This window comes from Gavia stellata, chromosome 2 (genome assembly GCF_030936135.1).
Source record: "Gavia stellata isolate bGavSte3 chromosome 2, bGavSte3.hap2, whole genome shotgun sequence".
In the NCBI taxonomy this organism is placed as follows: Eukaryota; Metazoa; Chordata; class Aves; order Gaviiformes; family Gaviidae; genus Gavia; species Gavia stellata.
In genome coordinates, this window is record NC_082595.1 from 16,958,537 (window position 1) to 17,100,916 (window position 142,380).

Genomic DNA, 142,380 nt, shown 5'->3' on the forward strand with positions numbered 1-142,380 from the left:
CTACAACCTGAGCAGAGCCCGCCCAGGTCGGGGACCCAGGGAACGCCGCCTGGGACGGGCCGCTGGTGGCACCGCGGCGGGCCTGCTCCAGCACCTCGGGCCCCCTCCGGGCCGGAGGTGCAGGCACCAGCGGTCACGCCGGCGGGGCCCCTTTAAGCGGAGGCCCCGCCCCGTCCCGCCCCGTCCGGCCAATGGGCGCCGCGGCTGCCGCGCCGTTCGTTACAAGTTTCCCGTCGCGGGCAGGGGCGCGGGGCGGTCGTGGCGGTGCGGGAGCCCGGGGCGGCGGCGCCCGACGGCAGCGGGGCGCGATGCCCGCCTGGGGCCGCCGGCGTCGGGGCTGACGGGAGCAGGCGGCAGCGCTGCCATGAGCGGAGCCTGGGGCCTCGGCTAGGGAGCTCTGCCGTCCCTCAATAAACACTCTGCGCCGAATGTCTCTTGTCCCTTGCAGCACGCTGCCAGCTGGTACCTCCCTCCTTTCTGAAGCGTAACCGGGGAGGGGGTGGAAAGCAAAGGAAGTTTGGTATTTATTTTTTTTTCTTTAGACTTTAGGAAGGGATTCCCTCCCCCCGCGGAGGGCTGTAGGACAGAGAGCGGTGGCGGAGGAGAGAGGGGTGCAGCTTGAAAGCGGGCTGTCCGGAGCCTTTCCCCCCCCAGCCCCGCCGTGTACCTGGGGGTGCTGGATGCAAGCTCTACGGAGCTCCTCCAAGCGTAGCATCAGCGACTCGGCAGATGTAGATGCGTGCGTGTGTGTATGCTTAACCCTTTTTTGGCACCTCGGATTTGTACCATGCTGAAGGTCCTCACCAAAAAGCTCAGGAACCAGAGTTTGAATGAAATTCAGCCTTTCCAGCTAAAGGTAAGAACAGCCGGTTTTGTCTCGGTTGTTTTTTGCACCCTTCAGGTAACTAATAACGGGGCCTTGAGAAACTAGTAACTTGCGGTGTTTATTATGCTGGGCCAGTTTCCTGCCAGCCAGTGTGCTCAGTAGGAACTGGCCTAGGCTGTATGCCTGTTGCTGAAGTCCTGTTCCTTTGCTCTCAGAGTTACCCTGCACAATTCCATAGATAATATAGAGAAGTGGATAAAGGGAGATGTATCTGTCTGTTCTTCAGAAGTATTTAACTGGGTTCACATTTAGCTACATAGGCATGTGCCTGTCTAGTTACCTTTGTATGTGTGTAATCTATAGTCTTCCAGCCTTCCCCAGGCTAGAAGCCCCCTGTGCTAGGTACTGTACAAACACGATTTGCCTAAAATGCCTTTCAGCTTGTCATTTGCATTTCTCTTCCTTCTGGTCCTGAAGGCTGGAATCTGGGCTGAAGTTTGCAGTTGGGCTCACTGCATTGACCCATGGCTTTCTGAACTCTGCTTATATCCTTTCTTAATGCTCAAAAGAAAAATGAGGATCACATACTCAGGATAAGGGATATCTAAGCGCTTCCTGCAAAATACAAGGAGGAATTTTTAAGCCATATGCAATGGGATAAAAATGAAGTCATGATGGTTACTTACAAAAAATTACCAGATCCTGATTTGGCAAAAGTGTTGTGAACCAAGGGATACCCCCTGAAATCAGCAGAGTTACTCTGGATTGGCATCAGTACTGCGGGAAGTGTAGCGCCTGGCCCCAAATCAAAGAAGAGATCTGAGAAAAGTAGCAGCCCTCATTGCCCGAGTTGGGGGCTGGGGATCTGTATACCAGACTCTAGCAGAGTCTTTTGTATGTGTTGCACAGAGGCGGGTTGCCGTGTGGCTGCACTTCTGCACAGTCACTGGACATGCTGATGGCAACTTTGTTAGAAACAGTGCTGATATTTCCTCAAAGTTTACTGTGTCTGTGTACTACTTCCTGTGGGGATTGCATATTCTGTGGTTCTTGGGGCAGGCAGGATTAGATTTTATTTTTGGAAATAAAATAAGGGCAGTGCTTTAGGTTGTGGTGGATAGATTCAGTGCAGAGTATCTCTGCAGAGGCAGTGGGGGATTTCTTTTGAACCTTGTGTTTCTGGGCCTTGTGGCTGTGATTACCTCCTTTAGCTTTATTGTTTGTCTCTTGGAGCCTCAGGTTGTGAAGCCGTGAGAATCTTTGGAAGGAGCTCTCAGAGGTATATACAGCCTTCAGGATGCTTGGTGGCATGCAGGAAAACCCTCAGGAGTGGGTATCTGCAGCCATTTTGTTCATATTAGTGCCAAGGTTTCATGCTGCAAACAGGTGGTCTGCATTTCTGCAGGCTCAATAGAGAAGAGAGACGTAGGCTTGCACTGTTTCTTGCAAGGCTAATGCATAGACCATCGGAGGTAGTGTTGCAGCCTGCTGTGGGGAGTGGTACAATGACTGGTATACATGTGTATGGGCAGAAAGCCAGACTTTCAAACTGTGGGTTTATATATGTTTTGTAGGCCTTTGGGGACCATGTGCAGCTGCCTGGTCTTGGTTGAGCCTTGTACCAGCATACTAATCGCTTAGTAGAGCGTGCAGTGCTGTGCCTTAGCTGTGAGGCCAGATGTCCTTGCAGGTGTGGACATGGAAATAGGTGTCAAAGCGGTGTGTGAGTTTCCCATGGCTGCACTGTGCATGTACCCTGTGATGAGGCCAAATGTCCTGTACTGTCTCCCTCTACTGCCCTCAGATGATGTGGGGTTGCCAGGCACAGATCAGATTTCTGCCTTCTCAACTTCCTCACATTGGTCTGTGCCTGTGCAGGTCTATGCATATTCTGGCATATGTGGTACATGCATTATCTGGAAGGTCTGGTCTGTTGTCATTGAAACCTAGTGAAAAGTTAGTTAGGTGTGAGCATAAAATCATGTCTGTAGTAGTGTAAGTGGAGAATAAGCAACTACTTCAGATAGAATAAGAATTGATCTGCATCCACCAACCAAACCAAGAGTTTTCTGAGCTTTAAAAACAATGTGCATAGCTGCTCTTCTCCTTCATTACCCACTTGCTTTTGCACTTTATGACCTTTGGAAGTTCCCAAATTCAAGGGAAAGCAAGCTGCTGTTGTGTTTCTAGCTTGCAACAGTACTGCCATTAGGCAAAGTCCCAGGAGACTGTCCTTGAGTAAATTGTCAACTCATTTTTCTAAGCTTGGGAGATTTGACCAACCTTGGATTGGCATCCAAGATTTGGGAATCTTTTCAGGATGAAATTTCTGCCCACTGTAAAGATCTCATTTTGTTACCATGTGTCCTGAATTGGTTTAGCGTGGCTGTGATAGGTCTTCCTAGTCTTCCCCCACTGGGAGAAGCTGAGAGGCTGTCATTGCCTCCTGTGAGTGAAACTAGGAAATATGCAAGCTTTGGGTGTTGATGTAATGGACTTTTTGGTTTTTTTCCTACTAAAGTTGGTCTTTAGGCAGTTGACAACTAAGGCTGCTCAGGGGGCTTTGACTAAAGAGGTCTGCTGCTTTGTGCTGGTGTTGCTGAGGAAGTTACTGTCCCTTTATTGCCCTTTCACCACAAGTCACCATGATGAGAAGGGAGGGATTGACTGACTGACACTTCACCTGCCGTTTGGTTAGTGTGTGCTGCCACCAGTTTCTGGTAAGGGTGGCTGGGCTGTGAAGCGTGGTAGTTAGGGTTCAAATTTGAACCCTTAGCCATGGTCCTGCTGACCTTGCTGTCTCCCCACTGGACACTCGTGCCCCTGTAGCAGGGGCAGCTCAGTGGCAGCATGTCTACTCCTGAGCTGTTGCAGTTCATAGTCCAGCCCAGTGGCTTAGAGTCCTTCAGCTGCTGCAGCTAAATCCAAGAAAGGATTGTGAATTGGAGCCTTGTGCCTCAGCCTGTTCCACCTCTTGCTTCAGTGGTCTGGTGTTATTTGCAAGAGATTAGGCCAGATTCAGAGACCTCCAGTGTTTGGCTGGCTGTTAGAATAGAAAGCCAAAAGCAGATCTGACTTTACAGGTCAGGATTTATCTTTGATAACAGTGGGCAATTGGGTCTGTTCCAGAGCAGACTTTCTGGGACAGGAAAGAAGAGTGAGGACAGGGGGTTGTCCCATACTGTAGTGAAATGCTTCAAGTAAGGGAAGTGAGAGAGGCCTGTAACTCAAGTCCTGAACTTTTCATTGGTTGTCCAATATTAGAGTCTAGTACAGTTTTTTTCTTTCGTAGTTGAGAAGCCCTTCCTGAATTATAAGTCAAATTCTTCAAGGAGCTTTTAAAATGCATATCCTGGGGTTGCATGTGGGTTTATGTGATGGAGTACTGATATTGAGCCCTTAGAAGTACTCTCTAACTGACTCAATGAAACATCTTGTTCACCTCTGTTACTTGGGGTAGGGGTTTCTCACACAAATGCATTTCTTCCAAATCCCTCTTCAACTCTTGTGCCTTTGCATATTTGTGTAGTGGCTAAAGTGTAGGTGTCTATTTTCTAAGCTTTCCTTGCAAGCAAGCTCCTTGGGGCAGGGAGCATCTGTTTGGAACAAGTCTGTGCATTGCCAGTCAAACTAAGCCCTTAATTAGTGGCCCTAGGTGTTATCAGAATAAAACAGTTGGATTGTGGTGTGTTAAATAATTTACTGGCTGGAACATGTAGCTGAAGAGAACTGAGCACTTTAAGGGTGGCAATTCCATTCCAACTTTGCTGTCGACACAACCAACTTTGGAGGCAATGCAATTGATGTTCTAATCCACAAAAGTTGTTAAATTACTTATGTACGTGGCTTATTCCAAATGCATTACTTATGTACAGGGCATATGTCCTGAGCAGAGACATGTTTGTAATTTCCTTAATGTTGATCAATGAAATGAAGTAATGTGTGAGTCTGTTCTGGTGATAGAGAACTGCATTTCTCTGCTATGTAATTTTAGCCTTAACGCTTGCTTACAAGGGAACTGTGGACTAGGCACTAAAAAAGCCACTGTGTCAGCTCTCTTCACTTACCCTTGCAGCTTGTACGTGTGCATGCACAGCTCTGGGGACCAGCAAGTCTTGTCAGTTATTTTCTGCTGGCATCTGCATCTGGAGTCAGCTATGAGACTCTGGTCTGGCTGGCCAGCCCTGAGGAGTGACTGGAAATTATCCCGATCCTTCCTGTATGAGGGGGGTTCAGTTGGCTGTGCAAAGTGAACCTCAGGCTTGCAGGCAGTGACTTCTCACTCACTGTCTGACTGGTAGCTGGTTATTCTGCAGAGCCAGGAGTGTGTTATTTAAACTTTTTCTCCTCAGACCAAAAAAGAGTGAAGTAGCATCATTATTATTAATGCACAGTGGGTGTGCTTTCAAAGATCTGTGTAAGGGCTCATGCTTTGTATGAATGAGGACAGATTAATTTCCTTCTTTCTTTGGGTTGGCTGCTTGTCATGTGCTCAGCCAGCAACTGGTCTTCAGGCTGGCTGAAGATAGCTTGGCACAGTGAAAACTTAGCTTTGTCTGTCTCCTGTTGTGTATGAAGGTTTTCTCTCCTTCATGGGTTTTTCGGCACATCCCACCAAACAGGTTCTTTCTTCTAGGGCTGGAGGACTGTTTTACATTGAAGCTTTGCTTTTCCTTCTATTAACACCTGGTAACATTAGGTACTCATGGTTTGTCTTAATCTCACTCGGTAGAGGGTCAAGCACTTGCATGAATGTAAGTGTGCAAGTACAATTTTGGCTATTGGAGTACCTATGAATATGCCTAAAGTTAGGTTTGTGATAATTTGGACTAAAATTATGTTAGTGGGTTAGAAATGCTGTGATAGGTACTTAGCCAAGGCAAAGAATAGAACAGGCAATCCCAGCCACTCAGAAACCTTAAGTTTTTGAGACATCTACCTGAGGTATTATAAAATAATAGGTTTGCAATTCTTTCTACTTGGCTTCTAAGGTCTGAATCTTCAAGGGTTGTCATCTTCCCTACACAGACATCCAGCACCAATAATCTTCTGTAATGACTTAATGCCAGAGAGTGGGACAAATTGCAGATATTGCAAATACAGCATAATGGGAAGTTCATTGACATTGGGATAGTTCAGTGAGACATCCTCTCAGCTGTCCTTGTTTATTACTGATATGAAAATATGGGCTAGATCAAAAAAACAAATAATCCACCCCCCAGTGTCATGAAGAAATCTCATTACTGTTCCTTGTATTTCCCAATTCTTTATTTTTATTTGATTGAAAAATTGAATTCTGAAAATGAAATAATGTGTTCAACTTTTGCATTTCAGTGAAAACAGAGTAATCCATTTTGCTTTGCTGGACAGTGCAGTTCTACTTCATTTCTTGCTGTCACGCACTGTCTTACAGCTCCTGAATTTATGTTGCACTGTTTGGGATGCTAAAAGTTTTCCTGAGCAGGAAAATAGCTTATATTTGAAGTGAAAATAGAAAGCAGACCCAGGTCATCATTTATTTTAATTATGGCTCCTGTAAAACTGTGGGTTCACCTTTTTTAAAGTAAAAAGCAAGGCTTGCATCCGCTGAGGACATCTCTGTGGAGTTGTGGGTGGCAGGGCACACTCTGCTGTGGTGGGCCGGTCTGGCCAGCTTCTCTGGCTGTTCCTGGAGTGTGCCTGGGGTCACAGAAGTGTTGTTGGGATGCCTCAGTATGGGAACCAAAGGTGGTATTCCCTTTTCAGTGGGAAATACACTCCTACCTGCAGTGTAGGCAGTGCCAACCGCTCCTACCCCCATGCATTTATCTGTAGCCCCTGTTTTCCTGTTCAGTGGGATTCGGGTTGCCGGGTGACCCAACTGTTCCTAGCAGCCATCATCACAGGTATGTGTGCACTCAGGGCTGTTTTCTGCAGCAGTAACTGCTGTACGTGGCTGTCGGCAGAGCCCGTTTGTCCTCTTGCCACTGTTGACCAGCAGAGTCAGCCAGCTAAGCTGTTTTTGAATAGGTACCAGCACCACCACCACCCACAACTGCTCAGCATGAACGCCCAGGCAAGGATTTAGAGAAAAGCCAATTAGTTGTAACCTTTATCTGAACAGAAAGCATTCCCTGTGCAGTATGAACTCTGCTGTGACTCAGGTCTAAAAGTTGATGTAAAGGACATATGGCCCAATGTGACCTATGCAGAGCTGTCTACATGCCAATCTGGGCACAGGCCTGCCCAGGCTGTGGGGACACAGCACACAGGTGAAGCACAGTTCAAAGAAGTCTGGTTTCTTCTGGACCAGCTTGGTCACTACTTGGGGGTGGACAGCTCAGGGTGCCTCTGGGCATTTCTCCCCTCTTGCTATGTTCTTCTTGCTTTTCAGACCCATTAAAACGTCTTCCCTGCCATGGGCTGGTCTGTTTGGACCTTGACCTGACCCCCATGTGTACCTCAGTATATACATTGGACTGAATTGTTCAGTTGTAGGACAGGCATTTGGAGGCAGGGGTATCTCGGGAGCTGGCTGAGGCAGAGGGAGTGGATCTTACATGGTGAGTAGTCTCTCTTCCTGCTCTGTAATTACTGCAGCACACCAAGCGCTTGGCCAGGTGAACTTCTACCGTTCTCTCTTTGAGACAGCTCTAGTAGCGTGGGAATGCTACAACAGAGTACCCTTGTGTGGGTACATCATGTGAAGAGCTCACATGGTTGCCTCTCTAGTCCAGTCTTGATAGCTTCATGGAGGGTGAAATACTGTGGACACTTACGGAAACTTCCCAGTGGACCTGGATGTAAGAAAGTATCTTGCCTGGAAGATTTGCACCAAAGCTGCAACATAGCTGCATATGCAATAATCCAAATTGTGGGTCTTCCTACTTGTTCTGGGTTAGCATGACAGAATGACATTTGGGGGTGGCAGGGGCTAAAAGCCCAAAGAAGGTTCTGTAAGTGACTGTCAGCTTTGCAAGCAGCTGATGTGGACCAGTCTTTGTTTCCAGCCCTCTCCTCCCCCAGCACTCTTAGACAGGCAGCCAGCACACCATCCAGGCTCACTGTAGAAATAAAGTCCTGCTGCAGAGCCCCTTCAGCTTGCCAAGGCTTGAGCTGTGGTGCTGGGAGTGGAGATCAATGCCTGTGCCCCACTGGCTTGCACCTTCTAAATGCGTGTTGTCAGCAAGGAGATGTGGTGAAACCTAGAGAGGTGTCCCTCAGGCTTGGTAGCCTGTGAGGCTATGGATTGCCTTCCTCAAATGAGCTGCCATCATGTGGGACTGGCATGACTGGGTTGGTTGATCATTGTACCCAGCAAACACCTGAAAAAAGCCCTTTACAGCTTTGCCTGGGATCATCTCCCAACCCTTGTTCCAGCATCAGCTCATATGAGAAGACATAAGAGTTCAGGACTGAAAACACCTTTGGAGGAAAAGTGGAAACCAGTGCCTGAGCCTAGGTGGCCTGAGGAGGTTTTTTAGTCATGTCTCCCATTTCAGGGATGGGTTGACCTGAGGTTTGTTGCATGACTGCAAGGTGGATGGTCCTTATCTGAATCTAGATTTGTAAGAGGACAGGACATGTCTGGATGAAGTACTCCCAAGTACCTCAATATTCATTAATGTCCACAATGGGAGTAGATGGACCTTGGTTTCTGGCATTTCTAGGGAACAAACTATAGATTGGCCTTGGGTAGCGGATTAATTGATTTGACTCAGCTATAAACCTGGTTTTGAGCCACTGATTAAGGACATCACAGAATTAATGTTGCTGATGGCATAAAGATCCTATCCCCTCAAACTCATTTTGTTCAGAAATCTGTCTCATCTTACTCCTTCCTAATGGTGTCACATTGTTTCCATGATGCAGGCTATTTTCTATTTAACTAATGTCCTTACTACTTGGCATCAGAGGCCACAATCTGCCAGGCTCTATATGGGCATAAGATGAGAAGAAAATTTCTTTTGGTTGAATGGGGAATTTCCCATCTTGAGGAGATGTGCCAGACAGGCAGCTAGATCCTCCAGTTTGCTGAGAGTGTCTGGATGTAAGCTGGGAAAACATAAAATAATCCTTCCATATCCTGTCACCCAGATATTACACAGAAAGCCAAGTGGTTGTTCCAGACAGTTGCAACCAGACTGTTTTTGTGTGTGGGTTTCTTTTATTTTCTTTATTCCTAGGAGTTGGTTATACTGAAGAAATAAAAGTTCTTTGGCCAAAGTCTAATTAACAGGAGAGAACAGTGGTATTCGTTGTGGAGCATATGAAGTGACATAATTTAGAGGCTTAAAAAATCAGCAGCTTCCATGTATATATTTTTGTTCATAGAAAACCCTTTATTCTGGCTTGGACAGAACAAGTCATTCTTGGGAAACCCCTCAGTGGTATTTTGCAGAGGGCTGCAGGGTAATGCAACTTTTTCCCCTGTCTTTCACCTGAAATGGTATGTGGGGATGCTAATTTAGTATGTGATGCTTAGCTACTGAACACAGTGTCCCACCTGTGGTGAGTGAGGTGAGTTGGATCTGAAAGAACACCGTTGGGTTTTCTTCTGTGTTCCCTTGTGTTGTAACATTGCAAGTAAATGCATGTGCTGTGTGGCGTGCTTCCGTGAATGGGGCTTAAGAGCACCCATCCTGTGTTAGACCTACAGTCTGTTTCCCCTGGTATCCTATCTCCTGCAGGTGCCAGAGGTGGGCACCTAGGGAAGACTGTAGGAACAGCACATACCTTGGTCTCGGGGACTTCTTGAAACAGAACTGCTGTCTGTGCATTAGCAGCTAAGTGGACTTCTTTTACCTAAACCTATCCACTTCCCCCCACCAAATCTATAGAATCATAGAATTGTTTAGGTTGGAGAAGACCTTTGAGATCATAGAGTACAACTGTTAACCTAGCACTGCGAAGTCCACCACTAAATCATGTTCCTATGTGCCACATCTACATGTCTTTTAAATACCTCCAGGGATGGTGACTCAACTGTTTCCCTGGGCAGCCGGTTTCAATGCTTGACAACCCTTTTGGTGAAGAAGTTTTTCCTAATATCCAATCTAAACCCTCCCCTGGTGCAACTTGAGGCCATTTCCTCTTGTCCTATCACTTGTCACTTGGGAGAAGAGACTGACACCCACCTTGCTACAACCTCCTTTCAGGTAGTTGTAGAGAGCGATAAGGTCTCCCCTCAGCCTCCTCTTCTGCAGACTAAACAACCCCAGTTCCCTCAGCTGCCTCTCACAAGACTTGTGCTCCACACCGCTCACCAGCTTCGTTGCCCTTCTCTGGACATACTCCAGCATCTCAATGTCCTTCTTGTAGTGAGGGGCCCAAAACTGAACACAGTATTCAAGGTATGGCCTTACCAGCGCCGAGTACAGGGGCATGATCACCTCCCTACTCCTCCTGGCCACACTGTTTGATAGAAGTCAGGATGCCACTGGCCTTCTTGGTCTTCTGGACACACTGCTGGCTCATATTCAGCTGGCTGTTAACCAACACCCTCGGGTCCTTTTCTGCGGGGCAGCTTTCCATCCACTTGTCCCCAAGCCTGTAGTGTTGCATGGGGTTGTTGTGACTCAAGTCCAGGACCAGGCACTTGGCCTTGATAAACCTCATACAGTTGGCCTGGGCCCATTGACCCAGCTTGTCCAGATCCCTCTGTAGAGCCTTCCTTCCCTCAAGCAGATCAACACACCCGCCCAACTTGGTGTTCTCTGCAGAATTACGAGGATGCACTTGATCCCCTCATCCAGATTATTGATAAAGATATTAAACAGAACTGTCCCCAATACTGAGGCCTGGGTAACACCACGTGTGACCAGCTGCTAATTGGATTTAACTCTGTTCACCACAACTCTTTGTGCCTGGCCATCCAGCCAGTTTTTTTTACCCTGAGAAGAAAGCACCTGTCCAAGCCATGAGCAGCCAGTTTCTCCAGGAGAATGCTGTGGGAAACAGTGTCAAAGGCTTTACTAAAGTCTAGGTAGACTATATCCATAGCCTTTCTCTCATCCACTAAGTGGGTCACCTTGGCATAGGAGGACATCAGGTTAGTCAAACAGGACCTGCCTTTCATAAACTCGTGCTGACTGGGCCTGATCACCTGCTTGTCCTGCATGTGCTGTCTGATGGCACTCAAGATGATCTACTCCATAGCGTTCTCTGGCACCGAGGTCAGACTGACAGGTCTTTCGTTCCCTGGATCCTCCTTCTGGCCCTTCTTGTAAATGGCTGTCCCATTTGCTACCTTCCAGCTCACTGGGACCTCACAGGTTAGCCAGGACTGCTGGTAGATGATGGAAAGTGGCTTGGTGAGCACTTCCACCAGCTCCCTCAGCACCCTTGGGTGGATCCCATCCGGTCCCATAGACTTGTGTGTGTTGAAGTGGTGTAGCAGGTCACTAACCACTTCCCCTTGGATTATGGAGGCTTCATTCTCCTCCCTGTCCCTGTCTTCCAGCTCAGGGGGCTGGGTACTCAGAGAACAACTGGTCTTACTATTAAAGACTGAGGCAAAGAAGGCATTAGTACCCCAGCCTTTTCCTCGTCCTTTGTCACTATGTTTCCCCCTGCATCCAATAACGGATGGAGATTCTCCTTAGTCCTCCTTTTGTTGTTAATGTATTTATAGAAACATTTTTTATTGCCTTTTATGGCAGTAGCCAGATCAGTTCTAGCTGGGCTTTGGCCCTTCTAATTTTCTTCCTGCAAAACCTCATGATATCCTTGTAGTCCTCCCAAGTTGCCTGCCCCTTCTTCCAAAGGTCATAAACTCTCCTTTTTTCCTGAGTTCCAGCCAAAGCTCTCTGTTCACCCAGGCCAGCCTTCTTCCTCGCTGGCTCGTCTTTCAGCACGTGGGGACTGCCTGCTCCTGCACCTTTAAGATTTACTTCTTGAAGAATGTCCAGCCTTCCTGGACTCCTTTGCACTTCAGGACTGCCTCCCAAGGGACTCTATCAACCAGTCTCCTAAACAGGCCAAAGTCTGCCCTCCAGTAGTCCAAGGTAGTAGTGCTGCTGACCCCTTTCCTTACTTCTCCGAGAATGGAAAACTATCATTTTGTGATCGCTATGCCCAAGATAGCCTCCAACCGTCGCATCACCCACAAGTCTTTATCTGTTCACAAACAGGTCCAGCAGGGTGCCTTCCCTATAGCTGGCTCACCCACCAGCTGTGTCAGGAAGTTATCTTCCACACACTCCAGGAACCTCCTAGACTATTTCCTCTCTGCTGTATTGTATTTCCAGCAGACATCTGGTAAGTTGAAGTCCCCCACAAGAACAAGGGCTAGTGTTTGTGAGACTTCTCCCAGCTTCTTTTAGAATATTTTATCTGCCTCTTCATCCTAGTTTGGTGGTCTATAACACACTCCCACCATGATATCTGCCTTGCTGGCCCTCCTCCTGATTCTTACCCATAAACACTCAACCCTGTCGTCATCATCATTAAGCTCTAGACAACCAAAACACTCCCTAACATATAGGGCTACCCCACCACCTCTCCTTCCTTGCCTATCCCTTCTGAAGAGTTTGTAGCCATCCGTTGCAGCACTCCAGTTGTGCGAGTCATCCCACCATGTTCCTGTGATGGCAACTGTATCATAGTTTTCTGACCACACAACGGCTTCCAGCTCCTCCTGTTTGTTGCCCATGCTGGTGCATTGGTGTAGGTGCACTTCAGTTAGGCTATTGATCCTGCCACCTTTTTTGGGGGAGAAGCCCTAATTAGCATGTGACCATTCTCAGGTGCTTCTATGGTTTCTAACACATCATTAACCCTTGCGTCTTTGCTCTCACACCGGTTTCCATCCCGTTCTTCCACTGAGATGGCAGACCGAAGGACCTCGCTAGAACACCGCAGCATTGGTGTGCTGCCCCCAGGCTTATCTCTTACTGAGCCTGATTTTATCCCTTTCCCCCTTCAAATCTAGTTTAAAGCTCTTTCAGTGAGCCCTGCTAACTCCTGTGCAAAGATCCTTTTAACCCTTTGAGACAGGTGTATCCCATCTGTTGCCAGCAGGCCTGGTGTCATATAAACCAACCCATGATCAAAACACCAAAAGTTCTGCCCATGACACCAGGCTTGGAGCCAGGTATTGATCTGCTGGCTTTTCCTGTTTCTTCCCTCATCATTCCCTGCAACTGGAAGGATAGAGGAGAACCCTACTTGTGCTACTGATCCCTTAACCAGTAATCCCAAGGCCCTGAAGTCTCTCTTGATTGCCCTCAGACTTCTTGTTGCAACTTCATCGCTGCCTACCTGAAAAATCAGTAATGGATAATAATCTGAGGGCCATACCGGGGTAGGAAGCTTTCTGTTCACATCTTTAACCTGGGCCCAGGGAGGCAGCAGACTTCCCTAAGAAGTGGATCTGGTCTGTATATTGGGCCTTCTGTTCCCTTCAGCAGGGAGTCTCCTATGACAGTAACCCATCTTTTTTTCTCTTTATGGAAGCAGTTTTGATGCAAGGCGTAGGCCGACTTAACCTCAGCAACACCTCCAAGCCAGATGAACCATCGTTCTCACTATTGTTCAGTTCCACTTGCAGAGCGTCATAACCTATTATGCAAGGGCACCTGGGAAGGGGGGGTAGTCACAGAGGAGATGTGCCTGCTGCACCAGGCAGGAACTTGCTGTCATTGTCCCCTATCCCTTAAGTCACTGTGTTCAGCCAGGTGGAGTCTGTGTCATGAATCCTGTTTGGATTCAGTATGAGTAAGAACATGAACAGTTTGCTGACGCATCAAAACTTCCCCTCCTAGACCAACTGTATGAGCCTGAATGTGAGCCAGAGCGTGAACTGGGTGCTGAGGAGACATTGTAGCGATTGGATATGCCTTTAGATGAAACAGAGGTTGCTTGCAAGAGTTTAAGCCCAGCGATGTCTTCCACCATTGGCCGATTCATTGCATCTTCATAGGATTTTTCAGTTTGGTCTTGGGACAGGTCAGAATTTTGGGATAGCTGTTAGTGTCTTGCAACTTCTGGGCAGTGCGACCATCAATCAATCCATTCCTAATGGCTTCTTCAGTACTTATTCTTCCATGCACTTCTAGGTCCATGAGGCCATTTTTCATTTACCACTTCAGCTGCTGACATCCTCTTGCCTCTGCCCGTTATGCCTTTGAACCCTATAAAGGCCTTCTGGGCTGGTTTGAGCCGTGTGGCCATATCCTGATCAATGATGCCTTGACTGGTGGCTTCCTGAAACAAAAGCCTCTGGCCTGTGGTAGGGCATATTATGCCCCCTGTCCATGCCTGGGCTTCAAGTAACCATTGCCCAGTGATGCTATCCACGATGCCCTGTTGTATAGCTTCTGAAATGGAGATTTTCTGCAAGTTTTCTGTGTCAAATACGGATGCAATGGGACTGCACTCTTCTGGGGTCTCTGAGAAAGAACTGCTCCTGATCAGCGAGGAAGAACTCCAGACACTCAGCACTGTGGGAGACCGAGTCACCGACTCATGCCGAAACACCTCATCAGTGCCGTTACGGCAGGAAATCATGTCTGCAAACTGTGTCAGACTTAAATTGCTAGACTGGTACTGGTCAAAAAACTTCCTCTCAACCAGACCTTTATCAATAGCATCTTGGATGTCATACTGGCTACCTGTTTTTCTGTTGACAAGGACTATTCTACTGCTACCATCTGATCCTGTAATAGTTACTTCACTCATACTCCCGTCAGCTAGTTCTGTATAGGCGTCGTAATCTATGAGGTCTTCGCTGTACGCCTCCTGCACGAACATTTCCCTCTTTGTTTCTGGACCTACAACAACAACCTGGTGCTTCTTAAGGGTGTTCTTCTGTGAGGTGTGCACCATCTTCTTCTCTTTCAGGGGTAGAAGGCTGTTACTTCATCCTTTATGCATCTTTCTTTAAGCTGCAAGTACGTAGGGTCTTTGCATTCAGAACATCCTGTGGCAAAAAGTTTCACACTTTAATGACATGTTGCTGAAGGATCACCTGCTGTTTGTTTAGAACCTGCCTCTTACTAATTAAATTTTATTCTTTCTGGCTCATATATGGGAGGAGACAGTAAACATTCAAATTCTGTCTTTGTGCCACTCATCTCTAGCTCATCCCCCTATGTGTGGGGTGAGAAGACCACCCCTTTGGCCAGATTCTCCCAGCTAGCTACCACTTGGAGTCACACAATGCCTACCAGGAAAGGATCTGGTGCAGTGAGAGCCATTGCAAGTTTTTACATGGTCCTAACTCATACTCTTAAGATGTGTGACCAGATGGATCAAAGATCTGGTCTTGAAGGATTATCCTCTATTACTGGCTTGCTCCATGATAAAACACAAGAAGTTTGGTGTAAATCCAGAGGTGAAACAGCTCACATCTGCTTGCACACAGAAGGGTTAATGTGGGATTTTTAAAAGAGAAGCCTGAAATGTCTTATGTGCTCCAAATGCATTTTCCAGCCTGACTGTAAGGCATTGTTCCTTGTGTTTGCAAATGTGGCTAGTGTAGTTCTTTATGGCTGAGCAGAGGTGAGTGTCGAGTGAGGTCTCCCAACACAGGCAGCTTCTCCTCAGCTAATGAAGTATCTCAGGGCAATGGCAGTTGCCCTCTCTGGGTCTTTTGAGGAGGGAATGGAAAAATTGTTACCAGATGTGTTGTTTACGCCAGCAGCACTTCCCTGGTAGAAGGGACCCATGCAATGCTGGGGAGTTGCTGTAAACTGTCAGAGAAGCTGGCCTGTGCAAAGGGACCTCTTCTCATCACAGCAATGTAGTAACTGAGGTAGGCCAGTGGGGATGGGGTGTGAGCTGGGAGGAGTGTTATTTAAATCCCTGTGGCCTAAGTAGGAATGGTTGGCACTGATGTGAGCAGCCATCTCCCATCCTCCCCTCTCCTAGTACGTGCATTACAGATAAGATTAGCTATCCTATAGGTGTCCCTCCAGTTCTAGGTGTCCCTTGTACTGTCTTCCCCTTATGTCTGAGAGGATTGTCAGCCTGTGATAAATAGTGCTGCTTTTAATCTGACTGTGTTTGGAGCTGAGGTTCAGCAGCAAATGGGCTGTAAATTACAGATGGAGGGAGGTCACTATCTTAATGCAGGGTGGGTGAGCCCCCTTGTAATGAAGGTCTTTTAACCCTTCAGGCTCCTTCTCGACTTTCTGGACTGCTGTGCTTTGTGGTGCTGATACTGCTGAATAACACTGCTGCCGCAGGATGTGAGCCAGGGGAATGCCAAGGCTCCATGCTGTGAGCTGTCAGAGGAGTCGACCTCCTTTGCAAAGGGATCTCTTTGCAGCACAACCATTTTGTAGGTTGCTGCTTCTTTTCGATGGGTGTTTCCCAACACTTTACCACTGTTTTCTTTGCTAATTCACTTCTGAACTATGTATGTAAAATGCTATCTCCCTGCATAGGATGAGAAAGTTAACAGGTGAATGTTAGTCTTCCAGGAGAATCCTTGAAACTTAGGTATGAATTAGCTGTAACTCTCTCTATCACATCAGCAAAGCCATGAGTAGAGTAATAGAGCTGGTGAGAAACTTACTGTGTGGCTCCATCACATGCAGGTGACTGCCAGCTGAGGCCAGGCTGTGCTGGGTATTTGTACTGAGCAGAAACTGAGTGGTGGGAGGAGAGTAGGAGATTTGCTGAAGACTTACTGGGGAGTGGCACATCTGGAAGCTTTACTTGCAGGTAGAAGCTGGAGTTGGAGTGTATGGTTTCTGTCACTATAGTAAGAGCTATAAAAGAGCTATTAGCCTCTTAAGCTAATGACATAAGGATAATTTGAGAATTTTGTAAAAATTCTTGCTACCAGAAAGGATGATACGTATCACAGCACAGAGCTGCAGCATTCCCCTGGCTCCCATACTGCAGAAGCAGTCTTATTTCGTAAAACATAGTGGTCTGGGAAAGCAAGGAGGAAATTGGAGGATTAAAGGCTCTATTTCAGTGGTAACACCTTTGTTACCAGACTCCATCCACCTGCTGAGTGAGGGCTGTAATGACTTCGTTCCATCTGTAATTTCTAACATCGTGACCTGTTAAATCATAGCCCCAAACACGACTGCAGCTATGTTTATAAAAAGAGATTCTGGTTTTCATAGTGGCTTTGAGGATCAATAAACTGAATGGAGAGTTCTCTAAGACCTGGAGTATTTTGGGTGCTAAGGATCAGAGTCTGGGTGTTTTCTGCCTGAGAGGTTTTTTAAAGTCTTATTTTTTAGTTGGTAGCATTCTTTGTGTCCTCTGTCACACAGGTTTGGCTGGTGGGAGGAGCGTGTGCATATTATGTGGGTGCCTATACCATTGGTCTTTGCTGGGTAAAACTGAGTCTGTTCTAGTCTCTTTGCAAGTACCATCTTTTGGAGGTTTATCTTGAGTGGAATTTAAAAGGATTATCTTGGTTTGCTCTTATAACAATATTTGCCCAGAGCTTTTGAGAACAGACCCATGGTGGACAGGAGTCAATGGGAATGGCTATTGCTGTGGCTCATGTGATACCTGTGTATAAGACCTGATCCCTAGCTGATGTAAAACAATGGAGCTCAATGGAGGTATCAGCTGCATTCAGTTCCCTGTGATCAGAAAACATCAGATGTCTGCTGTTTGTGGTGACTATGGAGTCCATGTGTTCATGCACCATAAGCTCATTGGTGCTGTACACCATACTACTCTGGAGCAATGGTGAGGTATCGGGATTTGCTGTTTTTTTTATTTTGCGAAAGCCCCTGGTGTTTTTATCTTTAGCCTTCCCCTGCGAAAGCATCTCAGCTTAGGCCTGGGTAGAGCAAGGGAAGATTTAGAAAAGGAGGTTTGATGCAGACTCTGACTGCTGCAAGAGAACTGATGTGGGGCAGATGAGAATGTGCAGAGAGTCCACCTGTGCTCTGTGGGTTTGGAATGAACCGTATTTTGACCAGTCTCTGTGCCCCTTGCCAGTGCTGAACCCAGCCCCACTGCACTTCTCTCTGTATAGATTCCTCTGATTCACTCCACCTGCAAATGAGGATCCCCAAGCCTAGGGCAGTGCCCTGTCATCTCTGTAGTTCTAGTGAGGTTTGGCCACGGTGGTAATTTCTTTCCAGGAGCTGTAGAGAGTAGATAAACGTAATCTTGCCGTGCAAACAGTATGTTTGGAACACACGTATTAATTTGTTTGTGGAGTTACAGAAGGATGAGGGAGAGGATTTAAAACAGTAAGAGCACCACACATGTGCATCCCCGCACCCGCCCACCACTCATGTCCTTGCTGTTCAGTGCAAGCTTAGTGTTTTCCTCTGTTAAGATCTAGGTAACCCAACTTAAGCCTACGCTTCTGGAAATCAAGTTCAGTCATTATTCCTCAGAACAGAAGCTCAGTTTCCATGTTCTTTGGTTAATGACTCCCACCACTTGCACCCTTAGAGTTGCCAGTCACCATGTTTGCCTGTGTCTGTGTAAGGTAAGCATTCAACAAAAATGACATCTGTATTCTTAAAACATGGTGGGCTCAACTACCTAGAGTGACTCTCTACCTCCCTCAAATCTGTGAAACCATCGATGGTTAACTAGACTCTAGACCCATGCAGAAGATGATGTGTCTGACTAAATGTGCAGCATTCCTACAAAAAATAGGAATTTTGCTGTCTTTGGCATGGGGCATGCCTGAAAAACAAGGGCCTTGAGGAGTGCTGTGTCCCCCTGGCCCAGCACTGCTTTCACTGAGTCAGCCAGACAGCTGCTCTGTCAAGCAGGACAATGTTCAAGGTTTATGAACTCTGGGTTTGAATTGTAGCCATTTGCAAGGAAATGGGGAAAGGAGTTTGGAGGCAGAGCTGTTACAAAAATTAAAAAGGAAAATAATAATAGCAATGGAAAATAGACTTTAGAAAGCTTTTCCAAACTGGGACTGTTCTGGCTGGAAGTTTAGCCTGTTGAAGGTCCCCAGCTGTAAAACCCAGATCTTGCCTGGGCAGGCATATCTCACTTGTGGATGTTTGAAGACCAAACGGAACCTTTCCTCTAATCTCTAACTCTGCTGCTTTTCTTGAGGAGAGAACAAGCATTATGGCCTGTTTTACTAGCATAAATTGTCCCTGTAATGCTGAATATCTCTAAAAGAGGAGTTAGATGTTAATTTGAAGGTCTGTTTGACTCACTCCTTCCTTCTTCCTCATGTTGTTCCATGGCTCAAAACTGCCTTTCAGTGTCTTAAAATCTCTCTTGTTTTCCCACTCTCTAAGAGTTTCTTATAATTGGGAGGATGGCACCTCCCTCATTCAACATCAGGCAGTGTCCCATGGCAACTGGAGCAATTGTTGACCTGGAAAAATAACAGTGGGGAAATATAGTAAAATGTTTTTACTAAAGCCAAGCAGTTGGGAAGGATAAAAGCCAGCAGCAGAGCCCTGTGCTGTAGGATGCCCATGTCTCTAGTAGCTGCTCTGTAGGCAGTGTGGCAGGGAGAAGGTAAGCGAGTACTTGTTTCATTTCTTCACTCTGAAGAAATGGAAATTGGTTCCCCATAGCAGAGATATCAGTAGTCATTGGTGAGCTCATCATCCCTTTCTGCTTTTGTGCCAGGAACCAGTGAGTGAGACCAACTCAGCAAAGTCTCTTTCCAGGGCACATGGAAAGGGCTTTACTGGAGTGCCAGGGCTCAAATGAATGAGCCTGTGTCACAGTCTTGTATGTGGCAGTACAGGCAGCATTGGCCTCTGCCAGGGAAGCCACCTCCCTGGAGGTAAGCTCACTCCCTCCCTCCTGGAGGAAGATTGGGAATTATGCCCTCCAGCCTGTGTGCGTTCTTGATTCAAGCTGGGAATGAGGGGTTGCCTGTGGTGAGTTGTATCTTTGTCTTATTTGCTCCTCACACACACACCCTCCACTGCATGAAGCCACCCTGTTGGTGTTTTAATTTTTTAGGACAATACAGCCATTAAGTGAGGTCTTTTGGGAGAGATTTGTTCTGCCTTAGAAGTGAGATTCCCTTCTCTTTTGTAAGCTTCCAGATGATTCTTAATGTAATTACTTTTGATCATATGATAGCAGGTTTATTTCTCTTCTATAAGCAAAGACCAAGAGGAACTTTGCTTTAACAGAGTGGGTTTTTTTAATTGTCTGATGTATTTCAGGGCTTTAGACTCTAAGGGTGACTGGACCTTTTAGGACCTGGGCAATTCTGGCTGCAGCTAGTTATCATTATTCAGTTGACAAACAGCAGTATGAAGAGAAAGACAAAAAGTTTTTCTGTCTCTAGCTTTTTCTTATATCTGCTAGTTTGTCTTTCATGCTACATCTCCCTCAAAGTTAAAGCTTTGCACTCAGTTCTCCTTAAATACCATCTGATTATTCTGCACAAACCCATCTTTCCTTACTGGAGAGTGATGCAAAATCAAGCGCATGGGGAAGTTTGTCCATGTTTCCATCTGGTACGGTGCGAGTCCTTAGCCTGACAAAAGGCATGTCTGGTGTCAGAGCTGAAGGTCCCAGGGGTAAGACTGAGATCCTCATCAACAGGAGGCTGCTGTCTTTGAACTTCAGATCTGATGCATTTCCTGAAGAAAGACTGGAGGTTGGATGGGCATCCGTCCTTTGTTTTCTGGCTTGTTTTGTGCCATGGCTTGTAAACATTCACACATCTATGTGAATTGGAGATTTTCTTCTCTTTAATTTTGCACGTTAAGGTACAGAATGTACTGGGCACAGTCCTGGGCAACCTGTTCTGGTTGACTCAGCTTGAGCAGGGGCTTTGACTAGATGATACCAAGAGGTCTCTTCCAGTCTAAACAGTTCTGTGATTCGTATGCTGTGAACGAAGCCATGATCTAGTGTGATCTTTGACATGGAGATTGAGTTTTCTGTTATCGCAGTGCCACAGTTCTGAGTTTGTGAGGCAAACAAGACTGTGCTGCCTTGGACAAAAGTAAATCTGTGGCTAATGTAAGACAGGGACTGTGCAAGGGAGGCTGGAGGCCTGAACACAGTATTGCTGTGTTTAGTGGAATGCTTTTGAAGAGAGGACAGTGTTACTGTTAAAGCCTCGGAAGAGTCAAGGGAGAGAGCGTTTATCTCCAACTAGTCAGAGCATTAGTCTTTGATTCTCTATATAGTTTCTGGAAATTCATGTTATCCATACAAACAGACAGTCCTTTTTTCGAACTTCCATTAATCTTTGCCTGTGTGGTGTATTATGGCATGGAGTTTCATGTGTAAAATTGGAACTCTGCAAGATTAATGGTTAGTCTGCTATGAATGATAGTTCTCTGTTAGGGAACATGGGAGCTATGGTCTCATACATAGCAGCTTGGGAGACTTCAGTTCCCACAACCAGGATAAAATTTGTGGGAGGATTTACTAATAAAAAGAGAATGTAGCAATACTGAAATAGAAGACCTTGCTAAATGACAAATGGAGGGAAAATGATGATGTCTCTGATTGAAAGATGTGAAGACCAAGCAGGAGGCTATTTGCATATATGTAACCCACACAAAATCAGAGATGAGAGGACTTCTGAAAGACAGTGCAGGTCATGGGACATCAGAGGCAATGTGACTTCTGAGTCTTATAATCTGTTTACTTCATTCATGCATAAAATGCACAATTGCTGGATTTTAAGGCTTTTTTATGGCTAGCCTGTGATATATATTATGAAATTATTCCAATTTCTGTGGGAAATTTTCTGTCTAAAACAAGGGTATAATAAACCAGTGGGAGTAATGGGAGAAACCAAGTCTGAATGTTGGGAGAAATGTGCTACTGGTATGTTCTTCTTCCAAAAGAAAAGATGGGTGTCAGGAAGAATGGCTCAATAGGTATGTCTAATTGCCTTGTTTCTGAAAAGCACTTGATATGTTGCTCATAAAAATCGTAGTTGATTCTAGTAGAGTGAGTGCTTACTTTTCCATGGCTAGCATCAGGAGGATGATTAGCAAGACTGTGGGAACCCCTTTTTTCCATGAAGCCTTCCCTATTGTCCTACCACTTTAATTTCTTTGGGATATACTATGGGACTAAATCCACAGACTCAGTATCTTCTTGTTTAAAAGAGGTTTTTCTTCTCTCGCAGGTGCTCTGAACAAAGCCTCTAGAGAAGTGTCTTGGGCTGCCTGTGGGACTGGGGAGGACTTAGCAGAGGCGAGTTATCCATATGAGACAAGAGGCTAGCAAAATTGTACTTTTACGGGGAGGAGTGAATATTCTGGAAGCCCAGGACCAGTAGACACAAAGACCTTCAAAACATCAATCATTGACTCAAATCCAACTCCTATTTTAATCATCTCAAGCCAGTGACATTGTGCAGTAGCTCTTTGACCTGCATGTGCTAGATGTCGTTGCCTCTTTTTTGGAAGAAGCACCATGCCATGTATTGACATTTACACAGTACAAAAACCGGAGCTGATAGATTTCCCACACAGAGCCATTAAACCTCACTGAAAACCCTGCCATGTCCAAATGAAGGGTTTTTATGTGGGAATGAGCCACAAACTAAGGTCAATACCTCTTGAGTTAGTTAGAATTGGAAAAAGCTAAAAACTTAGCTTTTGTAAAGAAGACAGGACCACTGTCATGTCTGTACAGCAGCTAGCACAATGGCACCTCAGTGTCAGCTGTCCCCTCTGTGAACTACCATGGCACAAACGAGGTATTATACCTGTTCTGGGGACAACTAGAAGTCTGTTAGTTTGGCAGTGTTCCTCAGTGCCAGCTGCCTTTATTAAATGACTCATGTGTGAATACATACAAGAAAATTGTAGTTGCGGTGGAAAAACAACCCCCTGCGTTTACTTCAAGGGTATCAGAAATGGGGATAAATCTGTGCCACTTTCCCCATTCCCAGTTGGAAAGTAGTTTAAAGACTAGCAAGGAAGGAAAATATTTTCTGATTTCTTTAACAGCAATGTAAATATAGAAGGGGAAAAGGTAGCTTTTGCGAAGGAGGAGAAAAAAGGTGGCAACAGGCTTTTTGGGGAAAAAAATCCCCAAACAATCCTGGAGGATGGTCACAAAATAGGTGGGTTGACTTAATAGCTGTCAAAGTCAGAATTTCTCCAATATTCCTGTTATTTCTCTACATCAGCTGTATGTGTCTTTCATAGGCACCTAGTTAAGTGTAGTTGATCTTTTGGGTCTCTGGGAGGTTGAAACACTCCAAGGATGTTTCCCTAGGAACAGTGGTGGAGGCAAAATAGGCCCGTAGCAGTTGAATGGTTGCGTGCTGCCTCACCTTCTACAAAAGTCAAGCACAGCACATCAGACGCTTTTAAAATGGAAACACAACATGTAACCTTTTGAAACCTAGTGCCACTGGATACTGTTGTGGGCAAGTAACTTGTGAGACTCAGCTAAGAATGATGGGAATGCTTGTTGTTATTCTGGATAAAAAGGTGTAAGGAATAATAAAACTCATCTTGCAGTGATCATGTTATTCCAGAACTGTCTCTTCTAAAGGTTTGTTTTGAAGTATTGCATTTTCCTTTGACTCATTTGGTTTTGGACATTTCCAGAGACACATACTGAGCTGCATAGCTCAGAGGTTTGATCTAATAACTTCCAGGTATGTGCTATGCAGCATAATAAAAGTCACTTTAGGAACAAGGTAGGTAGGGTTTCCTCTAACTAAGAAACTCAGGAACAGTGGGATCTATCTGACCTACAAAAGCTTGGTTTCAGATCTCTCACCCCTTCTCAAGAGGCAACTACCAAGTTTGTTCAGTGTTAGAGCATGCTTTGAGTAAGTGGGTATTTAGGTATACAGCACGTAGATTGGTCAAGTCCATTGGCCGACCCAGAGCAAATGTTCTTGAAAATTCTTGATAGACAAAATATGTGAATTGTCGTGACTCTTGGAGCATTTAAGGGTGTTCAGTGGTACTGTAAGACTCTAGGCTGGTGGGGATAACATAATGTTATTGTTTGCATTTCTGTGAAATCCTGTTTCTTTTATTTCTATTACATTCTTCAGAGTTGTCCTGTAAGAAAGCAAGATGAGTCTGTTCTTTGACTTGTGTGTGTGTGCCTTCAAGGGGGAAGTGTGGGTACGTACATAGGACAGCTAAAGTTAACATGCCACTTCCATTTGTGGGTGCCTTGCAAGATGATAGTGCTGTTGACAGGATGTGTCTTTATTTCAGCGGTGGGTTTTGGAGATTCAGTTGTCCACGTGATGTGGATGTGGTAGGCCATGATGGTTATAAGCTGCATGTCTGGGAAGCTAAGGGCAGGGTATGTTCGTTGTGCTTGGGAAAGAGTTGGTGGTGCAGTAAGGTTGAAATAGCAGTAGGCTGTGTGTTTTGTGTTTCTGCAAGTAAGAGGATACAATGGGAGTTTGAGGTTGGGAGGTGAGGATGTGTATACGGGGAGGGGGTACGGGCGGGTGTGTGTGGTTAGTTGGGGTGGACGCCTGCAGGATATGAGAGGGGGAGGGTGGGGGAAGTGGCTTGGGCAGCAGCAGGGCAACGTTCAGTGTTCACGATGAAGCCTTTTCTTTCTCCTTGCCCCCTAGATCTCCTACCCCCCAAGTGATGAGGACAGCGATGACTCTGAGGGAGAGAACCAGGAACTTGCTCAGATCGACAGAGGTAAAGGGACGAGATAGGAGGATCCTGGGACGCTACAGCTGAAGTTCATTTTGCTTTTCACTTGTGCTCTTGGAAGTGCCTCCTTCTCTGTCCCCAATGTACCACAACCCGATGCATTAAGTCAGTCACCTTGAAGTCTTTGGGACCTCACAGGGAGAAGCTGTTGTTATCAGATGCTGCAGTTGAACTTTTGTTACCAGAGATAGACATCATTAACCACATGTTAAGGCCCCCGTGCTGCAGACATGGGGCAGAGAAGGTCTACAATTGGGCCGGCAGCAGAGCTGGGACTAAAAATTTATCTTCTATTCCATGCTTGTGCACCTGCATCATCGTTGTTCTAGGTTTCCTCTTCCTTGTCATTTCCAGTTTTGACCTTCCCTTTCTGCATTCCCCTGGACTCACTTGTTTGATTAGCTTGTTCCCTTCGTCCTGTAGTTGTTGGTATTGGGCAGTCCTATTCTTGAATCTAGCTGAGGATCTTTCATAGAGGAGAGACAGGTGCTCTGCTATTGTTTTTGGACCTGGTATGAAGTCGCTTAGAGCTGTGGGTGAAATCTGTAGCAAATGCATCTCTTCAGCTATCCTAAGTCTCTGCCATTTGTGCATGCCTTGTGTTTTATCATAATTTAGTCAAATTCAAGTGGATTCTTATGCAAAGGCAGAAGTTGTTAAATTCCTGACCCACAGGACATGTCCTGTCAAAATATAAATCCCTGCTCCACATGCTTAAAATGGAAAGAACTCAGCAGAACACGTAAAGCATTCCCAGCTTACGGCTGAAGGCAGGTTCTCTTGTATGGCAAGCCTTGTAATAGAAAGAGGACCTTTACCTCCAGAAACCAGATTTCTGTTATTTGAGCCACAGACGTGCTGCTTAGAATATTGTAAGTAACTTACCTCCTCTGTCCTGAGAACTAGTCACTAGAATTTAATGTTTCTAGCTAGAGGTAAGTGCCTAACCACACATTTGCAAGATCATGTCTTCTTGACCTTCAAGGGTTGAGGTGGGCAGCAGGTCCATGTTCTTGCTCTGCAACTAGACTTCCAGGTGACAGTTTGCAAGGGATTGTCTAGCAGTCTGGTCTAAACAAAGTTCTGGAAACTTTCAAAGGGAAGCATTCAGTGTGTGTGTGGGGGCTGTTTCTTCTGGGGGGGAAAAAAAGTCAGAAAACAGCTCAGAAGTTTACTTGGGAGGCGGTAAAAAAAAAACATGTCAGGAGAAAGCAGGACCAGTTTATTAGGGTGTGGGATGCAGATCTGCTCTGCCACTCCTCTATCTCCTCCTCCTACCAGAGAGAAGACGGAATTGTACCTTGACCCCTCTGGCCACTAACCAGCTCCAGAACCAGGAGAACCAATGCTGCAAGGTTCGGGCCCTCTTCCATGCCAGCCTTGACCGCCACAGCTCGGAAGAGGAGCTGGAGCGCATCAACCGAGAGTTTGCTGCTGAGAAGCGGAAGTGGTCCCAGGTCAGCAGGCTTGCCTGCTGCAGCGACAGCAACAACACCTCCTCCAGTGACGAAGAAGTGAAGAACTTGTGTACTATGTCCTTCCGGCCTGTGGCAGAGCAGGCTGATGGCCTGCACACCAGCCCAAGCCCCGTGCTGTTCAGTGCCTCCCCTCCCAAGAGACTCCAGCCCCTGGTGCGGAGCCCAGCCTCCAGACCTTTAATCTTCACAAGCGTTGGGGCAGGCCTTGAGCAAGTCATGCCTTGTAAGAGACATCGACAAGGATATGGGGATAAGGTCAGCAGGCCCAGCCTTGACCTGGAAAAAATGCAGCAGGTAAGGCAGAACTTCATATGAGGAAAGCAGCATCACCTGAGAGGTGTTGTAAGCAAAGACAGAAAAGGATTATTGAGGTAGGGTTCAGTAAAGTCATAGGGTTGTTTCTTGTGATCACGTCTTCAGAGGCATAATTGGTACTTCTGCTGTCTGTCTACGATAAACTAGGCCTAAGTGTAGATACCTCTCTTGAGAGGTAAAGCCGCTGCTACTTGTGTGGCTTTTGCTACAGGTGGGCTGTTCTCTTGCTACCCCCATTAGGAAGGCAGCACCCATACTGTCAAGTTCATTGCATGACATGGGAACAAAATCACTGGAGTTAATTTTTGCCAAGTTGCCCCTGCTGCTATGAGCTGACCCATACCATTTACTCCAAAATAAATTAATTGCTTAGGGGTGTATAAAGAAATATCTTTGTGATGAAAGTGTTTGTAGACTTAATGATGATAGGTATTTCCACACTTGTTGACCTCCTTGGGCCCAGGTCTCTCTCTGCCTCCTAGGAGTTTTACAGCAATATAAAACAGTGCTTTTTACCTCCTTAACACCTCACAAATACAAACTGTTTACAGTTTGCTCTAGATGCAGTTACTCTTGATTTTGCAGGACTTTTGTAGGGGCCTGGGACTGAGGTGCATAAATACTAGGAGTTTGCCTCAACTCTGCAGAGGCTGGGAAATAGGGCATGCCTGGTACTGGGGGGGTGGGCTGCCCAGCACGGTGCCCATCTGGTGCCTCTCTTTCAGAAGGCATTGCTGTAGAGTTAGTATTTTAGCTCACTCTTCATTATTTGTTTTTCTTCTTGCACTGGTGTAGTGTCAGTTTGAAAGAGTATCTGCAGACATCTGCTGACCCTGGTAAATTGCAGTAAGTTAAAGACAGTTATTTTAAGTTCTGAATTTCCTCTCATTAGGGAAGAATGTCAGTGCCTCTGGTTGGTTGGATGTGCTAGTTTTAACCTCACTAACAACACCCACTTTAAGCCTACAAGATGGACCCACTAAAAGAAAGGACTATGTATTTATTTTCCAAGATCTATAAAAGTGAGAACCCTCCATTTCCCTATTACATTGCTGCTTGTTCTTAGCCCTGCTGGCAGCATACATCCCATGAATACATAATGCAGAGACTTGAGGTTTCAGTACACTTCCTCACCCCCTCTTCACCCTTCTCGCCAAGTTTCTGCTCACAGTACATTCAAAAGGCCCAGTCTTGCATTTCACATCACCCAAATCTTCTACTGATACTGACAGACTTTAATTAGTCTCACATCCTAATGAGAGGAGAAAAAAGCTGGTAAGCCTGTGCCCAGCCTTCTTTTTTTTCCAGAGTGCATGTGAGTAAATGGAGAAATTTTCCTTTTGGCCCAGGTTCTTTCTCTGATTTGGATCCCAGGTATAGCATCTACCTGCTCTGCCTTAAGTTCCCTTCAGCAGTGTGTTTGGGAGTGTGTTGGTGAAGGTTAGAGGCTAATGTAATTAAGCTTTCCAAACTGCTGTAGTTTCTCTGGGAAACCTTGTGAGAATGATTTGCTTCCTGGTCCGACTGCGCTCTACACTTCTGGATTAATTGTGGCAAAGATTTTTGGAAAAGAAGTTGAAATCTGGAGTGGAGGTGGGTTGTGTGTTTTTAAAAAAACATTTTTACTGCAGATGAAGTGTTAATGACACCTACTAGGTTGTGGAATCTCTGTTATAAAGAAAGGATATTCAGCTAGTGGTTTTAATTTAGAAGTGTACTTTTTTGGGTGGGGGGGGTGGAGGAAACATGCAGAGTAAGATGCAGCCTGAATACTGTAACAGTGTTTGGTCATTTATATTATTTAATTTTCAACCAGTAACATCTTGAAGCTTTATGGTTACTTCTTGTGTGATTAGGAAGTCTTGTTCACTGCATGGCTTTGCTTGCTACCTGTACTTGTTTCTGCTGCAAAAATCACGACAGAAATAACAATCGTGTTATAGATTCAGTCTTCTACTGACATTTGGATTCCCATCAGCTTAGCAAAAATCAGCGATCTCATTTCTTATGACAGTGATGTGAAATCTGGGTTTTGTTTTGAGTTCTGGCACAAAATCTTTGTATGAAGCTGGGCAAGTCTTGTTCAGTACTGCCATTCCCCACCTGTAAAATGGGACCAGGGCATTTCTTTCTTGGTCTGTTTTCATTCTCCAACAAAAATGCCTCTTATTAACTGTCTGGGCAGCTCTTGGCATCATGTAGTTTTTAGTCAGGTTAACAATGCAAACGAGGAATGATAATATTAAACTGGCTACTCTAAGGCTTCATCTGGACTCTGAACAGCAAGCTATTCTTGCTTTGAGATTCTTATCCTTACTATCATGTTCTTGCCCATGAGAATACAACTGAAAAACTTGATCAGATGGAAACTTTTCTGAGTAGCAGATGTGGTTTTCACTCTTGTCCCTGAGCCCTACTTCCCATTCCTGCATCTCTACAAAGCTGATAGATGACAAAGAGTATCAGGCAAGATTAATTTGTGCCAGAAACAAATGTGTTCTGAGACAAGATGATACTTTCGGGTGCATGATATGGTATGGGTTACTCAGTGGTGGGTGAAGAGATGCCAAGTGCTTTGTCTTTGCATCAGATCCAGTTTATGTTGAATGGTGATGGAAAATTGGTCCAGAGAATTGTGGTGTGGGGATGCTTAAGCAGCTTTTGCAGGAAGGCCGTGGATCAATGGCATATGGTGTCCAAATGTCTTCCTGTGTTCCAGTGATTTTGGTGCCTTTTGGTAAGGAAGGGGAGCAAATTTGGGAGATACAAGTGGGTTTGGGGCAATCTGAGTGCTTTTAAGGGGTTAGAGAATTGCTGTGCCTGTTAGAGAATGTAAGAGAATTGTACCTCCATGGCCTGTGGATAAATGGAAACCTCCATCATCTGGGCCTTTCAGTTCAGCCTCCCTCAGCAGGAAAGACTGCACAGGAACAGGTTTAAAAAGTCCCATTCTGGTTAAGTGCCAGGCCATGCCTTTCTGGTTTCACGGGGCAATGCGATTCTGCCCTTTTGTGCCCCAGCCTTGAGTTTGGACAGCTGGTGGGTGTATTTCCCACCCTGGCTGGCTGGTCAGCTGGGCACACAGGCTCCTCCCTATGGAGGCTGAGTGAGGGGAATTCAATATATGCTTTTCTTCACTCCTCCAAAGGACTAGAAAATTAGCTCAGAAGACTTCCCCCTTTCTTTCCCTGGCTCATGCAGACAGCTGCATTGCTGCAGTGAATGTCTGCTCTCAGCTGCCCCTTGATCATGGTCCTTGGAGAGCAACCTCATTACACACAGGCCCTGCTGCCAGCCACTTGCTATTTAATGAAGGCTGTGCATGTCCTAGAAAGACTGGGGCGGCTGCCACCCTGCTAACCTCAGCAGATCTGACTTTTTTGGCAATACTGAGAGCACGGACATCCTTTGATGGCTCAAAGTGAAGGTACCGGGGGATGCAAGGGATGGCTCAGGTGTAAGGAAGTCCAGGGTGTCACAAAAACTCTTTGGAGCTGCTGAGCTCATTCCCAGGGGATGTGAATAATTGGTTTTGGCATGTTGTGTAAACAGAGGAAGTAAAGGGTCCATCCTCCTGTACCGTTTAGTGGGACTGGGTAGAACTCTTCTCAAATCTACTTTTAGCTGAGTTGAGAAGTCAGTGCAGCATTTGCAGGGAGAGAGATCATAAGAGATGTCTCTCGGTGGAGAGCAGCTTTGGGTTGGCAGGATGAGAAATCCAAATTGACTTCATTTATGTGTGGGTAGGTGGCTGGTAGGGAAAGCATTGCTTTAAAGTACAAGGCAGAGAGTTTGGGTACATGGGTATATTTCCTGTTATGCTACAAAGTCACTAGGTAGTTCTGAGCAAGTTGTAAAACCTTTCTGTCATGGTCTGCCTGCATGTTTGAGTAGATAATATCAAGCTTGTATTGTCTTATGGAGGCTTAATGCATTATTTAAAATGCTTTGAGATTCTAGGATGAAAAAGGCCAGCACAGAAGAGAAAAACACATCCTCAACATGATTTTGGATGCTAGTCCTTCTGCTGAATATTTGAATACTGGCATTTTGGTTGGACTGGGCCTGGTAGGGCGATTAACACTGAAAGCTTTCTTCGGGCTGATACTGTTTGTACAGAGGCTGCAGGACAGCACTCGCCACATGTGACCAAGGACGAGTGTGTGACCCCTAGTATGCTGGGGTCTGGGCCTCAGGCTGCTAATGGCTCCAGGGTAAGATTTCCATATCCTTAGCACAGCTGGGCTTTGCCGTTGCCTGTCTCTCCAGGACTTGACAAATAGATTCCAGATAGAGAACCTGTGAGCTTATGAGTCCTTTTCACCTTGGACTCCTATTTGAATCCAGGCCCTGTCAGCTCCTGAAAATTGTTATCATCTGTTTGCCCATCTGAGCTTGCCTCTGTGCCAAGGGGGTGCTGGAAAACCCACTGCTGGTGCTGGTGGCAGTATCATCGTTGTCTCTGCCCTGGGCCTTGCTCTCCAGAGGGACTGAGTGGAGTTCAGGGGCCTGTGCTGAGCATAACAGCTTACACCATTTCCAAAGGGGCCCAATGCCAGAACTTGTCTCTCCCAGGTGTGAAAAGTTGGGCCATAGCAGTTCTTTGTCCTCGGGTGCAGTAGAGTGCTTGTTGAAGCAATGCAATAAGGAAACTGTTGCAGAAACTGATTGCACCATTACAGAATGAGAAATCCTGCTTCTGGTAACCTGCTGCAATTTTGCTTTTATTTTTCACCCTCAGAAATATCCTATAACAGCTATTCCTCCAGCACAGAAATCCCCGTCTATCTCACCCCTGCCAGCATTTCGCACTGAAGTAGCCAGCAAAACAAATGCTATGCCCGGCTGCTGTGAGGCAATCCTAGCATGAGAAAGTCTGGGGCTGAAAAAGATTTATTAGATTGTCTGGTCTACTTGCCTGCAAGGATGTAGTTCTGTGGCAGGAGGCTCTGGGACTCTATAGACATGTACCACATGAGTGGGTGATGGGGCATGGTAGAGGTGTCTCATTCTTTGTGTCTTTGGAGGAGCTGAGGAGATGCTCTCTTCTGTTTGATGTCTGTTATAAAGACTCTTTGGCTCAGTGCCACCCGGCTGATGTCTGGCTTGCTGATTAAGGCATTTGTAGTTTGACAGTGGCAGAGAGAGGGAGGGTGGGAAGGAAGGGTGCCTTCTGAGAACACCCAATTCTGAGAGGTAGATAGAGACTCAATAATGAGGGAGGGCATAAGGAACTCCACCCTGCCCTGGGGAGGTGATTATAACTCTGCCAGACAGCAGATATCTTTGCTTCTTTCTCTGTGTCCCCTAAGTGTTCCCTGGATGGTTATCTAATCCATGCAAAAACGTGCTGTAATGGAAGTGCCTGTGTGCTGCCAGGGCTGGATGAATCAGAGCATAAGAGATGTAGAACTTGGCCTAGCTGCTTCCTAGAAAGGGTAATGATTTCCTCTTCTTTCCTGAAAGAGGCAAGTGAGTTGACTATGTTGTCACTTCACTGACAGTAAGGCTTACCTGCTGCCACGGTGCCAGCTTGTAAATGCTAAGGGCAAGGCAGGTATGATAATATAGTCCTATTTCTAAGCTTTCAGCATCAATCAGCGTGACAGAGGTTAGAGCATTCTCACAGAATGGTTGTGGTTGGAAGGAACCTCTGGAGGTCATCTTGTTCAACCCCCCTGCACAAGCAGGGTCACCTACAGCCAGTTGCCTAGGACCACGTCCAGATGGCTTTTGAACATTTCTAAGGATGGAGACCCTGCAACCTCCCTGGGCAACTTGTGCCAGTGCTCAGCCACCCTCACAGTAAAAGTGTTTCCTGATGTTCAGAAGGAACCTCCTCCTGTATTTCAGTTTGTGCCCATTGCCTCTGGTCCTAGCACTGGGCACCACTGAAAAGCACGTGGCTCCATCCTCCCTTCAGAGATTTGTACACAATAATAAGAGCCCCCTGAGCCTTCTCTTCCCCAGGCTGAACAGTCCCAGCTCTCTCAGCCTCTCCTCATAGGAGAGATGTTCCAGTCCCTTAATCATCTTTGTGGCCCTCTGTTGGATGCTCTCCAGTAGCTCCATGCCTCTGTTGTACTGAGGTCCCCAGTACTGGACACAGTACTCAAGGTGTGGCCTCACCAGTGCTGAGTAGAGGGGAAGGATCACCTCCCTCAGCCAGCTGGCAACATTCCTCCTAATGCAGCCAAGGATACTATTCACCTTCTTCACAGCAAGGGCACATTGCTGGCTTATGTTCAATCTGGTGTCCACCAGGACCCCCAGATCCTTTTCTGCAAAGCTGCTTTCCAGCTAGGTGGTCCCCAGCATGTACTTGTGCTTGGGGTTGTTCCTCCCCAGGTGCAGGACTTTGCACTTCCCCTTGTTGAACTTCATGAGGTTCCTGTCAGCCCATTTCTCCAGCCTGTTGAGGTCTCTCTGGCTGGCAGCACAACTCTCTGGTGTATCCGCCACTCCACCCAGATTTGTGTCATCGGCAAACTTGCTGAGGGTACGCTCTGTCCCATCATCCAGGTCATTAATAAAGATGTTGAACAGGACTGGATCCAGTACTGACCCCTTGGGTACATAACTAACTATTGGTCTCCAACTAGACTTTGTGCCATTGATCACAACTCTCTGAGCTTGGCCATTCACCCAGTTTTCAGTTCACCTTGCTGTCTGCTCATCCAGCCTGTACATCAACAGCTTCTTTATGAGGTTCTGTGTTCTTGTACATCATTGAAATACATAATGAATTTTTGTGCAAGTCTGCTCCAATTCTGTGTGGCACTTCTGTCCCGCACCATGACATCTGTTGATACTATGTTCGCCTTTCAGGTGTGCTGCTAGCAGACTTTCAGTCTGATCACGCATTTCTCTTCAGACCTCTTACACCATTGTGTCAGCCCTGGCACAGAGTGTGTTGGCTTGTCCATTCCTAAGGCCAAACACTTCTGCTTTTCTCCCTTCCTTCCTTGTTTTACCTGAGTACATTTTTGATCTGGTTTTGTAATGCATGCAAAGGGGCAACAGTTCAATGGAGAGATGGATGAGTGAGCCAATGTGTGAGTGCTTCTGTCTGGAAATATTTATCTATCTCTTTTTCCCTGGGTATCTGGCCATGTACCTTTGCCTTCTCTTCTTGGGTGCTTGCATGTTGGTGGATATAGCTATTTGGACTACCATGGGGCCTAGGTAGCATCTGGGCTGTCTCCAAGCGTGAGCCAGTAGCTAGAACATCAGCTGAAATATCTGAAACCTGGTTCCTTGAGGTGCTGCTTTGGATCATGAAAGAGTGGGGATTAGGTTGGTCAGGGTGATTTGGAGTGCACCAGAGAACTTGTTTGAGGAAAAGGAAGATAAGGGAAGGAAATTAGATGTGGCTGAAGTTTGGGAGAGTATGTGTTGAAGGCAGGAGAGATCTGTGGGATAGGAAGGGGAAGGAGATAGTAAGAATGGGTGGAGACAGAGCTAGAGAGAGTCATTTTGTTGTATTTAGATTCCCAAAGGGACAATAATAGCACCTGGCACCAGTGGCAGTAAATTATAAGCCCAAGTTTAAAGCCAATGGCTTATCATTTAGATTGGCAGGCTTGCTGGCTACCTTCTCAACCCTGCTGTCTTTCTTTTTTCTCTAAGCTCTAAATCCTGGTTAAGAAGGTATTAGACTGAAGCTGATTCTTTGGCTGCAGACCAGAGAGAGGAGTTCAAATGGGCATATGGGCACCACTGGCATGTGTCCTTGGGATGTGACTTAGGGAGAAGTGCTGAGTGATGCTGGTGATACTGTGTGAGGCTTGGACTCTTGGTGTGACTGAGGGGTAGGTAGGCCTGGAGGTAATAAATTTTGAAGAAGAAAAAAAAAAGGTGCTCTTACCTGGAAGTGGCTGCCAGAATCTCTGCATGTGAATGGACAAGGTTGGGGTCGTGACCTCTTTAGCATTTTTCTCTCAAAGCACCACAGAGTAATTCCTACTGAACTAGTAGAAGGAAAAGCCCAGTCTCCTGTATCTACTGGGAGTGGTTTATGGTGGGCTGCCAGCAGGCCACAAAAACCATCACTCAGCAAAACCTAGAGATCCTAACTGCAGCAACAACACAACTGGTTGAAATGTGATTTGAAGTGGGGTGAATGGCAGTCACAGAGTGGGCGCTGGGTCGGATACCCAAGGGTGGCCATCCTGCAGCATATCCCTGTTCTGTCTCTTGTGTGTTAGTTGCTGCCTGTCCTTTTTGAAGAAGGTTTTCCAAAGGATGTTTTGTTTCTTGTTTTGACACAGTACAATGCAGAAGGATAATGCTGGCACATTCTCTTTCCCACTCTCTGAATTCAGCCCAAGTAGCCTCGAGGGCCTGACAGATTAAGTTTTGCTGCAACCAGCAGGACCAGTTAGTAGATGTTGCTTGGAAGTGAAAGTCGGGACCTTCTCTGCAATAGGTCTGGATTGTCCTCACCATCCTGAGCCTTGGTGTGTCTGGACTAGAAGGGCTGCTTGGGTTGGGTCCCAGTGTGGCTGTTGAGTTGGCCAGATACCTCTCCATTCCCACTCCTCCCTCAGCATGTGGCTCATTGTGATACAAATATCTCATCATTGCCTGGGGAGAAAAGGAGTTTGCAGGCAGCTTCACCATATGCTGTCACTGCCCACGTTGTATTTGGTCTGCGGGTGAATGGATCTCTCTTCAGGCATGGTAAGTTACATCTTTTGCTTATGGTAGCAATCTCTGAAAAGGAGAAAGCTTCACAGTTTACTTCTTTGGAAGATCAGCGAGGTGAGCTTCCGGAGACGGGAAAGGGGAAATGGCTATTTGGAACCAAGCTGGTTATTCCTCGTGTAGTCCAGAAAGTGTGTGATGGTGGTTGCAGTTTTCTGCTTGCTTTTCTGACTTATTACATAAATTAAGAAACTGAAATGAGTGGAAGAGATAGGTTAGGCTTTTTCTTTTGTTCCTATCCTACCACCACCATTAAGCATTGATTTCCCAGCTTAAGCACTTACACAAGTGAGCGGTCTCTTAGAAATCAGCACCCACATGATAACAGGGGTGGCTACTGCTTAAAAATCAGATGGTAAGAGACTTGTTCAAAGCAGAAGCAATGGTAGCAAGGAATGGAAAGCAAGAGCTTGTTTTTCCCTTTGCTTTCTGCTGGCACTGCATAGCCCCATATCTCTGAAGTAGGACACCTTCCTCATCTAGCACGGCTTGGCACTGGTGTTTGAGAGGTGACACAGGTGTGCTTTGTACCCTGTAGTCTCCTGTGGGGCAGTGCCTGTGAGTGAGAAGGAAGGAGGGAGGTGGTAGTGTGGGTTTGGAAACAGCGGAAACAGGGCGGTCACGTGATGGTGCAGATTAACTATTAATATTGGGCTTCTGTGCTCCAGTTTTGCCACTGAAAGCAAGCAGCTTGTCCCAGAGCATGTCTGAGACTTGAAAATGCAGCAGCCATTACTGTTCAATGGGCAGAAGCTGGCTGAGCTTTTAACACCAAGCCCATGACTAGAGTAAACACTCTAGGAAATACTGGTTTTAAGACAAGCTTTGGCATGGTAGAATCTCCAGCCTGGCTGTCAACAGAACCACAGTATCATTAAGGTTGGAAAAGACCTTTAAGATCATCAAGTCCAACCATCAACTGAACACCACCATGCCCACTAAACCATGTCCCGCAATGCTACGTCCATGTGTTCCTTGAACACCTCCAGTGATGGTGACTCCACGACTTCCCTGGGCAGCCTGTTCCAATGCTTCACCACTCTCTCAGTAAAGAAATTTTTCCTAATATCCAGCCTGAACTCCTAATATCGAGTCTGAACCTCCCTGGCACAACTTGAGGCCATTTCCTCTTGTCCTATCACTCATCACTTGGGAGAAGAGGCCAACACCCACCTCTCTGCAACCCCCTTTCAGGTAATTGTAGAGAGCGATGAGGTCTCCCCTCAGCCTCCTCTTCTCCAGACTGAACAACCCCAGTTCCCTCAGCCGCTCCTCATCAGACTTGTGCTCCAGACCCCTCACCAGCTTCGTTGCCCTTCTCTGGACACACTCCAGCACCTCAATGTCCTTCTTGTAGTGAGGGGTCCAAAACTGACCACAGTATTCGAGGTGTGGCCTCACCAGTGCTGAGTAGAGGGGGACAATCAGTACCCTACTCCTGCTGGCCACACTGTTTCTGATACAAGCCCGGATGTCATTGGCCTTCTTGGCCACCTGGGCACACTGCTGGCTCATATTCAGCCGGCTGTCAACCAGCACCCCCAGGTTCTTTGCTGCTGGGCAGCTTTCCAGCCACTCGTCCCCAAGGCTGTAGGCGTTGCACGGGGTTGTTGTGACCCAAGTGCAGGACCCAACAACACAGCTGTCCTTGGCGTGGGCTGTGGCTTAGCTCTGATTTTCTGCCTTTGCTCTGAATAGCCTCTCCATTGTTGGCTTACATGAGAACTGCACTTGCTGGGCTCTGCTTGTGCTTTCTTTCAGCCTGTTGATGTCAATGGGAGTTTTGGGCATTGGTCCACAGCTCATCTCACAGGAGGAGGCACTCAATAGAGGCATCGACTTCTCGTGTAGATGGAGACTGAGTTAAACCAGAGCAGATTCACTTCTAAAAATCCCTCCCCTTCTCTAGAGCTATGTTCCCAGATACACACTTCTTGTTGAGCTGCAATTGGTTTTGAGGAAATGATGACCAATACGTCAGAGACTAACCCTCTGTCTCCAAGCCAAAACCATATAATTACTTTTTTCTAAATTCAAGGCTTCAAAAGCAAAGGTGTCCTGGGGGTCACAGGTAAATAAAAAAAAGCACAAATAAAGATACTTAAGAGAAACCCTATTAAATTTGCTGATTTTCCTCATTGAAAATAGTATTTTCAATCTCCTGTTGGACTTTGCTTGCTCATGCAAAGCAATTTCCATAGGAATGAATTTGCAAAACTGAGGATCCTCTAGAGAGTTAGGAACTTAGTGTAAATGAGAAGTCTGTGGTCATGTCTCTGCTCGGGCAAACTACATTTTTAATTCTAAAAATGTGCTTGTGTTTTAAAATCCCGGCATATCCTTGCAAGCTATAATTTCACCTTCATGAGTTTGATTATGGAAAAAATAGTTTGAGCTGTTATACAAAAGACAAAACCCTGAATCGCTTTGCAAGTTACTTTGCAATCTTATTGTAAGCATGCTCATTTTTGACAGCATAGATAAGTCTTTTGCCTATCTGTGGAAACTTCAGGAACTCACTATCCTGCATATTGCTTCAAAGGCTCATCAGACACTCCTGTAGGCTCCGGCATGATGGTATGTGGGCATAATACAATCAAGAAACAAGGAACAGTTTAGCAAATCATTTTCCAAATTGCAAAGCTAGTGGATTTGTGCAGTTCCTAGCATAGGTAGAAATACCCTTAAAATGGAGCCAGTCAGACGTCTGATTTTTCTTACTGCTGTAAACCCGTTACTTGTTACATTTAGGCGATGTGGTTTGCAGTTGGGGAAACGGCCATAGGTCGGGGAATGCCCTGGGTTTGTTCAGGGAAGTCTGTTACAGCTATTGTTTTCTGTATGTGCAGGAAAGAGAGACAAGCCTCACATAAGAATGTGGTGTACCTGGCTAGATGATAAGACTGTATATTCAGCGTACCTTAATGTAAGTCTTGAAACCTAAGCTGTGGTGCTTTGTTCAGAGCTCTGATTGAAATAGCACAGTGAGTTCATGATAAGAGTATTTTCATTGTAGTTCTGAATTTGATGTGCTATCAAATCAAGCTTGTAACTTGTTTTCAATTTAATAGAATTTCCTGTCATCCTCTGAATAACATGGCCAGCTCTGTTAGTTTTTAAGTGTTGTTACAAGAATTAGTGTGATTATGAGCAGTGGAAGTGGTGCTCTTGGAAAATGCTTTTTGAGCAGAGAGACTTCTAGTATGACATTTTTTTAGTATTCTTGTATCTTTTCTTTCATCATATACCTAACGTTCTTTTCAAGTCTGACAGCTACAAGAAGTGTGAAAGGCATTTTTGATGTGCTGATTCTTCCCATTTGCATTTTGCAGACTCTTTTACTATGGGCAGTTATGCTAAACAACCTATGGAAGGACCCTAGAGATGAGTGAAATGGTAAATCACAAGAAGCTGAAAAAAATCAGATTGCTATCTCATGATGTGGCTGCTGGTAGGGTCAGAAATAGAAAGCAACAGTAACTACTGCTGCTACTGTGAGACTTGTCTATGTTGCTTGGTCTGCTGAATAAAACTCTGTACTGAGTTGAGACAGTGGTTCATTTGCTTTCCAGACGCAACCATCCAGATCACTCAAACACCCTCAAAACTATTCATATAAATGAGGTATAAATTTTTGCTTTTATTATCAACCTTTTTCTGCACAGAATGAACTTGGCCTTCAGACATTCAGGTCTGTCTTTGTACTCTGCTCTTTCTTCTTTTAATGAGATGATCTGAACTTTTGCCTTTCTGCAGTGTGGTGGGTGAACGAGCCCTCTTGGTCCTAGGACATGACCATTTTGTAAGCATGAGATGGGCCAAAATCCTGAACTGAAAAAAGGAAACACCAAAATGATTTGTGTGTTAAAATTGATAAATGTTTTACGAGCACTGGCATGTGTTACACAGGCTCTGATATGGATCTTGCAGGCTATTGAGTTGAAGGTTTATTTCCAACTATTTGGAAAGTGGATCCTGATGCAGACAATGGAGTGGCATACATGAGGTCAGCAGTTCTCCAACTAGTTCTTCGTGCACAGCTCTAAGGGTTGCCGTGCTCTGCTAACACTTGTTTAGAAGGGTAGTGGCCTGCTTCTGGCTCTGAGCTGGCATATCACTGCTCTTGCATCCTGCAAAAAGTTGGCAGGAGTAATGTGTATCCTGTGCTGGCACCCATGGGCAAGTGGAGATGCTGAAGCTCAGCACATTGAAGTGTCCAGGGAAAAGGCACTGTTTGCCAAATTGGTTGTATTGCTTCTCACATTGGGGAGGCTTCCCTGGACCAGCTCCTGTGCCATCTTGAGCCATGTGCAGCCATGAGGGTGTGAACAAAGGGGTTGCAACAGGGTGTCAAAATCCATAAGTGTGATCACCAGAGCCGAAGGGAACCATATACCTACTTAAGAGGAAGGACAAAGCACAGGTGGGGATACTGGCTCCTCTAAAATCCTTGCAAGCTGTTCATGTGGGTACAGGCCTAGGCCAGCTGTTCAAAGTTGGTAGGTCAAACCCCATCACAAGCTCTGAGCTTCAACCCGCAAACACCACCACGGTCCCCATGTGCTGTGTAGCGTTGTGTTGTGAGGCAGGTGTGGGCAGGCAGTGCTGCATGTGGGCATGGGAGAATGTTCTCTTAGCACAGTGGTTAGTTATGTGCTGCATACATAGATTAGCTCCCTGGAGTAAGAGGCCTTTATCCTGTTAGCTAGCCAGCCACTTCAGCATGTTCCCTTGTCACTAACATGTATGTGAGGTTCAGCGGGCTGGGGAAGCCAGGGGGACAAGTAGGTGGTAGGGTGGGCAATATGGGAACAGTTATGTTCCTTCATAATTTCTCACTGTGGTTATTAATGTTCTACTATTCCCACTTCACGGATGTCTATTTGAAGAAAAAAAAAGGTCTCTCTGGTTTGTTAATCATCTTCTGGCCTGTAATTTCTAATACAGTACTTGTTTATGTACAATTATTTTCATGTGCTCATGCAAACAAGTGGGATCTCATGAATAGGTATAGTCATGTGAAAGGAGAAGATGCTGAAATATGCAGCAGGGCTGTGCAGACATGACACGTACACGTGTGTGTGTGTCTCGGGAGGAGAAGGAGCGGGACTCTGTGTCCTGTATTCAGACTCTGTGGAGCCTGAGCAAGCCCCATGGCTTGGGATGTTTGCTTGTTTGTTTGAGACAGGCTTGTTTTGGCTTCCCAGAGCTGTTTATGCAGTCAGTCTGCATTTGGCTTTTTCAAAGTGTCTCCACTGTCCACAAATCCAAGTTCTCATCTGAAGACGTGACCTTGTGTGTTTTCTGCTTAAAGTTGCCTTTGTGAGTGCTCCCAGCAGTACTGGCTGAACCCAAGACAAGGGTTCCCACAGGGTGATGTCCCTTGCACTTAGCTGGAGAGAGGTGGGAGGTGAGTCAGAGTCACCTTTTGATGCTTCCATTGTGAAGAACAGACCATGCCTGCCTTCCTGGCCACTGAAAATTCCTTTCCTGATTTAGTGCAATGAGTATACCCCATGTTGCCCTATTTTTGAGAAGCTCCACTAAGACCAACCCTCCAGCTAAGAATCTGCTGAAAAGGTGCATATTCCAGGTTCTCCCCAGACAAACCCACTGATGTCCATTGGACATTTTCTGTGGTGGATTATAGATAGATACAGTGTGTTTTTTATACCTCCTGAAAAGTCCCTTGTGCTAACTATACCCTCTAGGGCAGGTTTTCGGGCTGACAAACAGGCATTCAGGGCAAAGAATTTATGCCTTTAACCTTAAACACTTGATATCACCATGTAAAACATTCAGGTTAGCTCTAAAAACATGAAAAAATTGACTTAAAAATCTAGACTTGAAACAATTTTGAGTCTGTCTTTTTTCTTTTGCCTTCCGTGTGTACAGCTATCCTTTCCTCTTCTGGGGTGAACCTGTGCAAGTGTGCACTCTCTTCTGGAAATCTGGTGTCCTGGATGCCTAGGCTGTTTGCTGTCTTGCTGGTATGCACGAGGCCCTGTGGTTTGCACAGAGCCTTCGGAGTGTCTTTTAGTTTTTTCAGTTAGCTGAGAATGGTGTAAAGGTAATCTGTCACACGCTCTGGTAGTGCTTGTGTCCTTTGGATGTGGAGCAGCCATCTGTGGATTCTCTTACTCTTTGTGTCCCTGTAATATCACAGCTGACACGAGTCTGTACCTTTCACTGATTCTAATTTTTTTTTTCTTCTTTCCTAGGGTATACAGCTGTGTGACTTTCAGAGCCTGCTCTGTGTCTCCCTGCTTGGAGGAAACTCTGTTTACTCTATTGCCTGACTTGTGCTAATGTCTTAACCCCTTCTTGGTGTGCTCTGGGACAGCATTTAAACAGCAAATGGTGGAAGTGTGTGGGGCTGCTTGTTTCAAGCTTCCAGCACTGCCATCTCCCATGTGCTGCAGCAGCAGAGCTGAGGGGAACGGGATAAAGCCACAGGAGGCAGTGTGCCTTCTGCCCTAGCTCTGCCTGTGGCAAAAGTCCGTGTAGAGGCAGGGCTTTGGAGTCACGTCCAAGCCAAGGCTTCAGTTAACAGTTGCAATCTGGGACTGCAGAAGTGAGACAAACTATAGAGACATCAGATGATACGTTAGACTAGACTGGACGTTCCCTGTGGACAGCTTTGGAGCCAAGGCCAGGAATGAAGGGAGGAAACAGTCACGTTGGCAACCCTGAATTAAAAGCCTTGTAAGCTTTTTCTCAGGAGCCACTACCATGCCTGCCAGCTGTGAAACTAGACCCCTCTGGCCCTTTGCACCCCTCCTCCCTTCCTAGGCTCTAGTGAGCAGGAGGGGCGAGCCCAGCATTTGAACTTTGGTAGCTTTGGCATGTGCACATAAGTGATTGGGAATTAATGAATCCTGCCCCTTCTTTGTGTTTTTGTTACCCCACAGGTGCTGGAGTTTTTGGTCAGGTCTGTTTCCTGCACGAATGGAGCTTTGCATTTTTTCCAGGCCTCAAAGAAAACTCAGCAAGGGATTTGGGGGTTGGCGAGGAATGAATAGATGAACCATCTGATGTACCCTGCAGATCAGCAGACTCAGACTCTGCCAGACCAGCAGGGGAAGTGGCTGCTGAGCCAGAGATGCTCCATACAGAGTGTTCACTTCCTCCATCCCCAAATTCAAATCAAAGGGCTAGCAGTAAAAGTGCCAGGGCAAATCTGTCCCATTATATCTGGGTGTAGAGGGACAGGACTTCTGTATGGATCTAGAGTGTATCTGGAGACCGTATGCCACAAAGATGACACAGGAGCAGTAGAAAACCAGAGTCACCTACAGATAGGCAGAGAGTCTGCTTAGACCATAACTGTGTAAGTAGGCGGCTGTGTCTGCATTAGCTGTGGCTCTAGTGTGATAATCAGCGAGAACTTCAAAAAGCAGCCTGTAATTTGAATAATTTTGTCTGCTTTCTGGGCCTTGGGAGCAGTGGGAATTTGGATGCTCTGCCAGGTGGCAGACCTTGCTGGCCAGGCTTCGGCTCACACTCTTCTGTAGCAGGCATCAACCAGGCCCAGCAGCCTGGTGCCACTCGGTGGTGATCACTTGCCCATCCTTCCGGACTGAGATGCAACTGGCTTGTGCTTGTTTAGAGAGCAGTCACTTGTGGGATTGATGTGCTGTTCTGCCAGTGAAGACTCACCTGTGGTTTAGGGCTATTTTGTATTTGCTGTAGGCTCTCACCTGTTTCTCTTCAGCAGTGACAGCTGAGCCCCTCCCAGGTGTGCACAAAATGAGGTGACTAATGACATCATTTTGGAGGGGATTTTGGTGACCACAGAGGTAATTTTGTTGTGGTTTTCATGGTTCACCGTTTGCTGAGTGTGTGATCCCAGGCAAGTCCCTGCAGTACACTTTTTTTGTAAGGCTTTCTCTGGTTTTTTTCTTGTTAAGTTTGAATTCATTCTCAATGATCACTTAGTAATCAGCATTTCCTCTGCTGCCCTGTCCAGAGGTGCTAAGTGGTCAGTGTTTGCCTTAAATGGAGGCTGTGGATTTATGGCACTTGCTGGCAGAGGTGTTGCCTGGAAAACTGGGTCTCCCCTGCCTGATAGAGATGGGGGCCCTTTATGACAGTGTGGAGAGACCGTATGTGTTGATGTTTTGTAGGGGTTTCAGGCAGATTGAGGTTAAATGTTGCAAAAAAAGCGTTAATGACTAATTCAACTGAATATGAAATAGAAATAACTTTCTAAAGAGTTGAGGCTTTTCAGGATATTCCACAGTATCACCACAGCTTACAGTCTTCAGATGTTGGGTTTTGTTTTTGTAGGAGGGGACTGTTGGCTAAACCACTTGAATTAGCCCGTATTTTAAAGTGCTGTGAGGCTGTTTAACTTCTGGTGGAGCAGTTTGCAGACTGTGACAGATGGTAATTGTGATTTAAGGCTGTGGCTGAAATACAGCCCTCCTGGTGCTGTGCTGCTGCAGGGGCTGGGCAGGGAGCTCCTGTCCACCTCTGGCACATGGACGTGCTGGGTAGTGAACTTGCACTCCTGGGTGCAGACAGTGGGTGGTCCCCTGGCATGGGGCATCCCTGGCTAAGGGCTGCACAGAGCGATGCAAATGTAGAGTACCCTCTGGTGATTGTTAGGAAGGCCTTGCCCCCTTGTTTCTCTGCTGATTAAAGTCATGTGTGCCTGAGAGCCTGAGCCTGGCTGGGGGTAAGGTCAGCTGGAGTTGCTTCAGCTTTACAGCAGTAAGGAGGAGCCTGTGACAGACTCTTTTTCCTTACGGTTTTTGTACTGCAGAGCTAAGAGGTGATGCCCATGACCTAGCATGCTCAGTGACAAGGAATTTAAAAACCCGGTCAAAAATGAACCTACAAAACAGCTTTAAAAGTTTTTTTCCTTGTTATTCTCCTAAACCTTTCAGAAGGCAGACTCAGCTTTGCCCCTTGTAGAGTACCCATGACCATACTGGCGAAAGGACAGGAGCCACAGCCTGGCTCCCTTGTGCCCTGCCATGTGGGCACAAAGCACTGCTTGCCTGGGTGGGAGATGTCTGCAAAAGCAGAGGGCACTGGGCTCCAGAGGTACCTGGAGCTGTTGGGTCAAGGAGGCACTGAAAGCTTCAGCCTCGCTGCTGAGCTCTGGCTGGGGCCTTGCAGGGTTTCACATCTGGCTTGTGGGAGCGCTGCCTTTGGAGGTAGCCGATCCCGTTCCTCTAATTCAGCCTGTCCTCTAAAAAGCGCTCTGCTGAAATCCCATGCTTCGTTGGTAGCATGAGGCTGCTGCTGGCTCGCCTGCATGCATATCTCCCTGCTCTCTGGTGGCTAGCAGCTATGGGCCTCCTGTCCCTGCGGCCCCCTGGGCGGTCCACCCAGTGCCACATGGTGGGACAGAGGTGGGACTCGGTCAAGCAGAAGCCTGCAGCAGCATCATGCTGCACAATAGCCACTTTGTGCAGCGCCCTGACCTCATCTGCCCACTGCGCTGCAGCTGCACCCCTGCCCTGCGCCTTAACCCTCCGCACGCTCTCCCCGCCTGAGCGGTGGTGGAGCAGGGACAGGCTTTGTTTGACAGCTGGCTTGTGGGGAAGGCTGCTCTTCCTGGCCCAGACCCGGCTCTGGGGGCTGAGAGGGAAGGAGGTCAGGCAGGCTCCTTGCTCTCAAATGCCTTCCCAGGAGAGAAGGGCCATGGGGCCGTGGTCCCCCGGCCAGCTTGGTGCGTGCACCGGGAGTGGCATTGGGCTGGAGCTCACACATCGGCATTGCCTCTGCACTGGCGTCCAATTCATCTGCCTGTCACAAGAAGCATCTTGTTGAGGCCCCTTCAGCCCTCTGCTTATTGGGCCATGGACCTGCTTCACTGCCTTGCTGTCATTTTTTCTCTTTATGGACATTGCATCACTGGGCATGGTTTCTCCCTTCGCATCAGCCTTCTGCTATGACTTAAAGACTGCAGTTTTTCCTCACTTTGTAATGTTTCTCCTTTCGGTTCTTTTTCCAAACAAAGCAACATCATTAGTCTGTTTCTATATTCATTTTCTGTAATAGACATTCAAGCGTGGTCTGCCGTGTTGTTCCTGGAAGACTCTGGACAACTGGGAAACTGGCTGGTAGGGTGAAGAGCTGATCTGTGAAGAGTTTTAAGATGTCAACAAGTGACAGACACGCCAATACCTTCAGTCAAAGTGCACCAGCTCTTCTGTGGAGGGTCCTCAGCAAAACTAAGAGAGACTTCTGGCCTGCTTGTTGTTCTTCTAAAAGTCTGGTCTTAGAGACAATTTACAGCACAGTTAATGTATACAGACTTTTTAAAAATTTTAAAACCTTTTTCATTAAACAAGTGAAAATCCCTGCAAAATTCTTCAGTTGTAACAAGCTGATTTACTGTAAATTAAATGATGAGTTAAGTTGAACTGAGAGTTCCTGTGCTCTCTTGCATGAAATAGACTAAACTGGTTTGAAAAAAATGGTAGTAGTTCAAATTGCATCCAACTCTAGACAGGCCCTTAGGTTTAAAACTACAACCACATAATAAAATAAATAATAATTATTTTAAAAAAACCCACCAGTAGACAAAAGAGCAGTTGCTTTGTCCTTTGGAGGTAGTGAAAATGAAACCATTCTAGAAATAGAAATGTGCATATAAAAAGCAGATGTAAGATGTGTTTATTAATATACAAGCTGATATTTTGCATTGTACGCTGATTTAAGAGATTGTTCAAACTCTTAAATATTTGAAAATTAAGCTGTGATGCCTGCCTTTAAACTATTCATTGCCAGAGTTTTAAATACTCATTTTTCAACTGCAGTAGTGTGACTTGAATTCATCTTTCTTGAGGATTTCACTATTCCTGGAATGACCTTGCATTAAGAATACCTATATTTTGTTTGGTAATGCATATTACAATCATCTGGATGATGCAGTTTGTATACGATAGTTCTGGATACAGTAGTTTGTGTGCATAAGCAAATACATGCGGGCACCGCTTACCATCTGGGTTAGTTCAGAACTGCTCGAGTCAGCATTAGAGGACTTGGAGCACTACTGCTTAATTGGAGATGCCTCCTGAAGCAAGGCTGGACTAGAGAGCTGTGCTCCTAGAGAAGCAGGGGTGGTGGTTCATCTCTGCTCTTAATGTGGTATTTTGATGTGGCAGTGATGTGCAGCAAAGCCACATGTGCCAGTTCAGGGGTTCATTACTGCATATCATTTAGTAAATATATAACCCTCTAAGTGATCATTTCCAGTCCCTGCAACTTTCTTTTGAATCCAGGTCCAGGACAGAGAGAGTCACTGGGCTATGAGGAGAGAGTATTTGTATAACAGGAGGTGAGATTGGTGCGATGGTTCTTAGGCTGAACTGATTCTGCTGTTTTCTGGGAGTTTAACCCTAAAATGTTCCAAATCAGTCTTATTTTTAGAGTGAGGCGTAACTCCTGTGCCCTCAAAAAGACTTTCCACATTTCCTTAGTCATGTCATTTCCTCCTTTTAAGTAGAAGCCACAGCAGATCATAAAATAAAACTTTCCTTCATGCAAATAATAGTGCTTCCAAGCTCCAGGTTTTGTCTTTGATGCCAGCAGTTCTCTCGGAGATCAACAGAAGGGACTTTTTAATTGAAATAGAGAGGCTGAGCACATAGCTGCCTCTTTTTCTTCCATTTCCTTTTCTGCAGGTGGAAGAAGGAGTCTCAGAAACCAAACCCTACAGTTTATTCTCAGCTCTGCTACTAACATTCTCCATGACCTTTGGCAAATCTCTGCTGCTTTTCTTGTCACAGCTTGAAAAAATAACTCAAGGAAATAAAACTGCACTTCTAGATTGGCCTAGTAGTTAGGAATAATCCCGGGGTTACTAAACTGAACATGTCACCTTTGTTATAGGCCATTCCCCCAGCTTTAGGCTACTGCAAGTCATGTAGCCAAATAAATGTTATTTCAGCTCTGCCTTGTATCTGTGTAAATAGGAATTAATGAGTTGCTGCATCTCGTGGCTGGGTTGTGACGTGGAGGTCTCCAGAGGGTGGATGAGGAGAGGCTGCCGTGGAAAGTCCCTGGCTGTTGCTAGGCAGCACTGCGTTTTAGCTTCCCCGTCCGAAAGTCTGCGCTCAGGTTTGGCAAGGAAAGGGAAAACCGAGGAATAGAAAACCATACAAAGATGGTTGACTTACTTTTTGTAAAGCATGGCTTTACTGTGCTGGTTGCAGAGAGCGTGTGGCTGCAAGTGAGGTGGAAGCAATTTGATTAAATAGAATAACGTTTGATAACTGGCCTTCTATTTATTCATTCTCAGCTGCAGGATCATGTAGCTGGCTTGCTTGTGCGCGCGCTCTCTCTCTCTCTCTCTCTCTCTCTCTCTGTGTCCCTCCCTCTGTTTTGTTTCTTATGATGATCTTGGACCCTTGCAGTGAAGCTGGAAGAGTGCAGCACAAGCTGTCTTGCTCCACTTCCAGTCTAAGTGGAAGTAGGAAAACACAGCATTTCCAGAGAGCTTCCTCTGCTGAGGTTTATGCTCCAGTTTTACAGCCTGTGGTTGAGGGGGTGTCACATTTTCATTTTACTATGAAGTCCATCAAGAGGCACGCCAGAGATCACTATTAACTAACAAAAATTGTTATGCAGGGCATCTTACTCTTGCTGCATAATGCATCCTCTTTGAACTGTAACAATAGTGCAAATAGTGGTAAAATCCTCATATGATTAAAGCTCATCACAACAGCATCACTAAAAAAGCATCTCTGTTTTCTGCAAGAAGCGTAGGACTTGGGATACAGCTGAGCACTTGAATTCCTCTTGGTAGAGTCTGGCTGGTTGTCCATCCACCCACAGGCTAGTTCAAACTTTTCAGTCAGTCTTTGTCATTGTCTTGTAATTGCTGTCTCTGTTGTTCCTCCCTATGCGTTTTAATAGAAGGCCAGGATGAGTAAATTTAAGGTCTTGCTGCCTCTGCTAATTTGTAGTTGGGAAATAATGTCTTTTGTTGCACCCCAATGGTTGGTGTATCTGTGGGTGGGACCTCCCTAGGCATTGTACTGTGCTGGACTGTACTGGAAGATGTGGTACTTGCTCCCTGGCTGACAGACTTGTGTATAAAGATACATTTGCCCTTTCAGCAAAGGATGCCATGGTGCTACTGAGGCACTTCGGAATCTGGTGTCACAGCCTCGCTCCATACTTGGGGGTTCAACCAAGTACCACTGTAAAGCTCAGCTTTACAGCAGCCTAGAGAAGCTGAGCCTCGTGCAAAGTCATGCAGCTAATAGTCAAATGGGATGTGGCAGGGTATGTCCCGCTGTAACAGTGCTCTTCCCCTAAAGGATGGGGCTCGAAATCTGGAGTCCCGATTCTCACTTCTGTTGCTCGACCCTACTTTGTCTCGCACATTTTATCCCGCCAGTGGGCTTGTGGCTTGAGCTATCTAGCTTACCCTTTCTCATCCCCACCAGCCAACATTTCACAGCAGTCTAGAAGAAAAGCTTATGGAGAGACCAATACTTTGCAAGACCTCACAAGTCCTCACTTTGCCCTTCCCTGCACCCCTGGGGTTTGTCAGCACCGCCAAGTTCTCCCTTCTCCTCAGTCTTTTTCACTGTGTGGTTGTGGGGGGTCTTAAGAAAGGCAGAAACCTCACAGTAAATACCAGCCTTACAATAACTGCCTTGCAGCCTGGCTGGGAACGGGGCCCCGCGTTGTTTTACAGGAATTCTCGGAGAATTACTTGCTTAGTTGGACAGCATGGGCTCGGGTTAGTTCAGTTCAGCAGTTCCCTTTGTCTCCTTCTGCCTGGTTTGTGCAAAGACTTGTTGCATCCTTTTAGGTTAGAAACCTTGGTGCTGTGCTGACCCTGCAGCCTGTGCTGCCAGGTCAGACCTGGGGGCAGCGGCATCAGGCACAGCTACTGTTGAGCAGCATTAGGTTTCACCTGCAAAAGGATAAAGAGAAAAAGCTCAAAATCCTTGCAGCACCTCCTTTCTCCCCCATGCGTGCTTGGAAAGTGAAATGCACTTTCCTCAGGCCTCGAACTACCTACATACAAGTTTCAAGAATTGCTGCAGTGCCTGTCTCTTTTCCAGGCATGTAAGCGGGCCGTGAGTGTGCTGAGGGCTGGATTTTAGATCCAAGAGGCTGGTGCTCGTAGAAATGGTGGGTGGGTCTCCAACCCCCACTCCAAATTTTAGGCAGCTGTGTGGATTGGCACTGTAAAGACATGCTCATGGGGTGTAGAATGACAGAAGGTGGTGGAAGAGTGGGACTTCTCCCACCAACCCCCGCAGCAGTACTTTCTACTGGAAAAATAATGTATACTTTCACCTGAGCACTGTCTTCAGTTTTGGCGGGTTTGTTTCTTCTGATGTTTTGGGGGTTGTTTGTGTACTTTAGGTTTTTTTTTAAAACTTTTTGAGTTTCCAAGGCTCCCCTTACTGTGTTGCTTTTATCTTGTCTTCTGCTGGAAAAAGCAGGAAGACTACAAACAAAAGGAGAGAGGAAGTAGAAAGGTCTCGCTATTTACTGTCCATATTGGTAAAATGGTGGGATGTCTTTCCACAGGTCTTCTGTGTTAAGAACTTAATCTGAAAAACACTTCAGTTGCTTTGTTAAAGTAGGGTTGGGGGGGGAGGAGGCGGGGAGTGTTTTCCCACACTTCATACAGCTTTCCAACTGGAAAAGGGTAGAAAACAGTCAGGAGCTAGGAAAATCTATTATTTCTTTCACAAGCTGATGGAGAAGCTTGTTCCTGACATGCTTCCACCACCAAGTTTTTTCACAATGAAAAATGTAGTTGAAGTATTTTTTTTTTTATGGAAAAACTGTTCTCTCTTGAAGCCTTGTTTTTCCACTTTAAGTGGGTTTTTTAAATTTTTTTTTTTGAGGGGAAAGAATGATTTTATTTACTTGCCAACTTTCAAAGTGCTGCTTCAGAACTGGGATAGAGCTGCAACTCACCTGTTTATTTCTGTAGTTACATGGAGTAATTGCTGTTTTAAGTACATCCTGGTTGCTAAGTTGTGCGGTTCATATGTTAGGACAACTTTAATGGCTCTTATAGTATATGGCAAAGGGATTTAGGACTGTGGGTAGGGGCTTTTTACCTTGTTTTTTAATTCTAAATAAATAAACATAATGAAAATAACTGTTAAATAATGGGAACATCCACACTTACATTCAATAGACTATTTTTTTTCTTCATAAAAGGAAGATAAATACACCTGCTTCAGGACAGAGGCTAACCACTAATTGACAGAAACTAGGAAGAAATTTCCTTTTAGGCAGTTCCATCTCTTTCTCTGTGAAATTTCTTGTACTTTCTTTTGAAACCCAGGGTATCAGCCACTGCCAAAGGACTCTGTGCAGGTTGGGCGAGACAGTCTCAGATTAGATTGATTACTTGATGACCACCTCTGGTAATTCTTTGTCTTTCATATCTCACTTAACCAACTATCCATCTTGTTTGCTAATTAAATGTTGATGAAAAGAGACTCCCTACAACCTCCCTCTCTCTGTTCCCTCATGCTACTGCTACTAATCCCTGGATTCTACTTCTCTTTCAGAAGATGCTGCTCAAGAAGAATTGTGGAGCGAAGACTAGAGTTATTAAAATTCGTGTAAGTTGCCCTTTTCTGGTGCAGTTCCTTCATCTTTCCACATACATCTAAATGTGGTGATTCTCTTTGAACATCTACACCCAGAAGATTATTTCTGGAGGTTTCCTGTGGCTTGATCAGCTGCATAACAAAAGTTGCTAGCCTGGAGTATAGACTGTAGATGCAATTTAGGTTAGGTGCTGACAAGGCTAATAACACATCCGCTTTTCCATTTTGGAGACTATGGGTTCAAAGTTCCTTGGAATGAAAGTCTACATTCCCCTGCCATGAGCTCATATAGTTATACTTAGCTGTCCTGTAGGGTGTCATTTGGATTCTTCTTGACCAAGGGAAGTGCTGGTCTGAGGTAACAAGTGGTGTTCAGCAGGGGGGAGAAGTACTGGTAGATAGCTGCAGAAAAGGGACTATACCTGCATGGTGCACTGATGTCTGTAGAACTGTATGGGATGTGGGTCTGGGTGATGGCAGATGAAAGTTAAATTGCATGGATGGTTTTGCAGCTGGGATGACACTGCAGTGTCTGAGCATCTCCCATTCTTAAGCGCACGCATGCCTAGCAGGGCTAGGTTTGCTCAACTCCCCTGCTTGTAGTTTGTGCTGCCCACACCTGTGAGTCTGTCTCTAGTACCCCATCCCCTGACTCTTCAGTCAGCTTGTCTCCTTTGTGGGTACCTTGGCTTTCTTTCAGGCAGTGCTGTATGGTGATGCGGGAGATGTATGTGTGACCTTGCACGTACAGCCAAAACAAGTTCCTCAGTCCACTGAACCCCATATGACCCTCCACATGTTTGCAATACACAGGTAAAACCAGGTCAGGGTGAAAAAACAGATATCCTTTGTGATAAAACTACTACTTTCACTGCAGTAATTATAGCCAGCAATGATGCCTTGTAAGAGGGATGAATGGCAGACCAGGATCCTTCAGGGTTTACACCTTGCCCGGCAGGAAATGGGACTGAAGCTTTTGTGTACCCAGAAGTGCTGCTGTTTACGGGTGTGCTGTTGGGTGCCCCTGCCCATCACTGCTTTATTTGAGAGGAGAGGGAGCAGGTAGGGCTGGCTAGAGCCTTGTACAGAGCAGCTCCTCCTGTGCCTTCTGCCAGTGCACTTCAGTCTTGTCTTCCAGCAGCCCCACAGTGACCTGATACTTCTGATTGAACAATCCTGATCTGTTATGTATTCTCTTTGTTTGGATTGTTTTCAGTGGAGCTGCCTCCTCCTGTGCCCTGTGAGCTCTCCCCAGACTGTGCCTGTCCCTCAGACCTACCAACAGTCTAATTCTGCCACAGTGTTTTAGTGCAACTTTTTTATTGCCTTTCTTTATCCCTGCCCCATGTGCTTTCGCTGTTTTTTCTGTGTGTCCCGGGTCTATGGCTGTGTCCAGTGCCTGGGGTTTCAGCAACACCTCGGTGGGGTGGTTTCCCCTGACACTTTGAGCTCATTATTGCGGCTTACTTTTGCGCCCCTGAAGAATCTGAGAGGCAGAATTATCCCTTTACTCCCTACTGAGTCCATGTCAGCTCACAGTAAAATAAACAGCAGAAACTGAGAGCACGCCTTTCTGACAGATGGCACAGAATCCACGCTTCTCTGGCCAGCCTTGCAGAGCTGGGACAGTGCATCTCTACCTGAGGTGCTCGTGTAGTTTCCATGACAATAGCATATGATACTTCGTACTCTCTTGTTGGTCTGTCATGGTCACAGAGCTGTTAGGTAAAGGAGCATTTTTGCTTCCATTTTTCAAATGATTGCGAGTGCCCCTTTTTGTGTACCCAGCTTAGAAAGGAGGCAGCAGGTCCCTGGCAGAATACCTTGCCAAGGTGCCTCAGCTCTGGAAGCAGCTAAGAGAGGTTGATATCTCTGAAGGATGATGCTGTGCTCTCATCAAGTGAAACCTCAGTCCAGCCAGTAAGACATGCTTGGCACAGGGTTTCTTCTCAGTGTTGCTGAGCAGCAGGACAAGAGGTAACAAGCACAAGTTAAAACGCAGGAAATTCAGGTTGCCCAGAGAAACTGTGGAGTCTCCGTCCATGGAGATATTCAAAGCATGCCAGGACACAGTCTTGGGCAACGTGCTCTTGCTAACCCTGCTCTGAGGAGGGGGTTTGAACTAGACTATCTGTAGAGGTGCCTGCCAACTTCAACCATTCTGTGATTTCTGGCTCTTGCCCAGCACTCAGTAATGGAGTCAGAGCACACCAGGGACCTTAGTTCACTTAGGAGGGCTATTCTGAGGCCCTACTGAATGTGACCTTTTGCAAAGGATGATAGCAGGAGGGAAGGTGAGAGGCTTGGTTCTCTGTTGCTGAGGGTCTGCTGACACAGGTTCAGTGTTGGGACTTTGCCATTGTGGTGAGGGTGGAAGAAATGAAGACAGATCTCTTACAGCAAATGGGTTGATGAGCTGTTACAGGAGGAACCAGGCAACTGTCTGTGTGTCTGAACAGGAAACATCACCATGTGAAACAGTTTGCTTGTGTCGCTGTAGCCCTGAGAAGCCCTGATGCGTAAGTGCTCCTGTTTAAGCATAGGTAAAGACCACACAGTCTCTTTCTGAACTGAGGTGGGCAGTGACATCCAGACAGCGTACAACTGGATGGAAATGCAGTGAGTGAACTGATCTGAGGGGCAGGCAGGCTACCTAACGGTTTATGCCAGGGGTTTGAAGCAAGGATCCCTGCTTTCTACCCCTGCTTCTCCTGCTGCTGAATAGCTTGAAGGAGAAAGGATTATGCTTATTCCCTCCTGTGCGAGGACGACAATGACAGTGACCTGCTAGTAACAGCAAGAACATGATGAAAATGCTTCATTGACGAGGATAATGTCTCATGTGGTTGTGAGATAATGCATGCTTTTAAAAATACCTTCCTCCTGACTGGTATTTTGATTGCCTTGACATTTCGGGGCTTTGCTGGCATGTCAGGATGCAAGGTGATGCTCTCTCATGCATGATCCCAGCTATGCTCTTCCTCCCTCTCCTTCTGGAAGTGTCTCCCCTGGGAAGGTAAGATGGAGGGGCAGTGTCTTTGCCCTCTGGCACTGAAACACCGTTTCAGCCCTTGGAAAATGTTCATGGTCCTTGGGAGTCTTTCTCAAGCAGGTGATCTAGGCTGGGTTTTGCTTTTCCATGTGCTGTTTTAACACTAAGTTGCCACCTTGTCATTGTTCCTTATACTTCAGCTTCCCATGGGGCCAGCTCAAGCAGTGTTAAGCTACAGCCTTTCCACTCACTCGGCAGTTCTTCTGAAGTGGGATGATGGGACAGTGATGTGACAAGTCTAAACCTAGACAGATTAAGGCAGAGAGATTAATAAACTTCCCAATTGTGCAGCAGCTCAGTCGTGTTTGAAATGTTTTCAGGAATAGCAGCTGTGAGAGGTCAGGGCCTACAGTGAAGAGAAAATAATATTAAAAAAATCTCCCTTCTGTTCTCCTCCAGTAGAGGATACTGGAACAGGAGAATCAGCCCCTGCTGGCAGGTGAGCAGAGATAAATTGGAGGTGACAGCATGTGTATGAAGTATGGATTTGTGCATAATAGATACGTGTAGCATAGCATATGTCAGTGCAAGGTGAGGGGTAGGCGTGGCCCTACATGGGTGCTGCACGGTGAGGTGGGCAATGCATGTGTGCAGACCTGGTTACTGGTGCCCTAAAGTGTCAGCTAGTGTGATGACTGTAAGTGGATTCAAGGTGCTAGGTGTGGGTAAGACGGGTGCACGCACGTGCGTGGGTATTTTAGCATCCAGAGCATGTTTGCGTGGTGCAGTCAGGTGTTGTGTGGAGACACTTCCTTAGCACTGGAAGGAGGATGACTGCATGAGCATGTGCTTGCAGGGTGTAACTGCCTGTGCCCTGGACGAGGCTTTGTCAGCTGTAGCCAGCTCTGAATGCAGAGATCCATCTTCCAGCGTCTTTCTACATAGGTCTTCAGTTCTCCAGGCCCTCTTGGGATGAGGGTTACAAGTCTGTCATCTAGTTCTGTTCTTGTTCTTCCTTCACAAACTCCTACGTGCAGTCTCTGAATGGGATCAGTGAAGCTGGGCTTAGCACCAGTAGGTGGGTTAGAAGACACAACTGGTAAGCCCCTGGGTATCTCGAGAGCTCTTGTTGGGGCAGGCAGAGAGGGAATAAGGATTTCAAGGCCAATCTGATAACCTGGCTGATCAGAGGGATGTTTTCTGCTATGTAAAAATAAAATAAGAATTTTAAATTGGAATATAAACCTCTTGTGCTCTTGCCTTGATCTTATCAATGTTGAGAACGCCCTCTGCTTGGACAGGGGCCAGATCCCTGGAATGACTTCCCTGTCTCTTATCTCTTGTCTCTGCATCCTAAAAGGCCACTGCAGAAACATGCTGGGTTTTCTTCTCCTAAAACAAGGGATCTTTTCAGCTTGGAGCTGAGCAGGAGATATGCTGGCCTGAGACTTCTTGGCAGACGCCTGAGCTATTCACAAATGCAAGGCATGCTAGGTGACAGAGCAGTATTGGTGCAAACCTCTGGTTCTGGCTGTACAGCAAGAAGTAAAGATTTCTAAAAAGTCAGAAGACTCTTTGTGTGTGTATACATACATATATATACACACACACATATATATGTTGCCCCTTCCATCATGGGGTCCCAACGTGCTTTGCAAAGCATTGCTAAATATAGCATCCCAGAGGCAGATAAATATCGTGATTGCAATTTCAGAGTGTGTTAAACTGAGAAACCAGCAGAGAATGTGACTTGCCCGAAGAAAGACAGTGTGAGGAGAACTGAAGTTTGGGCTTTGATCTTCAAACCACATTCCTTGAGCTGTGTTCTTATTCATGCTATATCATACAGTCTAAACAGCTCTGACATCTCAGGCAGCAGAGATCCCAAACTGCAGCGTGGTAAAAGTTTGTCAAACCCTCCTCATTGTCTTTAGTATGTGACTGCATGCCTAAACCCGAACCTGCCCTTTAGAAGCAACAAGAGAGACTCATCTCCCTGGCCAGTCGCATCCTTGGGTTACTTGCTGAGCAGAGGCCCCTCATGGAGATCTGAGCACTCCAGTTCCCTAGGTGGGCTCTTGCTTCCTGTTGATGAGCACATCTCTGCTGAGCAAAATGGAGAAGGTCCTCTCCTAAGTGAGAGCATGAATATCCATTTGCTTATTGGGGAAACCAGCTCCCTCATGCTCCTCCCAACCCAGCCACCAAGCTGCCTGCTGAAGGTCTCTCTGCAGTGATAGCTGGCCCTGGAGAACTCCAGCCCTTGGTATGAATAATTCCTGACAAAAGACTTCATCCAGAGTTTCTTCTGTGGGGAAGGATCTGGTGTAGCCAGCGAATGCCTCTGTTTGTTAAAAACTATCGCAAACATCTGGCTGCAGACATTGTTTTATTTAGTATTGCTTTTATTGGATTTCATGGCAAAGGCTAACCAGCCTTCAGCCTGTCCATAGCAGCCAGAAGAGGGACTGTCATGTCTCTCTTTTCTGCTTCCTTAAAGAAAAGAATTTTCATTGCTGCCTGCTTTTCATAAATTCCTGCCATGTATGCCCTTGCACCTGCTAAATCATGTAAGTGCTTGCAGAATAGACACTGTGGAATAACCAAGAGCTCTGTAATCCAGACAGCACCATGAAAGTAGTGAGTGGCTGGCGAGTCAGGAGGCTGACATCCTATTTTCAGTGCTGTCCTTGCTTTGTGGTCTGATATGGGTTGTGGGTCTGGTTTAAGAACGGGGAGGTGGAGAGGGGTAGAAAGGATGTTAGGACTGAGGTGCAGCCCAGCGACCAGCTGCTCCTGGGACAGCCCTGTGTGTTGGTGGTGGCTGTGGCTGGTGGCACCGTGGTTCAAGGGGCTGGGAAGCGGCAAGGCATGTTTCACAGAGAGGGGGACAGATTTGGTGACTTTTGGGTCACACCGAGGTGATGGGGCAGAGAGAAAGAGGTGTAGGGAATGGCAGAGGGTCACAGCAGCTCTGCCACTGTTTTCTGGCAGAGCTTTAAGTCCAAGATGGCAGGTCAGGCACATCTTTTACCACTGCATCCAGGCCCACTGCAGTTGCTCCCGGCTCCCTTTTGTTCGCGTGGCTGTGGGAACCTGGCACCCGTTCCCTCTTCCAGTCCCCAGAGCTGTAATCCTCTTTTCCCACACACCTCTCTGATAATACACCCACTTCCTGTGCTTGGCTTCCACGGCTGGGGCGGTTTGTCCAGAGGCAAGTGCACTGTGTCAGCATGCGTTCGCAGCCTGCTCATGCCAGGGTAATTAATACTCACTTTGCAGTTTTGATTTGGATTCCCTTTAAGTTGAAAGTAGCGTGCTGCTCTGTGCCAGCGTGCCTGGCTGGAGGGAATCGGGTTGCCCTGGTCTCATGCAAACTGGAAACTGCACATGCCCAAGTGTGCACCACGCGTTGACTCTGTGAGAAGCATGGTACCTGGGGTTCCCGGCCCGAAGGGAGGAGGACTGTGAGGGCAGCCAGGTGTGAACCCTCTGGAGGGAGGGAGGGAGGATGTTCCTGCCACACAGGGAGGGCTGGAAAGGGGAAGGTGGGGAGGAAGGAGAGGACAAGGTAGTGTCGCTTGTGTACAGACCAAAACTGCTAAGGACTCAACTCGCATGTAGTTGAGAGATTTAGGGCCAGATTGTGCCTTGCCTGTGTCTGTGCTTGCTTGGAGCTTCTCTTGTGCCCGCTGCTCCTGCTCAGGCATCCGCAGACCCTGTGCTGTGTGCAGGAACTGTTGTAGTTGTGTGCAGGGAAGCACAGGTCATTTCATATCAGAAGGAGAGAAAGCGGGGACAAGACACAGCTCACTAGTAGGGGGATGTGGGTTCATTCACTTGTACCTGAGAGATTTGTGTGGCCTTCAGAGCATGATCTTCACTGGGACCCTGGAGTGGTGAGTTCCCCAAGTTGGCCAGGGAGCACTGACAACCTTCCTCTCTGAATGACCCATCTGTCCCTTTTCATTGTGGAGCCTCCTTCCTTCAGATTGTCAGGCAGGCAAAATCAAAGCTTGCAGTCAGCTTTCTCAAAGACACATCTCAAAGACATGTGAGAGAGAGGAGAAGAAAGGCTTATTACACTGGTGCCAGCAAGGATCCATATCTGAAACTGACCTATTTCTGCTTTTGGGCAAGTGACCAGCAAGCATCTGCTAGGCCCTTTGAAGTACCTTCCAAAAAGGTTCAGTGTTGTCTGTCTGGTGGCACCTCTCTAAGTCTGGTAGTTGCCATCTGACAACTCTGCACACACATTTGCAACTGTTTGATAGAGTTTTTAATTTTTTTTTCCTTTCTAAGAGGAACAGTGATGTGTTTGTAAACTATTGAACTGGTCTTTGCAATGTGGTTGCACAGAAGGAAGTAGGTGTTAGGCAGCCTGACGGTGGAGGAAGACAGGCCTTTCAGCTTTTTAGGGAAGGGTAATGGAAAACACAGAAAAACAGTGCTAACTGCAAAGTTTTGTTCTTCCTGGAGGACAACTCCAATGTTTGGAGTTGATCTTTATTTCTTGGAAGACAAGGGAGAAGAGTAGTCTTAAAATGAAGTTCTGCTGTGGTGTATCTTTTAGCTATCCCCTGAAATTAAACTGGATATGAACTTGGGGATGGCAGAGAGACTTTCAGGAGGGAAGGGCTTTGCCTTTGAAAAGTTATTCTTTGAGCTGCTCCAGCTCTGTGACTAGAATAAATTGTCAGAGACCCTATTGGAGTTAATGAAGAAGCAGTTAAATGTGAATTGCTGCTCCACTGGAGGAGCTGGTCCTGCTCATCAGCGACTATTACTTGAAAACTGCCTGAAGCAAGACTGTAATTGAGAGGAAATCACCTCCCATCAGAAGGTCGCAACACCTACATGTTAATTAGTTCATCCTTGCTGCCTGACTGTGGTGTACATATTATACACAGGAGAAACTGAGGCACAGATGGTGGGAACTAGCTTGGTCAGGACTCTGTCTAGAATTACAGATGTAACTAGGAGCAGGCCTGGGGGTCCCCTTCCCTTGCTCACAGCTGATGGTTTCACACGTCGAAGTTAAGTGTCACCAGTTGCTTTTCTAACCACCTGGCAAGGGTGAGAGGAACAAGGGCAAAGTGGAATTAAAAGCAATGTACCTGTATATGCTCCACTGTGGAGTCAGACAGCCTTTACTGTCTCTGTGCCCTGCCTGAATATTGGTACTACCTCTGGCTCTGTCCACTCCTGGGCAAGGCAGCTGCCTCATGAACAGGCAGCATCGCAGGCAGGCATCCGTCTTTGCCAAGGTTCTTCTGGGGATTTATTCCTTTCCACACAGGGTGGTGGTGGGAATCGGATGCGCCTTTGCAACTTGCAATTACATGGTGCCTTTCATCCCAAACGACTTTTAACAAGTAACTCTACAGACTGCAAAGGCATCATTCATCTACCACTGAGAGGCATCCACCACTGGAAAGCAGCATCTTTTCAACAGAGCTCAGCAGCATTTCCCAACTGCTGGGGTAGGAAAGAAGGGACTCCTGTACTGGACTGGCCCCGAGTTGAGGACAGGTTGGCAGAGTGCACAAGCTGATCCAATTTTGAATCCCACCAGGATATGAGAGCTCTTATGAAAGAGGACCAAAGATGATTAAGCAGGGCTTAGTTTCGTATCGCCCTTAGCACACCACTCCCTTCTAAGACATTGTTGTGTTAGGTAACTTCATTTCCCCCCTCCTGTGGGGATTGTCATTCCTACAGCTGAAAGCACGCTTGGAGCTGTGCTTGCCTTTGCTTTGTCCGAAGCAGAGAACTGCACTTCTGTGGAATCGTGAGTCCAAAATTAAGTTATTTCACAATCTGCATTTGGGATATTTTCCCAGACTTCAAAGGGGTAAGGGAAGGGTTTCTAGGAGAAATGTGGGTTTGTATTGGTAGATTGATCCTTTACCTGTTTATCTTCTTCCTATGTACTTTTTTGCTGCTGAAACGTACAGTTATATTGCAGGTGGATTTATGGAGCAGTTGCCCATTTCTCTATTTTCTGAGAGCTGCTTATATGATTGAAGCTCTGCATTTCTTCTGTGGTGTTTAATCTCACTGGTCTTCTTTGAGGCACCTGTATCCAGTCGCTATCTGTACCATCTTTAGATGTGCTTTTTTGTTAATGTGTTTCAGGTATGTTTCAAGCCTGGTTGCTTATTTACCACTGTATTTAATGGTGATAATGCATTGGTGACCACAGTACAGGTTTTCAAGAGTGTATATGTGGGCGTGCATACATGAAGGAAGAAGTGTGTGTCTGAGCGCATGCTGACAAGCAGGTGTGACCAAGGCTGTCTATGCATAGTTGCTTGAAATGTGTTAACAGAAGCTAACTCCCTTAGGAGCTCATCTAAATCAAATGAGGCATGAAATGAGGCAGCATGGGTATCTGCAGGTATTGAAACTACCTTCTGCTCTGGGCAGTTGTACGAGTAAGAGATGAGCTGTGCTTCCTTGGACTGACCCGTGGATGCTGGTGGAGTTTGGACCCTGCTTGGCTTGAGTTACGATGTGAGCGGACAAGTTTTGTATGAGTGGAGACAGCTCTCCTTGTGATTTCCAAGTCAGGAGAAGGTCTGCGTGTGCATGGAGGGGTGTGGACAAGTGAGCAGGGAAGGGCATGTGTACTGGGGAGAACCTGAGGCGTGTGAGGAGGTGAGCATGGGTGTGTGTGAAAGAGCATGCATCCGGGCATGTGCGCCCTCCTGCCGGCAGCCGCGTGCTTGTATCTCAGGCTGTTCTCCAGCTGTGTAAATACATTGCTTAACAAATTGAGGGCTCTGGTTAATAATTGCCATTAGCGCAGGGCCCATATTAGGCTCCATTTTGTGTGAGTTACCCAGCTGCCCAAATGCCATTAGAGTGAACACACCGGCCTTTAATGTCAAGCGTGGAGTGTTTGTGCTCTGAGGAACCTCTGCAGGACCTGGCCTGGGGTTGCTCAGCAGGGGCTGTCAGACAGGTTTGTGGCAAGCTCCACGGGGCCTGCTGCAGTAGCAGCAACTCTAACAGCCTTCCTTAGTCAAAGTGATGTCCCGGGTGTCATAGACTGGTGCTGGGCACCTAAGGGGAAGGGCAGGCTGGCTAGGACACTTGCCAGACTATAGGGAGGCAGCTGGCCTAAGTGACGGGATGGGAAGAACATGTTCCCCTGTCTGGCAGCCAGCCCTATCCGTCTTTGTTCTGGGAATACATCTACAGAGCTTTGCGTTATGCTACTCATCAGAGTCAGACCACCACATGCTGTGATCCCAAATGATGTCGTGGACTAAGCCAGATCAGGCCTGGTCATCCCCAGAGCAGAATACGAGCTCCAAAGAAAACATGCTCTTCTGCAAGAAGAGAGTGGAGTGCTTTGGTGCCAGTGCTCGCTCTTTCTCCAGCAAGGTCCCTAGCAGAGGTGCTGCCCTGTCAGTCATGGAGTAGGTGCCAGACAGACCTGTACTGTTCAGGGTTATAAATGACTGCAGATCGGTCAGTGTGTTCCCATGAATGAGGGCAGTTGCATTAGTGCCTACAGTTGGACACAGGGCCCTTCTCACCCTGCCCTCACCTGCTGTTGTGGTGACTGCACTGTTGAAAGCCAGCTATTGTCTTGTGGTCGCTTGAGAGGTGCCATAATGAAGAGGCAGGATTGGGTGCAGTTTGCACCTTACTTGCAGCTGCCTGACCACCCGTGAATCTCTGCATCCTCCTGTGTTTTCTCATGTCCCTGTCCTTCGCCTCAGCCCTTGTTCTGTGCCCGTCTCCCTTGCGCTGCCCTGGGAAGGCTCTCTGCCCCGCACATTGGCCCCAGAAGAAGGCCCTGAGAGAAACCCCAGGGTGCCTTCCCACCCAAAGCCTGGTGAGTTTTGTAGATGACTTTCATCTGTCCTCTGGACCCGTCTTTGCCCAGCCTCTTCTCCATCTGCCGACTGCCAGAAATGAACTGATTCAGCTGCCTTCCCTAATCCCGTCTGGCATTTCAAAGTGGAGGGGACTGCCAGGTTCTTTGTTCCCGTTCCCTCTTGGCACTGGCAGGGCACCTTCTCTGCTCTGGAGAAGGACAAATGTGCTGATTTATTCTGCCCCTTAGCTTTGAATAGGGGTTGCTATGTTACCCTCCAGCTCTGAGGCTTGCCAGAGCACAAACCATATATAACCCCACAGCAGGTGGCTATTGAGCAAAGGCCCTTAAATCTGCCTCTCTTGTTTCTTATGCTGCTGGCCAAGGTGTCAGGGGAATGTAGCAGGGCATGATTTGCTGGCTGAAACTCCAGGTACAACTGATGCCAAGCTCCCTGTTGGCATTTTCCATTCTCAAGAGCCCATCTTAATTCGCAAAGGAGGTACCAACTAGGCAGAAACATGCTGCCCACACTGGCTTTTAAAGAGGCCCTTTCTGATATGAAGGCTGCCCCATGGCACCGAGATTGTGACCAAGATCCTGGAGGCAGGGGTTTCCAGATCCTACTGCAGTCACTGCAGCACCCAGAGCCTGGCTTGGACACTTCTATAGCTCTCTTTAGTTTGGCATGACTGTTTGGGTAAGCCTGACCATTTGAGCAGCTTTCTGGGAAAAGTTGCGTGTGCTTGTCCTGTGATGACAAGTTAAAACCCAGCCAGGATAGAGGTAGGTGGCATCAAAACATCACCTTGCCCTGCTGGTATGTGGTTGCAGATGTCTGATAGACCTGACTTTGAAGTGCCGAAATGAACCTTTGTCTTAGAGGAGAGAGCAGTTAGTAATTGTTCCTAAAAAGCCTAATTCTTTGAGGCACAGTCCCTTAGTGCAGACTGAGCAAGGGAAACCATGGGTCTTGCTAGGAAAGGCCTAGAAGATGTAGCAGGGAGGCACATAAGACCAGAGCCCAGGCCATATGTCTTCTCACTGGGCTTTTTCCAACCTCCATGAAAACAATGGTAAAGCCCTTCCCAGCAGTGCTGGGAGTGAGATGAGGGTGGGGGACATTTGCATGAGTTTCTGAGCTGCTGAACTCTCCAGCATGTGGCACTTGGTACCTCACACCTGTCCCTGGGGAATGAACTCTGCAGGAGCATGATTAAATACTCTGCTGGCCCATAGAGCAGTGAGACCTCCTCTCCAGGCCAAAGAGTGTCTGTGAAGCAGCTGCCTCACTGGTGCTTCTGCTTGCTTAAGGAATGAAACAAAACAAAGTTCCCAAGAGGTAAATGGAAAACACTTCCTATTTAACACAGTGGGATCACTTCTTTGGCACTGTAATTTCTCTGGGATTCACAGGTCCCAGCACAGCCTAGTGGGGAACAGCATTTCTGTCCTGTCACACAGTGCAGGGAGTGCACGGGTTATTTCTGGCCTCCTTACTCTGGATCTCTTCTGACCTTGTTCTGAACACTGGGAGCAAAAGGGAAGAGAATGGTCTTTGGTGGCCATGGTACAAACCACGCTGTAAGGCTTTCAGGTGGGATCTTTTGCTCTGAGCATCTCCCAGCCATTCCTCATTGAACTGTGGAGTCTGGAGCCAAAACTAGGGAGAATTTCAGTGTGTCTGGGACTTTATAGACTCAGAAGGGGTGATTTGTAAATCCTTACTGGAGAACTGCTGAGAAACAGGACTGAAGAATGAGTCTTCAGAGATGTCCTGGTCTATCTCCCTGCTCTAGAAGTGTAGTAGAACCTCCTCAAAGGCCAAGTGAATCTGAATAGCTTTTCCATGTGATACTTTCTGGTAGTGATGCTGTTCTGAGTCTGGGACTCTAAATGCGTCATGGATATCCTGTTTAACTTAGTGGCTACAGGAGCCATGGGTCCTATTCATGTAGATCCCAGGCACCTCTGTCTTGCGGGGGGGGGCATTCTTTTCACTTGAGGGGTAGGAGCAAGGGAATGAGCAAAGCGCTTCACTGCTTATGTTAGTGCCATTTGCTGCAAGTACGTGCATGACCACCCATTCATGGAGGTGTAATTGTACCAGACAGCGATGTGACAAAGCGCTTGAGGCAAGAACTTTGCTGCTGGCAGCTTGCATGAGCACTGACTTCGTCCCTCTTTTTATTCCCCTGCAGAGCATCAATGGAGGCCGCCCGCCACCCCACTTTGTGTATGATCCATCCACCTTTGCCTTCCGTTCCCTCAGCACCTTGAAGCCGCTGAGCCCAATAGCTCCAGTGGAAGAACCGTCATGTGCCTACTGAAGGAGTTTCTCCAAAAACCTCAGGAACTATCAAATAACCACCTGCCTGGCAGGGAGAAGGGGAGGTGGCAATGCCCAAGGGGATGGGTGGGGGAAGAAGGGGACAATGACACATCTTTGCAATACAGCCTCTCTGGCAGCAGGAAACATATAGCTTTGCAGCAGTGCCTGTTTTCATACCATCGCCGTATCTGAATAGCGGCAAAGGGAGAGATTTTTGTCTTTCAGGGCAAAACAAACCAGTCAGGTCCACAAACTGCAAGGGCAGCCACCAAGGCAGTGTCAAACCCAGGGATGGTGGTAGTTGAACCCCTGAGGGGTTCAGGGGCTAGTATGGCCTACATGGCAGCAGGAATGAGGGATCAGGGTGTGAAATGGAGTCCAGTCAGTTTCCCAAAAGTACCTGGGTCTACAATGCTTTGCTATAGACCTGACCCTTCTCCCACTCAGAAGTGAGCTCAGGATTGGAGACAGAGGCTATACAGGTCTGCCTGCAAAGCAAGAAGATATCCCTCTCTGAGACTGTTATAATTGCATTCACTTCAAGCTCTCTTGAGTGGAAGACCCTGGGAGAGGGAGGTGGGAGGGGGTAACTGGCAAATCTAGCTGCATGTTCCAGCTGGTCTGCCGGCAACTCAGTGATATCATCTAAAATGGGGTTGAAAGGGGTTGTAGATCAAGGGGTTAGAATAAAATTCTAGAACGGAGGGTCTTTGTTCAGCCCTGCAACACAGATTACCACCCTCAGTGCTCTCAGCATCGTCAGAGAGAAGAACTTGGGGGGTGACTGTGTGCTCTTGGGTCTCCTCTCTGCTGAGACTGTGTTCTGGGATATGCAGCACTTCTCCACAGCATTGTCCCAATACTCTGCTGCCCTAACATGATGCTGAAGGTAACTGGCATCACCAAACTCAACCAAATGTAACATCTCCAGCAGCTTTCCACTCCCTTGTTGTGCTGGGTATTAAATTCTTTCAGATCCCTCTCGTACCAGTGGATCAAGTATTCCCAGATGTAGCATGGAGTGGGAGAAAGAGGTGTCTGTTTTGTGGCCACCTGTTGGTGGAAGAAACAGGAGAGGAGTTTGGGTGAAGCTGTGGGACATCTTTCCATAGACAGTCTTAAGACAGTTAGGGCCTTGCTACCACTGGAGTTTGACTGGGATCTGGCCTTGAGGCATGTATGTGTTTTGTGCTATAAGGCAACAGCTAACGGCATAAGCTCTCACCTCTCTCGGTGAGGCAGAGGAGCAAGGCGTTTCCCTTTGCTGCACCTGGTGGAGAGAGTAACCTCTTTGTCTAGACGTTCCTCACCTTGAGCTGGTATCTGGCAGGGTTCAGGGGGAGCGAGTAGTTTACTTCTTGTCTGGATCAAGAGGAGCAACTGTGAGTAATATAAAATAATTTTTGTTTTTAAATCTGTTCCAGTGTGGAGGTCTTTGATGCCACTCTTTGGATGAGACCAATGGTCAGTCCAGCTGCTAGTAGGAGGCCAAACCTACCAGCATTCACGGGTGATTTCTGGGCCCTTTACCGAAACCCCTGGGGAAAGCCCAAAGGCCATCTAGGCCTGGGGACCTGAATCCCCCACCCCTGCCCTCCTCCCTCACCAACCTCCTCTCACTCAGGCAGGCAGAGCAGCTGGGCAAGGCGGTGAGGGGACGTCTGTCCTGATGCTGCCCCAGCTCTGCCTGCTCTTTGGCTCCAGACTGTCACAGCTGGGCTACCCCCTGCACCAGCACCACCTCCAAGGGGTCGCTTGGGTTTGCTGGTGAGGTGCCTCTGGCAGAGCATTGTGGTTCCCTGCAAGAAGTCCATTCTTCCAACAGAGGCCGATTCCTCTGCTGATTCCTCCTGCCCCTGTAGAGACTCTGCTTATCTTGTCTTGATGGCACACCTCAGCTTTTTAACTGCTGCCAGATCAAGCTGACCAGTGCAGGACAGGAAGCGTTGCCCCTTCAGACCAAACGCCTGTGCTCAGGAGAAGGGACGGCTGTAGCCCGGTACCCATCTGAAGAGGCATATTCCCCATATAGATGGCTGGGGTGGCCATCACGCCCCCCAGGCTTTGCTCAGCAAGAGCTGCCGAGGTGCCCAGCCCCAGAGACATGTTTCTGCCAGCCCGCGGGTGTGGCAGGCTGTCTTCTCCCCGGTGGGAGTGGGGAACAGGGATGTCCTGCCAATATCGTTGCCTTTTAGTACTTTTGTAACTTTTCTCTGTCTTGTCTTTTTCAATCAGAAGGAAAAATAAAAAAAAAAAAAAACCAACAGTGAAATAAAGTGTAACAGCTGCTATATTCACACCTCTGGTGGGTCTCATGTGTTTGCCATCTTCTGGGTGTTTGTGGGCAGGGGTATAGGAGGGTTCTGGAGGAGAGCAAGCTATGACACAGCACTGCCAGTCCCAAGCACTCCCAAATACCAAGCTGTGTCTGCAAGAGTGGCCGCTATGGTTCCACAACTCTAATCATCTGAAGACTTCTGCTGGGTCAAGCTTGTTTATAAGTATATAAATGCACAGAGAGGGATGTGCTGACCTTGTATCAGCCAGGCTGTAGATATGGACACCTGTTGCGCTAAAGCCAGAGTACAGCAGGTAGAACAGCAGAAAGCTGGCATAAAGCTTTGTAGTCTGCAGGCAGCTAATTGGCCGGGGTGAGCTGGGGTGTAGAACTTCTGCTGCTGCCCCAGGGTTGTAGTCTGGGCCCCTGACATGTGTTTGGGTTAAGTTCGATTGTGCTCACCCCTCATCTCTCCCTACAAGTTGGGCCTCTGAGTTAAGGACAAAACAGGACAGTTTTTGTGGTAAAATATGATGATAAGCCTTGATACGGCGACAACTCTGAAGTTAAAACAAATTAATGGTACTCACAAAGATCTTACAGGGTACTTTTCAGTTGTAGTTACCAGTGTAGCTGACAAAGGAGACTAAGGACATTGGCCTCATTTGGATGCCAGACCCCGGCATAGGCAAAGGATTTGCTAAGACCACTGAGGAAGCCATCGGCAGAAACCAGGGAAATGAGAGCCGAGCTGTGGTCTTCTGAAGGCTGCTGCTCCTTGCTGTAGCCGCTGCGCCCCGTTGCTGCCTCCGGCATACATCAGTGTGGGGCTGTTCACCTCTGCGGCTTGCAAAACACCTTGTGCAAACACTCCCTCCACTGCTGAAGCAGGCAGGGGTGCCAGCTGGGATGTGCGCGAAACACTTTGCAAGCATGGTCAGTTTGGCGTAGGTCCCTCAGGACCTCTGATTTACTGCAGCTCCTGGCTCCAGAGTCCTCCCACCAGGTTTGGGTCATGTCTCGATGGAAGAGCCTGTAACTTCTAAGCTGAGATCTTTCTCTGCTCTGAGCCGATCTCGCTTGGAGATGTGCAGGTGTTTCCCTTCAGAGCAGAAAACAAAGAGAGGAGGACTGTTGTGCCAAGGCGCGCTGAACTCAGCTGTGTTAACCATCTGCAGGAGGGTGAATGGGGACAGGCGGCTGTTTGAAGAGCTTGGCCACAGCTTCTCTGTGATTTAAGTGGGACTGTTTAGGCTAATACTAATTAAAGTAAATTAATTAGGTTAATGCTGTGGCCTTATAAAAATAACAGAGGGGAATCAAGCTCACAGCAGTGGCAAAGTGAGTTGTTATACCTGTAGCCTGAGACTCGCCAAATCCCTTTGCAGCTGGTGTGCAAGATCGGCTCTTCTTGTGTGTTGTCCAAACATTTTCTTATACATGTGTATGTACACACATGCACACACATGATAGATATATATTTATGTCTCTGTATGTTTCATCTGTGCAGAAATACCTGTACTCTTACAGTCACCCACAAGCAGGGTGCCCTGTGTCCACCTGGGTCTTTGTTTGACAGGGCTCAATGCCCACCTGTGGCATACTCACCATCTGTGTGCTACAAAGCATGAGGATGCTTGGAAAACACACTTACCATCCTCTTTCCAACTGCGTGCTGAGTGTTGACCTATCTGCCTACCTCCCAGATTGACTAGGAAAACAGGCAAAATCAGCAGCACTGCTAGGGCCAGGGTTCTCACCCCAGGCTAGGTGGAGGCCACTGAAAGATGGCTCGGCACGGAAACAGCTGAGAAACAGAATTTCTAGCCGGACAGAGCATCTCCTTCCAACAGCTTAGGGCTCTCCCTTGCTCTTTGTGAAGCTGCATAGCATGTTGTGGCAAGACATGGGGTGGAAGAATGTATTCAGGAGTGGGTATCAGGTAGGGGTTGGATGGGGTATGTGCTGATACAACGTGGGCGTATTGACACAGAGTGCATTTACAGTGGCATTTATATGGCTGTGGCATTTAAATTTATGGCGTGTTATTTATATTTTTAGTGGAAAGAAGTCTTGGAGGAGTAAAGGCAACGGCATGCATGCAAGTAAGTGCAGACCTGGCAAGATGGATGCTGGTGGATGTGCATCTGGGGCATAAGCAGAAGAGCTTGTGCTGGGGAGGGGCATGAATGAGGCCGTGTGTTTGCAGGTGTCTGCAGACAGGGATGCACGGAGGATGTACAAATAGGTTACATATGCCAGGGCAAGGGTGGTGAGTATTTCTTCGCTGTTTCTGCAGACTCAGCCATTTGTGGTAACAACTGGCAGACTTCTGCAATGTATCATGCCATTAATGTTTAGGAAAAGTGAAGAAAAAATTACACATGCCTGATCTGTGTCCTTGAGGCACTTGGGAGCTTTCACCATTTAACTAAAAAGAAGCAGGCACCTGCACAACAGTGACTCAAAACAAAGTGGCCTTATTACAAAATAGAGTGATTGTACACTGTTCCTTCTCAGACAAGAACTTCAGGGACATCAAATAAAAGTAGCAGGTGGCAGGTTCAAAGCAAACAACTGGAGGCAGACCTGCACGGAGCATGGGGTTGCACTGGGGAACCCTGTGCCGCAGAACGCTGTGGCTGCTCAGTATTTACACGGCTCCAGACTTGAAAAGGAAAATGAAGAAAAATACTCCCCAGGAAGCACTGCATGCACAAATGCCTCCTCCGGTTGAGGAAGGTGGTGAGGTGGGAGGGTTTTCTGGGGTAGGTTGCTGCGTACCAGCCCCATCTCACCCTTCTCTCACGCAGAGTCTGCTCCTGCCAGGGTTCAAGGTGGGCTAGTGGCTCCAAACAGACATGGTAACTCTGAGTCCTTACAGAGCGCACTCTTCTTGTTATTAACAAAAGCAGTTTAACCGTATTTTGTTTTCTCAGACACAATGAGTTGATAACAAATGGTTTGGATAAAGCCTAATCCCACTTCCATGGAAGCCTGGGGCAAACCCCCCATTGCCTTCCCAGGAGGTCCTACGAGGCCTCAGCAGTGACCTGGCCCTCATGTCTTTGATGGTGAGGTTGGGGATGACCTGGTGCATCTACTGAGCTGCTGGCATCAGGGAGTAGCTTGAAACCTGGGCCGCTTGTTGATCTATCTGCATGGCTGCAAATGGGCATCTTACAGGTCCCGTCTGCCCTGTAGGTCTGCACTGGGTGGCAGGCCGGTGTTCGTGTGCCATAGGAACAAAGTGAGTTTGGTTTGAGCACTGTCTCAGGCTTACAATATGTAGATTATATATGTAATATAGTTTTGGGGTGTAGGAATGAGTTAGGAAAGCAAGGAGAAGTGTCCTCCAGTGATTGGTAACCCTCACATGGGAGCGAGCAAGCCAAAGAGGACGCAGCTGAAACAGCAAGGCTCTGCAAAAAAAGTAACATCAGTGACAAGGAGGACATTTAAGCATGTTGGTAGCTCACCATTTCCTGAGCTAGACTTTAGTGGGCTTATTCAAGAAATGGGGTGAGGAAACAGAAGATGTAGACGGTTTGAGAGCTAGCTCTGGCTGTAGCTGCACGCCAGCCTGGCAGGACTTGACCACATGTTTTCAGTTAACCCAGGACAGGATGTGAAGATAGCTCCGGACACATGAGGAACGCAAAAATCTGTTTTCCTTTTTGTGGCTGCTCACATCAGTGCCTGCTGTAATAATAGCTCAGTCTGTTAGTGGGTTGGCCAGCATTGATTGCATGTTCCTATCTGACACGTTCACAGTGTAGTAGCTCTGAGGTCAGGTGAGTGGAAGAACCGAAAGTGCCATGAGAATGGGGTGCCAAGTGGGTAGACAAACAGAGACAACCAAGGAAAGCGGTCACCATCCACAGCAGGAGGAAAGTTGCTTTCTACCAAAGGGTCCCCTGGGAGCTCTGCTCTCCTCACCCTGGCATGTCCTGCAAACACCCTGAGACGGGCTAGTCAGCATCTGTCCTCGGTGTAGCGTGGCCTTGGAGCACACTGGCATGCTACACCGGTGGGTCACACAGGCATTTGCTCCTCACTGAGGGACAGTGGTGCCCTGTATTGCTGGCGTGAGACCTGTCCTTGTGTGCCCACAGCTGTCCTGTTTGTCCACCTGGACCTACTCCTCTTTTCCCTGGCCTCTGTGAATGCCTCTCCTCCACCTGACCATGTCTTTTTCCAGACCTCCCCAGTTCCTTCACCCTCTCTCCTGGTTTCAGGTTCCTCTAAGACCCTGCACTGAGCTACCCGGAGGCTTTGGTGCTGGGATCTTGGTGCGATTTCTTTTTCCTCACAAATTTTCTCGTCCTCTTTTCCTTCATTGGCCACCTTGTTTTAGACTTTAGTCTTAACAGCAAGAAAGTTTTAACGTAGACAAAACTACATGCCACTCCTGGAAATGGTTGAAGCATCTTTACCAAATTTTTCCTAAAAGGATAGCCAGAATCTTCCACCCTGGACAGTTTCATTGCCACTGGGTGACATTTGGCAAGACATTGGCGAGGGTCTTGCCCAACGGAAGGCTGCTTGGCAAACCCGGCCTTAGGCAGTGTGACCAAGCCAAATGCAGCAGGGCAAAACCTCGATCATATACAGCTCTTTTGAATTCTGAAAAGCCTTTGTCAGATCTTCAGCACAGAGTCTCCACAGGCCCTGTTTTGAAGAGAGATGTTTTGTCCTTTCCTGGCTTTAAACAGTTCCCCCAAATAAACCCTTTGCTATTTACCGGCATTGTTTTCTTTCTTGTGTTGGATGCTGATAAATAATCAGACCCATTATATTATATTCATGTCTGCTTTGGTAGAAAATAATTACAACAATTACTACTGAATCAAAATGCTTCTGTTTCTCCTGGTGTCATTAGCATGTCCCAAACATTTTGTTCTTGTGGTTTAAAGTGCAGTAATAACATACTCCAAGTGCAACACCCGGTTGAGCGGAGCTTCCCAGCACAGCAAGCTTCCCAGCCATGATTGCCTCCGAGATGCTGCTAATTTTCAGTCACGGTGTCAGACCCTCTTCTACCACAGGGAGAGCAACTGCTTAGCCTGTGATTTACCCAATTTATTCCGGTAATAACTGGGCTGGCTGTGTAGCCATCTGTCTGCTTTACATGCTCCTCCTGCCCCCCACCGTGCAGACCGAGCCGTGTCTCTGTCCTTGCGACAGCAGAGAGAGAAGGCATCGCTTTGCCCTGGCCATGAAGCGTGTCTCTGTGCGCTCGGAGAAGGGTACAAATGTTCCCCCCTCTGCTCTGCCCAGAAGCCGCAAGCAGTGCTGCCCCTTGCTGCTGACCTCTGGGTGCCAGGGCTGCCAGCAGTGGTGCCTGCTGCAGGTATTTCCACCAGGCAGGGAAGGAAAGATCGCTTTGTAGGTCTGGCACAGTGGGTTATCAAGGCTTTGGCTGCTCCCTGGCCCAAGCCAGGGGAGCTATGGCCAGTTTGCGAGGGGGAAACTGAAGCAGAGAGCGGCTAAGGCAAGGACCCGACACAAAGATAGTGGAAAGTTACGCATTAGCCTGAAATTGCACCATGGATATGAAAACCGTAGTGGTCACATGGCTCTGTCTGTGAAGAAAAACACTGTATTGACTGGATCATTATAAAGCCTTTAATTGAAGAGCCAAGTCCTCTCTGCCCTGTGTAATGTTATTCAAACAGACCTGCACACAGCTCCTTCAAAGCAGATGTTAGCCAGGGTACAGCCCTGGATCAACAGTCACTCAAGATCAGAATTGCTTGAAACCACTGGGTAAAATCAAATATAAATAGAGCAGAGAGCATTTGAAGCAATTACGGTCTCGGGGGAGATTCATTCCCCATAACGAAGCCAAGAAAAGAGGAGATGATGCATCATTTCTGTAACGCAGCAAGGGCATGCAGAAGCTGGATTACTCAGAAAACTCTGAGCAGCACGTATGGTTCATGCTAAATCACCTAACCTTTCTATCTCCAGTGGTATTTCTGTGGCTTTCATTACTGTGGTGCTCTACAAACTGTAGCCTTGTGACTGCCTTTGGGAGATGGTGCAATATCTGAGGTAAATAGGATTCTTGTGCACACCAAAATACTGAATTTTCCCACTATTTTTGAACTGCAGTGGTACTGCACAGAGGAAAGATCCTCACTTTGGAGCTGAAACACAGAGCAGAGTAAGCAAATCATTTATGTCCTTGGAGAAACTGTTGATTGCACAAAGACTTTGCCCTGCATCTCCAGAGTCTGTCTTAATGGTCTCACTGCAAGGAACATCTTCCCCCCGAGGTGCAGGGTGCAATTCCCTAACTCCCAAGGTTGTTTGTCCATAAACGAGGTATTTGCTACCAAATTTCCCAAGCCCCAGATTCCCTTAGTGCTGGGGATAGGGAGGCTCTGACCACCCAGGCTTGGCCACGGGGCAGCTCGGCCGGCAGCTCAGGCACAGCACTGTGTCAGCCGACCTCTGTCTAACACTGTCCATGGGTTTTGCCCAGAGCCTCCGCTCCCTCTCACGTTTCCTTGCCACCTCCTGCTTGTCACCAAGCTGCTCCCCTGCCTGGGCAATGCCGAGGCACCACTCCTCCCCGTGCTACGGAGCACCTCAGGCATGCACCTTGACACGAGGTCCCTGCAGAGCACCAGCAGCGGGTGCTTGGCAGGACTCACATCACTTGCCCACCCCAGAAGCATTGCTTTCCTTCAGAGGTGGATGCCGTCCCACGCTGCCCGTGGCTGCTTGCAGACTGCGTGCAGACGTGAGGCTCTGGAACGGCTGGAAAGGAAATCACGTTTTTTCCTGACACCAGAAAGGAATATTTCCTGGGGAGCCGTGGTGCTGGCTGCGTGTGGGGCGCAGGGGGCCAGGCCTGGGAGATGCCAGGCTGATGTCTTCAGTCTGTTTCCACCCAGGACTGACTTGGGCTTTATAGCTATGGCTGAAATGGAAAGGGAAGCAGGTGGACAAAGTGTTTGCGCTACCCGGGGTGCTTGACGTAGATACTGCAGAGTGATTAACCACCCAAATTGATGTACCTCTCCAGTCCTTCTCATGATTGAGAGCAAACCTGGGAACGCAGGCCAGGAGGGAGCAAGAGCTGCTCCATCCAGCTCCTCCCATCTGGGCTAATCAAGGGGACCCAGCACTTTGGGGTGGCCCACCAAAGGCACCTCCTGGTGCTGAGCTGGGGATGCTGCCAAGGGCTTCTTGCACAACCAGGCCTTCGCTCAATGAGCGATGCTGCTGCTCTGTGGAGGTGAGGCTGAGCAAAGCTCTTGGGCTCATTGCAGGATGCTGGGATATGCTCTGGCAACGTGCCATAGACCTTGATCTTCTCAGCTGGGGCCACATGCTTCGTGGTTACTTGCAATTGCAAGAGGCTGGGTACCACAGATTGGGTAACGCCTCATCCCACCTACCTATGGCATCTTGCAGCTGCCTGGCAAAGCTTTAATCCTTTCCTTACAATAGCCACACAGAAATTCATGTTTTAAGACTTGTACAGGTTGGAAGCCCCCATCACGCTTTGGAGATGCCAGCATTGCCTCTGGCCAATGGCTGTGCCTCCTACACAGAGCCTCTTGGTGGCCTGGCCTCGACGCTCCTCCATAACATGAGAGAACAACACATTTTCTTTTGGTGTTGGTGCAGCCGGACAGTTTATGTACTGCAAAAGAGCGGGGTAGTATTTCTTCCCTCTGAAAAAGGAAGTCTGTTGATCTCTGAATCACTCCATCCCCTCCCTCTGTATCTGGTAAATAATCTGGGCTTCCTGGGCTTGGGCCAGGAAGAGCAGGGATGGAAATATACAGGGTGTAGCTCAAGTCATCCTTACATATCATGAGCTTGGCTGGGCCAGTCTGTTGGGGACATGCGGCAGTGCCCACAGTGGGGACTGAGGGATGGGTCCCATCCCTCTCCTCGATGCTGTCTTGAGTCCAGGAGTCCCACCACAGCCGCCAGCGTGGACTTGCCCCTGGGTCTGCGAAGGGCAGAAAGACCCTGAGACCAATGCCAGGCAGATGGGGATGTTCCTGGGCTGATGTGGCCTCGAACCCGGGATGTCCCTTGAAGACGGTGTACAGAGCATGCGGAGCTGCCCCCAGGCAGGCAGGTCCCCGTGGTGTCCTCAGGCGATGTGAGCCTCCTGCTCCTCAGGGACTTGCCTGGAGCGGCTGCTTTGCTGAGTCTGGGGCAAAAGAGGGGAGGGCAGGAGGGTGGCACTGGCCAGGGCGACAAACTGCTGTTCCCACTGTGTCATCAGTTCCTGGAGAGGAAAAGCAAAAGCAAAGAGCCGCTTGATTTCTCTTTCCTTTTTTTTTTTTTTTTCCTCTTTGCTAAGACCAGAGGGAAGAGTGAGCAGCAGGGACCCATCTGCAGCTCAGAGGCGCGCAGTGAAGCAGCGCCTGTGGCCGAAAGCAGGGCCAGGAGGAAGAGGAGGCGCTTCTCCCCGTGGGCTTACAACCTCTTGGCTTGCAAAGCAGGAGGACAAAGTGCATCGACAAAATGGCATGGTGCTTGATGTCTGGGTCAGAAAAGCTCCAGCTGGGCCTGGGCAGCCCCTTCCGCCTCCCCACCCCTTGAGAGCTGGCCAGCAGCCGGGGGCCAAACTGGCACCTCACCCCCCCGCGCTGATGGGAAGGTGAAGGGACCGTGGGAAAACCCAGCTCTGGCTGGCTGCTGTCAGCTTGGCGGCAGTCGCAGTATAAAAAATATTCCTCCCCCCCATGCCCTCCCCATCCCTGCCGTGGTCTGCCTCGGCGGTATGAAGGCAGCAGTAGCTGGCTGCCCTGACGGACTGGGGACTGATGGATGAGCCAGCTATCCCGAGTGCCTGCTGGTGGGACATGGGGAACAACTGTGGAGCAGAAGATGGGAATTACAGCTGGGTAAACTCAATACTGCGTTAACCCCGTGGGGTGCGAGCGGGGTCCCGGCCTCATGGGCACACAGAGCACCAGCACTGCTTCGTCCTCCCCGAAGGTGGTGCCTGGCACTGCAGGGACCATCCCCGTTCCACTGGTGGGGTGATAATGCAAAGCCTTCCCTCACCTTCACCCTGGCTCTTCCCAGGCACTGGGCACCCTGCCATAAAAGCAGCCTTTCCCCGTGTGCCCCTGAGTGCTGCCATTTATTCCGTTACAAGGGGAGAAGGTGGGCCTGGCGCTTTCAGGGATTTTGGGGTGCGATGCTTGGCAGTCACTGGGGTGGGCTCAGCGGGTGGCAGGACTGGAAACAGATTGGTGACAGATTGGAAATCACTCACGGTCCAGTGCCCTATGTGCAATAAAAAGTCAGCAGTCCATTTTGGTCAAAGCAAACAGAGCCTTTTGGAAAAGCCTGCCCTAAGAGGAGATGCTGCTCCCAGAGCATACTACAGCCCCCAGGTAATAACGCTGTAATCAGTGTCAGTGCACACAGTTAACCGCTACGGTATTATCAGCCTCAGAGATTTCCAAATCCTGAGTAAGGCCCCAAATCTCACAGCACTGGCTTAAAAAATAGGACATTAAAAACTGTGCAGTTTGGAGTCTGATTACTTATCTTCTGTTTTGATTTTTAAAACTTTCAGATACAGCTGGGCCACATTTTTACCTTCCCTTTGCAGCGCAATTGCAAGGTCACAATAATTACTGCAGAGAAGGGAGTTACAGGGTTGTTTATTTTTTGAAGGAAGCTGAGATTGTCATATATTTATATTTTACAGGGAGGGGGCTTTAACAGCTCTCTAGGTTCTGTGCGTCTGTTAAAAATTGCAGGAGTCACAGATATGATAATAGATTAACCTCAGACCAATTTACGTGTGGGGTTACTGATCACCTGCTCTAAATGAGCTCATTGCAAAAAGGGGACTTGCCTTTTCAAGGAATTCTGCACATTTGCAGATGTGCCAACAAAGCACTGTTTCCACTGGAAGCGTTGGCAAGAAAGGAGAAAGTGAAGTGAATCCCATTGTCCAGGACAGCATAAAAGCAGACTGATAAATAATCAGGTTGTGAACCAACTACTTGGCAATAAGTGGTGAGGCAATCGCAGTGCAATGATGACCAATAAGAAAATGTGATGTCATGCATGGCTCTGCTTTGCCAAAGTGTGCTGCTCCCTGCCAAAAATTGCAAAGAACTGTAAAAATAAATTCATGTTTCAGATGGAGACTGAGGCAATAATCATTATGGTGAAGTAGCAATAGAGCTGTTCGTTGGACATCTCAGTTCTTCTCCCAAGGAATACTCTGCCACGCTTTGGTGGGGGAGGCTGGAAGCTGGGACACAAAGTGAACATTGGCTGCTTCTTTACACGCTCCAGCCTCTGAGCTGCTGTGGAGCTGGAGCAAACCTCGGGGAGACCTTGAGGGTGGTCCCACAGGGGCCACAGCTTTATGGGTTATGGTCCTGTCCTCCCTTTCTCCTCTCCCAGCTCCTCCATATCAAAGCAGAGAGTGAGCCCTTGGGAGAGGCTCAGCACAATGTCTCCTTTGAGGGAAGTCAAGAGCTGCATTTTGCTGGGTATTTGAGGGCCCTAGATACTGCTCTGGATTTGAATGGAGATGAAGGGGCAGGAAGAAGTTAAAAGAAAAAAAGGAGAAATAGTTTGGATAGGACGGAATATGAGCAGCCTGCATGTCATGTGGGTGCTAGCTGAAGGCAATGACCCATACCCTTCATCAACACCTCTAAACACCACCAGCCAGAGAGGTCCAGCTGGTCTTTCAGCTGGGGGACTCTGGCCAAGCTAGTCCCCATCTTTGCCTGGGTTGCATCCCACTGCCCAGATGTGCAAATGTTTGCAGAGAGGTTTGGAGGAAGCTGTTAATTTTTTTCCCCTTTAAACAGAAAAGGTGTTCCCTTAACCACACCCATAGGAGGAGGCAGCTGCTCTTGGCAAAGTGCACCATGCTAAGTGCGCTTGCTGAAAGCATTTTGACTTTGTTTCTAAACATGACCCTAAGTGTAGTAATTCTCAGCCTTGGCCGCTGGCTGTGTGGTATGGTAGGGGTGTGAGGGGTTGGGAGGACACAGGGTCCATCTAGGGAACAACCAGAAAGGAAATTTCTGCAGCGGTCCATTGCCATGGCAGGAACAAATGTAAGTAACAGTATAGAGAAGTATAAATATACGGTGTTTAGAGCCCTAAAGAGTGGTTTGCCATCTGTGGGGAGGGACGGTGCAATTGAAAATGGGTAAATCTTCCCAATGTCCTTGCGGGGAGATCAGAGTCAGAAGGCCAGACTCACTGCTGGACTGAAAATCAAGGAACAAGGCTCTCAAATCCCTGGTCCCATGGGATTTGCTCCTGATTTCATGGGCAACCTATTGCTGTGCAGGAACCCCTGGGCCAACCACGTTCCTTGCTGGGCATTCTCAAAACTGAAACCCCTACAATTGTGAGCCGCTAGCAGTGCTTCCACTTGCCCCAAATTTCTGCTGAGCGGAACCAAGTGCCCCATAGGAACTGCCAGTCTCCACCCCAGAGACAGCTGCCCTCGCCAGGGAACATGGTGTCATGTCTCATCAACATTTGTGAAACACTTTGGGGTGAATTATAGAAATATAATGATACCACTGCTTCTGGGGGAGATTTCCCAAAGCTCCTGACTGATCCAGTCCAACTTCATATTTCCCCTTTCACCACTTCTGTCTGGCAATCAGCACTGGGCTGCTCTTGGTGGGGTGGCAGGGCTCGTTCGTCTCCCTCACTCAGGGTTAAAAAACAAAATCAGACCCTTTAGAAAGAAAAAAATACTAAAAAGAAGAAAAAAACGCATAGAGCAGCAGCGCATGTTTGAAATGTATTGAATGGCTTTTGAAAGTGCTTGTTTGCCTGTGTAAGACGGAGGTACCTTCCTCTAACAAAGCTGCAGGAAAAACCCACCGTCCCCCAAGTTCGGGGCGCTCTGGAGGGCAGCCACGCTGAAATTGTGATTAAGTGTTTTGGGCCATGCCTTTCACTGCAGCCTGCCAGATAAATATTTACAGCTGACCACGGAGAAGCGGGGAGGACGGAGAGGAGAGACATCTGTAAATTCTTTGGGGCCTTGCTGTGTTTTAACTTTAATTTAGTTCTTTTTTGTTGCTTTTCCATCCACACATCATTGTTTCTTTTTCTCAACCCACAGATAGCTAAAGAAGAGATTTTTTGAGAGAAAAAGGTTATTTCTAAAACTGCAGGGGACAGATCCTGGTTTCAGTGACCGTGGTATAAAATCCGCAGCTGTGATAAACCAACGCTGCGGAGAGCAGACAACAACCTTTGGTTTAGTAACTGGCGTAAATGTGATGTAACATTATTGATCTCTGTGGATTTACTCTGAGTCTCATTGACTCCTCCCTTGTTTTCTTCACAGTTGTCCTTATCCATAAGAAGTCCGTGCCTATGTGGCTGTAATATGCCAGTAAATCACGGTGTTACACCCACTTCTCAATGGTGTAAATGACTTCCTCTGTTTGGCCTATGTTCTCAAAAGAAAGCAGTTCCCCGTGCCGTGCCGAGTGGGAGAGGTGGTTATCAGCAGCCCAGAGCATCTCCTCCCACCGACCCTGGCCTGCCAAGGTGTCCGTAGCAGAGCCCTCCAAAGAGGGGCAACCAAGAACGACACATATAAATGAGGGCCCTCAACCCTGGGGGATCTCTGCATTCTGATGTATGAGTATATACATCCTGCTCGGAAACATATGCAGGAATCTGTAGCTATAAAAGCCACTGCACCACCCTGTAATCCAGCCCAGATGTGCCTCTCCTTTCATGGCACACTCAAGGGACCCCTCAGAGCTGAGGCAGGCAGGGATGGAAAGCATTTTTTAAATTTACTCACCCCAATGAAAAGAGACCCACAGCAGACTGTTCGCAGAGGTCCAGAGCAAGAAGGCTGGTAGGAAGGATTGACTTCGGGAGGGCGACCAGAGCGTAAGCCAACTGATGCTGGCCCACGCTGTCATCAGATGCCTTCTGAGGTCATCAGCATGAGCCAGGAGCCTGGTGAGCTCTGGGTCTCTCTGAGAAGTAGGCGTTAACATGTGCAGTGCAAACCCTGGTCTTGCTTGAGCTCCCAAAGCTTGGTGCAAAGGTCTGTGCAGGCAGCTGAGCCTCTGGTGATAATACACTGGGGCTACTCACCTCCTTCAAGGCTTTAAACTTGGGAAACAGAGGCCAAGTAATGAGACTCTGGGGTGGACTTTCATGCCGATCCGTTTGGGAGAATAGGGGAAAGACTTTACAGTTTGCTGTAGGTCGTATTTGCAAGCAAGCTACCAGGATCTCCTCCTCCCCATGTGGTAGCAGCTCAGGCTTGAGATTTATCCCTGCTCTTATGGCTAACCTTCTAAGCAGCCAAAAAGTAGCACTTAAAAAAACTTCTGCACTGGCTGCAAAGTCATCTGGGAAGTTACTCTTTCTGTTAGTGTCATAAAGCTGCATAGCCCTAAATAGAAAGTGTGGAGGCAAAGATCTCGTCCCCAGGGCTTTGCAGTCTCAGCGCAAAGAGTGCTGTTATAAAGCACGTCACGAAGTCCAGGAAGGAAATTTATGGCTGGGAAGATGGATAAATGATACGCCAAGATCAACAGTAGTGGTAATGTTGAAGAGTACTGAGTGGAGTTGCTCCGCTATTACAGGGCTGTAACCACTTCGAAACCTTGGACTGAAACAAGCCAACTGCTAGAGAGCTGCTGTGGCATCAAGGCCCTGGCATTGGCAACACCAACATGTGAAAACCTGAAGAGGCTGTTTTAATGGAAGGGAGCAGTGCCACATGGCAGTGACTGTCTTCCCCAACACGATCTTCCTCCTGGTGTCAGCACTGGGTTGTGACAAAGACTGGAGTTTTACAGTCACGCTCTCACGCATCACCTCCCAGTGATGATGTGACCTCGTGGAGTGCTGACATGGCTCTGACTCTTCATTTGTAGACCATCTGGAAGCCTCTTGGGCCTCCAGATGTGATGAGAGGAGGATTGGGCTTTGTGTAGCTCTTGGAGGTTTGAAGGAGACATGAATCAAAATCTTTGCAGATTTTTTGCTGCTCCTCTCAGCTTTCCCATCCTTCTCCTTACTTCTGTTTGACTTTCTTCTCTTCCCTTGACCTAGAAACTAAAGTCACTCCAGTATTTACTTTCTCTGTTCCTTGCCCAAGCTTTTAAGCATGTCCTGGGTCATCCCTGCTAATGGATCACATAAGGGAGTGGTGGAAATCCGTTAGTAGAGGTGTCTTAAAGAAGAGGTTGGACAAACACATGGCAGGAGCAGTGTAGGGATAGCTGATACTGTCTTGGGACCAGTATTGGACTAAACAACCTCCTGGGGTCTTTTCCAGCCCTAATGTCTGATCTGATCCTGAACATGAGAGCCAGGACCTGGAAATGCCCTTAGGTGTTTCCAGTGGCAGCAGCCCACCATACTTTGACATCTGCTTTGTGCTCATGGGCATCATACCCTTGCTGTGCGACATCCAGTCACTGCTGTGCAATGGCTTGGTGTGCTGGGGTGGCACCTGGGGGACAACTGTGAGCAGGGAGGGTCAAAAGTGACATCCTTCTAAATTCTGTGCCGCACAGAGGATGTAGCCAGTGTTTAGTTCCATACTTAATTCTCCATGTGAACTGTCTGAAAGCAGAATTAATTGTTTTGGGGGCAATACTGGCCACCCCGAACCGCTCCCAGGCACTGTACATCCAGCCTCAGTATGTGACCTGGGACACCAGAGACAAACTTACCCCCCTTTCCTAGTCCTTGGGGTTTGCTCTTTGAATAGTCTTGAAGCTCCAGCTCTTGGAGCACTGTGCTTACATGTGGCTCTCATCTCTCTGTCCTAAAAGCAGTGACAACAGCGCCTCTGAGGGGAGGGGAAATCTTGCATGTAGCCTTCAAAGCAAGAAAGCAAAACAAAGAACTCAACGCTTTAAAAAAAAAATCACACATTTTAAGAAGGATCTTCTGATTTTGTTTGGGAGAGTTGCCTGAAGCTTGGCTTTGACAGTCCTGATGGTTAAAAGACCTAGATCACAGTCTGGACTTTCTCTGCAATTTCTCAGGGGTAGTTCACTATCAGGGTACACCTGGGCTGCAAAATTCAGTGTTTGGGACCTGAAGACTGTCACTTCTCTGGATCCTGAAAGCAAGATAGAAAAGCCTGAAATATATTTATTTAAGACTTTGCTGTCTGTAACTCCTTTTCAAAGGATCAGAGGGCGACCCAGGGCCTGAATCACTTTTTGCTAATGCCCTGGCAAATCACTGACATCTGCTGTGTCACACCAGGGCAGAGCTAGTGTGAGGGGGACCTGAGAAGCAGCTGAAGAGCAAGCCCTTTTGAGATGCTAAAAGGAGCTTGGAAAATTATTATGGAGGGACCCATAATGGGCAGCAGGGGATGCAGCGTTTTTCTCAGCCCTTCTGCCTGTGACGCACCACCTGCATCTGTCCAAACACTGGCGCTTCCCTCCGCTTGATGACTGAAACCACCGAGGGGGCATGGTTTGCATCCATCTCCTGCAGGGATGGATTGCTTTCCAGATCCCCCCGTGTCAGGCTTGCCGCTGCAGCTTGTGCCAGGTCAGATTTCAGGGTTTGGGCTCTGCGTGCGTGCACTTGCGTGTGCTTTTAACTCACTCTGCAGTCTTTCCAGGAAATTAATTTGTGTCAGATGGTTGGGGTTTGTCCTTCCTTTGCTTTTTGGAGGGCAGGGTTGGAGGATGCTGTTGATTCAATAAGCTGCAGCTACTGCCCTGCTCCTCTGGCCCCACAGCAATTGAATAAAAGGCAATATGGCAGCAGGGAAAGTGTAGGATATTAAGACCTGGCATGGACATCTCAGGTGGATATTTCTGCTAAAATGCTAGTAAGTCAAACAGTGATACTTAAATCAATTGTTGTCCCAGAATTAGGAACTCAATGTGGATGAAAGGCTTTTCCACCTCTCAGAGCTGCTGTTTCAGTCTCTCTTCAGACTCAGGAAGACAACATTGCTTTAATTAACCTCATCTCACACTTCGAGCGTGCTTTCCTATAGGTACAAGAGCTGAACTCTTCACCTTCAGTAGAAGTTGGTATTCTGGTATTTGAATTGTTGCTTGCAAAATGGCACGATAGCACGAGGCTGGATTATCAAAAAACTGAGTAAGAATGAGAGGCAGCGACCTTCCGTCTGTTCTCCATGCTTCCATCTCCAATATACACATCACACAGCAAGTACTGCAGCTGATCTATTTACAGCTTAGACGATATGCTCAGGGACCTCCTCGCTCCTACTGTGATCCTGTCAGTTCATGTAAGTCAAGGAGGTTCAATCCAGGTCAGATCTTGGTTGAAAGTCCTCAGAGAGGCCAGGATGTCACCAGATGTAACTACCTCTTTTCTGGCTCAGCAGGATTGATCACACTAGCCTACTGCTACAAGGCTCTATGGATATTGACTCCTGGTGACTGCTCTGATGAAATGGGGACTTCACATCACAATCACCAGGAAATTTGAGCATGGGCCATGCATTCCTCTCACACCAGTTTTCACTCTCTTTCTTTGAGCTGTAGTTTTTTTTATTTCTTGCCCCAAATCGCTGTGCTTAGAGGTCATTCTTGCTTGCTAATCTACAGCCATATTGCTGGCCCAGGGAAGCTGGATGATGCACCAGTAAGTAACACACAGTTCATAAATGCTTTGCATCCCATCCCTTCAGCAAAATGGTTGTGGGAGGCACATGGACTCAGATGTACAGCTACTAGAGTGGCAAAGTGATCGATGCCTCGTTATTTTTTCATTGTCAACAATTGTTTGTGAAACCCAAAGGCAAAGTGTCCAGAGCAGGTTTACACAAAGGATGACAAATAGCTGTTTTCCTCACTTACTCTGCTAGTTCAGGGGCTGAAGTCTGCATAGTAGATGTCATGGATGTGACCCCACTGATGGTCCTTGGGGATACGAGAAAGATATCATGCAATAAAGTTTCTTTCCTTTTCTCTCACTGTGCTTTAAAAATAAACAAACTCTAAAATTGCTTTCAACCACTTCCTGCCCCTACCATTGAACAATTAATTCTTCCACTGTGACCTTAAATTCTACTGTTTGCCTGGTTTGGAGTGGTCACATCTTTTATGGTGTTCTTTTACCAAAAAGGCTTTGCTCACATGTGCATCTCTGCGAGGGTGTATATTGCGTATTATGTCCAGCTATGACCTCTCTGATGTCCATCGCCAGTGGCAGGGGAACAACAGACTGCAACATGGTGGGTTCAGCAGGATGTGTATGTGCGTCGGTGTGTGCATACATATGCAGTGGAGGTACCATGCTGCAGATCAAAGGGAAAATGAAGCTCTAAAATGTTTAGTTTATAAAGTGTATTGTTGTTGCAGTGCTGCCCAAGGTCTTCAAAGGGGCCCAGATTTATTGTCTCAGCACAGTTCAGAGATATTTGTTGTAGATTAAAAATGGAAGAAATAGGAAGGGGGCCAGGCGTGTATATTACTGAGTAAAAATAGGAGCTCTTACATTTGTTTGCTATATGAATTTGGGTTTTGTTGTTTTCTTTTCCCCTGCTAGTGCTTTCTCCCCCTCCCCCTTACACTCGCTCCTAAGAGCCAAGGGGTCATGTCTGTGTTTTCTTGTGTGGCCACATGGAATATGTCCTGACAGCTCTGCTATCTCTTAGGTAGAACCTGAGATTATCCAGGCATGGGTCTCGGAAAGGAAAACTCACTACAGGCAAATCTGCTTCACTTTTATTACTGGAGGTACCATTTAAACTCAGCCCCTGACTGTTTCTTTCCCCACAACTCCTCTGCTTGGAGGAAAGTCATCAACTCAACACATGACAAAGAAATTAACTCTCCTTTGTGGTCAAAGATTTTAAAGAGAGGAGCAGTCATTTGGATCCTGCTCAGCTGGTCGTGCAATGCAGCCCAGAGAGCCTGAGCAGTGGTGTCCAGCTGACCGGCACAGTGAGGCTGACGTGTCCCTGGCAGGATGTGCCCAGACGCCGGCTGCGATGGTAGCTGCGGGCAGGCACAGCATGTACCTGCGCCGCCGGGGAGACCCTCTGGGTCCATGCAGGGGGTTTGCCCAGAGCTTCACCCGTCACTTAGGTCTTGTACACTGACCTTCCCCCCAAACCCCTGGGCTGAGGCTGGAGGAGGACACCCCAGCCAGGCAGTGTCCAGTCACTCCTTCCTGCAGTGTGGTTGGGGTGATGACGGGGGTGGCAGGGACAAGCACGGGCTGTGACGTGGAGAGATGAAAAGTACAAAAATATGACTTCTTTTCACCTTTACTTGCCTGCATTGAGCTCTTTCCCCCAGTTCCAGTGGAAAGACAGAGGTTTGTTCACACCATTGTGATCTCACTTTGCCCTGGAATGGGACAGGGTTGTCCACATTCAGAACTGAGGGAAAATGTAAGATCTCAAGATACTTCTCCTCACCACCTCTTACTGATTATCTCCTAAGCAAATTGTGCTGGCTATGTCCTCACTGGGACGCTGGCCATGACTTGCTACACAAAATCTCTGGGTCAAGCATTCAGTATCGACAGAGCTTCTTTCTCCAAAAGCTCACACTGCAGGTGGAGAAGACAGGCATGAGGTGGGAGATACAAATCCAGAGAGGGAAAGTGAGGTGCTGAAGGCTTTTGAACCAGAACTGGTACTGAGCCACTTGTGCTTGATTTATGGCAATTGATGCTGAATCATACTGTCTTTGTCAGTCCTCTGAAATTCTCTCTGGTTCTCCAAAAAGCTTTATTCAACAGGGTAAATTCACCTGTGCAACTCTGAGCCCTTTCTAGCAGCCCTAGGCAATTTTAAAGGGCTGAGATTCAGGATCCTATATCCTGTTGCTTGAGGCGAGCGTCATCTTCATGCTAAATGTGAGCCCTAGTTGTGTGAAGATTACAGCCACAGCTACGAGGATAAATACTTCATCCATGCTGTAATCCTGTTGGGTGACAGAGCATCCCGAACTGGTCTCCCGCTAGTGCTCACCTTTCAGGGATTTCAGCTAGCCATCTAGTAGCTTTCAGCTGAAGAGCTGGAAGCCATGCCCGTCTTGCCGGATGCCAGGGACCCCACTCAGCTGTGTTTGCGGTGTTGGTTAATTGTATGGGCGCTCACACCACATCCATCTTGTCACCTTTGCAAAGAGCACCACGCGTTAAAAGACCATTGTCTCCAGTGAGGTTTGTGTATAGATTTTAATATCATAATTATGGCATGTAAACAAAATACCACTTGATTATTGAAACCATATTCACTGAAGCCGAGCTCCCATGTGAGAGAGACATATGAGTTTAATTGCTGTTAAACCTTCTGCAAATGTACTTTCAGTAAGGCACTGGTATTATTTAACACAGATCAAAACAACTACTGAAATTTAGAGCGGATGCTGGAGATTAATCAATGTCGGCTTTGGCCATTTCACTGTACAACTGATGGTCAGTGGGACACTTCCCGCATTTTGTCAGCTGGCAGGACTGTGCCATGCCCATGACGCCCAGATCCAGCCATCGGTCAGACCCATCCAGTGGTTTCACTTGAGCTGTCCTCCCCGTGGGAGATCAGATGAGGCATAGCTCCTCTTAGCAGCTGGGGGCTGGGCTGTCTCTCACACTGACGGAGTCAGCGCTGGGAATAGCCTTGCAAATGCCAGCAAAGCCTGGGTGCTGCCATGGGGGAGGGTGAGGGCGATGCCACCTTCGCACGGGATGCCCACCCGGCCTGGTCAGCCCTACCGCTTCTCCGGCTGCTGTGTCGCCCACAGCCTGGCTGCTCAGTTCTGCTGCTGACATCTGGAGCAAAAGCATATACAAAAAACTATACGAAACAAAAACATACACAGAAGAATGAGATTAGGCTCTTTTGAGCTTCTTCCAGGCCCAGCCTCCCCCAGAGCTCTTTGCTATGTTTTGCTTTGTATGCTGGGAGGAGAAGAGCTTGGTTTGAGAAAAAAGAAGAGGACATCTTACAGATTAATGAAGCCTAGATCAGATTCAGGTGTTGCTTCCCAGGTCTTTTCAAACTCTGGTAACACCAGAATACATTTTGCAGAGCCCAAAGCATGGTCCTGCACTTGGGTCACAACAACCCCATGCAACGCTACAGGCTTGGGGACGAGTGTCTGGAAAGCTGCCCCGCAGAAAAGGACCTGGGGGTGTTGATTGACAGCCGGCTGAAGATGAGCCAGCAGTGTGCCCAGGTGGCCAAGAAGGCCAATGACATCCTGGCCTGTATCAGAAATAGTGTGGCCAGCAGGACCAGGGAGGTGATCATGCCCCTGTACTCAGCGCTGGTGAGGCCATACCTTGAATACTGTGTTCAGTTTTGGGCCCCTCACTACAAGAGGACATTGAGATGCTGAAGTATGTCCGGAGAAGGGCAACGAAGCTGGTGAGCGGTGTGGAGCACAAGTCTTGTGAGAGGCAGCTGAGGGAGCTGGGGTTGTTCAGCCTGGAGAAGAGGAGGCTGAGGGGAGACCTTATCGCTCTCTACAACTACCTGAAAGGGGGTTGCGGAGAGGTGGGTGTCAGTCTCTTCTCCCAAGTGACAAGTGATAGGACAAGAGGAAATGGCCTCAAGTTGCACCAGGGGAGGGTTTAGATTGGATATTAGGAAAAATTTCTTTACTGAGAGAGTGGTAACACACTGGAATAGACTGCTCAGGGAGGTGGTGGAGTCACCATCACTGGAGGTGTTCAAAGAACGTGTGGACGTGGCATTGTGGGACATGGTTTAGTGGGCATGGTGGTGTTGGTTGATGGTTGGACTTCATGACCTTACAGGTCTTTTCCAACCTTAATGATTCTGTGATTCTGTGAAAAACAGCGAGCCACCTGAGTAGGAAGCCTTGTGGCTTGTGGATGTCGACAGAAAGTCCTCTGGATGGCAGGGGAGCAGCAGCGCGGTGGCACTGAGCCTGCTGCTGGGGTCCTGGCTTGGGAGCTCCTGGAGAAGCAGGGCAATGCCCCTAAGACATACCATACTGTGTCTGCCAGTGCCGCCTACCTCACCAGCTGGGGTTTCTGTCTCCTCACAAAACCTCTGTGAAAATTTGAGGTGCTATTATCCTCCTTTTACAGACAGATCCTCAAAAGTATTTAGACATCAAACTCCCAGTTAAGTCCAGGATAATTCAGTACCTAAATGCCTACCTGGATCTTAGCAATTTGCTGATAACATGCTGGAAATAGAATTTTGACCTTCCAAACCTTTAGCTGGTGGCCTAGCCCGAAGGCACCTTTCTCTGCTGGAGGGCAGGTCCATGCTCCCACACTAGGCAGACAAATAGCTTGCGGCTGCTTCTTGCCTCTGCCTCCAGCCTGGTCTGTGCTCTCCTGCGGCACCGGAGTGCCTGGGAGGCTGGCAGAGGGGGAGCTGAGGGGAAGGGCTGTGCTCAGAGGAGATGGGACATCAAAGTCCTGGCCACACACAGAGGTAGATATTCTACAATTATTTTTTTTTTTCACAGCAATGGGGTGCCACCCTTGTTGTTTTTGGTGGTTCCCAGTGGGAATAATTACATTGTGCATGCTTTAAATTCCCTCTTTTGCAATGACAACTGGATGCAATTTCCTTAGGAGTCTCACAAATGAAGCTCTCACATTGTTGGAAGCCATTCAGTGAGTGCTGCAATGTGTTCAGAGGTGGCTGCTTCTCAGCAGTACCCCAAGTGGTTTCTAGAAACCTTTCTGTAGCCTGTCATGCACTTTGGGACCCACTCAGCGGGTGATATATGGGAGTCCTGGGTAGGGTCTTTCAGCTAAATACAAGTTTGTTATTTTTACACCGCAGAATACCAAGACACCCTGATTGGAGGCACACACTCATGTAAGACAGAGTGTGAAATGCAAACCTGAAGTTTTGGAGATTTCATTTGTTGTTAGGATTGGGCTCAGGAAACGCCAGACTAGAAATGAAACCTCCGCTTGAGGTTTGATGCTGGTTCATGCTTAACATAAATATACTCTTGCTAACCAAACATTCCCCAGAATAGCTCCACAGAGCTAAGGATAAGTCTCTGCAAGGGATTTTATGACCTAGGTGCCTGTGATAGCAAAGGACTAGGTACAGCCCCGCAGGTCCCTTCCATTAATGTTGTCTTGTGATTAAAGAGCAAGACTCACCAGAGCACGTTGCTCAGAGAATCCTCCACACAGCTCCAAAAAACCTTCAACAGTTGTTTTTGTGGGGGAAATGACTTGTGAGACCACATGCGTACACATTAAGATCGGCTGTTTGTCAGGAAGGGGCAGCTGCTCGTGTTGACAGTGGCTTGCAAAGACCTTCATGCCAATACCCTACCAAAGCGCTTGACTGTTGAAGGACAGCCTGCAACATGCTTCCAGCATGTCTCTGGGCAGCTAACGAAAAAGCATGACAACTAAAGAGACCTAATGAAGCCCAGCTCCTGCCAAGTGCACAGTTGAGTGATCTGTGCAATGTACAGCAAGAGAGGAGAGGAGGGAGGATCAGAAGAAAAGACAACGCAGCCAGGACTTGAAAAGCAAGGTCCAGGGGAGGTAGATGACTGATAAAGGAGGCAGAGGAGGAACAATGTGTGTTGGGTTGGAGGGAAGGGGTAAAAGAAAGAGTGAGCATACTTGTGTCATTTGTAACTTGGGAGGGAGGACTCGTGCAGATATTTTATTCCAAGTGCCCGACCTTTGCTGGTCGGCATCATCTGGGGAACACAGGAATTAACTCAGATATTAACCAAATGCTTTGGTGTAGCTGGAAAGCAGAGTGCAGTTATCTGGAGCAAGTGAGGCAGGAGGAGCAGACATCCTTCCCCTTACACAGTGGGAGGTGGGATGGTTGCAGGGATGATATTAGTATTTTTTGCCAGTTCTCTAATTCACTGGGCTCAGGTGACATCGCTGTCCAGCCTCCCTGAATCCCAACAGGCACCACGGAGGATGGTGGGGAGCAGGTGCAGGGACCTCCCAGGCCTTGGGTAAAGTCCCCGGTCAAACACCACCTTGGGGAAACTTTGCAAATGGACCTGGACAAGGAAATGCCATCTCAGTCCTCGAGCATGGTGGGAGAGGAGCTGCTTCTCTGCTGCCTGGAAGGCTGTGTGTGGAGGGGCAGGCATGGCCCTACAGTGGATCAGTGAGGACATTTTGGGAGCTGTGGAGGGCTCTGCTGACCTGTGAGGACTAACCCTCCCACAGTGCTTTATAAGCAGAGCTGCCCTTCCAACAGCTGGGCACAGAAGTGCCATGCAGGTACTGTTGTGTTCGTGTCGCTGTTTTTCGCTTTTTCTGACAGCTGTAGCACCTTAAGTGTCCTTACAGCAGGGCAGTCATCTCTCCTCTCATGCAGCACAGTACTTGCCAGCCTGTGGTCCATGCAGTTCTCAAGGCATCCAAAGGTTCTCAGCAAATGGTGCAAAATACAATACAAACCATAACCTTCCTGCATTTGCAGTTCCATGGGTGCAATCAAAACTGAGGGGAATGCAAAGGAATAAACACACACTCAAAGCTGAGCTTAATTTTTCTTGGACCTGAGTACAAATCATGGTGGTGACTGTGCCATGTGATGCCTTCAGTTTATTCAGAAAAGGCTGGGCAGACCTTTGAGTAAAACAGAGATGCTGGTCTAATGCATACAAGGCAGCAACTAGGAGTGCAAAATGGGAGCATGGTAAGCATATGATCCCAAGGTGATCCAGGTGCTCAGATCCAAACTCTGCCCTGCTGTCTAAGACTGTACAGTGCCTAAGGGCTGCTGCTGGCCTTTGAGGAGTTCATCAAGGCTGTACTGCATTTCTGTGGGTGCTGCAGGATTGTGTTCTGCACAGCATTGCAGGCTGGTGTCCTGGGACACTGCTGGGTAAGGATTTATGGAGCACTGGGGACAAGGGAAGAATGTCTCAACCTCAGTAGACCCAGAAGAAAAAACCCCACCTTTCTGTATGCAGGGTGGGAGATGAAAGGTGCTGACCACACTCAAACCCAAAAGCAGCTACAGGATATGATGGCTTTCCAACCCCTGCCCTAAATTCTATCTGGTTTGTGTAGTTGCTGTGGAAAAAGGGGATTTGCCCTAAAAGGAGGGAACCGGCAGGTTCTCTCTGGTTCCGTCCCATATCTCTCAGTGATTGTTTATTCTTGGGGAGCATCACTAATCATCCAGTCATCAAAGCATCAGGTACTCATAGCCAAAGTCCTGGCCTGGGACTGTCACCACCAAAAATGGAAGAGTTCACTTTGCTGTAGCCCTCTTGGGTGTTGGCAATATTTGGAGTTACAGCCTGTGTGGTCTAATTACCCTTTATTGCTACTCTTGCCTGCCTGCTTACTTGCATGTTAATTTATTTGTCCCAAGATGCGCTTGCGCATCTGTTCCTTATTTCCTGTGTATGCATTTGTTTTCTTGCTAAATACTGAAAGAGAAGGAGATGAAATCCATTGAAGATCTTGATTTACAGCTTCAGCCTTTCCCTAAATCTGTTAAGAACTGTGTTCTCATCTCCCGCTCCTCTCTACCCTCTGTGATGGCAGGGAGACATCCAGTAAAAGCATAGCAAGCTGTAACGCAAACACCAAAACAGAGGCAGACTCCTGTCACTCTACTGACCACGGCAGATAATGGGCATTATCTGCCCTGTGCCTGATCCTGAGTATATTTTTTGTGATATCTTGACCCTGTAGTGCAGCATTGCACACTCACCATTTGGTTCTTCCACCAACTCTCCTATGTCATTTTGGAGTTGATGACAGCACTGGTGGTGATGCACAGGGCCTAGCCCAGGATGCAGCTTGTCTAAGGCAGGGAAGAAAAGACGGGGAGCAGGATGGACTAGCTACATGAGTGGTCAGCTCAGCCACTGGTCTGCCTGCTCCCGCGGCTTCCCAGCCATCTCTTCCTTGTGATGCTCTGCTACAAGCGAGTAACTTCTGCCGGTGGAGCAGACCTAACCTGACTCCACGATGGACTTCAGCACGTTCCTTGTCCTTCACTTGCCATGCTCTGGCTGATGATGCCTCACGTGGGCATATTTCAGAGGAAGGGTGTGCCACCAGAAAGGAGGGGACAAGTCACAAGCAAAGGTCAGTAGAGGATGGTTCCCTGAACAGGCGTGACACCCAGACTGCTCCAGGAGGTCATAGCCCGGACTGGACTCTCCTCTTCACCAAACCTTCTTGTTTGGTTTACTCAACCCAGTCAGTATAATAGGGAAAAGGAGGGATCAGTAGCTGCTGGTTGATCCAGAAGGTTGATGTGTCAATGGTTGGTGAGGAAAAGCTCTATCAGCATCCAACTGCCTCCCAGTCCCTTGAAAAGGGACTTCTTTTGGTGGTGGGTAATGTCCTTCCCGGTTCCTCAACACCACATACTTGGCAATCCATGCTGCCTCTTGGCTCAGCAGTGCTGCTGTAATGAGAGGGGTTTGAATCAGCTGGGAAATCGCACGTCCAGGAGAGGTCACTGAGATACGTCATCCCTTCCCGCTGCTACTGAAGACCTGTATGATGGGCAGCAAGTTTTCCCTAGCAGGAATTATGCCACTCTGGAGTTTACTGAATCATTTCTCTTGTGCTTACCCCAGGCCTTTCCTCTCAATGACACTAAGACTGCCAAAGTCATGGGAACAGCGTTTCTCAGCTTCTGGAAAGATCTTTACTTAGGTTTATGAAGTAGCTTGTTTGAACAGGCTGTGCCTAAACACTCATCTCACTTGACACCTGCCTGGGCTTGGACTGGGAGAGGAAAAACAGAGACCAGCTTGTACCTGCCAACTATACGCAGCTTCTTTGGGGCATCCTGCCACTGCATGGGTCAAACCCGCCTGCTTGGACCTCTGGGACCAGCAGAGGCTGGAGAAGTCTGGAGAACCTCTGGAGGACCTCTGGAGCAGGCAGCAGGACTGGCATCCCTGGCCAGGATAATTCCTATTGGGGGAATGAAGAGCAAACACCCCTTACCTTTAATTTCACTGGCAAAGGAAGGTGACAGGCGCCTTGGAGAAGCTGCTCCCTCGCTTGCAGCACACGAAGACTGCCTACCAGGGTGGCAACCACAGCTGGGTTAGAGGAGAGACCCCGTGCATCCCTGGCGTCCCTCCTGGCAAAGCCAGTGTGAGCTGGTTGCAGCGGTGCATGAGCTGAGGACCTCTGCAAGGCATCCTGGTGGCTTCCCCCTGCCCTGGCTCTCCTGAGGAGGCTGTGCCATCCGAACCCAGCCTGCTGCATGGAAAACCCCTGGCTGTGCCATAGGACTCAGTGAAATATTGTTTCCCAGCTTAACGGACAGATTTGTTATGTATACAATGAATTACCAGCTCTTTCACTGCAATAACTGTTCACACATTGTTTCTCTGCCTCTTTCACTGTTTTTTTATGATTCATGCAGTTTGGTTGCCCAGCTGACATTTCCAAAATGAGGTTTTTAAAGCCCACCCTTTCCCCCCCTCCCCTCTCCCCTTTTTGTTTGCCTGGTTTATGGGCCTGAGAGAAGTGTTTCCAATCACGATAATATCTTCATGTTTTGTTGACAAAAGGTCAACCTAGGAATAAGCCAAACTGGTTTTAGGAAAAATATTTGCTTATTTAGTAAGGGGATGTGTGTTGGAGATCAAATTTATGAGGGTGAAATTGAGTCTGGTTATTTAAAGGATTCTGAAATAAGAGCTTCCCACCCACTCACAAGGGGAAGAACAAGAGCTATAAATTGCTTTAGGCTGAAGGGAATGTAGAAATAAACTAAGTTTCTGTGCAAAAGGTAATAGGATCCAAAGCAAGAACTAAAACCAGAGTTTAAGAGACAACAGCCCGCTCACTCCCTCATGCACAGCGCTCCTTTCACACTATCATTCCTTACAGAAGAAAGGTCATAATTTTCCCCAATATCTGACCTTCAAGTTCCACAACAACCATCCTCATCCATTGGCCAAACACTTACTCAGACTCCCAAGAGAAAGATCCAGCAGCTTAGCTGGTCACAGAAATCTGTTTTGTAGCATGCTTTCTCTAGTTTGACTTTAAATTATAGTTCTAAGTCAGATTTTGCAAACTGTTTCATGAGAATGGCCCATGCCAGGAACCCTACACAATTCAGGAGGAGCGATCTCTTCATTGAAATTTGCATGAGCAACACTGCTGAACAAGCGTGTCTGGAGGATCATGTCTGAAAGGTCTTCTCTCTTTTCACTAAAAGGACCAGCCAACAGTGCAACAGATTAAGTCACCCTGTTCCATATAGAATATGAAGAGGGAGTGTACAACATACAAACACACATGTATCTTCATATATTTTAAAAATGTACATGGGTATGTATATACATATATATGAATTACAATAATACAGCCTAGAAAACACCTCTGGAGGTGATCATGTTTAATCCCCAGAAAGCCAGCCCAGCCTAGGTGAGATTGCTCAGGCCCTTGTCCAGTTGAGTGCTGAGCCCCTCCAGGCGTGAAGGATTTTTCCTAATATCTAATTGGAATTTTCCTTCCTGCAGCTTGTGACTGTTGCCCTTATACTACCACTGTGCACCTCTGAGGACAGTCTGACATATACATGTATGTGTGTATATCTACATACACACATATATATGCATATAAGCACACACACACCCATGGTTTCTTACGCTTCTTCCTCTGTGCATCCAGGAGATAACAAGCTAAGTGGAGCCTTTGTCAGGCCCAGTGCAGCTATTCCTATTTCTAGTAAACTCCGAGCGGCTGTGGAGAGGATCTGGCATTTTCTTCCTTCTCCTGCTGTTGCACAGCTCCAGTTCCTTTGTATTATTTAGACACATGTCCCCCTCATGGCTTAGGACATGACATTTCTTTCCTCTTTAAACATGATTATTACAAAATACAAATCGGAGCAAGAACTGTAGTTAAAAAAGCCTCTTCTAATCAAGTCCCATCGACACTGTATACTTGTCAAAAACCACAACAGAACATTAAGCAAGTCTCTGCAGCTAGTAGAGACAAAGACAAGTCACTATTAAAAGAGTTTAAATGGCTTGGGTTTACCCTCCAGCCGTGACATATTTCAGCGAATTCACAGAATCACAGAATCACAGAATCACTAAGGTTGGAAAAGACCTGTGAGATCATCAAGTCCAACCATCAACCAACACCACCATGCCCATTAAACCATGTCCCACAATGCCACATCCACACGTTCCTTGAACACCTCCAATGACGGTGACTCCACCACCTCCCTGGGCAGCTTATTCCAGTGTCTCACCACTCTCTCAGTAAAGAAATTTTTCCTAATATCCAGTCTGAACCTCCCCTGGCGCAACTTGAGGCCATTTCCTCTTGTCCTATCACTAGTCACTTGGGAGAAGAGACCAACACCCACCTCTCCGCAACCCCCTTTCAGGTAATTGTAAAGAGCAATAAGGTCTCCCCTCAGCCTCCTCTTCTCCAGGCTGAACAACCCCAGTTCCCTCAGCCGCTCCTCATAAGACTTGTGCTCCAGACCCCTCACCAGCTTCATCGCCCTTCTCTGGACACACTCCAGCACCTCAATGTCCTTCTTGTAGTGAGGGGCCCAAAACTGAACACAGGATTCGAGGTGCGGCCTCACCAGCGCTGAGTACAGGGGCACGATCACCTCCCTGGTCCTGCTGGCCACACTATTTCTGACACAGGCCAGGATGCTGTTGGCCTTCTTGGCCACCTGGGCACACTGCTGGCTCATCTTCAGCCGGCTGTCAACCAACACCCCCAGGTCCTTTTCTGCGGGGCAGCTTTCCATCCACTCGTCCCCAAGCCTGTAGCGTTGCATGGGGTTGTTGTGACCGAAGCGCAGGACCCGGCACTTGGCCTTGTTGAACCTCATACAATTGGCCTGGGCCCATCGATCCAGCCTGTCCAGATCCCTCTGCAGAGCCTTCCTACCCTCAAGCAGATCAACATTCCCGCCCAACTTGGTGTCGTCTGCAAACTTGCTGAGGAAGCACTCAATCCCCTCATCCAGATCATTGATAAAGATATTAAACAAGACCGGCCCCAAAACTGAGCCCTGGGGAACACCACTTATGACCGGCTGCCAACTGGATTTAACTCCATTCACCACAACTCTCTGGGCTCGGCCATCCAGCCAGTTTTTTACCCAGCGAAGAGCGCACCTGTCTGAGCCACGAGTCGCCAACTTCTCCAGGAGAATACTGTGGGAGACAGTGTCAAAGGCTTTACTGAAGTCCAGGCAGACAACATCCACAGCCTTCCCCTCACCCACTAAGGCGGGTCACCTGGTCATAGGAGGAGATCAGGTTGGTCAAGCAGGACCTGCCCTTCATGAACCCGTGCGGGGGAGGCAGAATACAACAATGAAATCTGATTTGCTGTAGATTTTATATCGTTTTTAAACAAGATAAGATAACAATATTGTTTGCAGATACTCTGCATCTCTCTCTGTATATAGCCACCACAGATCAGCTCTACAGGACTGGAGAAGAGCTATCGTAAAATGCTGCTGGATACAGGATTTTCGTAGGCACAGCTGTATATATCTTGGGCTTACAGCCATAAGAAGAATGAAGCCCAATTATCTCCCAGCATAGAGGCAAAAATGAGGAAGCTTCTTGATTGTGAAGCAATTCTCTTGCTGGAGAAGCCACTGCAGATTTCATAGTCCCCGAACATAGTCCCCGAACACACCAGCTGGTGTGATCTAGCCTGTGAAAGGATGACTAGAGAGAAATATATGGCTGGTGTTCACAGCTATGGAATCTATTTCTGATAGAGTATAAAAGAGATTAAACTATCTGTACCTGTGGACCACCCAGCCAATTCTCTCCCTAAAGGATGTTAGAGGTTTTTTCATTCATGCTTTTCTCATTTTATAAGATGAAAGCAGTCATACAGTCAGAGCTGTAACTTCTAACCATTACTCTGTACTCTAAAAAGAGCACATCTTTACATTTGTCTTTGGGGAACAACCTGGGCCTAATCTGAGACAGGATTTTAATTGCCCAGGTGCCAAAACAGGTAACCAGGGCAATTTTTTTGGCATAATAAAATTGTATCTCCTGCCCATTTGCTGTCTCTCAGCAGCCCATCCAAGTATCTAGAAAGCTTTTCTGTAGTCATTTCAAACATAGTTTCAATTCTGCTTTTTTCTACACAAGAGAGATCCTGTCATCCTCCCCTCTCTCCCTCTGACCCCAAACACCACCCCCATCTTCAAGGGGAAGAGACACTTGCTAGCACCTTTCAATCCTGGCTAACAAAGCTCTTCACAAAAGTCCTAGACCTAGTGCCAGTATCTTTCAGAGAGATCAAGGTTTCACTGATTGAGCACAGCTGCATTTCTGCAAAATTAGCCACATTTTACTGCTGGGTGCATTGGGCAGCATGAGATAAATGCCATAGGAAAGTCAGAGGTTGGGAGTGAGTTAGGATGGAATCTCAGTAGTTGATTCTGCTTCGGCCTGAGCCTAAACTGTTTAATACTTGGCTATGTGTTTTGAGCAGCAGAAGAGAATCTGCAGAGCATCAGCGCTTCACAGCATGTCTCCTTGTCTGACTGCTTCGCAAGAGCAGATGACAGTTCTCAGGCAAATCTGCTAATTTGGAGAGAGAAAACGGTTTCATCTGTTTTGTGGTGAGACACCTGAGAAGCCAAGAGAGCTGTTTCAGGAGGAAGCACAAGAGAAGGTCTGTGTACTTACAGCTGTGCTTTCAACACTGGAAAATAAATCATCTTCCCACCACAGACCCCATTATAATTACCCTAGCATGTAAGAGCAATTAGGATGTTACCGCCTTGCTGTTACGGAGCAGTCTGGATTGCTGTTTCTTGAAAAGGTGTAATGGGAATGGGGTGGTTATTTACGGTTGGGGAATAAGGAGATGAATGAGTAAGTTACGAGATTTCACATCAATATTTCTCTGGCTTTTTGCAAAGAAACATCATCTCACCCTGTCATGAGCTGACGGCTCTGCCATTTTCCCCCCAAAGAAATTTATAAGAGCAAATCTCAGACCTTCCCTGACTCCACTTTGATTAGGGAGGACAAGAAGGGAGAGATTTGGCTACGCTGCTGCCTAGTGTTGTGCTGCTTCATTCTGCCAGCTCATAACCCAGCAGCTTGCTCAGCTCTGCTCAAATGGCAAACGCACCTCCTGCCCAGGACAGCTGTCAGTTTAGGAACCAACCCTTTTGCCTGACTCCTGGCAGAGGTAAGCACACAGCTTACAGAGTCAGGCTGGGGCTGGAACTAAACCAGGCAACACCGGGTTTAGCCCGAGATACTGCCCACTTTGTTCTTCACTGGATGGACCCCCAAAAAGGCTCCGAAAAAAAGGGGCAGCTGGGAGACAGGCACCCAACAAAAAAGTATTTGTTTCAGGTTCCACTGAAACTGGAGGCCCCATTCAAAGCTTTGAAATACAGATTCAGATTCAGTTTCTGTTTGGGGAGGGAGAAAATCATGGTTCAGCCTGGTTTCTGGTTAAGTTCAACTCCCAGCAAAACCACTTGTGCAACTCAGGAGCAGGACAAAAGTATGAAGGGGATGTTTTGGGGTGCGGGCAAGGTGGAGGTGGACTTGAGGATGAAGGTGAGCAAAGGAAAAGGCTCAGCACAACGTGGTTCTGCTCCACGGGGAACGATGAAGCTTGAACTGTACTCAACGTAGAGGAGGAGCAGTGTCAGAATAGAGGAGCACCAGCAGCAGCAAAACAGACCCAACCAAGTCTGGTGGGAGAAAAGATACAAGATCAAATTAAAACAGGAAAAGCTATTGTCAAGGGACAGCTTCAAAAGGTGTCTGCTAGTCCCTGGCTTCTGCATGAAAGGAAAAAGATTGACTGTCAAACAGAAGAAAGTGTAAGAAGCCACTGGGTAAATCTTTCCCTTTTGGAACTGCCCTTTTGGAGCAGGCTGTGCTCCGCTTCTATTGCATATGCCAGCTTTTAAAAATTTCTTTATGTATGAAGATTTTTGCAGTTCACATGAACATCAATTTTTGTCAGAGTCCATGTGTTGCATTTAAACCAAAGCACTGCACACATTTTATATTGACCATATAGTCAAGACTTCAAGTATATCTTTATATACAGAGGTATAAATACGATCCCTACAAACAGGGAGACTCGGTGCCTTTGCCTTGAGTCTGGGGGAGCTTGTGAGCCTTCTGTGGTGTGTCCAAGCCCTCTCATCGCTTGGGCCTGCACAGGTGAGTTTTGATCTGCTGTTCCATGAGCCTAATCTCAATTAGACTTCCCTTGAGCAATCACCTGCAGGTGGATTCATATCATATGCTATTCTTAGCCTGCATATCTCATTTCTAGGTGTTGCAAGAAACTGGATTTGAAACAGGTACTCAGCATAAACAGGTGAGTCGCTTGAAATGCCCTAAGACTGCAGTTTCAGCAGACTGCGTCCAGCAAAAGCATAAACTTGAGTTTCAAGTGGTTTAACAGGTCAAAGCAGAGAAACAAAGCAATATATTCATGGTCGAAAATGTGCATACACCTGCATATACATCCACACAGCTGCACAATCAACAAAACACTTCCACAATTTAAAAGCATAATTAAGCAAATCAGGCTGATATATAGAACTTTCCTTTAACTTAAAGAACATTTTTCACATCTTCCCTCACACTCACTTTGAAAAGGAATTTGAGAGCTCCTAAGACAGCACTTATTTTCAGAATGTAAAAAATAAACCTAAAAAAACCCCATATCATATCTACAGATTTGCTGAGTATGTATGTTTAATTCTGTGCCCCAGAACAGCAGAATGTGTTGCTATACAGGGATCAAAATAAATATTGCTTTACGCATAGAACTGCAAACCAAAATATCTTGCAGCCAGCTGCCCAAATATTAGGTGTTCATGGGCCTTAGGGCATTGATGCCCCATAAATTTAAGAGTATTTATTAGGTGAATACAGAACTGGAAGTTTTGTAGCAGTGGAAAGTAAGTATGATAATGAGGTAAACACATGTTGCAAAGAAAATACCAACTAATTGTGTGCTCTGTGCAAGAAATAGCAGCTTTAAACAATCACTGCTTGAGTGCTGGAGCAAGGCCTGTGAACTGGCTACAGGATGGTCTGCTTGTTAATGACATTTCTCTGCATCCTGTAGCTTTTTACAGTGCTGTAAACCCAGTTCGACAAGAGGGTAACCAAATAAGTGTTATGCTCCTTTGAATGCTTTGAAGGACCTTATGAAGTCTCCTTTCCATTCTAGAAAGCGTAGTGTTACATGCATGGATGTAACTTCAGTTTTCCTTAGATAAGCAAGAGGAAGCATTCTTTAGGGGACCATACCCACAGGTACATCCACGATTCCCTCCTTGCGGTCGGAGGAGACCTAAGGTACGGTGAGGTCTGTGCATCATGAGCTCCATCTGGAGGTTGTTTGCTCTAGTCTGTGGTTTTGAAAAGTGGAGAGAAAATGCAACAGTGCTGGGTCAAAATCACCAAGCCCCAGGGGCATCTGGAAAAAAATGACCTTGCAAACCAGCAGAGCTGGCTGATGTGGAGGTGTCACACAGAGAATGACGGGTGGTGGGCTGAGCTCCATTTGCCCATGGTGGTGGGGGACCTTACAGCTATGCCTGAGATGCAGCCTTTGCTGTATGTTTTCTTATCCATTGGTTAATGCAGCAAAGAAGAGGCAGAAAACCCAGCATGCAGTCAAGATTGTCCTGTTAGACCACTTATGGCAGAAGCAGCTGCCCTCCCAAGTGCCCAAGGTGTGTATTTGAAAGTCTGTCTTTACCCACACCCTCAAATGGAAGGGGGTGGTGGTGGGGGGGATGTCAGCCCAACCCATGGCTTCCACAGAGCACACACAGCAGTGGGAATGGTCATTCCAGAGGTTCAGGGCTCGGCAGTACGTGGAAAAGTACAGGTTTGTTAATTTGGATGAGGTATTGCTGCATGAAGCTCACAAAGTGCTTGTTTGGGGTGTAAAGTAAGTTTCTGATGACTTATGCCAGATGTTCAAGCCTGGTGATCTTGTTCAGCTCTGACTCGAAGCTGTCTGCATCCACAGCTTCAACTAGAGTCTTCCACTGTTAATTTAAGCACTGCGAATTCAGAAAAATGATTCAGACTGGGTCAATACACTCGTACGAAGTCAGAGAGAGCTGAGATGTGATCAGACTTTCTGCCCGGCTACTTTACGGTAAAAGCTGTTGGGGGTGGGGTATGCAGACCCTGCAGCCTATCTCCGTTCAAACGTTACAGACAAAAAGTGGTGCTGTATGATTGAGCTAAAACCCACCAGTGATGTTTTTCTCTGTTTTGCTGGAGGTATCACAGCACTTAGAGCAGTGAGGGGTCTGACTGATACAGAACTGTTGAGCAGAGCAAGAGAGCTCCATGAAAAACCGGAGTGGTCTATGCACAGGAAGGTCGTGCTCAGCAGGATCCCATTGTTTAAGGACTTGCTGCATGTATATGCTCATCATCCTCCTATCTGAGTGGAAAAAAAATGCTGGGGGATTCTTAAGCCAAGCAACAGTCCTAGATACCCCAAGATGCCTTTCCTCCTCTGACACACTGAACATCATTATGGTGTTAAAGAGGTCAGGAAAGGCACTTGGGCTGAGAAGCCTTTGTGAGCTTTGCCATACACACTATAATCAAACCCATAGCTGTAAATATTCTTGCCGGCTCTGCTTGCTGCGTGACTGTGCCTTAACACTGCCACAGGAGGAAGGTGCCCCAGCTGCAGACTGCTGCACGGGTCTGGGGAACCCAGGTTGTTTGGCTCTGATTTTACGTGAAATAGTGCAAGATCTATGTGGAAAAGCATCTCAAACATAGAGGCTGGAAGTGCGGTCTGTGCCACAAACAGACCTGTAACGTAAGCCAGCAGCAGCGCTCCATGCCCATGATCAAAACCCCAGATGTGGGGCAGGGATATCTTCTCTACGAGATGGGATGCATGCAGGAAACTGGGTGTACGGCCCAAGTTACATTTTTGCCATGGAGATAGATAGCGGCAGATGCCCTGTGGGATGAAGAAGGAGTGCAAAGGAAAACTGAAGGAGAATGGGAGCTTAAGGGGACAGGTGGACTTTAGACAGCTGCTTAATGACACAAAGTTTCAGGGCTATGCTTCTCTAACACCAAAGGCTACAATGGCTGCTTAGTTGTCAGCCAGCTTCGGAAAGAAAAAAATGGGTGTGTAATTAATCATCCAGACTGCTAAACTGACGCACAACTAAATTTTTTGTTTTCATAGCCTCTTTAAATTTTTTACCCATGAAACTAAGCAGTCTTCCCTAAGTGCTGGGTATCAAGGGCTGCAAAAGTTATTTCCTCCATTTTTTCAATGCTGCTGAAAATCAAAGTTATGTAGGCCCTCTTCCACAATGGTACACAGCATGGTGCTTAAGGAAGAAAAAGCAATTCTTGACATGTACACAGACCATCAGGAGATCTTGCAATAAGAACTGAGTTACCATTGCCAGCAAGATGTAAAAATTTTGAGAGGGGCCTGCAGATCATAGTGAAATAAGATTATAGTGATGGCCCATCACACAGTGGATGAGAAAGAGAGTGTTGAAAAGGTGAAGGTGTGTAGATCCCTTTCTGTATAATATGGTGGCCTCTGCTTGCATGTCCACAGGCCGGTTTATGGCTATCATAGGTGAAAAAAGAGATATTTGACCAATGATATACATAACTGATATACAGTTAATGATAGACATAACTGGCCAAAAAGGAAAATATTCAAACCTGTCACATGTACATGGTTGTGAGTATCAAGTGGGAACCTACTTCTGGGATGGCTAAGTGATCATTGATGGGATGACAACAATGTTCAAATACAAAGGGTGCTTTTTCCATGGTTGTATTGAATGCTACCACGAAAAAGAATGGAACCATCTGGTGGGGACCACCTTTGGGTGTTCATATTACACAGTGCAACAAAAGACGGACCGCCTAAAGAGAGCAGGTTTTACTATCAAATCTGTAAGGAAGCACAAGTGAGCCGCTACAAAAAGAAACAGATGGGGAGCTCATGGTCTTAGCCAGGACCAAACTGCACAGTCCCTGATCCCCAGAAATGTCCTTTTTGGCAGCAGGACAAATACCATTTGTCTGTACTACAAAGCAGGCCCCATCGAAAAGGTACATCACTATGATTTTGCTAGCCTCTATCCTTTCATCGGCAAAACTAAAAAATACCCTCTTGGGAACCCAGAAGTCCTATTTTTTTGAGAATTTTGACACGCTGACCGCCTACTTTGGGATGGTCGAAGTATAGGTGCACCCACCTTGTGGGCTCTTTTTCCCTGTGCCTCTCACGAGCATAAATGGTAAACTATTGTTTCCCTTGTGCTGCACTTTGTCTGAATCCTGCCAGGCCCTCTGCACCCACAGTGATGAGCGGAAGTCCCTTGCAGATGCCTGGTGCACTCTGGAACTGAACAAGGCTCTGGAGAAGGGCTACAGAGTCTGTGAAACCTATGAGATCTGGCATTTTGAATGGAGGGGCAACAGCCTTTCCTTGGATTACGTAAAGATACGCCTCTGCCAGAAGCAGTAATTTTCAGGCTGCCCAGCCTGGTGCGCAGATGCTGACAAAAAAAAGCTAAATGTGTTGAAGATTACAGGCAGAAAGAAGATGCCTTTTTGCTGCTTGAGCATATTAAGTAAAACCCTACAACATCCCAAGCTGCCAAACTGTTTTGCATTCTCTGTGGGGTAAAATTGGAGTGAGGTCCATTGCTCCAACACTATCATTGCGAGAACCAGAGGAGTTGTACAGTTACCCCTTCTCTCCAGCTTCTGATGCACCCTCCTGGGATTTATCCATGAGGATGTGGACACTGTCTGGTGGAAGCATGCCAAAGGACATGTGACCCTGGAGTGCAACACTAGTATTTCAACAGCTTTCCTTGCCACTGTATGCTTGTGCCTAGAGCTTTACAATGCCTCAGATGCCCTGCGTGAGCCTTGCCTTTAACACAACACAGACTCTGGGACAATTGTGAGTCATCCAGGGGACCAGATCTCCCCCAGTCAGTGACTATTTAAGTGAGCTGATGACTGATGACCATGTTACCAAGTCGGGGGCTTCAGGTCCCAAATCCTACCACTACTTGCAGTTTGGAGGAAAGCACTGCTTAAAAGTTAAAGGCTTGACTCCAAGTGCAACAAACAGAAAAGATCCATTTTTCTCTGAGAGCCCAGTGGCGCTGGGCAGGGACAGGCAGAGCTGGCAGTGCCCCCAGGGCCCTGGCAGCCCCTTGATGGCCTCCGTGGAGGGTCCATGGCCCTGAGGCACACTCCAGCTTGCTCACAGCCCCCTGCCCTCTTTAACTGTCCCCACACCCCAAACAGGGCTTGATCTGCACCCTTGGAAAGTGTGGGGCATGAACTTGCCCTTTGCTTTTGTTTAATTACTTCCATTCACATTTAAACCTGCATTATTAATTTCATTATCTCTTACTAAAGAGTGTTTATCCAATTTCTACCTGAACTTTCATGGATGTATATTTAAATTGTAATTTTTTTTATATTTAGCATATACACACTAAATAGGCACATATACAAATACATATAGGAAGTGGCTCCATGAATAAATAACACAAATATTTACAAATATTTGTATCCTCCTTCAGATATATGTATTTTCATATATGAGACGGAAAATTGTTATACTTGAGCACTTCCTGGTCCAAAGGAAACGGGCAGCCAATCAGAGGGTGTTCCGAGATCACGTGAGTAGGGCCAGCTCAAAAATAAAATGGCAACCAGCCAATCACAGAGCAGTATGAAGAGGGGTGGGGCCTGGCCTTGCGCTATGAGGCGCCTGCCGTTGCTGTAGCAGGAGGGGGGGTCCTGCACTGAGGTACCCTGGGGTAAAGGTGAAAGGATTAGCTCCTTCCAATAAATGGTTGTGGCACTGTCACCTCTTTATAAAGATGCCTGTTCGCTCTTTGAGCCCTACTTTAGTCATAGCTCTAAGAACCTGTGACAGCAAAGAATGTCATAGCCCCATTACATAGACAATCAAAACTCTATTCATGATAAATTAAGAGCAGGCATGCCTTGAATTGCATTAAGACGGCACTTTGCTCTTGTGTTGTGACAGCAGAAGAACAGGCTTCATTATAAGCTTTTCCAGGACCTCCTTCCATCATTTCTTCTGTTACCCTCTGATTCAAGATAAGCAGTGCCAGCCTCTTCAGTTCTTCGGTGTTCCTACATCTTTGTAACAATGTACCCTCACCCTTTCCAGTCCACTCCACACCAAGTATTCCAGCAACTGCATGAGGGAGAAGTGAAAACAGTCTTCTTTTGAAAACAGAAGTGTTGTTTTTTCCATTGGAAAGAAAAAAAAAAAAAAAAGACAGCTCAAGTTTTAGGTTGTGTTTACCATGACAGTATTTTCAAACAACAGCCACAGAAGCAAACCAGTAGTGTTTCTCATTTTAATTGCATAAAACCAACATGAATAAGTTTTCTCAATCCTGTAAGTATACAGAGGTGTATTTTTTTTTTTTAATACTTTTTCTATACTTTTATTTACAAAAGGAAAAATGAGCCTACACTTTCAAGCCAAATAAAAAGGACAAGGCTGAAAGTAGAAGAAGAGGCAGAAGAATGTGTGGGCTTTTTTTTTTTTAAAAGTATCTCAAAGACAAACAGAGGACACACAAGGAGAGCTAACAGCCAGAGTGGTTGCTGATGCCCTTGAATTTGGAACAGCGTCTGAAAAACCAACTCTTATTCCTCACTTAACGTGTCGTGAAAGGTCCAAAGTACAGCAGTCCTTCAAACCACAGACGTACTCTGGGGTGCTTGAGGCTTAGTAGCCATATTTTTCATTGAGATGAGTCTTGCCATCACCACTTTGATCTAATGGACAAAGAGGAAGCGTTGCATTATTTCCCCCATCCTCCATCCAAGATAAATGTGTATCCAAGTATGAAATAGCCTCTAGGCAGCACCAGTCAGACAAGCACAAAGTGGATAAAAAGTCAGACTGAATATTACAGATCAAATCATCTTTTGATTTATAATTCCTCTTAACCTTACTAATAGTGTCAAGGTTACATCATATATTCCTGGGGTGGGTTTTTTTGTTTGTTTGTTTTCGGTTTTTTTCTGGTGTCCTCATTATGCCAGCTTAGAAAATAAGTCTGATTATTAGCAGGCAGACAGAAAAAGGAGTTCCCTCCTACGGACACAGCTTGCTTGGCTATCCCAGACCAGACCTCCGAGTTACTGAATTGGGTATTTTGTTCCAGTGGATTCATATGCCAGAGAAGTGCAGTCTTTTCATTGAAGGATGATTCACCAAATTATAGTTTTCTTCAGTGAAATTCATTCTCATCTTTCTTATTCCCTTTGGAGCCTATCTATATTATAAGCCTGCAACAGCCTTATAAAAATCATAGTAATGAATCTACCAAATGAAAGCTAAGCTTTGAACTTACTATGAAAACCTTAATGCATAAAAATGAATTTTCCATTTTAGAGAAACTGGAAATTCATTACACTGTTTCAGAATAACCTCACTGAGCTAAAAACACTCTGGAACTAAAGTAAAAAATTTGTTCAACTTTAACATATATTGGATGCGTGCATCAATTATTCAGTGCCTTCACCAAAGCATTACCAAGACTTCTCTCCAAAACGCATGACCCAAAGTTTGTATTCCAATGCTTTTTGCAAAAGTCTGCAAAGAAGATTTTCAGATCTCACATACTTTTATGAAAACTGAGAATACTAATTTTGCTGGAACATTTATCCCTAGTGAAGGTTTGAGCTTGTCTTTCAACTAGATCATCATATCACTATGTGTGAATGGAGTTAGCTCTCTCAGGTGTTACAAAACTGAAAAACAAACTTCAGGTGTATCTGTACATTGAGATGAAGCTGCTACAGATATGGTCTGTATTTCACTGCAAGACTTGCATGGCCATACAACAAATACGGGGCATAACATGCCAGAAAACATCAGGTTCTGGGTAAAGTATTCCAGAATTACCTTTTTCTCAAGAAGTTACAATGACACCCTGACTACTTATTAGGTAGATTCTTGAGTTGAGTTGAGACTAAAAATGGTAAGGAAATGGCTGATACCTGCAGGAGGAATCCATACGCAGTAGTCTGGGTCATCATCTGGGTACTGTGAGGAAAAAAAAGGTTGTTGGACCTGCAAAAGGAGAAAAGATTTTTGAGGTGCTGCACCCCTCCAGCAATGTGTCACAGCCACTAAATCTCTCATTCATTCAGAGACAAATACTGAAAGGTGAGGGTTATATCTACAAGAGTCAGGGTTGAAAACAACAATACAGAGGAAAGAAGAAATATCAAACCCTCAAACAGATCCAGTTTATTCCCAGTAGAGTCACAGAGTAATAGAAATGCTGGTTAGACAGGACCTCTGGAGGTCATCCAGTCCAATCTTCCCCTCAAGACAGAACCATTGCCAGCTATCCAGTTCCAGACAGTTTAATCTTGTCATCCTAATGTTTGGTAGTGTCATTTGACACAGATTTCTTTATGCAGGGAAAAGCTTTAGAGTAGGATTTTCAAGAAGTACTTTACTGATTTCAACACACAATCCCACTGAAAACTACGTGTTTAAGGTGACTTTCAAACTCGAGTATATAAAAGTTCAGCTGTTATGTAAGGATAACTCAGTTTTTCAAAAGAAAAGAAAACCCAATTTTTTCAGGTCTTACTGGCATCACTGAAATGTCTAAAGCAAACCAAAACAGGTCACTTGCAATTCAAATGTTGACACAGCAATGTCTTTTTGTCCCTAGATTTTTAAGTTTTGCCACATTAGCATCATTTTCTCAACAACTTTTGTTTTCAACAACTGCAGGTAGCTATCAAAAAAATATCATAAAACTGTAGAGTGCAAGACTTAAGAGCTCAAAATGTAGACAAGTTACTCAGCACTGATTTGCATTACTCTGTAGTATCATGATACAGTCTTAAGTTATGCAGTTGAAGCAATTTTTCATTCCCGCAAAAACTTTCCTTCCCTAAATTAACCTCTAAAACAGTTCTTTTGGAAGACTAATGTTTCCAAAACATTAGTCTGCAGAGTTGACCAGTTTTTAAATATGGCTTGTGAACAGTCACTTTAAAATTTTTTTTCCAGTTTTACATGATTCAAAGTTATTCCTCAAATATTAAAAGAGAAAAAAAAAAAGCTGACTTCTGGTTGATATTTTCCATGCAAGATCTGAGCCCAGAGGCAGAGACAACATGTGGAAAAAGTGATTTGTGATGGGAGCGAGAATATAGCTAAGCCATCTGGCATTTGGAGAATGCTCAGTGTTAGAATGTGAACTCTGCGCTGATGAGAGGTGCTGACTTGACTGCCTCAGCATGAGAAGCTGCCTTGTTCTCCCATATTTATAGAAATGGTATAACTTGGGCTTTGACAGTATAAATTTACTCTTGCTTTCTTTATCAACATGCTTTATAGGCCAGCAACAAAGGACAATTCTAAAGGCTGTGCCTACCCAATCCTTGGGTCCTTTGCCAGGACTAATAAGGCAGCAGTTAGCACACACAGGCTGCAGGGAGTTAAGTTTAAGTAAGTGGTGCAGGGCTAAAATGAGATGGCCACCACAAAGAAATTGTCATAATGGTCAGAACTCATGGCCCACTGAGTACAGTAATCTTCTTTGATTGCAGTCGGCAGAAGGGTGGGATGGACTCTAAAGGAAGAACCTCACAATAACCATTAGGCTAAGAGCACACTGTCAGAGAAGTTCCTTCCCAGCTTCAGGAAAGCAACAATTGCCTGTGTCCCAAAATGTGCAAGGCTCATATACATTACATTTTAATACAAATCTTATCCACAGGAGGAACATTATCTGGTACATCCACTCAAATTTAGTAATAATTTGGTTGGAAAAGACAATAATCTCTTAGACTAATCTCTTTCCACATCTTACAGAGAAGGACAAGGTTTGATAATGGCAGTACAGACTAGCTACAACTTTAGCACAGTATGTTCTCCGTCAGCCAATACATGCTTCCCAAGCTACTCTCCAAGGAAAGTTTTACAATGCCATTCCAAAGCCCAGAGAGCACCTATGTTCTACAACACTTGTGATACAGGAGAAGAAACAATTAGCAGAGACTAACTGCCAAGTGAAAAGGTTAAAAAATGTGATCGAATTGAGAGCCTCTATCACGCTTGAAATGCTGTGCTTTACCTTCTCATTGGAAACTCCAAAATCTGTGTCCAATGGTAGTGTGTGGTTCTACATTTGGGTCTTAGTCAGCAGAAAAGCACTACTATCACCAAATCATACTTAATCAAGTTATTATTTCACTAAAAAAGAGCCTACTAAATGATTTCCTGAAACTCTTAAGCTGCAGAAGTCATGGTGTCATAACTGACCTTGCTTGAGCTATTGATTTTCTTAACTTTCTCAGATGTCTCTTCAGGTTCCTTATATACTGCCTCAGATGCTGGGAAGAAAGAAGATTCACTTTATGACACATCAGAAATGACCAATTCTATCAGAAATGAGCTCATAGGAAGTTCACACAGAAATGGATACAACCAGAAGGAAATCCAAGACAGCTCACTGCAAGAAAATTCATACTTAAGACTGCTGAACATCATTTTGTTTTTCATCATTATTATGTTTAATACGCTGTCAGTCACCTACCTGAATGCAGTTTAATAAGGTCCTCTATTTGGGATTCTGTAACAGACTTTAGTTAATGGCAGATGTTTATTTTCTAACAGATATTCTTTATCTGTAATCACTGCAGTGACTGATTTAGAAGTAAACAGTAGGAAATGCACAGGATCAACATGTTTTTAAGAAAAAAAAAAAGACAAAAACTTTACAGTAACATAGGTAAGGGGAATACAGAAGAGATAGAGTATGCCTTGTTTTTCTGCCACTTAATCTGTGAAATATTGAGACTCTTGTGGCTTAAGTCTATGGATGAGATTATGAGGACAGAATGACCTTCTTAACAGTCTGAGTTATGAAAAAATACAAAATTCATACAGATCTCCTCTATGTTCAGTACATCAAACAGTCTTCATTTTAAGGATCAAATTTTTTTTGTGTGTACATGTAGAGGGGTCATCTGTGTCATTAACAGATTATTAGCTAATGTTACATAGTATTTGTCACTTTTTTTTATAAAGTTCTGTCCTCCTGTAGTGTTAAGAGCTACTGCAAGAGAATAAAAAGGGAGAAAAAGCATTATGTTTATGCTCTTAAAGTATTTTTTTCTTCTCTTCTCATGCTATTATTTTTAAAGAAAGGGTCTCAAAGCAGTTAATGACCAAGAAAAGCAAGGAGAACTGAAACATAGTTGAAGTGACCTGTCTTCACCATACACTTACCACTTCCCCAGCAAAACACAATCCTTCATTTCAATTCTAGATTCTTTAGGCTCTGAATTAGGCTTAGTTTCCTTCTACTCACAGAAGACAGTAAGTCCTTTAATTTCTAAACCCACATGCTACTGTACAGTAAGAGTCTAAATTGTACTTCTCACCTTGAGAATTCTCTTGTGAGGGTCCCATCTGAGATTTGTTCCTTAGTACCTTTGGCTCGGGCAGAAAATGAACCCCTGTAAAAGAAAAAAGAAAGAGCTAGGTGAGCACTGTGCCGTAACTCTGATGAGTAGAGTGCTAGCATCCCTGAGACAAAGTACAAGAGAGAACTCTTAGCTACATTTGGCTCAGGAAGAACTCTTCTCTTAAAAGTCCTCCAAATTATTTCATCCACCAAGTCCATTACAATACAATATTAAAGGAAAACTTGTGACCAGTTAAAACATACTTTTCAAGAGCAACCCGTCCATCATTAAGACAAGAAGTTAGAATTAGGTTTCTGTCAAACACATAATTGACTGAGAAACATCATTACTGAGTTTTCAGATGCATCAAACTGATACAGAAAAGGAGGGATTGGAGATAAACCACACAGATACAAGGAAGATACCTGTCCATTACCACTTTTAAAATTATTTTTCCTCCTTACAAACAGATCTGAAGCTTTACACAGACATTTGTTTTCTTATTAAGTCACTCTCCCTGCCAACAACACATTGTTGTTATTTTCATATGGAAACTCAGTCTAATGAAAGCAGGGCTTATCAAAATAGGACCTTTACTGAGTCCAGGAGATTTCTTCTATTTCATCAAAAGCCTGAAAAACTGACTGCCAAGCAATTTCAACCAGAACCACATGAAACTCAGCTCTGGGCACACAGACTCTGGACTCATGGCAAAAATCTGTGGAGAAGAAATCTGCTGGAGAACCTGTGAATCAAACCTTAGGAGATTCACATAGCTCTGAAAAATTCAGCAGTAACAGACTCAGCTTCATTACTGGAAAAATCAAAACCAGTGGTTTACCATCCTGAAGGGATTCTAGATTCTTGTTACTGCAAGGAGAATTATTGGGAGCACTAGTTTCTTTTCCTGTTTCTTCCTCTGTTGTCATTTTCATTTCCAGGTTTGATGCTCTGCTGTTTATTGAATCTACTTCCTGCTCCTCCTCCATTTCTTCCTCTTCTTCCTCTTCCTCCGGTCCATCATCTTTCATTTTTAACAAGCTCTCAGGGATGTCTGGACGCTTAACAGGCAACTTCTGCGTGAGAAAGACTTGTACATCAGTGCTAAGATAAGTGGAGGTAGATGTCAGATATTCATTACAGGAGAAAGCACACATATTACTGTCATAGAGACAGCGAGTAAAAAAACACTCTCAGGATGAAGAATAGTCAGTTTTTAAGGAAAAGTTACTAGTAGAGATGGAAGATGAAAAAATACGTCCAGTCCATAGACAAGGAGTGCAGTCTTTTTGTAAGAGGGACACTGGAAACTGAATCAATCTTGGATATGATCTTAGCTGTAAGATCAAGAATACCAAAAGAAAGTAAAGGACCAGCTGCTGAGGTATAGCAGTGGTTCAGCCTCATGTCCCCAGATTGCCTCTACTTAATGCACTGCCTTTTGACTGCAGCTGTGCCCCACGAAACTGGCTGTACAAGGGCACAGAATGGCAACTGCTGGCAGCAAACAACATCCAACAGCCACTGCTTGCTGCCCTGTGCACCTTCCGCTGCCGCAGACTTGCGCCTCCATGCTGTTTCCATGCATGTGAGAAGACATGGTTGCCACCTACAGTCTCCATAGCCTGAAAAGGCGTCTGAGAAATAGCCTCTGACTCACAGCACTTAGGAGTCCAGCTTACCCCTAGGCTTCCAGTTTTCAGCTTGAATTTGCTCCCTCCTTTCATTGCACCAAAGAGAGGCAGGGTAATCTTTTTAGGCTTGCTCTCTGCTTCCAGACTGTAACTCCCAGTCCTAATAAAAATTAGACACAAAGGAAAACAGTGTACAAAGTATCAAACAGGTCTTATATTTACAAATGGAAAACAATCTGCAAGTTAGAAGTGGATATATAAAAATCCTTTTATTTCTTTCTCACTTGCAGCATTCAAGGAGGAAGCTGCAGGAGATGACTCCTCCATCCTACACACATGTTGTAGGATTCAGACACTTGCCCTAATAGGAAGCAAAAAATAAATAAATAAATAAAAATAAATCTGTATCACACAGACTCCCTCAAACTCAATTGCATACACATACTTAGATTTGTATATATAAAAACACACTTGGAGGCCAAACCTCAATTTAAGTAAATTAATTAAGTAATTAAACCTCTAATCAAGCTGCCACTAGCAAATAATGAACCCTGCACACGCCCTCTTGAATTGCAGTAGTGCTGCTAGGCAGAAGTTGAACAGCCACTACACTTGACTTCCAGGTACATTTAATGGAGTGAAAGTGGTTTTCATGTTGTACGTAATACCTGTAAAATTCTTCAGTTCCTTTTGGATGCAGGTTGGGAAAAAAAAAAATTTAAAAGCTGACACCACACTTCCAATCCCTTTTCTCCCCCTCTCATACTCCCAGTGTGGGCTTATCTTACTTCAGTGTTGTGGTGCATCTGCCTCAATCATAGATACTGCAACAGCCAAAAGGCACAGCGGCTCTTTGAAGAGTTTGGAAGGCTGTCCTGCTTTTGTGTTTGGAAAGCTGTCTATTTACTGGGCTTGCACAACTGCCCATGGATAACAACAACAAAAGTAATTGTTTTACACTTTAACCAAGACTTACTGTGGCTTCAGCTCAGGCAGTTCTGCAGGCTTGACAAGCTTTATTAACCCTTTCAGTCTCTGTTGCTCTTTCTTCAGTTCAAATGACCGCAAGTGAAGCTTCTTTCGTGCCACGCTGTCTAAGGTGCATCCTGATTTTATTTCGGTCATGAATTCATCCAAGGAATCTTGAGCTGCTGGCTGGGACTGGACTAGGCAAGATACAGGGAAGATACATATTGTTACAGGTGGGGAGATGAGAGCTGTACTCATCAAGTCCTACCCTTAGACAACAAGGTATATAGGAACAACTATCCTTTCTGCAAATTTCTGTTGAATGCTGAAATAATGGAGGTTGTTAGCCCTGGAAAGATGAAAGCATTTCTCCTAACAAAAGCCTGACAGTAAACTTTAATCCACCTACATAACAAAGCCTCTCAAAACTGAATGTTCCTTTATGAGTAAGTGTCTCTATTCTAGGTTGTTGATCTCACTTCAAGATCTGCTGTCCCTAAAAAACTGGCTTATGGGTTTGGGTTTTTTTTTTTTGTAGTCACGACTGAAATAAACACAGCTACAAAAAAATCCCACACCACTGCATGGGGAATCCCATTTTGGCTTTCCTGGAACGTCTGTGTAATAACATTTGCAAAGATCGAAATGAATCAACACATGATGCTGCCTCCTACCCCTGGATGACTGAGTGCATGTAAGAATGGTTTAATATATTAGGCCAATCACACAAAATTTACCTTTGTTTTGACTGGATTTTCTAACAAGAAAACACTGCTTTGTACTTGAGAAAGAGTAATGACAGTCTTTCTGCTCCACCTGATTTCACATATTAATAATTCTATGCATATTTGACTAATTAAAATAAAACTCAGGATGAAAAACTAAAGCTCTAATGACTAAGAAAAATAAATACAGAATTCTAACATATGGATTTCAAATAACCAAACAAAAAAACCCAGGAAAACTCCTTTCTTGGGCTTGAACAATGCTTCAGAAGCTTTTATATGGTGTTAAAAAATAACTTGGAGACAAACAAAGAAAAATGTTGCTAGAATTTGGTTGGACTTGATGATCTTACAGGTCTTTTCCAACCATAGTGATTCTGTGAATTTTAACAAGCTTTTTGACAGGCAGTCTTCTGCCTTTTAATATTATATGAAAAGTGGCAAATCCGATATTTATTTGCTGCATTATAAGCATTTATGTATATATGCACAAGCATAGCTATGGGACCAATGAGTTATTTTCAGTTCGGCTTGAGCTAATTAACTTGAAATTTTATATGTGTACAAATAAATTGGCATAAGTTATTGTTAAGAGTATATATTCAAGCTGGTTTACATGACTTAAATATTTAGAGAAAAGTCTAATAAGACTCATGTTTACAAATGGACTCAATTGAAAAGGATATTTCTGATCTAGAACAAAACACAGTTTACAATTTGCAAATATATGAAAGCCACAACAGTAACTGTTCAAAGATATACAGAACTAAGAGGCTTCAAAAGATAAGAAGCAGTTGTAGCATCTACCTCCACACAAATATAAATGATGACAAAACATGTCATAAAAAATTCAGATAGAAATACTCTTCTTTTTCCTCTTAACTATTTATAAGCCAAGACAAAAATCATCAACAAAAAGGTATTGTTAACAAACAGTCTGAAACTCCTAGCAGGCAGAAGCTGAGCAGAATGATCATTTAATTTAAACATCGAGTTTCAAAGATACAGTTTAGTGTCTAGTCAGATAATTCAGAACAACTAAAGGTATAGTCCACAGCTCGCTTCTTGAGCTGCAGAACAGCTGCAGAACAGCTTCAGTCAGTAAGTGATCTTCAGTGAGTCAGATCACCCCTTCTTGCAAATAGGATTCTCTGCTTGATTCTGCCAACAGTGCCTAAGATCAGGTAGTTCAGCTTACAGGGTTACTGTTAGCATTTCGTATCTGTTGCAGCAGTTTTCTACACTATTGAAGTAAAATTTGACATTGCTAGGAGGTGAATCAATCATGGCTATTATACTTTATATTCCAGTGAAAAAAGCTATAGGGCTGTTTACTGCACCATCAACTTATTGATAATTTTCTTCTGAACAGGCAACCAAAGATGAGACTGAAGAGCTTTGTGTATTTGATTTTCATTCAGCTGCATCAGTGAATGAGAGATACCAAGTCAATCCATCAGTAATTAGTTCTGAAGAACTCCAGAGAACAATTTGTGAAATTCTACCACCATTTTTTAGACAACCACTTAATTTCTCCAAGTGCTTGGTAAGAGGTGTTGCAATTTAGCCTGTCATTCTCTCACTGGTCTCTCTACACTCTTGCCCTTAGGCTACAAATAATAATTTAGAGCAAGCAAAAGTGCGTTAAGATTTCAGAACTGTATGTTACGCAGCAGCTTTGCCAGACAGCTCATGACAGTGTTAGGAATCACCCATGATCAAAACACATGCTCCTGGCTTACACTTGTACTAAACATCTGCGATTAACCTGAAGCATCCAAGGAAGTAAGAGAAAAACACAAGAATCTAGAACAAACACACAGTAACTGATGTAACAAACTGATGTAACGAAGTAACTGATGATCCAATATTTGCTGTGTTTTATCCTGGCCTAGTTCTAGGAAATTCCCATCCAATGCAATAAGTGCTGAGACTGCAATTTTTCTAAGGCTCTAATCTAGCTGTGTAACCAGTTACAATTAACCAAACCACGATAACTAGATCAGAATTATATGGTGTTAGTAGAAGTCTGTAAGTTAACTGATTCTTCCTTCTCCCAGCCTCTACTACAATATGATTTAAGTCTTGTTGAGAAACAGTATCAGCAGAAACAAAAGCATTGTAACATACGAAAGCTTGGAATTACATGTCTCAGACAATATAAAGCATTAGCTTCTCTTGCTAGTCAATCGCTAACTACTTATCAGAACAGTCATGCTGAAACAATTCCTTCAAAACACACTTGAACAGACCCATCAGTTAGAATGCTCAGTGGAACAGTACTGTTTTCTGAAGAGTGATCTGGTATAATCGATCACCAACAAAAATGTTGATACAAATGAGTTTTGGTGTGGAGCTGAAACACTAGAAGGAAACATACCCATATAATGCACAAAACATAGCCCAGCTGTCAGATTGCTGCTAGGCTTTTTGGAGAGAAACTCTTCTGACAAACTGACGTTGCAACCTTTATTAATGCCAACTCTGTTAAAAAGGTTTTTGTGGAACCAGCCTAAACACATTTCCTTCATGCCTTCCTTTTATTCCACAAGACATCATCAGTAACAGAAAGCAAAATGTAGCTATTTTTATACTATGTTTTTAAATCTAACTCACTACCAGATACAGTTGCCACTTTGGAAAGGCTCTGCCTTGGTACACAAAGGCATAATCCTAGAACCTGAATGGCCCCCTCATAAGCTAGCAAGTTCACTGAACATACGGGCTAAGCGTCAACTGCTTTGACTCCACATTTTTCTTTTCCCACCTTTTGTTTTTAAGGTGCATTTACAATGACAAAAGTGAAATAAAAGATACTGTCTTTTCTGTCAATTGTTTGCTCTTCCCTTATAAACGGTTTTGGAGGGAGTGGAAAAAAGCATTCCTCAAATTGGGTCAGTTTCACTAATATGGGCAGATAAACAGTAATAACGCTCACCCTCTTAAGCTTCAGGAGCTTGTATGCTCACCTCCTTACCTTAACTTAGATGGTGCTTGCTTTGGAAAAAGCTGCATTCATTATCAAGTGACTATACACACTATTGAATGAAGAGTGTAACTCCAGCTAACTCAGTGACCTGCAAATCTTCCTACCCCTTTGTGAAAAGGGGAAACTAAAAAAAAAGCACTTAAGACAGAAATCCGTAAGATAAATTTTTATCTCTTTATTGTTCTTTATGGAAAGCACTACGATGAAATAAACTTCATGCCTTACCTTTCCCTGAAGCCTTCAGCTTCTCTGTTATCTCAGAAAGCTCATTTTCAGCTTCATTTAGCTTTGTGACCTATGAAAGAACAACATGCTTAGAAGATATTTTTATATTCTTAAAATCCTCTTTTAAGAGATACCTAAATATCCTACCAAATTACCTCTATTTTTCTACTTCTAATCTTTGACCAGGAGTTTCTGGGCTGAAAAAATTGTAGTCTAGATTGTTCCTAAACAACTTATCAGTTCTTTCACATACTGTTAAAAAAATTGTCTTTCTGAAACACAGTGTTATACTACCACTGTGATGCTCCAATCCTCCCTATCCCTGCTCCCCCCCAACCTATTGTCTGTGTAGGACTTTTAGTTGTCATATGCCTGTCAGTCCAGGCTCCTTATTCTTTGAAGCAGAATGAGATCCTTCATTTGGCATGTGTTCTGTGCACTTGAAAGCTTGCAATTATTTTCTGATGCTTTAAAACTATTTTAAAAGTATCCTGTTACGATATTTCATCCACCCACTGCCATGATCCGCCAAGTAGAAGGCAATACTACACAAGCAAAAGCAAGGTAGTATGCTTCCACTAGAATAAAGTAAGCAATATTTTCATGTATATATTTTATATTTTATTCTAACTTGGCCAATTGAGAGCTAAAGGTCTGAAATGATATCAGAGTTCAAGTTAACAGAGAAAGATCAGGAAATATTTTTGATTTTCCTTCTTAGTGATAATACATGCATGAGAGAATAAGCCCAGCATGTCATAATAATTCTTCTTACCAGGGAGTCATAAGTCTCTGGTTTTTCTTCTATTTTACCAGCTTTTTTCATTCTGTTCAGTCGTTTCTTTTCTACAGCTCCAGTTCGATCAAGGAAGGTGTCATCATCACTGTCATAAAAATCCTCATCTTCCCAGTTCTTTGATTTCCTTTTTCGGGATACTGGGAAAGGTAAGGGAGAAGGCAAGAAACAAAATGATTTTCATACCACTGAGCAATAAAACAAATTCAAGATAGCAATCTCAAATCCCTAATTTAGGGCTTTGAGAACGATCACAGCATTTGACTAGTTATTCACCTGCTTCTTGCCTCAATACGCCCCGAGCATCGAGTAGCCTGCAAGCTTCCAGCGCGCACTGTATCATTGCTTCCTTCTTCTTTCCTGAATGGAGAACCTCTGCCACCAGCTGCTTCCCTGATGCATCATCCACAGGCAACCTGTTCAGTTTGAAGGATCAGAGAAGAGGTCAGATACAAACAGCTTTTCACGGATGCTACTCAGATATTTTATTTATCACGTTGGCATTGTTCTTTCCATTTCACTCTAGTCTTTTTTTGTGCGTTAAATATTTTCACTTTTCATTTCATACAGTACCAATCAAAACACAAGCATGGACCTGAAGCATGCAAGTAAATTTTTATTTCACTAGTCCAAACAATAATTCTTCCTATATTCATTCCATTGGGAATACAAGAAGCTAAAAGGTTAAACGTCAATCCCCAAATCGTTTTAAGCACCAGTAGCTTGCATCTATGCAACACCAGTAACAAGTATTTTTCATGCTGAAGCAAAGGTTTGTTAAGCAGTACAATCATTACAATGTTCTACCTATCCATTTGAGACCTATCCTACTGAATTAATTTCCTCCTCACCTTCTCCTGTCTTATAAAAGAATGATGTTAGCAGCCTCTTGCAGGAACCCATCAAAAACTGCCTTATACCATAAAGGAACTGAAATTGGGTACACAGTAGAATGAATGATTTTTTCTCTCTCTTTCACTAGGAATTGAAAGATATTGTTTCCTAGTTTCTTCTCTTGTATTTCAATTTCACATATTTCTCAAAACAAGGGGAACAGAAAGAACCTAGACTTTTGCTTTCCCGATTTTCATCTCTAAGGAAAACCAAATGCTGCCAGATCAGAAAGGAGTGTAGACACTGAACTAGGCACTGATCCTTGAACTTCTGCCTCAGAATCAGGGCTTAGGTCTAATTCCAGCTGGCCTCCTTGCCAAATGTGACAAGACACATAATTCCTTCAGCTTGTGTTCGTGAATTCAGTGAAGTCAGCTTCTATGTACAAAAGTGAATGGAGATACACGTACTTGATCCTGCATAGCCAGCTATTGTGCCCACGATCATCATATTCATATTCTAACTCTTCTCCTAGAGAGGAAAAGAAAGTTGATGTAGTAACCAAAATTGAAATAAGCAGGAATAATCTTTACAGCAGAGAAGAATGTCATGGTTAAACAAAAGAAATAAAATGCCCTTGTTACATATCAAAGGACTGAATTTGCCTCTTTTTTTTTTTTTTTAAGCCATGGGATCTTCAGTTGGTATTATGCTCATTTGCTTGTTTTTCACAATCAAGGCATTTTCAGGTCAAAAAAAAAATCTCTAAGTGGCCTGTTCAGGAATATGTAGTTCAAAGAAAAAACAATGTATGCATTGAAGTAAACTGCATTATAGTAATAACAGTTTGCAGTCTGGATTCACAGATATTGTTTATCATGAAGGCTAATTTTTTGCTTCAGCAAGTAAGTGAATCATCTGTAAGTTTTGCTAGCAACCATTGAAAGTTTAGACAAATTCATTATTGCCTTTTGTGCTTTTATACTTTCCAAGTCTATCTCACAATCATAACCATCTCCAAAACAGAACAGTCTGGAATTTGATGGGTTTTTTTGCTTCAAAGCAAAAAAAGCATGGGTGTGAGTGTCACTCCAGAGGAATACAAGGTGCTCTCTGCAACTCCCAGTTTAGGAACTAGTTACTAAGTCTCAGATATACAATGGTGAGCTAAGTTTTAATTAAAAAAACCCCAAAAAAACCAAACCACCACAAGTCCCCCCAAACTTGGCTAAACAAAAAAAAAAAAACTTACCCACAATGTAATAGAAAAGTTTAGCTCCCACACCTTAATTCCCAAAGTAAAACATGAGCACAAACATCACACTTTGCTAAATAGAAAAAAATACATTTAATTAAAAAAAATAAAAGAAAAAAGTACCTTCTCTGTCAAAAAATCCCTGTAAGGCCTTCCTAGGATCTTTCATATAGAAGGCATCTTGTACATCCTGAAAATCAATAGCAATAGGGTTTTCGTCAACCTCATCCTCCTCAGCATCCTCCCCTAGAAGAAGACATACAAAGTGCAAAAAAAAAAAAATGGTGAAACGTCAGAACACCACCAGTATATTTCAACTTTCTTTAGTTTGAAAGAAGTAGCAGCTACATCATCCTAAAATTATTTCCCTTAACTTGAATCTTATTTCTGCATCCAATCAAAAAAACCCACCCTGCTTCCTTTTTGCTATTAGTAATTCCATCATTAAGACATAGTTTTGCAGATGAACATCACTGCAGTTTCAGCACTTTCAAGGGTTTGTGTGCTTATACATTTCCATTCAAAAAACCAATTCATTTTGTATTGAAAAGCTCATTAGTTACTATTTATCTAGCTTTAAAACGTGGACTTCCTGTTTAAATTTAAAGACAGCCATACTGCATAGAAGTCTCAAGCAATTAAATTTCACCTCTCACGCAAAAGTGTGGACATCATCACAGGAACAAAACAGATAGCATTAACCTAAGCGCCCAGTTTCGTGGCCTTTTACAGGCATAGGCAAATCACCTTCTCCCTTTTAAAAGGAGCTCTAGCATACTTCTCACCATATATAAGCTTGCCTTGTCACAGCACTCTTCTTTTTAAAAGGAAAAGGATTAAATTTGTACTCGAGAACTTTCACTGGATTGGGACACTTGGCATCCAGCTGGAATTTCAACCCTAGTATTCACTGAAAACTGGCTTAAAGACCTTCCAAGGTGTATCAGCTGATTTATACATCATCACTTACCCATTCCCCACGAGCAGCTCATATCACTGTTCTGACTCCTCTCACTTCTCTCCTCTTTTTCATCTTCTTCATCAGAGTCCTCCCCCAACATTGTCTTTTCTAATTTTGCTTGCTGCTGCTTACGCAGTGCCTTCAGTTGAGTCACAGTTAGTTCCGACTCAGACTCCTGGTCCTCTTTGGGTCCCTACGTCACAAACAGTAACTTAGCAGAAGTGGTTTTTAAAAGAAAAAAAAAAAAAGTACTATTTTCAACACACGTGCAGATTATATACATAAACAAATCGTTATAGTGCTCTTCAAAAAGTGGAATTATTAGACCATTTGTTACAGTTTGCATCCCCAAATATATTAGCTTTAATGCCCTTTCCAAAGGGAGGAAAAAGAAACAAGCATTATTGCGTACCTGTAGCCAGATCAATCTCCAATACAACTGTATTTTAAAAGGCAGAAGGCAAAAATTTCCATCAGTGCCAGATGGGAGAATTTGAGGAACAAGCAGCTTCTGAAGAGCGTGTAGGGCATGCCAGGTGCTCTCTAAGTTGTTACTAATAAAAGCTCCCCTTGTTCACAAAGAAATACTAGCGCTTTACTTTCCTGGTGTATCACACTGTTGGAGAGAGACGCCTTTTGCACTAACTGCACCTCGGCAGAAGCTGCCCTGCCTGCTCTCACGCTGAGCCCCCCCAGAGCCGCCCCGTGCACTGGGGCGATGCAGCAGCTGGGGGGACCGGGTGGCCCTGCTCTGTCCTTCAGCCCCAAACCTCACCGCAGAGCCGGCAGCGGACACCTACAGCTGACTACTTTTCCCCAGTAAAGCACCCACGGCAGCGCTGGGCTGCTTCCGAGGCATCCAAACCGCCTGATGCCCGAGAAGCGGCTTTCACCCCGAGACCCCAGGGAGACGCAGATAAAGCCGGGTAAGCTCCTGAGCGCGGTGCGGGGAAGCCCTTTCCACACGAGTCACCCGACACGGGCCCCCGGGAGCGCGGCCGACCCACCTGCAAGAGGAAGAGGCGGGAGCTGCCGCCGAAGCGGAGCCCGTGGCCCACCCGCACCCGGCAGTAGGTGCGGGGCGGCACCCGCGCCTTGTTGAGGAAGGTGCCGTGGGTGCTGCCCAGGTCGTACACGTAGAAGCCGGCGGCATCGGTGCCGTCGGGGCTGTCGGGAGAGCAGCCAGCGCCGCGGTACTGCAGCACGGCGTGGTGCCGCGACACTGAGGGGTGCTCCAGGGCCAGGGCGCAGCCGGGCAGCCGCCCCACCAGGAACCAGCTGCCGCCCTCCAGCCGCACCGAGCCCAGCGCCACGCCGCCCTTCAGCACCTCCAGCCCGTAGCCGGCGTCGGCCGGCGGGCGGCTGCCCCACGGCGGCTCCTCGTAGCGCGGCGCCGCCGGCGCGGCGGTAGGGCGGGGGGGTGGCGGGCTGGGCCCCGGCTCGCCACCCTCCTCCGCGCGGGGCGCGGCGGGCAGCGGGCGGCTCGGGCGCTTGAAGGCGGCGGGCTCGGCAGCCGCCTCCGCCTCCATGGCCTCCGCCATCTTCCCGGGTCCGTTCCTGAATAGAGTCCTCCGGGGACGAGCACCGTTGAGGCTGCAGTACCGGGGGTAGTGCGCAGCGCCAGGGGGTCGAGCCGCTATCTCAGCCATGGCCTAGGGCAGTGTAAGGGGTGAGACAGGAAGGGAGGCAGCGGCAGGGGAGGCAGGAACGGCGGCGGCGATCGCTTCCCTCCTCCGAAGGAGCGCTGGTGGCGGACGAGCCGCTTCTGGTGGCGGACGAGCCGCTTGTGGTGGCGGACCGGGGCCGACTTCCGTCTCGGCGGCCGGTAGCGGAGCGGCGGGGGTGCTGTGGGGTACGGCGGGGGGGGCTCCGCGCCGGGCAGGCTTGGCGCCGCCGTGGCGAGCCGGGGTGCGGGGCCGGGGTGCGGGGCAGCCGCGGGCCCGGAGCTGGGCCGGGGGAGGGCGGGCGGGCGGGTGGCCGGGCCTTGCGGAGGCGGCGGGCGAGCCGAGTGCGGCCCCCGGAGCTTCTCCACGCAAATCGGGGCGCGCCGTGTGTCCCGCTCAGCGAGGTGCCGGCGTGGCCCAGGTGGAGCCACCCCAGCCCTTGTTACGAACGGAAATAATTACCGCCTCACGGGTGCGTTTCTTTCTTCTCCCCCCTCCCAGGAGATGCAGCGATGTCATCTGTCAAATGCCAGCGTTGTGTCCTGATGCCATCGTGGAAACTGTGCTGCTCAGTGAGGCACTGAGCCAGAGCTCTCTTGACAGCCATAATTTGCTTTATTCAGTGGGTCACCCCAGCTCCAGTTCCTGTTGCTGCCCAAAGCCTAGCATTTTTCCCTGCGCTAAGGCTCCGTTGTACTACAGTATTTGGTAGCCTTCTTCTGGGCTCTGAGGACAATACGTGACCTGTGTAAAAATGCTGCGGTATTGGGGTGAGATTCCGGTTTCCTCTAACCAGGCCAACCGCAGCTCCTTTGACCTGCTTCAGCGTGAGTTTCGTACTGTGGAGGTCCAAGATCCTCCATTGCATCAGCCATCTGCAAACAAACCCCGGCCGACCACCATGTTGGACATCCCCTCGGAGCCCTGCAGCCTCACAATTCACACCATTCAGCTCATCCAGCACAACAGGCGGCTGCGCAGCCTGATCGCCATGGCTCAGGCTCAAAACCAACAGCAAGCGGAGGGCATAAAAACTGAAGACAACGAACCTCTGCCATCTTGTCCGGCCTCTCCACCTCTCCCTGATGACCTGCTTCCTCTGGATAGCAAAACCCCCAAAATGCCGTTTCAGCTGAGGCACAGTGACCCAGAGAGTGATTTCTACAGGTGTGTTGGTATTTCTTTGGGTTAGTTCTTGGCTGAAGGAAAGCTGAGTGTTTTTAAATACATATGTAGTTATGTTGATTCCCTTAGGCTGAAGGGTCAAACAGTTGTACGTAAAGTATAAAACAGCTTCGAAAAGGAAAGATTTAGATTTCTCCCGTGTGGATAACATGCATGCAGTTTAAAATAAATGTTCTTTTATTTCTGTCTATAAAATGTGGATGTGTAGTGCTGATTTCTGTCTTCTTAGTGCTACGGTAGATGTTTGTGAATGGTTTTGCTATCTTCAATGGTATTTTGACAAGTTTAGTTGTAGGATGTGAAGTCTCTTCTATTCGGGTCACTTACAACTAAACTTCCTTTATTGTAACTGAAAATCCGGAAGACGCATGAGTAGGTTTTGGCTGTTTAGTTGTAGGTTCTGAACCGGGGATTTGATAACATATTTATAAGATTGCACTGGCCAAGGACCTGTGACGTAGTAACTATCACATTTCACCCTGTTTGTTGGTGTGACTCTGATCAGAGGTGGCAACGAGATGGGTGAAGGGAATTCTTGTCTCTGATACTGGCTCCACCAGCCAAGGGCTGGAGAAAATGTAAAGGAAAGTTGCATTGCTTCTACCTCTCCAGCCAATCTTTGATTAAATAGTATCGTCACTACCTCCCTGTCTACCCCTCCGACAAGCACTAAATTCACAAGGAGGTATTGCATTTCTTGCAGGTTCTCATGATACTTTGTAGGTTATGTGCATTTAAATTCAAGGATTAATCCTCGCTACTATAACTTGCTGTTCTCAGATTAAAGACTATGCACCAATAAACATGATATAGGAGAGGATAATACGCTTTAGTTTTTTAAATGGGCATCAATAAAATATAACGTATCAGTTAAATGCCACTGAGATCTTTAATGGCCTGAGGTTGTATAAAATGCATTTTATTGAAAGATGTTGCTTTTGGTAACATTGTCTCTCTGAACAGTAGAGTGATTCTTTAGTGCTGTTTGTGGAGGAACACCGTCATCCTTCTTGGAAGAAACAAAGTAATTAGCCTAGAGGGGTGAAGGGAAATCCAGCCCTGTGAGGATAAAGTCTGAGCCCTGTGACTCCTGCTCTCTCTGGCCCTGTGGTTTGTAGAATTGAGTAGTGTTCTGCTGTGTCCATGTTTTGGGGGCTGCTTTGTCTTTTTATTGTCCCTTGTGAGTTACTGGGGTCTGAATAAAGAAATGTTATTTAGCAGTCAACCACATGGGGGAGTTTAAGGACTAGACTGTAAAAACTGGATAGGCAATTTTGAAATGAAATGTTTTGTGGCTGACAGAGAGTGGATTTATAATGAGCTGCAGTGTAGAGTAGAATTTAATTGTGTGCTTGCTAAACCAAACACATCTATGCTTTTCCAGGAGGAAAGCTTTGAGTTTGTTGTTGCATGTTTGTTCTTAACTGTTTTAAGACACTTATATGAATTAAGAATAGCAGCTGCTGTTACAGTAGTAAAAAATAAAGTTATATGATTTGCTGATGCGTATTCTTAGTGTGTAAAAACAATTTAAGGGAGACCATTCTTCCCCTTGATAAAACACGGTAGTGCTTAATTTTATGCTGCCTTCTGAAGTGCCATTGTCAGAGTTACAGTATTCAATTAAATCCATATTTTAATTCCATTTTCTTTGGCAGTAACCTGGGTCTGAGAAGCAGTGTATAGGTATGTTTAGACATAGGAAGAAAGGAAGGTAAGAGCGGCTAGTCTGAATCAGACCACAGATTAGTTTATTATACATGTCCTCTTCTGTTTCCTTGTTATTAATTTTCATCCTTTGACCCCACACCCTTGTCTTTTATTTTTTTTATTCCCTGGATTCATTTTGGTTTTCCTCCCCTGTGCCCCGCCCTATACCTGTAACCCCTACCTCCTCGTCTCTTTTGAGATAAGGAAGAGGCAGGACCTAATTTACTGCTATTTTTCAGTTGGTTTGGTCTTTTCAATCCCCCAAAATCTGTACCGCCAGCAGTTTTAACCATGACACTATTCCTCTCCTCCATTTTTCCAGACTGTTTACAAATATGTTGAAACAAACCTTGATTCTGGCACAGATCCTCGAGGGAAGACCTGGGCTCCACAGTGGAGATCTCTTATGTACTTGCTTGTTAATGGATTTGTAGGACTCTAGTAGGTTTGTGAAGCAGGTTTTCTGGTAACAAAAGCTGTCTGGACTCTTTCTGAGTGTATCATATTTACCCATGTGTCCTCTAATTCTGTTCTTATAATTTCTTTGAATTTCCCTGATACACCAGAATATATCAGGCTTCCCAGCCTGCAATTCCTCACATCTTTTCTGAAGCTATTAGAAGAAAATGTTTTCATGTTTTCTGTCTTCTGGTCCTCATGGGCCAAGGCAGTTTAAAGCAAGAGGTGACTCACCACAGCTATTCAGCTATTTCATCCTTGAATTCCTTTAGTATTCCTGGAAGAATTACCATCTGGTCCTGCTGATCTGCAGCTGTTGCTGTTACAGTTCTTGGAATACACAATAAGGGATTAACATTTGTTTTTGGTTGGTGTAGAAACAGAAGGTAAGCTTAAAGCATAATGAGTAAGGAACTGTGGACCTGAAACTACCATTTGACATTTGAACAGGAGGCTCTTACCATAATACGACTGCTAGCTTTTCCTTCTTCTCTGTTCAGCTTCCTCCGATTAGCATGGATCCATCTTCAAAAGAAACCTAACCTACTCATTATGTGCCTCTTCAGATTCTTTTTCTTGTGTGTGCATGGTTGGTTTCTTAACAGATCTCTCTGCCATTCTCTCATTTGCGTTCCTGACCACATAGGATGTGTGCTTTGCATTGAAAGATAATCCGTGAATGAAATTGGGAGCTTGCAATGGGAAGAGAGTTGGTGACAGAAGGGCTTATCGTTAAGAAATGTCTGCAGAGAAGTAGGGAAGCACGTGTCAGTGGTATAGCACGTTTAATGTTTTGGAGCAATGGAAATTAGAGCAGGCAGAACATACTTCCCCAGCTGGACTAAGCACTTCGACTTAGCCCCTAAACCTTCCGATCTTCCGGGTTGGGCCCCTGGGACCCAGTTTATTTTCCAAACGTTATCTATTACCTCTTGCAATTATCTATTGAGCAGTTTCTTTTTATACCCATGCAGCCTTCTGTAGACATAGCAGAGATATTTAAAAAGAGGCTTACTCAGGATGAGGTAGAAAGAGGCCCTTTTCTAAAAGCAAACAACTTTCTGGTTTGAGTTAGTGTGCTGTGTACTTTGATGCACTCTCTGACTAGTATAATCTTGGTTTTCCAATATTCCCCTTTATTTTACTGTTTTGGGGAAAATGGCTGTGAAGCGACCTTGTTGCACCTCATTTGGTAGAAATTCAACTCCACAATGTAATGTTTCATAAAATTGATGTGTTCATAGGAAAAACAATCCCTCCCTCCATCTGCTGCTAGCTTATGCTCACCTAGGAGGGAGCAGAGCACTTCAATCCGTTACTGCAGTTGAGTGAGCCTTGGCTGTCGATCCTTGTACTGACTTAGCCCAAACACTTTCCCCTGAAGATAGTTGCATGGGAAATGAAACACGAGATCTCCTTCTCTCTAAGAAAAACAGCCTTACAGGAGAGGAGCTTGGGTGAATGGATTGTGGTGCCTTTGGGGAATGTCTTGTTGACACAGAAAATGGGCCTTTTGTGAGTTCTGAAACCTTATGAATCCTGAAAATAAGCCTGTTTGGTATGAACGGACACTTTTTCTGTTGTGAAGTTCTGCATGTTGCAGGTTTGCTGTCAGCAGTGGGAGAAGGCTGGGCTTTGGGTCTGATGAATTTGTGGCTTGGCAGGTAGCTTTCTGTCTGGAACATCATCTAGTGTTGGTGACCCGTATCTAAAAATATAGATTCTATTGGAAATACAAAATTGAAGAGCTACAAGTTGGCCAGTATTTGTGATAAATTTCATCCTATGTATTCTGTAGAGATGATCACCTCCAAGTAACAGGCCTAATTGCCAGTCTTGTTAATCTCTGGTGACAGAATTTTAGGGATTAAAGCGCTCTTGTTTACTTGCAGCTCTATGACCCTGGTCATATGTTAAATAGGTTTGGCTTTGGATGGTTGCTGGATGGGGGAAGCCTTTCAGGAAAGTAGTAAGTGCTGCAGAGGGTAGCATTCTGCATAATTATAGTATCTGGAAGGCTGCTTTTGTGGGTGCTACATAGCTGGATAAGATCTAAAACCAAGGCTCTTTAGTATGGTCATCAGGGAAGAGAAGTTGTTTGCTGGTCCTTTTCGGGAAGGCTTGACATTAGGCAGCTGCTCTCAAATGTCTCTATATGGCTGGTTTTGTTTATGTGCATTCTTATCAGACAGTACCTGAAAGTTAAAGGAGATGAAGAAAAAAAGGTATTTTCTCATTTGTTGGTTTCCATTAACATCTACAACAATATTCAAATTTTTGCTGTCTAATCAGGCTTTTAATCATCTTCCTCTATTGTTTATTGTGAGAAACAGGAAAACAAGAGAAGAAAACATACGAAAAACAAAACAAAATTGATTTACCTTACCAAGAACAGGAGTTGGGGATTTGGATTTGAGTACAGTACCTGAAATTTCTTTTCTGTCTTTAATTTATTAGGTTTCAAGTTGATTATATCCCTTTCGGCATAGTAACCTAGCTGCATTTTAATGTTGGCAATTAGTTTCTTTTCCTCTAGGAGTTTAAAAGAGATACAACATTCTCTGCTGCTTCTGAACAGCGATACGCATTGCTAAATGGTGGTTGTGCTCTATTTTACAAGTGGCTGAGTATCTTGCTTGGGCTTGCCAAATTCTATGTCTAGTTTAAGTTCGTCCATAGTGTTTTGAGTGAGTGGCAAAGCATCAATAATGGCTTCTTATTTGTCTCTGTATTAATAGTAGTCTGGTGTTTGGTGTTTTTGGTACCATAAGATGCTCTCAACTGATGGCTGCTGGACAGCTGGGTGTGTCCTTTATATGTGTTAAAAAAGAAGAGATTCTTTTTATAGGCATAAATTTTGATGGTTGTTTTCTGGTTGTTTTTGTTTGATGGTTGTTTTTTTCTGTTGTAACTTCCTGGTCCCAGTGTTGTATGAGACATATGGCTGTTCGTGAAAATCAGAAATCTTTCACTGGGAGGTGAGGGAGAAGTAAAAACAGTATGGGTGACACTTGGTTTATAAGGGAACTGATGATCTTTTAATTCATCTTGTCAGAGCACCTGCTGTCTTCTTTACAAAGTAGTTACATAATTGAGTAGGAACTGGGATGAGAGTCATTTTCCAGCAATTAATAACTGGGATGAATCCATGACCTGAGATCCACATGCTGTTCTTAATATCCACTTAGAAATATCATTATCTGCAGCTTTTAGTATAGTGTGATCCCCCCGCTTTGTTTGAATAATCAGGAAGTGCTGAGCTGGTGTTCTTGAAAATGAATGATTTTGGTTCTGATAGCTCTAAGTTCAACCTTCCATTTTAACTCCCCTGAAATGTTATCTTTTTTAACTGCTGTGTTTCAGTGGTTTTCTATGGGTCAGTTCTGAGGATCAGGGGGAGCTGAGGCTCTGTGATCTAGCATCTCAGTGAGACTGAAGGCTACCTAATGCACTTGTTGGAGAGACAGAGTAGTGAGAATTTTATCAAAGCTTCAGTGCTGTCTGTGCACTGTTTAATCGGGTCTTGTTACTGGAAAGAGTGTGTGGTGATACACAAGGCATGTAGGGTGAGAGTGAGGCAAATCTCAGGGTGTGCTGTGGAAGATGTTGGGAGAAATTGATCAGAAATAAATGAAGGGTGAAATTGTTAGCTTAATTCTGCCATTGGTGCTGAATGAAGTGTAAAAAAGTGTATAAATACCATACTTAGCAGAAAGGAAATTTGATTTTTTGACATCAGCATTTGAAGACCGTGTTACTGATACGGGCAAATACATCGCATGCATTTACTTGTGAGTTGAGAAATCTGGTAGAAATATGTTACCTTTCAGAGGCCTTGCCTTATCTCATCTTCTCTTTTTCCTGTGTGGAATTTCTATTTGTTAACTCATCCTGATAAAAAATTCAGTTGCCTGACTGTAAATGAATGATGTTTGAAGTGCTCATGTCAGTTGTTCTCCATCTCCTCCATCCTGCGTGGTCACTTCTTCCCGTTTAGCAACACCAAGAAGAGAGGTCTCAAACCCAAGGCCAGGGAATGCTGCTGTACAGCGGAACCTCTCCAGGTCTCCTCCCAGGGCCTGGTGTTCCCTTCTTAGATTGCATACAGGGATACTTCTTTCAGTGTCATGCGTAATGATTACTGGAAATAAGGGCAGGGAAATGGTCTTTTTGGCTGCAGTGTACCTTTATGAAATGTATGTGTATCCCATTTCTTTCTTTTCATGTGTGTCTTTTGCGTTATAAATTCAGATCTTGTCTATCCCAGAAGCCTTTGTATCCGACTCTTAGGCCTGTGACATCAGAGATAATAAGGAAGAGAAATGTAATTAACTGAGAGGAGAAATGATTTGCATTCATGTTATTTAAAATGCCTTTTTTTGTTTGTGTCAAGGACCCATTTATTTCATATCTCCAGGAGAAAAGCTCTTGGGTGGGAAGGGAGTTGCTTAAGGGTTCAGAAGATCTGCATCCCACATTCGTGAATCACCCAAGGAATCTTGCGGCATTAAAAGGGAAAATGAGAATTGGCAGTGCTGATTTGGAGGGAGAGGAAGAAGGTAGTGTTCATATGTAATGGAGAAGCTGTGGAGAACCCCAGACAATCTGATTTCCCTTTGTACATCACCGTATTATTGAAAATATCTCTTCAACTGATACATTCCTTTCAGTTTTTGGAGGTGTGCTATTTTTGTCTTTTCTGGTTTTTAGAGGAAAAGGGGAGCCAGTGACTGAGCTGAGTTGGTCCTCTTGCCGGCAGCTTCTCTACCAGTCAATGGCCACTATCCTGGCTCACACAGGCTTTGAGTGTGCCAATGAGAGTGTCCTGGAGACCCTGACAGACATCGCTCATGAGTACTGCTTGAAGTTCACCAAACTGCTGCGCTTTGCTGTGGATCGAGAAGCTCGACTTGGACACACGCCTTTCCCTGATGTCATGGAGCAGGTCTTCCATGAAGTGGGCATTGGCAGTGTGCTCTCGCTGCAGAAGTTCTGGCAACACCGCATTAAGGATTATCACAGCTACATGCTTCAGGTGAGAAGAGCAGTAGGGACCTGACAGGACCAAGAAATGTACCGCCAGTACAACTGCTTATTTCTGTAGCAAGCCCTGGGTCTTACTGAGGTAAAATCCGATTAGAAAACCTCTTGGATGTGGAGGGGAGTCATCAAGGAAAAAAGAAACAGGATTTTTTTGACTGGAAGACACAGCCCCTTATTTGTGTCCCTACTGAGGCTAAGAATGCTCTACTGATGGTTTGTCTGGGTTTAAGAGGAGGCCCCCAGCTTTTGAATGGCCCAGGCAAAAATATCAAGTAGAGGTAAAATCAGTACTGACTGATTAACTGAATTTTCTGCTTTAATGGGTTATTTGGCTACTTACCATTTCAGAAAACAAATAAGTAGACAAACAGAAATTACTAGGCTGTACAGTGGCTTGTGTTTGCTTAAGCAAGGGGTGACTTGCTTAAGCTTTAGGAGTATAGGGTAGTATTGTGCTGATCTGAGTTGTCACACAGGTGCTACCTTCCACTCTGGAGGGGACTGTGCTTCTGTGGAGAAAGAAGAAGAATTGTTAAATTTCTTGGAATAAGAGGTATCGTATAAAATGTAGGTTATAAGAATAAGGGTATGGTTTCTTCTGTGAAATTAAACATATGCATTTTATTTGAATGATACAAGACTGCCTGTTGTGAACTTAGAGAAATGCAAGGATTTGAAGTGGGAATTTTACTCCTACTCATCAAAAACAAAGACTTGAATCAAGTAGGTAGCCTGTGACCCAAGGCAAAACCTGCCATCCTTTCCTCCTTGTCACATTATCTGAGTGCCAGTTGACTCATCTTGGAGCAGCTTCCTTGTACTCCTTCTTTTCCTGGGGTTGGCACCTTGTGGCTTACAGAGGCAGTATAAATCAGAGACACGTGTAAGTGCATGTAGCATGTAAATTGCGATGGACTCTGAGGTTTGTGCATAAAAATAACATCATCAAGATCCATTTTCATTAAAAACATTTTGGTTCAAAAAGCCAGTTGTGTTCATTTTTGTTCAAATGTTTTTGTTCAGTTGTTGTCTCCTTTTGGAATTTGAGTTTTCTGCATCATTCTGCTGATGCGGTTCACTCTCATCCTGCAGCTGGTCATTGTCTTATTTGTTCTGTTCTCTATGCAGGGCTGAGGTTCACAGTAGCTTCTGTATTTGGAAGTATATCTAGAAGGGGGAAATAGGCTTTGCTATTCTTTTTTCCTTCTTGTTTCTGCCGTTAAAAAGCCTTGGGCTTTTCCTGAGCACAGTTCACTGACTGTTGGGATTCAGTGGTATAAACAAGCATTTGTTAGAAGCAGATGAAATCTGAATTTTTTTAGTTTAATTGCTTACAGCTGTTAAGTTTCTAGAAATACAGGGTAGTTCTAAATCCCATTCCTGTATTTGTTTCATTTCTTTGACAGGAGAAAATTTCTGTGTTTTTTGCTGTGAATTTGACAGAAGGTACCCAGGGTTTGCCCAGTGGTGACTACAGAGCTGATGAATATCTGAGCTGCTTGGTTTTTAATGCTGGAGTAAATTTGTTACTGGTGTATGGGGGACAGTCTTATAGGTAAAACCAAAGAGTGAGGCTGAGACACTTTGCTTTTGCTTCGTGCTCTGTTTAAATTTCTGGGCCTCATCATCTCTGTCTGTGAAATAAAGGTGCTCATATTTATCAAGCAGATGTGTTAATGGATTAAACCTCTTATTAAAGTCCCTTGTTACAGGACAGAAGGTGTTCTTAAAGGGGAAAAAAAAATCTTCCCTGTGTAGCTGGTAACCTGTTTACTTGTTCGTTCAGGTCAGATGTTAATAATATTCTGGGAACAGAGCGCACTGCAAGGTAATTGCCATCAGAGTCTCTGAAGTTGCTCTGACCTTTCTGGCCTCTTTTTCACCCCCGCTGATCTTTGACAGGTTAGCAAGCAGCTCTCTGAAGAATATGAGAAGATTGTCAACCCTGAAAAAGCAGCAGAAGACACAAAGCCTGTGAAGATTAAGGAGGAACCAGTTAGTGATATTACTTTCCCCATAAGTGAGGAGCTGGAAGGAGATCTGGCTTCTGGTGACCAGTCCTTGCCTGTTGGAGTCCTTGGAGCTCAAAGCGAACGCTTCTCTGCCAACTTGGAAGTAGAAGCTTCCCCACAGACTTCAGGTGGGGGTTTCTTGCTACTCCTGGAAACAGTCCATCAGCAGTTCCATGTGATCTTGTTTCTATTTTTAATAGCAGATCCCAATGTGAGGAAGGAGAGGGTGAAGAAATTTTTAGGTTTTAGTAAAAAGATTTGGATGGGAGGGAAATACTTGCCTGCTTTCTAAATACAAAACCAAAGAATCAAAGGTATCAATTGCTGGGATTTGTTAAATATTTACTCCATTCATGGACCCTGTAGAATACAAAATGCTTTATATGGTGTTTCTTTTTAGGGGATGGTTAAAGTTCTTGGCTTTGTTGTTGGCGTGAGGTAGATTGTTTTTTCTACTGCGCAAGGGCTTTATTGTTGTTTTTTGAACTAGAGTATTTGCTGCAGATGTGAGTACCAGGGTTTTTTCCCAGTCTAATGCAACAAAGACAAAAATAACTTTTAGGTTTATATAGATGTATATATTTTAGTTTAAAATAGACTAGAGTTGTATCCTTATTTCTAGTAAGGAGAGTACCGGATATTTTTTTTCCTCTTCTTTTTTTTCCCAGGTAGCTTTGGATTCTTGTCCAGAGATTCATGTTACAAAAGTTGAAGGCCATGCTCCTTGTGACTGGAGTAAATTCAAGACCCTATATAGTTTAGGCACTGAATGAGTTATTGAAATACTAATGATACTTGTTGCTGTCCTCCGTATTCAGAAGTCACTCCGGTAGTGACAATCATTGTTTTATGAAAGTTTATCACCGATTTATGTGAAATGAGCTTGTGGGGGTCTCTTCTATTCTAGCGTCTCTGCCAAAAAGCCTGCTGTAGTTAGCTGAGGCCATGGAGAGTGAAAGGGTGAGTGAAGTAGTGGGGTTACAGAGACTGCACTATTTTCCTCCAAGTGTCATCCCTTGATGTTGGCACTGAAGCACACTGGTGGCCAGCATGGGAGAATCTGCTACTGCTTTTTTATATCTATATACTGTGCCTTTTTTATATCTATATACAAGTTTTATTCTGTGCACTGTTTAGTAGTGCTAAATTTTCTGGAAAATGAAGATGATGATCTTCTCCCAAAGAAAACCAGTTTTGATTTTTGTATAGAACCTTCTGAACTCTGGAAATCCCTGCAATAATAACTGTTTCACTTAAAAATCTGGTTAAAAACCAATGAAGCCTGTCCTGTTAACCCTAAATTAAGTAGCATATATAGTGAGATTAGAGTATACCTCTGAGGCCACTAGTTGTCTTTTTTTAAATATTATATTCTGCTGAGTTTTTAAAAAAGCAGAAATCCATCTGATGTTTTTCTGGAAGCTCATATTGTTTTCCGTAGTACCTCTGAAATGTGAAGTGCTCGCATTTTTATGGGAGAGGGAACAGCAGACTCCTCTGGCCCATCTGGGGTTGCATGTGGTTCAGCTTTGTATTAGCATCTACTGCTTGAGACCCAGAGGTTAGCATGCTAGCTGTATATTAAATGCTTCTTGCCTCTCTGATACCGAATTGATGTTTTCTAATTAAGAATACAAGTGCTCTGTTCCTCCCTGAAAATTCCTCTTCACTTCACAAGGGCCTTTGGAAATCTCATCACTGTGAGAAGTCCCAGTCTAGAGCTGGGCAGGCTGGAGGGCGTAATATCATAAGGAGCGAGAAAAACCTGCTGCAATTAGGACACCACCATCTTGAAAATAAAAGTGTGAGGCCCGTAGAGAAGGCAGCAAGGCTTCACTGTCTAAGGGCAAAACTCTCGTTTCAGCCTTCCGTGTTCTGCTAGTGTTTCTGTTTCTGCCTGGCATTGTGGTTGTGGGCTAGCTGCTTAATTTCATTGCATTTGGGGAAATGTAGGCAAAATTGGGGACCTTGTTCCTCCACCCAGCAGGATAACATGAGGATTAGCTCATTTGTAAAGTACTTTGAAGTTAAAGTGCTTTGAAGATGAATGTCCTGTGTCGATGCTTAAGTACTTTTATTCTCAGTGACACTCTCAATGACAGGTGATAGAGCTGAAAGGAATAAGGCTGAGCAATTAAGAGCAATTGATGAAAGAGAGACACAGTTAAGTTTAGTGAGCATCTTTGATTATTGTGTAGACTGGAGCTGCAACTGTGGAACTGATGGTGTTTTAATGATGTGTCCATTGTTGTTGAGAGGAATACATTTTACTTATAATTAACATAAAAAGGACTTTTCATTAAGACAACTGGACACCAGCAATGCTGCTGCTGAGCTAATGTAGGCTGTGTTACCACAAAGGTCTCCTAAACCTTGGTTTGGGCTAAGCTGCTCTGGAAAAGATTCCTGACTCTTTCATAAGGGAGAATTCTCAGTGCAAACATGTGGTGGAAGATTTGTTCTCTGTGTAATTGCTAGTAATAAGGAACTATTGTTAGTCGTATATTGATAATAGGGAATAGTAGTAGGTTTGGCTCAGTACAAGAGATTTAGTTGTGCTTTCAAACTCTAGCCAAGCTCCTTGAGACACAAGGTTTGAAAAACTTATTAAAACTGGTTTCCTAGGGTTTTTTATTTTCCATGCGAATTTAACCCCACACAAGAGGGACCAGATTTAAAACTGGGAAGATTGCAGGCTTTGTTCAGTTCTGGGCTGTTCATGCCCATCTCAGCAAGGAGCCCAATTAGTGTATTCTTAATAGAATTTTTGTCTCTCTTAAAACTGTAAATAAGCAGAAATAATGCAATCTATAATTACTGCTCTTGGGGAGAAAAACATTTGCTCTTATCAAGAAATATGGTTTTGTAATCTTGTACAGAAAATCCTCAATCTGCTCAGGTTGCACACTAGTCCAAAAGTTTAAAAAACAAAAAAGGGGGATGGGGGGAAGCTATTTCCCAGCAGGGTGTCTGTGAGGTTGAGACAAGAGGGTTTGTTTCTATTCTGCTGAAGGATGGGATGAGACCTGTGGGTGTTGAGTACAAGGAGGCAGGCAGTTGGGTGGCTGATTGCACCTCTGGTGTCCCTGCATTTCAGTGCTGGAAGTGGTATTTGAGACCGGGCATCTACCTACTCCTTTGCCTGCTCACTTCATCTCCACTGCAGAAGTCCGGTATGTCTGACAGCATAAAGGAGGTTGCTGATGTTGCAAGGACCTCATCATGTGAATGACTTCTGGACTGCCTCTCAGCCCTGCTTATGCAGGGTCTAGTCCTTGTGCTGTTGGTGTACTCGTTGCTGCTGAGACACTTTTTCTGGAGAGTGATGTGGGCTCTTTAAGTTGTTGTTTCTCATGGAGAAAACCATGTGGAGGATTGCTGTGAAAAGATAGCATCGTGGTTTTTAGAGCGGCAGTTACTGGGCTATTAAAAAAAAAAAAACCCACCAGGTTTTTTTATTTATTGTTTCACAGTGCTTGATGTGTTTTGTTTGTTTTCCCCCCAGCCTAGTTCACATGTAGCTTTGCTTTTGGTCCTTCTTTACCAGTGCTGCTGTCCCTTGCATCTGCATGCTGTTGTAATTTGTCTTTTTAGTCAGTTACTACTGTGTGCTTTTTCTTTCTCTAGGGGCTGAGGTGAATGCTTCCCCACTCTGGAACTTGGCACAGGTAAAAATGGAACCACAGGAAAATGAGGAGGCTAATGTACATGGCCACGGAGTCCTAGGCAGCGATGTCTTTGAGGAACCGATGTCAGGCATGAGCGAAGCTGGGATGCCACAGAGCCCCAATGGCTCTGAAAGCAGCTATGGTTCTCATTCTGCTGACAGTCTGATGGGATCTTCACCTGTCTTCAACCAGCGCTGTAAGAAGAAGATGAAGAAGATGTGAAAAGAGACAGTCTTTTTATTTGGTCCTGATGGTATGTAATAGACTTGAAGCGAACTAAGAGAGTACTGTGATGGCTATGATTCATAAACAGGGCTGGCCCTGGTCTATGAGGGACCTCGCATAAAATTATTATGAGAGGTTTGATGTGTAGTGCACTTCAGCTCCCCTCTTTGCTAACTTCTGTATTCCATCCTGACTCATGGGATTGAAGATCACCCTGTACATTTGATGGTGACATGGCTTGCTTTGGCAGATTCATGAGGAAGTTACCGGTGGAAAGTAGTTGTGAGGATATTTGCTAAGTTATAGAATCATTGAATAATTTGGGTTAAAGGGACCTCTCGACGTTTCTAGACCAGCCCCTTGCTTGAAGCACAGCCAACTAGAGCAGGTTGCTCAGGGCCTTGCCCAATTGAGTGTTGAGTATCTCCAAAGATGGTGCCCAAACCTCTTTGGGCAATGTTTTCCCATATTTGACTACCCTCATAGTAAGAAAAAATATATTCTTGCATCTAGTTGGAATTTCCCATGTTCCAACTTGTGTTCATTGCCTCTTGTTCTATCACTGTTCATCTCCGAGAATAGTCTGACTGTCTTCTCTAACTCACCCATTAAGTGGTTGTATACAATGAGATCTCTTTTAAGCCTTTTCTCAAGTGTGAAGAAACCAAGCTCCCTGAGCCTCTCCTTGTACGCCCTGTGCTCCAGCACCCTAACCAGCTTTGTGGCCTTCCACTGAAATTGCTGCAGTGCCCTTCTTGTAAGGGGGAGCACAAAAGTACATGCAATCCTCCAGATACGGTCTCACAAGCGCTGAATAGAGAGAAATGATAATTTCCCTCAATGTGCTGACTACACACTTGCTGACTGTTGTGGGGCAAAATGAAAGTCTTAAGTCAGAATATTTCAGTGGTTGGGGAGCCGTCACTGATGATTATGGTGACCTAGCAAAGATGCTGTAGAGTGGCCTCACGGTGCCATCAGCCAGCTCCTTCAGTGCCTTCGTATGCATCCTGTCTGGTTCCATGGACTTATGTATGTCAGTTGGCTTAAGTTCTTGCTAACTCGATCTTCTGCTACTGTAGGTAAGGCTTTATTCCCACACACTGCTGGAAGACCCAGGGATCTGGCAGGCCTGGAGGCAGACCTTATCAGTGAAAACAGGCAAAAAAAGGTGTTGAGTATGTCAGCCTCAAAGTACAAAGAGCATCCTTTGTCACCAGATTGCCTGCATTGTTGAACAGTAAACCCCTGGTTTTTTTAACATTTCTTTTGCTTCCAGTGTACTTAAAGAAGCCCTTTTTCACATTTCTTACCAGTTTCAACTCCAGCTGAGCTTTGGCTTTCCTAACTGTCTCTGTATGCTTGGGCTGTGTCTGTATATTCCTGCTGGCCAGCCCATCCTCACTTCCACCTCTGTGTGCTTTTTCCTTTGTGTTTGAGCTCAGTCAGGACTTCCTTGATCATTTGTGCTGGCCTTCTGTCATGTCTGCTTTACTTTCTGCTCATCAGAAAGGACTGTTCTTCCACTTTGAGAAAGCTGTCTTCGAAGATAAGGCAGCACACTTGAGCCCCTTTGGAAGGCCAGGGCAGTCCCTCATGAGATCTTGCCAAGACATTCTTTGAATAAACCAAAATACGTTGTGCTAAAGGTCCAGGACTCCGTCTTGTACACGTTTCTCAGAATTTTAAATGCCACAATTCTATGTCTGCTGCAGCCAAGACCTTCACATTCTCCACCAATTCTTCCTTGTTAGAAACAAGGCCAGCAGAGCTTCTTCCCTAGTTGATTTCTTGATCATCTGGTCAGGGAAGTTGATGTGGTTTTCTGGAGAGAATGAAGCAGCTTTTACTACTGGTGTGAGCCAGTACTGGCAATGCAAACTTGTCCTTTTGCTCTCGCTGGATTGAGTGCAGCAGCTTCAGGCGGGCTGAGGTTTCATATTCAAAGTTGTTATCTTGACAACTTAGTCTGAAACAGAATCTATTTTGCTGCTTGCTTTTATTGCTCAGCTGACTGATGGCATTTTTTTTGTTCTGCACAATCCTCAGTTGATCAACTCAGTCTTTAACTTGATTCAGTGAGTATCTCTCTCAAAAAAGCTAGAAAGAACACGAATCAAGAATGAACAGCCACTTAAACTGGCTTTATACCTGTAACCCATTGGGATGTTTGAAGGAGATTTACCAAACCTCCCATTTGTCCTTACAATTGCAAGTTTATCTTTTGAAGGAATGAGCTCCAGGCATAGTATTTTTGTTTCTGTATTACATGCCTAGCCTTAATTCTTTTTTCATAACTGTATTTCTCTTCCACTTTATAGAAGTGGAAGCCAAACATAAAATTCCTCAATGTCTAATAAGAATGTGTGACTACAGGCTTTTAGGGACATTGGAGTTAAAATTGTCCATCACAGTTTTAAGAGTTTCTCCTGGGGGGTAAATTCTAGCTATTTGAAGCCTAGTCAGTAGTAGAAGAGTGTACCAGCGTATCAGGAAATCTTTATTTTGATTCCCTCTGAGTCACCATTAGGCAAGCTGCAATGTCCCTGTTTTCTCAGCTGTAAAAAAAGAATACTACTATTTGCCTCTTGGAAGTGTGTTTTGAGATTTAGTTACTATTCAAAAAAGGCACTGTGATCATTCAGAGAGTTTTGTGAGAGTTGTGAGCTTTTCTTCTCTTTCAGTAGGACTGTTGCTGGCTGGAGAATGCTTAGATGCTTAGAATGCTTAGACACTGAAATGTTTCTGACCTCATGATACTGGTTTTAAGTAAAACTGCTTATCATGAAGAAGTACAGCACAACTGTGCTGTTCAACTGCCCAGGTACAAGGAAGGCATTTTGGGTGGTATCTTATCACTCAGCTTTAGATGTTTGCATGTAAATTTGTTCCTCTGGGCCCCATTTGCAGCTGAAGAGAAATAGTCATTCTTAGGTCACTGTTCATCTGGCCTTGAAGTAGAAGTATAAAGCAGGTCAGATGAATGGCATTTTTAGAAATGTCTATTTTTTCTTTGTGTGCCAATAAAGTGAGTTCAACTTGACTACCTCAGCTGAAGACATCTACACCATCAATATCTGCATTAAGTGACCTGACTTTAGTCCTTCCTGTGTGGGAATCAGAGGAGACTTCCTCCTGCTGGGCCAGTGCTTTTTCTTTTCTACACATTTAGTAGAGCTTGCCATTCAAATGGTAGTATGGGGCTAAAAGCAGACTGCCCATCTTACCTAAACCAGCAGATCCAGTGTTCTCCACAACACACAGAATGTGCTAGGCTGGGGCCTTGAGGCTCGGTCTGATTTGGCCCTTGTGTCTTTGATACTGTGTGAGAACACCTGTCACTGAGCCTTTCTCCGTAGCTGCTTTGCCAAACTGTTTTAGTAAAGTATTCTTAGGCCGGGGCACCTTTGCAAAGTTCCTTGCACTATTTTCAGGAGCTAGAGGACAGAGTGACTGCTGCCAGCATCGCTTGCTCGTTTACAAGATTTCAAGTGGGCTAAAAATGAAAATGTAGTGTTCTCCAGGGCTTTGGTTAAACCTCCTAAGCATCAATCTTAAGTGCTTTCTTTATATTGCTCACATACAGATGTTCTGTCTTACTTCTAATTGTGTTTTTTTTATTTCACATCCCTTTTCCACACCCCTTTCACCCTGTAACATGCACTCTGCAACAAGCCAAACCTGAGTGCTTCAAGTATATTTAAATACAGTGGAAACTCACTCTCCTTTGATTCAGCTGTGTCATTGCAGTGTAAGAGAGAAGTGTTACTGATTCTTTTTGGAATGCATGTTTATGCAGAGATGAGAAATGCATTGGCATCGCTTGCACATGCAAAAATGATGGCAGAGTAAAATCTGTACCTCCTGTTCCCGCATTATGCTAACTGTTGGTTCTGACATTTGTGTGCTTGACGTTTCCTTTTATGCATGTGGAAACTTTACCTTCTGGGTGAGCCCCTCCCCTCTGAATGTTTACAATCCTTAGATTTACAGTGGTGTTCATCATGCATGAAACAGTGAAATTTCAAATCTAGCTCACAGATACAGACAATATGCTCTTTTGATGAATCAAATAAGATTTTGCCAGGGGTTAATGCAGCCTTGAGCAACTAGTGAGGAGTTCATTCACCATGTAATCCCCAAATTTTAAGCCACAGTTAGATTATGCAGAGGGTTGGAATGAAGCTCTGCTGTCGCAGTTGTAATTTTTTGCTGGTCGCTGGTAAAACGCTCTGCCGACCCACCTGCTTCAGTAGTCTGCAGTTTTGTTGGTTCTTTCATCTTTCTCCATTCTCTTTCCAAAGGTGGGTGGATGGCAAACTGGCATATTGAGTATTGACCATGTCCATGTCCAGTAGCACTGATGTCTTTAGTGATTTATTTTGCCATGATTGAAATTGGTGGGAACTTTGATATCAATTTGGAGAGCAAGATCTGTGAATTACTTGGCTTTTGAAGTGCTTTGCATGGGAATCATACAGGATTGTAGTTGAGAGAGCGCTGTGTATCATATTCCTTTTTCCCTCTAGCAATACCTTTTTATTCCTTTTGAAGTGTTTTGCCTGGTATCCAACAAAGTTCACTGTATGAATGGCAGCATAACAACTTTAGTCTACGGCTGTATGTCAGACTGTGCTACCTAGTGATTTGATTCCAAGACCATCCATGCTAATTTGAATATGCATAATGCTGTGCAGAATAAGAGATGTTTCCTGCATAGAAATTTACAATTTAAAAAGAAAACAGGAAAATAAGATTAGGTAGGGTAGGTGAGGCCAATCTGATTATGTGCTCAATTCTGAGACTAATACACATGTTATGTGTGAAGGATGTTTTACTTAAAATGTTTTTGTACATGCATGTGAATGAAATATGTAACTTTGCTTGTGTTTATATGGAACAAAATTGCTTGGAAATATTTCAGGGTTGGTTTTTTTTTTTCCCTTGCTCTCCTGGAGAGAGTTTCTTTGTAATTTCTAATAAAATAAAATAAAATAATTCAGAAATAAAAATCCTAAAGGTGTTGTGTGGATTTTTTTGTTTGTTTTGAAGAATGGTGCTGTGAATGCAAAGGCCAGTCTTGGGGTTCTGTCTACCCTTACGTGGGATCTGGAGTAGACCTTTTGCAGGCCTGAATAAGGTACTGAGATGATATCAGTGTTAATGGCACAACTAGGCAGACAAGAGATATTATTGCAGGAAGTGGCCGGAGAAAATGGAAGTTTTATTTTTCGTGGGTGCCAGTGTTTGTGAGCCCCAGAAGTGATATTAGTACCACGGTGCTAGTATTGGTATTCATCTAGCATAAGCACGTGCTATTTCTGAAGCAACTACTTTATATATACTTCTACTGCTTTTATTACCAGACTACCTAGGAGCCCTGCTCCAAGCCTTGCGCTCTTTATGTGCTGGTCTACTTGTTCTACATACTGCTTTTTTTTCTCAGGGACTGCTTTAGACTGCAGTGAATGAAGCACAGCGTATTTTCCCCTCTCCTCTGCCTGTCATAGTAGAGCTGAGGGAGGGTGTTTGATGCTTGCTAGCCCTGCTAAGCAATTGCAAATTGCACACCACGAATTTGGGATACAGGCCTGCCTTGCCTGCCAGGAGAGAGGGAATAATAATGGTAGTGCTTCCCATCACCCCTGTACCCGAGAGCTGTCTGCCCACAGGGCTGCTGTCCTCCGGAGCACAGGCTCCTGAACTCATTTCCCAGCCCGCGGGTGAGTCTGGGGCCCTGGCAGGGCCTGGAGGAAGAGGGCAGCAATCACCGCTTTGGATTGCACCCCACCAGATCAAAGCCCGAGCCCACCCGCACCCCAGTTCTACCTCCCTCTGCTCCAACACCCCGACGTGCCTGCGCTGCGGCGGCCTTGGATGCTGCGGCAGCCTCGGATGCGCCGGCTGCCCGGCGCCTTGATGGCAGATGATCTCAGCGGCGGGGCCGCGCTTCCCTGCCGCGGCCGTGGGCTCGCTGTGCCCGTGACTCGCCCCCCGCCCCGCTGCGGGTGCGGTTGGGGCCGGTGGTCCGCGGGGCCGGCGGCGGCCGTGGCCGCGTGGTGGTGCTGGCCGCACGCCGCTGGCGGGGGGCTGCCGCCGGCCGGGCGGGTGCTGCAGCCCGGGAAGGGCTGCTGCAGCTGCAACAGCAACCTCTCCCCTCCCCCAAAAAACCCAAACCCCAAACCATGTCATTTTCGCTGCGTCTTTTCGATTGGAGATTAGAATCGCCTCTCTGTTGCTATGGAAACACTTGCGTGAAAGAAGGCGACCTCATTATGAGTTAGGATGAAGTCTCCTTTGGGGTGGGCTCGGCGCCCGGCACCCTCGCAGCGGGGAGAGTGGGGCTGGGGGTCCGTGGCAGGGGGGCGGGGGGGCCGTCACCCCTTTTGCGCTGATGCTCAGGGGTTTGAAGAGCTTGTGGGCCCTTCCCTCCAGGCTTGGCGGGCCAGAAACAGCCCCTGCTCCTGGACCAGCCCTTCCCCTTGGGAACTGGCTCGGAAGTCGCGGCTGCATCACTTCTGCGCCCGGGCTGCGCGTGCCCTTGCTCCCGGGTGTGCGTGGGGTGTCATTGCAATAGGCAGCGGCACCCCGACAGTGAGCTGGATGAAAGGCTTGGTTGTCGTCTTTGTGGCTTGGGTGTCTTTCTTTGTGTCTTTCTTCTGTGAGAGGTCTTCTTTGCTTCTGGTGTCTGTCAGGGCCCTGGCATCCGCTCTGTGTGCTTTTCCCTCAAATCTG

At 45.8% G+C, this 142,380-nt stretch overlaps 3 protein-coding genes across 4 annotated transcripts; 2 read left to right on the forward strand and 1 right to left on the reverse strand.

Annotated features, from left to right (window-relative positions):
• The first annotated feature begins 388 nt into the window (after window positions 1–388).
• On the forward strand, window positions 389–65,839 carry LOC104254649 (uncharacterized). 2 transcript variants are annotated; one of them, XM_059835192.1, is made up of 5 exons: window positions 389–856; window positions 24,267–24,342; window positions 25,639–26,129; window positions 50,372–50,425; window positions 63,438–65,839. In XM_059835192.1, the coding sequence occupies exons 1-5, from the start codon at window positions 752–754 to the stop codon at window positions 63,564–63,566; spliced, it is 855 nt and encodes a 284-aa protein (XP_059691175.1). In that variant the 5' UTR covers window positions 389–751; the 3' UTR covers window positions 63,567–65,839. The 2 variants fall into 2 exon arrangements, with proteins under 2 accessions (XP_059691175.1, XP_059691180.1); XM_059835197.1 differs by lacking the exon at window positions 50,372–50,425.
• A 38,418-nt stretch (window positions 65,840–104,257) lies between these two features.
• Window positions 104,258–121,220, reverse strand: SLC4A1AP (solute carrier family 4 member 1 adaptor protein). Its single transcript, XM_059835382.1, has 14 exons — window positions 120,687–121,220; window positions 119,689–119,872; window positions 118,842–118,964; window positions 117,934–117,994; window positions 116,906–117,045; window positions 116,609–116,769; window positions 115,834–115,903; window positions 111,902–112,091; window positions 110,974–111,085; window positions 110,133–110,367; window positions 109,268–109,342; window positions 108,144–108,214; window positions 105,854–105,926; window positions 104,258–104,623 (listed from the first exon to the last, which is right to left on the reverse strand). The coding sequence occupies exons 1-14, from the start codon at window positions 121,218–121,220 to the stop codon at window positions 104,574–104,576; spliced, it is 2,079 nt and encodes a 692-aa protein (XP_059691365.1). The 3' UTR covers window positions 104,258–104,573.
• Window positions 121,221–122,075: 855 nt separating this feature from the next.
• On the forward strand, window positions 122,076–135,697 carry SUPT7L (SPT7 like, STAGA complex subunit gamma). The gene is made up of 4 exons (XM_009816782.2): window positions 122,076–122,510; window positions 129,408–129,732; window positions 131,643–131,880; window positions 135,380–135,697. Exons 1-4 carry the CDS (start codon window positions 122,098–122,100, stop codon window positions 135,640–135,642), a joined length of 1,239 nt encoding a protein of 412 aa, XP_009815084.1. The 5' UTR covers window positions 122,076–122,097; the 3' UTR covers window positions 135,643–135,697.
• Window positions 135,698–142,380: the final 6,683 nt, after the last annotated feature.

Coding starts and splice junctions, on each gene's coding strand:
- SLC4A1AP (XM_059835382.1), bottom strand. CDS start 121,220: ATGGCGGAGGCCATGGAGGCGGAGGCGGCTGCCGAGCCCGCCGCCTTC. Junction 119,873..120,686: donor CCCGCCTCTTCCTCTTGCAG/GTGGGTCGGCCG, acceptor TTTGTGACGTAG/GGACCCAAAGAGGACCAGGA. Junction 105,927..108,143: donor AAATCAATAGCTCAAGCAAG/GTCAGTTATGAC, acceptor CTCCTTTTGCAG/GTCCAACAACCTTTTTTTTC.
- SUPT7L (XM_009816782.2), top strand. CDS start 122,098: ATGCTGCGGTATTGGGGTGAGATTCCGGTTTCCTCTAACCAGGCCAAC. Junction 122,511..129,407: donor CCAGAGAGTGATTTCTACAG/GTGTGTTGGTAT, acceptor TCTGGTTTTTAG/AGGAAAAGGGGAGCCAGTGA. Junction 129,733..131,642: donor ATCACAGCTACATGCTTCAG/GTGAGAAGAGCA, acceptor GATCTTTGACAG/GTTAGCAAGCAGCTCTCTGA.
- LOC104254649 (XM_059835192.1), top strand. CDS start 752: ATGCTTAACCCTTTTTTGGCACCTCGGATTTGTACCATGCTGAAGGTC. Junction 857..24,266: donor TTCAGCCTTTCCAGCTAAAG/GTAAGAACAGCC, acceptor CTTGCCCCCTAG/ATCTCCTACCCCCCAAGTGA. Junction 24,343..25,638: donor ACTTGCTCAGATCGACAGAG/GTAAAGGGACGA, acceptor TCCTCCTACCAG/AGAGAAGACGGAATTGTACC.